The 144179-nt window shown below is 43.3% G+C and overlaps 1 protein-coding gene across 1 annotated transcript; it reads right to left on the reverse strand.

Annotated features, from left to right (window-relative positions):
• Window positions 1-5089: 5089 nt before the first annotated feature.
• DHX15 (DEAH-box helicase 15) lies at window positions 5090-72403 on the reverse strand. Its single transcript, XM_075858746.1, has 14 exons — window positions 72196-72403; window positions 40074-40404; window positions 39767-39960; window positions 34728-34887; window positions 31379-31597; window positions 24216-24383; window positions 21769-21855; window positions 21473-21622; window positions 20767-20875; window positions 17746-17937; window positions 14975-15097; window positions 11538-11728; window positions 8398-8567; window positions 5090-5658 (listed from the first exon to the last, which is right to left on the reverse strand). Exons 1-14 carry the CDS (start codon window positions 72258-72260, stop codon window positions 5541-5543), a joined length of 2277 nt encoding a protein of 758 aa, XP_075714861.1. The 5' UTR covers window positions 72261-72403; the 3' UTR covers window positions 5090-5540.
• Window positions 72404-144179: the final 71776 nt, after the last annotated feature.

Raw genomic sequence — 144179 nt, forward strand, 5'->3', positions numbered from 1 at the left:
CTGCGAAAAGTTAATGGGCACAGGTTACACGGAGTAGAATAAATGTATGAATGCCTACTGTTTAACAGAACTGCTCCAGATGGGGCTGATAGAGCTAAAACCTGGGAATCCTTTACTTCATTAACCTAAAGGAGTTGTCTTAAAGGTAGCCATCAACAGCACATAGCTAGGATATGCCTTCAAAATCAGATTAGCAGGATGCAGCCAGTGTGACTCCTGCGGATTGCTAGAAAGTGGTGGCGGTACTATGAAAGTGCCATGTCTGTCAGCTCAGCTTTGTGTGGGGCATAAGGTCGGCCATTGACTAGAATGGGCCACGCATCTTGAGAAAGCCAAGTGAAGATATGAAGGGACGAAGTGGAAAGGAGGTTTTTAGCACTGCCACGACTAGAAATCGGTGACGGTCACAGCAGTTGGACCCCTACCAATCAGACATAGATGGCGTATTCTGGCAATTTACCAAATTTCTAGCTTTGGCAAACCCATAGCAAGCCTGATAGTTCTCATAAGGGGGTTATCTACAGCATACAACACCTTTTATATTATGCTGTATGTACATTTTATTGAGGGATATAAGTTTCAGTTAGAGGAGGAAAAAAATAAGTAAACACCCTTTTTTTTCAGTTACCTGCAATACAATCTAAACGTGGGTGAGATGTTCTCTACCTGCTGGTGTCAAAGCTAATAGCCATCCTAGATTTACACAGCAAAAGGAACTGAGGCTCATACCATCACATGAACAAAATTTCCGCCTATACTAATAATTACACTGCCAGTCACTTAACGTGATTTTTTTATTTCTGTGTATGCAAAAATCATTAGCACGCAGTGAAGGAGGTCACATCTGCTAAACTCACGCTTTTAAAGAACCTGAAGATTGCTCAGAAAACTCCCTGAGGGGTCCTTTTGAAACTATATTTAATTCCATGCACGGGCAGATAAAGGCGGTTACAAATTGGGGTTCTAGTTCAAGGTTCCCAAAGAATGAGACATCTTCAAGGATCTCCGATGTTAGCTACTTCCATAGATATAAACAATGATGAAAATTCTGTAAAACATATTAGATGGCCAGATCAGCTTAGGGATCATTTAATACACTAGTTATAGCCTTGTTTCAGATAGCAGTTATACGGCTGCAGGAACACCCCCCTCCCAAGATCTAACGACCAGAAACAAACATCGGCCTAAAAATACCATTAGGCTGTGTACACACGGGGCGGATAAGCTGCATAAAGTTACACTGCTTATCCGCACCAGTGGCCACAGCGAATTCCGGGCAAAAAAAACCGCACTAAACCGTGTGATTTTTGTCCCGGAAAACCGCAGCATTTAGCCGGCCTGCCTCCTGGTAGGACGTTTCATCACAGGAGACTGCAGCAGCCTGTGACTGGCTGCAGCGGTCACATGGGATGAAATATCATCCCAGGAGGAAGAAAGCCAGGACTTCTGGGCAAGATTTTTTTTGTTGTTGCGTTTTTTGCAGCGGAATCGCTGTGATTCCGCCCAAAAAAAAAACACAATTGCTATTTGTTGCGGTGTTTACTTCTCCATTGAATTCAACGGGGAAAACCCGCAACAAATAAGCAGCATTTATGCAAATACTTTTGACATGCGGTGGAAAAAAAAATATTCTACACCGGATTTCAATTTGAGCGTTTTTTTTTCCCACTTAATATTTACGCAGCGTGTGGATGAGATTTGTGCTCATCCACTTTGCTGCTAGTGTATTATGCTGCGGATTTTCCGCAACTAATTCCGCTGCGGAAAATGTGCATTATTTACGAAGCATGTGAACTCGACCCTACAGTGTGAACTTAAAGGTGTTTTCCAGCCAATAAAAAATGGCCTATCCTCAGGATAGGCCATCAATAGCTGATGGTTCAGGGTCCGACTACAGGACCCCCACCAATCAGCGGTTTTGAAGGGACCGCATCGTACGAGCGCTGCATTTCTTCTTGCTCACTGTGAATCTTCAACACGCATTTAGCAGCGATTCACATATATTGCAGCCTTTTCTGCCATTCACTTGAATGAGCGAAAAGGCTGCAGTATCTGTGAATCGCCGCTAAATGCGTGTCGACTACTCACAGCGAGCAGAGTAATTAAGGAGAAGCAGCACTCGTACGAGTGATTCTCCCCTCTTCAAAACAGCTGATTGGCGGGGCTTCTGGGAGTCGGCCCCCGACCCATCAGTTATTGATGGCCTATCATATTGGCTGGAAAACCCCTTAAAAGCAAACCTAACTTTTTCAGGTGACTTAAGAATAAGCAGTCATATGTGTGTACATGAGGAATAACACCATTTCTTGCCATTATATTACTTGTATGAGGCATTATTTTTCCCTCTGCAGGCGCTCGCTAACTCGCAGTTTCTTGAAGCTAGTGGGCGGAGCCTAACTGCTATCTTGTCTATCCTGCTCTCCCATCTCTATGTTGCTGCAGCTTCTACATATGTGATAAAGGACATTATACAGCAGTAATAAGCAATGTAGCTGACAAACCAGCACTGGGGTGAGATATACACCGTACCAACTTATCTGTATTTCTCTCTGCTCCTGCTTCCTCCCCCTGCTTACCCCTCCATAGACTTGCATGCAGCGTGTGTTGCTGACACTCTCTCTGCGTTCCCTCCTACTGCTTCCCCTCCCCTCTCCATAGACTTCTACAGGCAGGCAATGAAGTGACTCACCCTCACCTTCTGCAGTTAGTCTCCTCTGTAACCAGGGTTGGATTTTACTTGGCAGCAGGAGGTGAACAGATTAAAGGAAAAGGGGCACCTAGTGGCAGTAACTTCACACAGAAAATTCAGTTTTATCCATGCAAATTAACAGTAAGTAAATTACAAAGTTTATCTATATCAGGTATACTACTAGATTACCATAAAACTGGTTTGAAAACTTAGTTTCCATTTAAGGGAGGAATCCTGTATATTTTCTTTTTGGCCTTGAGTTGACCACATTTTCAAAACAGAATAGTAATGTTAAGGTGGAATTGCTTAGCACTGCAGGCTATATACTCATTTGAGAAGCTATTTTCAAACAAATTTCTAACAGCTAATAGGGCTCAAACCCCCTAAATAGGCAAGCTTAATGTATGAAAAAGGTGATCAAGATGAGAGAACCCCTTTATTAGGGTGTATGGATATCAAAAGGTGGGTCTCCCGCTTGGGACACCCCTCTGAGCCAGCACAGAGAGTTGCTAACTATAGTCTCCTCCTCTGGCAGACTTATCCTATCCCATGTATGTGTTCAGTCATTCATTTGAATGGCTGGCATGTAATACTACATATTTCTCCCCTGCAGTAGCATCTGTACATAGCCGGAAATGTATGGAGAGCAGCAGCTAATCAGCTACCATCACCAAGCAGCAATAGACTTGAAAAACCCTTTAATGATTTGCGAATATAAAAGATTTGTCAACAGATATTGGATGGTTTCAGAATATGATGGACTGCGCAAGTGTCAACGTATCGTTATAGAGCAAAAGAAAAGTAACAGTTAGCCAATGTTCGGTTGCGTGTTATTGTTAAAACTGAATATGATGAATCCTATTATTTCTATTGGACTCAAACTGATGCAAATGTACATCAGTTTTCATCACTTCAATTTATCACGGAGGTCAACGTGTAGAAGAAAAAAAATTGACACATATAGGTCAATTTGTCATGTTTTTCAATCAGTTCAGATCAGTGGCGTGAACAGCCATCTCTGCCAACTGAGAATGCATGTTTAGTTCAAGAATATTGAGATTATGGTAATTGATAATGAAGGGAATAAGATGCTAATAATGCTTCTAGACACCTCTGGCTCCTCTCCCAGAGAACAAGGGATGAGGCATGTTAAAATAGAACATGTCCAATTCTCTTGCTCTGGCAGATCTGGTCTATCCATGTATTACTATGGTTGCATATAATACTACATTCTCCTGAGGGCAAAATGTGCAGCGGACAGCAACTTCCCCCACAAAATGGGCTGTTTGCTGGGATTCTCATAATAACGAGTTTTGTCTGTGATGACACAACCCTATTAAGATTTAGAGTTTCCTCTAAACTGTTGTCTCATCACAGCAGGTCCGGCTCCATTTACCTTAAATGGGTTTTCCAGGAAAATACAAGTTTAGGTTTCTTTATTACGCAAGTGAGCGTTACTTATATATGGATTGCTGCTCCAGCACTCAGATACGCCGTTCCGCTAGTTTCATCGCCAGTCACATGACCACCGATTTCCGTTCTCTGCGAGCACATTAAAGTGGGCAGGTGATGTAAGTTGCACCCAGCCCGAATCCCTCCCTTTACTCCTCTGCATGGTGTTTAATAACAGTAAGGGCTGGTGAATCTCAGAGGCGATGGCGGGATCCATCTTCAATGAACTGCTCATTCACAGTAAACATGCAGAGTATAAGGAGGACTACTGTAGGATGGATTGGATTCACATGTCTGGATGACGCACCGACCACTGGGGGCAGGTTTAGTATCTACTGCAGTGGAGGAGAGGTGGCTGTTACCACTGACTACCAATGAAAAGGTGGGGCCGAGGACATCCTGTGACTGGCGGTGAAACGGGAGGAATGGCGCATTTGACCGTGGGAGCGACCCTTGATATGCAAGTAAAACGGAATTCTATATTAATCAAGCCAAATGTGTTCTTTGCCTGGAGAACCCCTTTAAACAGCCAATTTTGTTACACACTGAAAGAAAATGTATTACATGGTGACCATCGATATTTGGCCATCCATGTAATACAAAGAAGGCCCATGTCCACCACAGCAAGTGCCGCTGCATGGTAGTGGCTCTCCGCCCTGACTCATTTGAGGTCTATACATACTAAGTGTGCAGTCACACGCTGAAGATTTTGTAGAACTTCTCTGCAACCGAAAATCAGTTCCATTCATCTAAATGGAACTTGCAGGACTCCATTCAGATGGATTGGAACGGACTTTGTCAGAGAAATTTTGGCAACAAAATCTGCTGCTTGTGACTGCACCCCAATAGGGCTTATGGACATGGGTTGTCCTGATTGGACAACCTCTTTAAGCAATTGCTTCCACAGATTTATCATATTCAGCATTGATTTTGTAAAGCAAGCATAAGTTGTTTAGTATAAATAGACTTTATTGGAGCCGAGGCCTCCACTTTGAGGCCGTTTGGGACTACAGATGCACTAGTTGTAACATTTCACAACTTCTAAAAGGAATGTCAACAGTTACAACGGTCATGCATTACAAGGTCTGATCACATTTCAGAAGCGGATTCAAATATTTCTAGTGAAATGCTTATAACATAGTTATATATAGAACTACTTCCAATAAACTGCAAAAAACATTGATCGACGTTTCCAGTACGAGCTACAGTGTCAACACAAAGGGGAGCCATAAAGATTTCATTTATGAAAGAACGTCATATTTACTGTAATGAAAGAACAAAAATTAAAAAGCTTTCAGATCAAAGCCATCACTGATCCATCACATAAGGTACAAATTTATCAGTCCACGTTCTCAAGTTGCTCTCAAGAAAAGAAAAAAAAAATCAAACGGGTAAACCCTCAGTACTGGGAGTACTCCTTTGTCTGAAATTTGGCAATAATTCTCTCCAACTGCCTCTTTGCTTCACACTGTGGAAAGTTGCTCATGTCGTAGTACTGGGCGGCAATTTTCACTAACCTGAAATAGTTAGGGAAAAAAAAAGGTTAAAATTGGACAGTAAGTCAATTCCCCAAAAGCCCCCCCCCCTCATAAAAATAAAATCACAACTTTGCATTAGCACACCATTTTACATATAGATACTACATATAAATTGCTAGAAGAATTACCCGGCTTCGCATAGGTTTGGTGTTTGTGGTTTAAAACATTGTTCGCTACTGGTATGGATTGTCCCGCAGCAACATGCGGACATTGTGCGGCTTAGTGAGGGGATTGTTTCTATGAGGGGTATCCACCCCTGTAGTGCGGTCACCCATTAATAAAACTTGAAGATATAAAGGCGATGCTTACAGATGGTCTTCGTTAAACAGTGGCAATAGAGATCCGATCAGGTGGTAGACTTGCCCCTGGATCTTGAACGTTGGCATGTATCCCTGGCTCCAGCACACGTTTTCCACATCAAAATGACGTAATCTGGAAGGCAATGTTGTGGACCCGCATAGGTTTCAGAGACTCGGCAGAGTTGAGCTCTTGTGACGGAACAGGTAAATTGGGTATTCGGACCTTTCTGCCAGAGCAGCACATTCCTGGTCATTCACCTTCGTACTTAAGTGCCCTTCAGTGTTCACATTGTTTCTCCATTCGGCCAATCAAAAGCAACGGAGCTTGACCATATTGGGATTTTGAATTGTAATGGAAAGCAGCGTTACGCATGTCAGCCCCGGTAGTAGCTTGTCGATTAGCATATCGCACCTGGTCGGCATGGAGACGGCTTGGGTCTGCTGGAGAGTCTCTGCTGCTCGTCTGTCTCGCTGAGAATGCAGTCGTTCCTCAGTCTGCTGGGGAGTTTCTTGTTAGCCTGGAGAAGGGCTTGGGTCTGCTGAGAGTTTTCAGCATCTCGGGCAGCAGCCATGCACTTTGATGAAAGTCTACTGTGGCAAAGTGAAGGGTTCCTTTTTTGGAGGCATGACTGGTATGAAAGGGTTTCAATTTATGAGAATGCTGAAATCCACTATAGGTACAGTGTAGTATAGGTCCCTTCATGGCGAGTAAAGAAAAACGTCTCAGTTCTTATGGAAACCTGGTCTAAAACGGTGTGTGAGTGAGGTTAAGAATGCAGGACCTGCGATCTTCTATTGGCTAATACGGGTCATCTGATGTGATATGGAAGCCAGTGGTGCCACATTTGCTTTTGTGAATATGTCAAAAAAGGTAGGTCCTAAAGAGCTGAAACCCAGTCTAAAACTTAAGAAGTGCCTGATTTACTTATGTGCCAATTTGGAGCAAATTGGTCCAGTAGTTTGGATGTGCATAGAGAACATAGAGCAGACAAAAAGTACCCAGCGTTGCCGGGTATAACGTGTCGGTCGGTCTGTATGTTCATTGGACTTCCAAGGGTGCCCAGGAGGCCAATCCATGCCCTCGTATTTTCTAGGTTTACAGGGAAATTGCTAGCAGCCCTATATACCCCAGCAGTTACATTATGCTTATTTCAATTTTAACTTCCTAAATACCTAACAGCTAAACTGGTCATCAGTAATCTGATTGGTTGCTATTGGTAACCGTTCACCTGTACCTTCCCATCTAGGATTATCTTGTAAAGTGACCTACTTGCTACTGCCAGATAAAACATCTCTACTATAAAAGCGAATGTCTGTATTCGCTTTTATAGTATTGGGTCGTGATGATGTGATATTGGCTGACAACAGAGAACAGCAAGGTCGGTAGCTTTATGAAAACGTAAATCAACACCCGATGTATCTATGAGCCAAATTTGATTCAATTTATGAGACTGCTTAAATCCACGGGCTTGGTTCTGTTGAGAGATTTCAGCAGCTCGGGCAGCAGCCGTGCGCTTTGCCACAGAAGTCTTTAGTCTAAGTGCAGGGTTCCTTTTTGGAGGCATGACTGGTATGGAAGAGCTTCAATTCAGGAGAATGCTCAAATCCAGTATAGGTGCAGTTAGTTTACAGCGAGTAACACGTTGGTCTAAAACCGTGTGTACGTGAGTGATGCGAAGAATGAAAGACCTGTAAGCTTCTATTGGCTAATACGGGTCATGTGATATGGAGGTAGGTCCTTGATATGGAAGCCAGTGGTGCCAGATTTGCTTTTGTGAATATGTAGAGAACGGTCCAAACCTTCGGAAGCGCGTGATTTACTTATGTGCCAAATTTGGTGCAGATTGGTCCATTCGTTTGGCCGTGCATAAAGAACATGCAACAGATATCAGAAATTAATTTACAAACCGTATTTTTTGGACTATTAGACACAGTTTCTCTCTTAGAATCTGAGCTGTAATCTTCTGCTGCGCTTTTTCTGTAACTCCCGACCATGTAAAGAAATGTGGCCGGGAAACAGCATGAGCACAAAAAGCTAGAACGGGGTTTAGGGGATCCCGTTCCAGAGATAGGTGCGGGTCCCAGAGGTGGGACATACATATGACATATCCACAAAATGTCTGATGGGAAAACCCCTTTAAGACGGTGTTTGGTTAATGGAGGAATGAACTACACTTTATACTTGATTTTGCCACAGAAATGCTACACATAGTTCAACTGAATACAGATTAAAGTGTCCATAACCACAGCTACTCCATGTATGTAGAAACCACACGCCCGGCACCATGCAATCATAATACAATTCCCTGGTATGACGCGACAGGTGGGCACTACACTGACCTCAATTTCTACAAGCTTGTATGTGGGAACTCCATTACCTTAAATAAATATGACAGGAGAGAGTAAGCTTAAAACGTACCATTCTGGCTTGATGTCGGTGCATGTGCGGATGTAATTCTTTGTTGTAAGAACAAATTCATTATACAGAACCCACTCAGGCTTGTGGTCCAGAACCGTAGAGGGATGTAACTGCACAACTTGGTTGTCTTTCACGGTCAGGTAATGGCCAGTTCTTTCCAAATGTGCCACCTTATGAGAGAAGATAAATCCAACACTTAGAATGAAAGGGATTAGAATTCTTACAAATCTCTTCAATAAAAAAAAAAAGGAAGAACACCGATAGTAAGCAGTTTATTTACACTTCATTGCTCAAGGGCAAAGACAAATCTCTGCACAGTCAATAATCATGAGGCTTGTACAGCTGCAGAGATGCTGACAATGAACACTGTAAATTAAAACCATAATGCCACATAACACACCGCTGAACGCCAGAGACGCAGAATAGCAATGCAACACCAAGAACAAATAAACAAAGTTATACCTGTAAGATATGTACTAAAAGGTCTCAGAACTGGAAATATGGCAATGATTATGTGGCTGGTGGTCTTCAGGACATTCCCATCAACCAATAGAAGAACACGACATCAATACAACACGCTACATATACATTTGCCTAACATAGCAATTTAGCTTTAGAGAGCCTTTAACATAAAATTGCCCGAAGGTAACTAGAAACCTATTCAGAGTAAGGTCACATGCACACCGTGTAATTTGGTGCAGAAAACGTGTATCAAAACCACAAATAAAACGCAAATAATTCCGCAGATAAAATCAGCAATTAGTGTGGTTTTTACATTTTGATGTGGATATGGGTGTCGTTTTATGCTGCCGATTTCTGTGGTTTTTTAAAAACTTCTCAGATACAATTTTGAAGCGGAAACACAAGATAAATTGTCACGCTGCAGATTTTAAAATACGCACAGCAAGTCCATGTACATGCAGAAAAATTCTGCAACACGCAGATGAGATTACTTGTAATCTCACTTACTTTGCTGGTACTGTATCACGCTGTGGATTGGCGGAAAATACACACGTAATCGGCATAGTGTGCATTTGGCCTAAACAAGACTGTTACGCTACTAGAGTCCAATAAGCAGGAGGGGGGACTGGAACCCCTTCAATTTTAAAAACAGCCTGGCTGGTTATGAAAGGCAGACATATACTGTTTTCATTCCACCCTCCATTGATATAAATGGTCAGGGCCCCCACCAGACAGAGAAAGATTGCATGCACCATGTCTCCGTCAGGCAAATGAGCCAACTAGCATCTATTACAGGATCAAGGTCATTGAGTGGACTCATCTGTTGGTAAATGTACGGACTGTTTTATGATCATAGACCGTGGTGCATTAGCCCAATTAGTGCCTGTTCACATCACCGTTGCCCTTCCATTGGGGGGTTCCGTTGGGAGGTTTCTGTCGGGTTAACCCCTCAACAGAAAGGCAAACGAAAACCTAAGCTTCCGTTTCCCTCACCATTGATATCAATAGTGACGGAAACCTAGCTAATTGTTTCCGTCTGTCACCGTTGTGACAGGGTTACGTTGTTCTTGACGGAACCAATAGCGCAGTCGACTGAACCCTGTCACAATGGTGACAGATGGAAACCATTAGCTAGATTTCTGTCACCATTGAGTTCAATGGTGAGGGAAGCGGAGGTTCCCATTTGCTTTCCGCTGAGGGGTTAACTCGACGGAAACCTCAGACAGAACAGATTGACATGTGAATGCAGCCTTAAACTAATGCTAGAACCCCTTACAACTACCGAATGGGACCATATTTTCATTTGAGATCAGCAGATTTTTATAACATCTGATACAAGAAATGCGTATTTAAAGGGGTTGCAGCAGAATCAACAATCACCTATCCACAGCATAGGTTATAATTGTCTGAATGCTGGGGGCCCCAAATCCCAGGGCGCTACCGCTCCATTCAAGCATTTCTTTATGGCGGGGAGGGGGGGTCAGGTCCCCTATTCTCGCAATCTGTTGGGTTCCCCAGCGAACAGACAATTATCACCTATCCTGTGGAAAGGTGATAATTGTCAATTCTGGTACAAACCCTATAAAGGGTGACATCGAAACTAATAAAACAGGGAAAGTCATTCTATTAAATTGCTAAGACCTGCAAAAAGCCATTTCAATGCATGGATTAAAGATTGCTGCAAAATCAGGATAAGCCATGAATACCTGATCGGTGGGGGCCGAGAATTGTACCCCCCACCGATCAGATATTGCTGGCCTATACAGAGGTTAGGCCATCTATTTTATTCCCCGGGACACCGCTTTAACTATTATGACTCAATATATCAGACTTTGTAACTAGATTAGATTACTTATCTTGTGCTGATCCTGAATTACAGCCTGTATTATAGTCTAGAGTCCACTCACTATTCTGCTAGTTCGTATTGTGAACGGTCAATGAACTTGTTGTCAAACGCACTTACCAACATAAGATTACTGTAGTGTTTAGAGGCTGTACCTCGCAGAATGCAAGTTACCAGAACTAGATGTGTGCAGACACAGCCTGCAAATAATGCTGGGAGATTTCAGCTCTGGATACTCGTGAATGCAGCACTGGACTATGTATGATATAAATTGTAACTTAGGATAAGTACAAAATAAATTTGTAGTTAAATTTGACATGGCATTCAATGGTGGACATATGCTTTAAGAGTTTAAATAACATGTTCGCAAATGAACACAGACAATCCAGATGTGTCAACATCCTCAATGCAAGGAAACCGATCTGAAGGAATCCTTTATGAATAATCCCCAGTGGTCTGAAGACAGGCAGATGTATTTCCGTGCATGCAATATTTATCTAAATCTGAGGTGAAATACTTGACAATGCACCATATGCCGGATAATTTCATCTAATTCAAGTGGCTTAAAAAGAAAAAAAGAAGAACACGAGTCAACAAGCACATCAAGAGTTAATTTTCTCATATTGCAGATCAGTAGGGAGGCCAAGATCCATTTATGTGGAGTTAATTGCTTGTACTTTCTCAAGTCCCTCCAGTTCTCACATATGAATTCCTAAAAGACCTTGTTATATGATTTTAGCGACTCTCATAACCGTTTATGCAATTTATTTCCCATCAGAGCCCAACCTCAAAGGCAGGAATTCAAGCTTCCTTCTTTCCAGATGCTAAAACGTACCTGCATAAAATAGCCGGTAACCAAAGCTTTTCTGATATTAATGTAATAATCTCGGCTTGTGAAGTCGGTGCTTCTACGTGGCAAGTTAAATCTGTCCATGATTCGTGACAGCTGCTGCCGTACATTGTCTGCGGACATCAGGGACCGGTAGTTAATGAAGTTGTCATAACACCACTGAGACGACTCATGATCTGGGGGAGAGAGAAGATGTGGACACCTTGTTCAGAAAACGGAAAACAGTTGAAGTGATTTACCAAATGACAGTGCTCCATATTCCATTTCGTGTCTAATAACGTGGTCATGATACTAGATCTTCTCTCTAGGTTACCCTGACCCACAGTGGTTTACAGTCAGTTATCGGTGGCCTTCATTTTAGCCCAATTTGGTCTTTCTGCACGGATCTAAAGGAGTATTTTGGGTTAGCAGTGAAGCTGAATATTACATCACATCTCCACCAGGAATGCTCTCATATGTGCAGAAAAACCTGTTAGGCCCAACACACAAGGAAATCATTTTGTTCTGCAATTACGGACCGTAAATGCAAATCAAAAGTACGGATCCATTCATTTCTATTGCCCACGGACACCCTCCTGTATATTTACGGGAAGGTGTCCGGGCCGTAGAAATGACAGGCAGAAAATAGGACAGGTCCTATTTTTTTATTTTTCGGACCGTGTTCCCATACTTTATAATGGGAGCACAGCCCGCAAATGCGGGTGACTATCCGTGGCCGCCCGTGCCTGTAATCACGGGCACGGACTTGTGCAGGGGGCCTTAACCCCTTAAAGACCGGGCCAATTTGAGTTTTTCATTTTCGTTTTTCCTCCCCGCCTTCCAAAAGCCATAACTTTTCCATTTCTTCGTCGACAAAGCCATATGAGGTCTTGCTTCTTGTGGGAGAAGCTGTCATTTTACATGGCACCATTTATTGTACCGCATAATGTACTAAAAATCTGGGGAAAAAATATTTGTGGGGTGAAATTGGCAAAATATAGAGATTACACCATTTTTTATTGGGGGGGGGGGGGGGGGTGTTTTTTCAGCGTCCATGAGGCGGTAAAAACAACATATTCACCTTATTCTACAGGTTGATACGATTACGGCGATAGCAAGTTTATATGTCTTGTTTTAGGTTATACCACTTTTTAAAAAAGAAAGCGATTTGCTAAAAAAAAAAAAAAAAAAAAAAAAATTTGTATAGCCGTATTCTAAGCCCCATAACTTAATTTTTCCATCAATTTAATGGTGTGAGGGCTTAAATTTTGCAGGGAAAGCTGTAATCTTCACCGATACCATTTTGGGGTACATTTTTTTGGAGAGCTACGGTGAACAAAAAAAAGTAATTTGCATGTTTTATTTATAGTTTTTTTTTTACGTCGTTGATCGAGCAGGTTAAAGAACGCTATATTGTGATAGTTTGGACTTTTACGGATGCGGCGACACCAGTTGTTAACTTTTATTTTTTTAACATTGCTTTAGGGGAGAAAAAAATGGGAAAAGGAGGGTTTTTGAACTTAAGACTTAGTTTTTCTGGAACATTATAAAAAAAAATAATAATCTTTATTTAACGGTTTTTTACTTTTATTTATTAGTCTCCCAGGGGACTTTGGATCAGCAATTGTTGGATTGATTAAATGATATACTGCAATACCAATGTATTGCAATATATCGTGATCCATTATTAGGCCCCCCAGGCTGCCATAACCACTATAAATGGCCGATCGTGCCACGGGGGGGCGGGGGGGGGGGTTGTTAGGGGGGTGATGGCATGTTTGAGAGGGCACCACCGATTCTCATAATTTAAATGTCGCTGTTACAATTGACCGCAGCATTTAAGGTGTTAAACGGGCGGAATCAAAGTGAACTTTGATTCCTCCCATTGCAATGAGTCAACCGATATGTATGGAGCGAGCTCAGCCCGTGAGCCCGCTCCATACTTCCCCTTAGCGGCTGCCACTTACCAGTAGGCGACATGTCGTTAAGGAGTTTAAGGGTAGCTAAATGTTCAAGAAACCTCTGACATGTCAGAAGTTTTGATCGTGGGGGTCCGAGCACGGAGACCCACACCAATCTCTAAAACGATGCGGCGGATGTGCTCGTGTGAGCCGCGTCGTTTCTGTTCGGGTATTTCTGGAATGTGGATGTAGCGGGTTAATATGTCAATGTAGTATGGGCTCAGAGAGACTTTTTATTGGGCCCGTACACCGCTACATTGATTTAAGGAAATATCCGAACAGAAACAAAGTGGATGGGCGCTCACACAAGCACTTCTGTTGCTTCGTTTTAACAATTGGTGGGGGTCTCCGTTCTCAGACCCCCACCAATCAAAACTTCTGACATGTTCCTATGACATGTTAGAAGTTTGTTGAATGTTTAGTTACCCTTTAAAAGAACATTAGCTTCTGCACGAAGGAGGTCATTTTATGGATGTTTACAATGAGCCACCACCACCCCCAGCAATGATTAGTGCAGGGAGGTAGAATTAGGGGGTATAATATAAAGTTGCATCCCACTCCAATATGTGCACCTGGGGCACCTATTTATTAAAGTGTAGGTGGACACTGTAAATATGAACACAGTAATATAGTGTATGGCACACACAAGCATCTACAGTATATTTTTTTTATAGTAGCCTGTGCTGCACGATATAAGCAAAAAAAGAATAATTTGCTGGAGTGCTTCTTTAAGGCGCCCCACCTGAACCTCCTCTTTAAGGGTATGTTCACACGGCAAACAAAAAAGGCTTTAAAACACGGAGCTGTTTTCAATGGAAATTAGCCTCTGATTTTCAGCCGTTTTTTATGCATCAAGCGTTTTTTACGGCTGTTTTTCTATTGAGACAATGAAAAACAGCTCAAGTAGTGACATGCCCTTTTTAACATGTTTTTTTTTTTTTTTTAAGTGTCGCTTTTAAAAACGGCCGCGTAAAAAACGCCCAGTGGCAACTGAACGCAGTTTTTTCCATTGAAATCAAAGCGTTCAGCCCCCGTATTTTCAGGACCCGCTGTCACTGAACCCACCGATTTGACGGATTCAGGTCTCAGCGGAATATACAGCTGCTCTGTATCCAGGATACAAAGCAGCTGTATCTCAAAAGTTAAATTCGTTTTTTAATAAAAAGGAATTAGAAAGCTGCACTGAAAAAAAAATACGTTTTCAAAGGTGTACATAGCCTTTAAATCTCAAACTCTGCAACAGAATACGATTTACAAATCAAAGTACCGTATAGAAATAATGCAAGGGTGTGTTCGCATCAGCGCCGGGCTTCCGTTCATCGGTCTACTATGCTATTTGAAAAAGGCTTTCCGTTCATCGGTTCTTGCGACGGAGAGGTCGAACGGAACCGATGAACAGAAGCCGGACGCTGATGTAAACCGGCCCTAAGCCATTCATCTCTTAATATGTAGTGCATACATTTAAAAAGGATATCCACTCACTCTGTTTAAAAGCGTGGTAGACGTTCAGCAGCGTCAGATGATCGCCATCTATGTGGGCAAACCTCATCTTGGATTCATCAGCAGCTTTCTTGACTTCCGTGGGTCGAATAAAACACTGTGGGACTAAACAAGGTTGGTATGGGCCCAACACAAATGCCCATATCGATGAGTCACGCATTCACTGACAGAGGAACAAGGCCTAGCTAGGTCAGTTCACAGAGCATAGGGCAGGGCAGGATGGACCTCCAACTGCATCTTGGGCTGTATACTACCTTTCTTTGGTACATCAAGACCTAACCCCATCTGTAAGACAAGAGGGTTTCAAAACTACAAAGCAACTGAAATCTACTGTCTAGAACTTATTGATGTGTATAGCACCAGGACAGCCATTAAGTGAGCAAAGGGTCATAAGGTCTAAATAGAACGACCTAGAAAGGCTGCCTTGTCAAGCAGAACCTAAGGCAATAGGGTAGAAAACGCTGGGACTGAGTTGTGTTTTTGCTTTCCTTTCAAAATGCAGTCTTCTTGCCACTAATGGCCAATTCTTTTCAATTCTATAAAGAAACAATAGATCTCTGCGGAGGTGGCAGCAGTAGTGGAAGATCCTATACCCCCCCCCCCTGCATCTTATGGGATTTTCCTCTTGCAATTCTATTTCTCTAGAACATGTGCTGGGCTGTCCAAGAGGAAATGACTGACCAGACATCAGCCAGGCTTAAAGGGAGCAACTACTTCTAAAGTTCAATTGTGGACATCAACAATGCATGTGACACGTGCACACTATGTATGACAACTACATACCATCTTTACACATTGATAGCCGAGTTTATATTCTACTATGTAGGGGATTGCATGAAGGTCTAAGGGACTGAGCAGCTACTGCATTTATTTCCATACAGATCACCGACAGACAATGATATATAGGAACCTATTTCAGCACCCCCTTTAGACCTTGAGATGTACTCAGGAAAATCTGTAATATATTGACAAAGAATGAGCATATAACTGGCCTTATAAAAATGAACTGTTTCTACGGTCCTGGAGCACCACAGTACAAAGGTTGGATTAGCAGCAGTGATTTGCCAACAAAACGGAGAGTCGGATGTGGATATATACATAGTTAGGATTATACCCACTAAGCTACTACCACCTCCACAGAAAAAGTTGAGAAAAAATAGATTCTCTGCCCTGCCCGTCTGCTCTGAGTCTGAATCATCTGAAAGCTCTATGAAAAAAAAATGTGATAATAAATTAGCATATACATCTAATGAATAAATTACTAACGCACTGAAGTATAGCAAGAATAGAGTTAATTCTGTCAAAGTTTCACTTCTAGAGATCTTTTTAGATTTCGTTCAAAATAAGAAATGACTCATTTAAGTATCAACAAGACATAATGGACCATAAAACTGATCCAGGATAAAAAGGTCAGTGTTGCCCATAGTAACCAGATAACCTTATTTTTAAAGTGTAAATAAACTTTTAAAAGACTTTTGACAGGTCATAATGACAATGTCAGAAGCTTTGATCAGTGGGGATGCAAGCAGACTCCCACGATCGCTAAAAGGTAACAAACGATCGGGTGAGCGCTGCGCCACTTCGTTTCTGATCTGCTTTCCCGGGAAAGGAGCTCATATTGAGCTCAAATACCCCTCGTTCATCTTTCAGAGGAAAGCGGATTAGAAACTAAGCGGCACAGTGGAGCCCTACTGATCAAAACTTGACACGGACATGTCAAAAGTTTTTTAAAAGTTGAGTTACCCTTTCAGTCTGCCCCTGAAAAATGAAAGCTGGAATCTGACTGGTTTCTAAATGTCACACTGACACAGCTTTCATGTGCGAGGCACTAGAATAGTTAAAATTAAACGAAAAAGGTTATTTTATTTTAATATAAAATAAAAAGTCCAGGATATTTCCCATAGATATTCAGTTATCAGCTGCTCGGTGAGCTATTCACATTCTAACAGAATATACTTTAAAATGTTAGTCAGCACATAATTAAAAATACCTGAAACCGTAAGATGAAAAAAAATATATGCAAAAATGGTAGTGAAAAATCACCTCCATCACTGAATATAAAATATAATCTCGTTAAAAGGAGTGCGATTTAAAACTGGCCATACACAAGATAGCTGTTGGATTATCGCTTGTTCAGCCGACAACCATATCCACTCAGATCAAGCAAGATCACATGTAAACTGCCATAGAGAGGGAGAGACGACTGTCAAGACACCTCTGGCTGCTCTCACGTCCTGGAGGAACAGAAGATCGGGCATGCTGAACACCAACAGGACCCGATCCGTATCGCCTAGTGGCAGACGGGGGAATTTACATAATGTGTAGAGCCAGATTTATTCTATAACCCAGTACAACAAAGAATACCCCACGAATTACAATGAAATAGTATGCAGCATTCAAAGGCAATACTAACTAGGTTGCCTTTAAGGGTGAGAACACACGGAGCAGCAGCTGCACGCGGCCAATACTGCGATATGGTCAGCATCGGCATGCGCCCATTTGTCACAGCATGTGGGCGTGGTTTCAACCACGTAAATGCTCCGGCTCTGTGCTTCCACCCCAAGTGCCTGAGCAATTTCTAGCAACACACATGGACCACATTATTCGGAGGAGACTGCATCATAATAAGTCAGTCTCTTTTCAAAGTGGATAAAGTCACAGGCCCATACAACCCCATATATTGAAGACTGACATTTTTACAGTATACCATTTTTTAAAGGGGTATTTTTCCTTTGCATGTGCCCTGCTATTACCTGACAACATAGCAGTTATGGATAGGATCTCATTAGAACAGTTGAAGTCACAACTGGCAATAACCATCTTGGCAAGCTGGGGGTCAAGAGGAAATTCCGCCATCATAGATCCCAGTTCAGTCAGATCACCATCATCATTTAAGGCAGCAAGGTAATTTAGCAACTCCAGAGCACGCATTAGTGTTTCAGGGGCTATGGAAGAAGGAGGGAGGAAAAAAAAAAAACGACATTAGTGGCACGATGTACAGGTAGTTGGGCTAAGAACACCTCAAGAAGTTAACCATCGGCTTTCAGAGGAAACAATTCACCAACTTCATAATTTAGATATGCGTCATTACAAAGCAGAAGCCATTTCACGGTCAGTAACATTACAGGACGTGTTCCCTTTAAATTAGGGTTTAATGGGGTATTCCGGTTGTAACAAGGTTTTACCTATCCATTGGATAGGTGATTACTGTCAGATTGGTGGGGTCTGACCATTGGGACCCACACCAATCAACAGAATGGGGGTCCCATGTCCCCCCAACAGTAGGACCACTTGCCAAGAGGAGTTGAATGGAGCAGCTGTCAGGTATGCACCCTGCCGCTCCGGTGACTGAAACTGCCAAGCACTGTAGTGGGCTCCATTATACCCTGTGTCAGGGACGTCTTCCAAATACGGGCCACAGAGAAGTTATTTGATACTTTAGAGGACACTTAGTGGTCGAATTTGTGAGACAACACCAGCGTTTTTCGTGGCCTTTTTTTCATGCAAATTTAAGTGCGGCCAGATGTTACATTATAGTCTATAGTAAAATACTTTAAATGCACTAAATACAACTGTGCTTTGGTTTGTGGTGTCTGAGGCAACTTTGTGTTTAATGGCGTTTTCTCCAAACGCAGCATGTTCTGGAAATGGCATTTACTAAAGGCTTCTCTAAAGCACTTTAAAAACAGAAAAAAAGGATGTACAAAATAACACCAATGAACACTGCCACTAAAAAAGCCTTTAAAAAAAAAAAAAAAAAAAAGAAGGTTACATTTGAAAACTGCTAGCATTTTCAGAAGCGTTTTTTGATGCAGTTTTGAAACGCCAGAAAAGTTGTGTGTGTGAAGGAGGCCTTAACCTTCTAATGACCAGCCTATTTTAGACCTTAATGACCAAGCCATTTTTTACATTTTTCCATAGTCTCATTCAAAGAGATAGAACTTTTATTTTTGCGTCACCATAGCTGTATAAGGTCTTGTTTTTCGCAGGACAAGTTGTCATTTTTAATAGCACAATTTTGGGGTACATATTATTGATTAACTTTTATTAACTTTTTTTTGGGGGGTGGGGGAAACAGCAATTGCGCCACACTTTTTTTGCATCCTAAATCTACGCCGTTTACCGTGTGGTATAAATAACACAACTTTATTCAGTGGGTTGTTGCAATTGCAACGATACCAAATTTGTAGTTTTTTTTTATGTTTTACAACTTTTACACAGTGAAAACACTTTTTTCCAAAATTATTTGTTTTGGTGTCTCCATTGAAGAGCCGTAACGGTTTTATTTTTTCACTGATGCAATTGTAGGAGGGCTTTTTTTTTTTTCGGGACGACTTGTAGTTTTTATTGGTACCATTTTGGAGTAGATGTGAGGTTTTGATCACTTTTTACCACATTTTTTATAAGCCTGGATTCAAAGAAAACAGCAATTTTTGCATGGTTTATTATTTTATTTTTTACAGCGTTCACCGTGCGGGTTAAATAATGTAATAGATTTATAGTCGGGGTCGTTACGGACACGCCGATACCAAATGTGTGTAACTTTTTTACTTTATTTGTAAGGGGAAAAAGTGGGTTTTTCTTTTTTTTTTTTATGAAACTTTTTTTTTCACTTTTTTACTAGGGGACTTCACTATGCGATCCTCCGATCACTATTATAATACACTGCAATACTTCTGTATTGCAGTGTATTATGCCTGTCCGTGTAAAACGGACAGGCATCTGCTAGGTCATGCCTCCTTTATTAGGCCCCCGGCTGCCATCGGAGACACAGACACTCGGCGATCTTATCGCCGGGTGTCGGTGGGTTGAGAGGGAGCTCCCTCCCTCTCTCCAAAACCACTCAGATGTGGTGCACGCTATTGAGCACCGCATCTGAAGGGTTTAATTGGGTGAAACCGATACGAATATCGATCTCATCCGGTCGAGCAGGGACGCCCCAGCCCTCAGCTGCCTCTGGGAGCTGCGAGGAGGGAGATTTGACAGCTCTCTGCTCGGTTTACTTATTCCGATGCAGCGACGTAAAAAGTCTATTGCATCGGAATAAGGCCCGTTAGTGACCGACGTGAAAACACTATGGGGAGGTCACTAACGGGTTAAGGCATCTTTAAGATGCCCTGAAATAGAAAGGCCTGTCAACAGTCATAGGTTCACACTCACCTCTTAGGGAGTAAGTCAAAAGAATTTTCTAGCTTTGGCCACTTGGCATTTCAGAATCCGTAAGTTTTATGTCAAGCTGTATGATTATATTTGAATCACAGCAGCTTTGTTTGATCACGCTGGCATTACAGCTACACTCCTGCTATCACTAGGATGTACATGTACAGTGCAAGGCGGTGAATTAGTCCTGGAAGGGGTCAGAAGGCAGATGTGTAGACTATTGCATTAGCTTGCTTTATGGGGGATATCTGTACTGTAACAGATGCTTGAAGCTCTGCTCTGAGAAGTCAACTGCTCGTCAGAATCACACATGCCAGCAGAAAACAGAACTTTAATAGACCTGTTCGATTTACACTGCTAACGGCAAACAACTTAGTTAAGCACAACTTAAAAGAACATTGAGAGTTGTGTGTTGCGTCACTATTTGGTGAAATAAATATCTAAAGTTTCACAGCATACAATTTGTAAGAATAAATAACCGAACTTATGGTTTAAAGACACCACGAAAGCACTACTGAGAAACCCATTATCGGTGCTTTTCCTGTCAAAACCGAATTCCGATAATACAGTATTTGTTCATGTATGAAATCAGCAACCACAATCAGGCATCATACCTGGAGGATCCATGAAGTCAAAATGTACCAAGTCATCAATACCAAGCTTTTTCAGCTGCAACACTACAGAACCCAGGTTGGATCTCAAAATCTCAGGGTATGTGTTGTCCTAATTGGGAACATAAAACATTTATCATCATACAAAACATTGCAAAGAGATTCATCTGTAAATGTGATAATTCATCATTCTAGTCACTTTTAATGGACCTGCATGTCTGAAAGGAATATCCACAGACTAGATGATAATTGCCTGATCGCTGGTGTCACCAATAAAGAGAACGGGGCTTCTTGACCCCCTCTTCCTCATCACTGATAGATCACAGCGAGGAGGACACTGAATGGAGCAGCAGTGGGGAACGCACGCTGCCGCTCCATTCAAAGTCTATGTAAATTACGGCAACAGTCCCATAGACATTGAGCACGCTCGACAACCACTCTAGTCAAGCTCCTCCTCACTGCGTGGTTGTAGTGAGGAAGACCTCGGAGTTCAGGACCCCCGTTCTCACGATCAGTGGGGGTCCCAGCAATCAGGAAATCATCACCTATCCTGTGGACAGCCTGTTTCAGCGGGAATGACTCAAATCCTATATTAGCATAACCTTTGAAACCTTTATTCAGGCAAAGGAGTACAGCATCATATACGATGCTTCGGCTAACGCAGAAGCCTCTCACACTTGCAAAGCAAGGGGAAAAAAAACACACATACCTGCATTTCTGTTTTGTATGCCTTCTCTGTGTAAAGTCTAAAGCATTTGCCAGGCCTGGTACGACCAGCACGACCCGCTCTTTGTTGTGCAGAAGCCTTGCTGATCGCAGTAACTAGAAGGGACTCTACTCGAATTCGAGGGTTATACACCTATTCAGGATACACAAAGAGCCACATTAATCAGAACGCATTAAGCGAAAACAATTGATATAACAATATTAAAATAAAAAAAACTGTCCAAATAAGTCACGACAGCTATGATTGTTCTACACCAGTAATGAAATTATCTGACGTACCTTTTGCTTAGCAAATCCGGGATCAATCACAAATACAACTCCATCAATGGTTAATGAGGTCTCAGCAATGTTAGTGGATACCACAACCTGAAAAGTGGCAACAAGAGAAAACTTAGAAAAAGTAATGCATATAAAAGTGGAACTTACTTTTTTGTATGAATTCAACATCAGAAATCTAAAAATAGTTACTTATTTATTAAAGGGCATTGCAGGGAAATCTGATACACTTATGCCTATTGCAGGGCACAAGGAAGTGGAGAACAATGATTCTCTTTGGGGCTCCTTGAATCCCTGTGTCATGCACCGCCCACTCGGGTCTTGCACTAGGCATAACGTGGTGCAACCCAAGGCTATGTTCATATGTGTGCCGTAGTTTGGAGCCTCTGTCACATATCCCTTCAGATTTTACTGAAAGAAGATGCTCTACATAGTTTATTCTACGCTCAATGTCAGAGACCACGACGGAACCCATTGTAAGTTAATGGGATCTGTCGGGTTTCGGTGGTAACTGCTGTATGACAGGTCAGGCACTGCGTACTGGCTTATGTTATAAATGGAAACAGACGCAGAAGTGAACAGAGCCTAAAAGAGAACGAGAAAACACACACAATCATTTTCATACCAAACACAGAATTTATACAAAGACTGATAAAACTGGAGATGGGGTGCTTTTGCCCATCTTTCTTGGCAGCAGAGCTTTATTAGTAAGCTGCCCATAAGACCCAAAGCACGGTGTTCTCTTTTAGGTTATGTTACACACAGTGGGCATATTATTGACAATGAAGAACTGTAATACAAGCAAGCAACTTGTACATTGGTCTGTATACAAAGTCGGGGTGAGGAATAAAAATTATTCAAGCACTGTATTAAAGTTCAAGGGCTTTAAAGAGGATCTGTCCCTAGTTTAGTAATGCCCTCCTAGCTAATCTAATGGGCGCTGTCACACTGATAATGCTAGTGAAAATTGTGTTCCAAAACATTACTTTAAAAGTTATGAGCTTTTTCTCTAAATATGTAAATGAGCCTTTATTAGATAAGTGGTGTCAGCACCAGCGATTCGCCTGAGGTGGAGCCTCCTCACAGCCTCTGACACTGTCCTATCAGCATGAAGCTGCTTCACACAGTGTGAGAGACTGAGGCTGGAGGGAAGGGGGATCACCCCAAACAGCCATATCTCGGGCTGTGGACCACCCAGACCAGTGGAAACGATAGGCATAGGAGATTCTAATCTTTCATATGACACCAGGATCGCAGTTCACATTATCATATTTAGAAAAATGCTCACTTTGCAAATAAACGTTTTTTTAAAACAAATTACTGTAGTTATGAGCAGCAAAGAGCCTATTAGATTAGTTAGATCGGGAATTCATAAACCGGTGACAGATCCTCTTTAAAGGAAGGGAAATACAAATCATTAACCTATTCAAATATAAATGCATTAGTGTCGTATCCTGTAACACTGGGGTATCCCCAAAAATGTATTTCATCCGTGGGGTCAACACTGCAGTGTCAGGTACACTATACTGATTGATTCCAGTAAGATTATCACATTAGAAAGGAGCTCTTGCAATTCTAGGTCTTTGTGACATTGAGAGAAACACATTTTGAACCGTCTTAGTAAATCCAGTTGTGTGGCCGGCACAGAAAAGTTAATGCTACAATGTGGCATCCATTTATATATGCCTCATCAGAACAGAAGTGCAGAGTATTTCCATTCTACGACCTGTTTCATCAACTCAAAGGGTGAGATTATTTACGCTAACGTGGCAGGATAGAATACCTGTTTCCGTAGAAGCTTAAAATCCATTACAGCATTGAAAATGTAAACATGATTTCCTTAGTGTACGCATTAGCAGCAGAAGTATGAAGTAAATGAGATTTTATGGTATATAATGTCATCACAAACAGCACGTAGAAAAGCCAAAACTAAAGCCATTGTAAAATGTGACATACGTAACAGGGTCTGTTTTACAGAGACAACCCCTGTCCGTATATCCTATTAGGACATATGAACTTGAGAGGGATCCCTCACTCAGAAGCAGAACAAGCCGTGTGTCTCGCTCTGCGAACGAGAGATGTCCAGCTGAAGGGGTTTAAGGTTATAAAAACGCACCATTTCCTGCGGTTTTTACGGCAGAAAATGGTGCGGAAATTGCTGTGTTTTTCCTAATGTTAGGAGATGAAGACATATTCTCTGAAAAATGCAGGAATTGTCATGCTGCGGTCCGAAAAACACGCACCGCAGGTCAATTTCTGCTCGGAAATCTTACGCAGCGTTTGGATGAGATTGGCCGCAAAAACGTGGCAATTCCGTTACGTGTGGACGAGCCCTTATACCAATGTCGTTTTGAGGTGCTTCTAGAGCAGGCTGCAAACAAGAACTTGAAAACATCAAAACAAAGAATTTACAACACACTGACAAATGTGCCCCTCTCTCTTGAACTCACTTTCCTTCCTATTGCACCAGTGGGCTTCTTGGGTGGAGGGGGTTCAAATATTCTCTGTTGTTGCTGCGGGGGAAGGGTAGAATATAAAGGGATGATTTTTATATCCCCAACTTCAGGGCCCAAGTCATCAATTTCTCGCTTTATTCTTTTACATGCTTCATCAATTTCCTAAGGATAAAAAGAAATGTTATTTCAGATGGGTGGAAAGAACACAATGAATTCAGAAACCGCACCGTCACATGGCATGTAGAGCAAGCGTCCTACAGGTGGCCAGCCACAAATTGTATTATAATGAAAAGCTCCCAGTGCAGGAATATTAAATGCACTGCCGACCTTCACAAATGACAACTGAGAAATGAATAGGCAATGAACAAGGAGGATCTAAAGAGAATGAAATTTAGCTCCTGATCTCAAGCTATTTAACCTCTAATAATAATAATCTGCACCTTTTATTCAAATTAGTGCCCTCAATTGTGTATTTTAAAAAAAAAAAAATAGATTTAAAAATGAGCAGCAACTCCAATAGTAAGGCTGGGTTCACACGACCTATTTTCAGACGTAAATAGGGGTTTTACGCCTCCAATACGTCGGCAAACATCTGCCCATTACTTTCAATGGGTCTTACGATGTACTGTGCCGACGACCTGTCATTTTACGCGTCGCTGTCAAAAGACGGCGCGTAAAATAACAGCCTCGTTAAAGTGCAGGACACTTCTTGGGACGTAATTGGAGCCGTTTTTCATTGACTTCAATGAACAGCTCCAAATTACGTCCGTAAAAGACGCGGTGAAAAACGTCAGTACATGCAATTACATCTGAAATTCAGGAGTGGTTTTCTCCTGAAAACAGCTCCGTAATTTCAGACGTAAATGAAGTTATCGTGTGCACATACCCTAAAGGTGAAAATAAGTGGGTACTTTACTGCCCGTGCAACATTTCAGCTCCATCCACTGGAGCCTTTCTTAAGCCTTGAAAAAAGCTCCAGTGGACAGAGCTGAAACATTGCACGGGCAGTAAAGTACCCACTTATTGCCACCTTTACTATTGGAGTTGCTGCTCATTTTTAGATTCCTATCTATATATATCTATAGGAGATTTTTTTACATTTATTTATTAATTTTTTTTAATACACAATAGAGGGCACTAATTTGAATAAAAGGCGCAGATTATTATTATTCGAGGTTAACCCCTTCAGGACTGAGCCTGTTTTGGCCTTGTGGACGCAGGCGATTTTTTCAAATCTGACATGTGTCACTATATGTGGTAATAACTTGGGAACGCTTTTACTTATCCAAGCGATTCTGAGATTGTTTTCTCGTGACATATTGTACTTTACGTCTGTGAAAAAATTTGGTCGATAAATTCAGTATTTATTTATAAAAAACACCACAATTTAGAGAAAATTTGCAAAAAATTGCATTTTTCTAAATTTGAATGTATCTGCTTGTAAAACAGACAGTAATACCACACAAAATAGTTACTAGTTTAGGCTATGTTCACACGGAGTATTTTGGGGGAGGAATATCTGCCTCAAAATTCCGTTTGGAACTTTGAGGCAGATATTCCTCTCCCTGCACGCTGATTTTCGCCCGCGGCCATTGAGCGCCACGGGCATAAAACAGCGAGAAATACGCTTTCTCCTGCCTCCCATTGAAGTCAATGGGAGGTCAGAGGCGGAAGCGCCCGAAGATAGGGCATGTCGCTTCTTTTTCCCGCGAGGCAGTTTTACTGCTCGCGGGAAAAAAGACGCCGACGCCTCCCATTGAAATCAATGGGAGGCGTTCTCGGGCCGTTTTTGCGACGCGGTTTCCGCGTCAAAAAACTCGGCAAAATACCCCGTGTGAACATAGCCTTACATTCCCCATATGTCTACTTTATGTTGGCATAGTTTTTTGAACGTCCTTTTATTTTTCTAGGACGTTACAAGGCTTAGATCTTTGGCAGCAATTTCTCAAATTTTCAAGAAATTTCCAAAACTTATTTTCTCAGGGACCAGTTCAGTTCTGAAGTGGCTTTGAGGGCCTTATATATTAGAAACCCACATAAATCACCCCATTTTAAAAACATCACCCCTCAAAGTATTCAAAATAGCATTCAGAAAGTTTCTTAACCCTTTAGGCGTTTCACAGGAATTAAAGCAATGTAGAGGTGTGATTTACAAATGTAATTTTTTTTGCAGAAATTAATTTGTAATAGAAAAATTTCTGTAACACAGAAGGTTTTACCCGAGAAACGCAACTCAATATTTATTGCCCAGATTCTGCAGTTTTTAGAAATATCCCACATGTGGCCCTAGTGTGGTAATGGACTGAAGCACAGGCCTCAGAAGCAAAGGAGGACCTAGAGGATTTTGAAGCCTCCTTTTTATTACAATATATTTTAAGCTCTATGGCCCCATGCACACGACCGTGCCCGCAATCACGGCCCGCGATTGCGGGCATGGCCGGCCGCCGACTGACAGCCGCATTTTCGGGCCGTGCTCCCATACAAAGCATGGGAGCACGGCCCGCAAAATGCGAAAGAACGGACATGTTCCATAATTCCCGGAACATTTCCGCGGCACGAACACCCTTCCGTAGTGCTACGGAAAGGAGTCCGCGTTCAATGAAAGTGAATGGGTCCGTTTTTGCGGACCGCAATTGCGGTCCGCAAAAACGGAGGTTTTTTACGGTTGTGTGCATGGGGCCTAAGTCTGATTTGAAAAGGTCTTGTGGTACCTAAACAGTGGAAACCCCCAAAAAGTGACCCCATTTTGGAAACTACACCCCTCAAGGAATTTATCTAGTTGTATAGTGAGCATTTTAATCCCACAGGTTTTTTGCTGAATTTATTGGCGTTAGTCTGTGAAAATGAAAATCTACATTTCTTCTGAAGAAACAGGCATTTTTAATTTTTGCAAGGAATAAAGGAGAAAAAGCACCCCAACATTTGTAAAGAAATGTATCCTGATTACGGCAATACCCCATATGTGGTCATAAACTTATATTTGAACGCATTACAGCCCTCAGAAGGGAAGGAGCGCCATTTGGGTTTTGGAACACAAATTTTGCTATAATGGTTTTCGGTGCCATGTCCCATTTGCAACGCCCTGGAGGGACCAAAACAGCAGAAACCCCCCAAAAGTGACCCCATTCACTATCAGAATCCAAGAGAGCAAATGCCTCTTAAGTGGTATATAACTTGCGTGCCATTTTTTACGTATTTTTTTTTTTTACTTATTTTTTGTAACAGTTTTAATAAAAGTAACAAAAGAAAAAGTCCACTAATCCATTGATCAATAAATTTATGAACAACCCTAAGGCCCTGTTCACACAGAGTTTTTTTACGAGTTTTTCGGTGCGGAAACCGCTCCGCAAAACTCGTCAAAAACCGCCCAAAAAATGTCTCCCATTGATTTCAATGGGAGTTGGACGAGCTTTTTTACCGTGAGAAAAAAAAACGCATCGCGGTAAAAAGAAGCGACATGACCTATCTTGAGGCGGTTTCGGCCTCCAAAACCCCATTTCAATCAGTCAGATGGGTAAAAAATACACCTCGACGAGTGTTTTGGCGAGTTTTTGTCAAACCACTGTGCAAAAAACGTCTGGAGCAGTTTTTGCAAGAGGAATTTTCCTCCTGCAAAAAACTCCGTGTGAACACAGCCTAACAATGAATCAATGTATTTAGAATTTACATACAATTTAATTTTTTGACGTGTAAAATATATGAAGAGATTTATATAAGTATATGTGTGTATACGTATATATTACATGTACGGATATAGCTATATGATACAGATATAACATCCCTAATTATTAATTTTTAGTATTAACAAATTTCAAATATATGTCTATATATAATATATATTACGTGTGTGTCTGTGTGTATATATATATATATATATATATATATATATATATATATATATATATATATAATATAGACGTGTGTGTATATATATATATATATAAAATATAGACGTGTGTATATATATATATATAAAATATAGACGTGTGTATATATATATATATATAAAATATAGACGTGTGTGTATATATATATATATATACATACACACACACATTATAAGCCCTAATTGATTACTAACGTCCTAGTCTGAGTACTATCTACCTGACTACCTGAACTATAACTAGCTGCCTACACTAAACTATGTGGAGGTGTTTTTGTGTGTTTTTACAGTCGGTGTCTCTTTATACGAGACACACAGCAGCTGCTCGGCACAGCTTCTTCTCCCCCACTCTCAGAACGATCTGACAGGGAGGGAGGAGAAACATTGTAACGAACAGCACAGAAAGTTTGCTGCTGCAACAAACTTTGCTGTGATCACCATGATAGCTTTATCATGGTGATCACGTCATCAGGACCGACACCAATCCGGTCCTGATGTCTTCTCTCAGCACTTAGGCTGCTAGTAGCAGCGTGTGCTGAGAGATTCAGAGCACAGGGAGAGCGCTGTGCACTCTGTTCTGACACCACGTGAATTAACGGGCTGCAGGAGAAAAGCCCAGCACAGCAGCCCGTTAATCTACGTGGGCTGGTCGTGAAGGGGTTAAGTAGCTTGAGATCGGAAGCTAAAGCTGCCTGCCATGACATACATACATGTTTATTTTTTTTACCTCACAGAAATGCCCTCTCACTGCCAGGGACCTATGTAATACGTCATAACTTAACGAGGCTCTGTCACCAGATTATAAGTGTCCTATCTCCTGCATAATCTGATCGGCGCTATAATGTAGATAAGTGGTTTTTATTTTGAAAAACGATCATTTTTGACAAAGTTATAAACAATTTTAGATTTATGCTAATTAGTTCTTAATAGACAACTGGGCGTTGTACAGAGGAAGGTTTGACGCTGACCAATAAGTGAACAATCAGCGTCATACACTTCTCATTGTTACAGTGTGATTGTGCAGTGAAAGAAGCTGGGCTGGAACAACGAGAAGTGCATGACGCTGATTGGTCACTGATTGGTCAGCCTCATACACTCCTCTGTACAATGCCCAGTTGGTAAAAAGTAAAAACACGCCCAGTTGTCTATTAAGAAACTAATTAGCATAAATCTAAAATGGTTTATAACTTTGTCAAAAATGATCGTTTTTCAAAGTAACAACCACTGTTATCTACATTCCAGCGCCGATCAGATTATGTAGGAGGTAGTGCACTTATAATCTGGTGACAGAGCCTCTAACGCTTGCCGGGCTAGAATATAAGGACTAGAGTTTAGACCTTGGTATCAATTTGAAGGACAGTATTTTAGCTTTGACATTACACCAGGCTCAATATTCAGGGAGCAGCAGGAAGTTTTACTTTTGGGCTTTTTGTCACTAAGGGATAGGTGGATGGGTGAGGAGCTGCAAGTGACAGCAGGATAAAGATCACATCCTGTTATGGTCATCTCTCTCCCCTTATACTCTTTTGGTAACCCAAGGGAATACAGGAACCTGTCTTCTGTTCTCACCCCTAATACCAATGAGAGAATGTGTTCTCTGTCATATTAAGGTTTTTTTCTCCCCTACTACAGGGCTGGGAATATGAGCAGTTACATCTAATCACCTCCAGACCATTTACGGCTCAGATTTTTACCATTGCTGTTAGGGCATACTATGTGCTGCCCAGCAGCAGGCAAACTGAGCAGACAGCCCTGGGGTCCTTTCTAGGTCCCCAGGGCTGACTGCAGAGGGATTCTCCAGTCTTTAATCGCATCACCGGGTTCCCGGTGATGCGATCAAAGAGGGGAGTACCCTTTGATCATGCTGCGGTCACAGACCACAGCGATCAAAGGGTTAAACAGCTGGGGTCCGAATATTTTCCCACCCCAGCTGTATATTCCAGGCTGCTCTAAGATCAGGAGCGGTTAGTTACAGCTCCTGCTTAGAGGATGAGCGCTCATCAGCCACTTTTACAGCGAGGCCAAAAGATGTCGCTGTAGACGAAGCACCTGAACCGCCTGCCGTCAAGAGACGGTGGGCAGTCGTTAAGGAGTTAAACCTTTTACAAAACTTGTTTCTAAGTTATGCAACACATAAAATGTTTTCTGACAAGCGTTTGCTTGTCAGAATCCATAGAAATGCAAAAATAACTAAAAATAAACAAACCGTAATGTGACACTAAGTACGTCATGCTTCACTTTACTTTCTTCTGCAGCACCTTAGACATCTTTGCATATGAGCCCTGTTCATATTTGTCTAATGATTATCCTGATAGTGTTTGAGGTATCTTAAGGGGTATTCCCAAGTTAACGCGATGGCATTTTACTAGGATATGCCATCACATTTTGATCGGTGGGGGTCTGATCACCGGGACCCCCACGGATCCATAAAATGAAGGGACAGATGTCCTATCAGCAGTTATCCTGCACAGCAAAAAACATTTAAGTAGCTAAAGCACTAAAAGGGATTTTCCGAGATATGACATATATTTTTTTTAATTTACTTGCGACTGCCTTAATTTTCCTATCATAAACCCCCCCAAATACCTTTTTTTTTCCTTTACACGTCCTCTATGTTCTAAAAACTGCTCCTGTCGGCCCGCAGCACTTTGTTTACATCCTTCCGCCTCTGCTCCCAGCATGCACTGGTTCTCTCCCAGCATGCTGTGCGCCAGGATCGCAGGCTGCATCAAACCCACTGTACTAAGCATGTGTGGTTCAAAGATACAATCTTTCAACCGTGCATGCACCCAGATGCCTGGTTGTCTGGGAGAACACACTGAACAGGCGTTATTGATGACGCGCCGTTCAGTGAGCCGGCCGAAAGAGGCATTCGCCTGAAGGCGAGAAAAGCACTAAACGGTCGGGACATCATCGGAAGTCATGGACTCCAATGGGGCCGCATCACGTGACCGAAGTTGCGATCAGGAGAAGTCAAGATCTTTAAAAAGTTAAGTATATGATAAAGTTTGCTTAACCCCTTAATGACCAGGCCATTTTGCGCGTCAATGACCAGGGATTATTTCTTGTTTTCTCACGGTCGCATTCCAACAGTCGTAACTTTTTTTTTTTTTATTCCGTCAACATAGCCGTATTAGGGCTTGTCTTTTGCGGGACGAGTTGTATTTTGCAATTGCACCCTTTTTGGATAAATATAATATATAGATTAACTTTTATTAACTTTATTTTGGGAGAAAACATCACAATGACAGAGTTGTAACTTGGAGACACAAACCTCTTGGCCTGTAAGGAAGAGCAGAAGATCTCCCTCCTCCTCTTCACACATATGAATCTGAATAACTGTACGAATGGCTGCTTCTAGATAGTCTCTCTCCGGCTCCGGAGTGTAAAAGATTTCTACAGGATGTGTACGGCCAGGAATAGTGAGGAGAGGACAGCTATCAAAATAAATTTGAAACTTGCCTGCATCAAGAGTGGCACTCATGACTATAACCTGTGAAAATAAATTAGACAAAGAAAAACCATTAAGGAAAACCAAACAGCACGGAGACATGGACCTTTTATAAGTGAACGCACACACAAAACTCATTTACCCCTTCGTGACATCCAACGTACAGTTACGTCAGATGTGCGCTACCCCAACATGGCACTAGGGTTGCATGACGCAGGGAAATTTCAATACTATTTCGATGCCACGCACCCTCAAACGGTTCAATACCGCTAATTCGTGTATTTCGATAATAAGCTGTGCGACAACACAGCTTAGTATTGTAACACATGAATATAAATAGAGCGGGGCTGCGGCTGTGTAATACAGCCATTGCCCCGCTCCTGACAAGTGTGCGCGCGCGGTCAGCATGAAGTGATGTGGTCGGTGCTGCATTAATGAGCGCCCGCACTGAAGACAGAGAACATGGCGGGCGCACTGCAATGCACCTCCATGTTATGTCACCTCGTACTGACCGCGCGTGCACACACTTGTAAGGAGAGGGGCAATGGCTGTATTTCACAGCCACACTAACCGCGAAGATAAGAGAAACTGCTGATGTCTGCCGCTATTCTCTTGAGTGGCGCGATCAAAGCTGACCCCAGCAATCAAAGGAAAAATGAGAAGGGGGGGGGTTGCTCCTTGGATCTCATCACAGGGAATCCCTGTGATGTGACCGAGGGACATACCATACGTGGGCAGACGGCCCAGGGTACATCCTAACAACTGCCTGTGTATGATCAGTACACAGGCTAATGTACCGGCATAGATATATGCCAGAACAGTAAAGTTTAAAAATAAAAAAAAACTGATAAAAATAAAGTAGTTAAAAATTAACAAAAAAAAACAACATTTTTTTACAATAAACAAATTAAAAGTCTCGATATATAAAATACACATTGGCAATGACCGCGATCGTAATAACCCGCACAACAAATTTATAGTCATTTATGATGTGCACGCTGTAAAAAAAAAAAAAAAAAAACAACGTCTTTCTTTCACTTATTAATGTGAGGCACAAGGTATTATGAATTTTGAACCTCCATGTGCCTCACATTCATAGTAATTAACCCAATCATGTACCTCACACATTAACCCAATGTTGTCCATTATGACTGTGTGGTACATGATGGGGTTGATTACTATTAATGTGAAGCACATGAAGGTTCAAAATGTAATCACACCACATTTTTCACATCAGAAAACGGAAGAGTTTTTTTATTGTTAGCAAAGTATAGTTTCGGTATCGAGTATCGCAATACTACACAAAGTATCGATATCGAAGTCCAAATTCTGGTATCGCGACAACCCTACATGGCACGGGCTCAAAAGCTGAACCCACGCAGCATACGGCAGGGGCAGGCAGTTTCAAGAAGCTGACACCCACCTGCAGCGATCGCGATTGGAGATAAATGTCAGACTAAATCGCAGCGTGTCAGTTACCATGGCAGCCGGATGCCTATTGAAGGCTTCCAGGTCTGCCATCAGTGCCCTACTATTCAGAAAAATAAAAAGTTCTGGGTCTTAAAATGCAACGATAGAAAAACAAAAATTGGCTGTGTCTCCAAAGGGTTAAATAGAACCTGCAGTGAATACATTTCAGTTTTGCTAAGCCAAGCTTGCATGTGTTCAGAGAAACAGCCAACTCCACTGTAACATGCATCGTCAGCCGCTCCTCTCTGCACAGGACTGCACCCAACAGACCAGTTTACACGAGTGAACGCCATTATATGTAAAAGTCCATTAACCCTTTCAGGACCAGACTAATTTTCGTTTTTGTGCTTTTGTTTTTTTCTCCCCGCCTTCAAGTCATAACTTTTTTTTTTTTTTTATTGACAGCCATATGAGGGCTTAATTTTTATGGGACAAGTTGTACTTTCTAATGGTACGATTTATTATTGTGTATTATGTACTGGGAAGCTGGGGAAAAAAAATCAGAATGTGGTGGAATTGGGGAAAAAACAGCAGTTCCGCCATTTTCTTATGGGTTTCTTTTTTACGGTGTTCAAAATACGGTGAAAATGACACGTTACTTGCATTCTGCGGGTCAGTAAGATCACCATGATACCAAATCTATAGTTTTTTTAATGTTTTATTACCTTTAAAAAAAATTAACCGTTTGAAAGAACAAAATCTTTTTGCATCGGCATATTGTGACCCACCATAACTTTTTTTTTTATATTTCTGTGTACAGAGCGGTGTAAGGCGTCTTTTTGTACGTGGAAATATGTTTTTACTAATACCAATTGTGGGAATGTCCTGCATTTCGATCACGTTTTATTACAAAAAATTTGTGGAGGTTGAAGTGGCAAAAACATTTGACCTTTCTTCCCACTTCGAAGTTCACCGAATTGGATAAATATCTTAATATTTCTATAATTTGAGGAATTTGGGACGCGGGGAAACCTAATGTTTATTTATTTTTATATGCGCTCTAGGGAAATGGGGAGGGGGGGGTGATTTAAATTTTTATAAAATTTTATTTAGCCCCCCCCCTAGGGGACTTAAATCTGAGATCAGCAGATCGCTTATGCCATAGACCGCAATATCACAATCTTGTAGCCTATGGCAAAATTTGTGCATTGCAATCTTCCTATAGAAGGCCTGGGAGCATTCATAATGCTTCCAGCTGCTATAGGTGTACACCGGCTCACACGATATCGCCACCGGCCCCAAAGCGAAAGTAAAAACCCCTCAGATACCGGTGGTCACACCTGACACCGGCATCTTACTGGTTAAATGCTTGCAATGAGAAATTTTTCTTATCACAAGCATTGCCGCTGGGTCCCTGCTGTGTAACACAGCAGAGACCCGGCGGCTATGGCGCCTGCTCTGCTTCTGAGTGTGCGCCATCTTTAAATACCCTTTCCCGACGTAAGTAGGCATATTAGTGACGGGACAGGGTTAAAGGGGTTGTCTCCCCAAGACATCCCTTTTAATGGTGCCTATGCCATATGGGCATCATGGAGTGACTCGCGCTCTGGCAGACCCAATCCATCCATGTGTTACAAGGACAGATATTTATTTTAACGGCCGGCATGTAATACTACATTTACCTTTGGCGAAAATAGGCAATTACTGGAAAATTTAAAAAGCCAACTGAGATGGAACAAGACAACAAAAAAATATAATTTACCTTTAAATCATTCCTTTGTCGAACAACCTCTTTTAAAACGCCCATTAATATATCTGTAGCTAAAGTTCTTTCATGGGCTTCATCAAGGATAACTACACCATAGCGCTCCAACAAGGGGTCGTTCATCGCCTCTCGGAGTAACATACCATCAGTCATGTACCTAGAGAGATCGATATACATACTAATTACTTCTAATATAGCACCAAAATATCTCACGTACCATTACAGTGTGTTTCTCAGGTCAGTATCTACCCCAAGTAGGTTTAGGCCACCTCTGTGAAAGTTGTACGAGGCAAACAGAGCGGGGTCAAGTTCAATTGTGGCAAACTGTCCTATGGTACGTTTTAGAGTAGTGGAAAGTAAACCAACCTGACATGGGCAGAACATACAAAGCTTCTGCAAACGCTTAGAATCTAGGCTACGGCAACAGCAACTAAAGGCACCAATGTGATCAGTCAAAAGAGTAAGGGTATGTTCACACGGCAGCGTCCATAACGGATGAAATTACGGGGCTGTTTTCAGGAGAAAACAGCTCAGTAATTTCAGCCGTAATGGCATGTTGAGGCGCTTTTTCGCTGCGTCCATTACGGATGTAAATGGAGCTGTTTTTCTATGGAGTCAATGGAAAACGGCTCCATTTAACGTCTGAAGAAGTGACAGGCACTTCTTTGACGCGGGCGCCTATTTACGCCCCGCCTTTTGACAGCGGGGCATAAAAAAAATCACCGTCGGAAAAGTACATCGTAAGACCCATTCAAATGAATGGGCAGATGTTTGCCGACGCTATCGAGCCGCATTTTCTGACGTAAATCGAGGCGGAAAACCCCTGAATTACGTCCGTAAATAAGCCGTGTGAACATACCCTAAGGGGCTCAGTGATTATGACATGCCCAGCAATTCTAACGTTGAAGAACTACATGTCCAGCCATCTCATAGAAGTTACAAGGATGGGTGGGTCTGTGAAACATTTGCCTGTGTACGACCCCCACACTATATTACACCTCATTAGCAATCCTAAATGTTAACTATATTTCCAAACGTGGAATATGCAACTAACAAGTGTAGCGCCATATCCCTCACTAAACTATCCACTAGCAAGATTAAGTTATACAGCTAGGGGTGTACTTATTAACAATTATACACACTGCACAAATAAGACGATTACCTGCTGTCACCGCTCAAATATGGAATTATAGCAGTTTCTATTTAATTTAAATGTGAGATGAATAGTCAATGAAGAACTAGAGACACATTTAAAGAGACTGTCACCACATTGTAAGTGCCCCATCTCCTACATAATGTGATCGGCGCTGTAATGTAGATAACACTTTCAGCCAGGATGCGATGTCCATTCACACTTCGGTAAAGTTTGTGTGGGACTTAATCGCTGCACAGTGTGATCTCACAAGATCACGCTATGAATGACAGCAGTAGAGTGATCTCGCGAAATCACGCTGTGCAGCGATTAAGTCCTACACAAACTTCACCGAAGTGTCGGGAGGCGTCGCGTCCTGGCTGGAGGTGATGTCTATTCACTGTCAAGACATTTCAGTATAGTTAATGTGGGTATATGTGACAGCACAGCGTGATCTCGCTAGATCACGATGTGCCGAGTACAAATGGACATGAATGGAGAGAAGTGTATGACACTGATTGGTCAGCTTCATACACTTCTTTTTACAACACCCACTTGGTCAAAAGTTAAAAAACGTCCAGTTGGGCATTAAGAAAGTAATTAGCATAAATCTAAAATTGTTCATAACTTCCTCAAAAATGATTGTTTTTCAAAATAAAAAACATTGTTCTCTACGTTACAGCGCCGATCACATTATGTAGGAGATGGGGCACTTATAATGTGGTGACAGAAACCTTTTTGGCTGGATTTCCCATTTAAAGAGGCTCTACCATGTCAAATGTTCACGTGGGTGGCACCTGTGTAAAACTCCATAGAACTGCTCAGAGATTACTGGACATTTCACATTTTAATACAGGAGCACGGATTTGAAATAGTTGACTGGTTTGGACAACCTCTATCCATATGCCTTATTAGGGTCACCCATATATTAACTAAAGTGCAGAGACGTTCTACCTCCGGAGAACCCAGACAGCTTGTAAAGCCGCACTGCTGCAGAGGGAATAAGGACCTGCTGGCCATTTATCCCAGCAATTACAACACTAATATAGAAATGATTACTGAAGTTGCGCATAAAAAAATAAAGCCGGGTAATCCGATTCATTCTGAAATTAAAGCAATAATAATGTATAATGTACAATAGGTCATTTTCTGATGACATTCCCTGTAAAGGGTAACTAAACTTTTAAGAACCTTTACATGTCATAGTGACACATCGGAAGTTTTGATCGGTGGAGGTTCGATCACCAAGACCCCCATCGATTGCTAAAACGAAATAGCAGAAGCGCTAGGATGAGCAATGTGTCGCTTTGTTTCTGATCAGCGGTACTCAGAAAGCAGAGTGAGCGGTGTAAGGACTCAGACTTTCTATTGAGCCCGTACTCCGCTCAGAGGAAAGCGATCAGAAACTATGCGGCATAGTGCTCACCCAAGCTCTTCTGCCAGTTTGTTTTAGCGATCGAGGGGGTCGCTGTGCCCGGACCCACACCAATCAAAACTTCTGACATGTCACTATTTTTAAAAGTTTAGTTTACCCTTTAAAGAGAACCTTTCACCTCCCCATACATGTGCAGCTGAGTGCAGCATGTAATGGGGAGAAATGAACAAACCCTGGGGCACTTTAAAAAAAAAAAAAAAAGTTCTACCTCCCTCCATTATTTAGATATCGGTGCCGTTATATTTGGCGCCCGATAATTCAATAACCCTCTGAACAGTCAACGGGGCGTGTACTGGAAAGGGGGCATGTTACTATGGCTGTGACACTGTCCAATCAGATATGGACAGTGTTACAGCAAGAGCGAGGATAGAGGAGTGCGCGCGCACTCACTCACTCACTCACTCACTCACCTTTCAAGATTAGTCTTCTGCCGAACTGGCAAGGGGGTGAGTCTCTGCTACGGATAGCGTAAGCGCTCCCCAGCTCTTAGACTGTCCGTAGCAGTGACACTCCCCCTTGCCAGTTCGGCAGAAGACTAATCTTGAAAGCTGAAGAGTGAGTGCGTGTGTGTGCGCGCACTCCTCTATCCTCGCTCTTGCTTTAACACTGTCCATATCTGATTGGACAGTGTCAGAGCCATAGTAACACGCCCCCTTTCCAGTACACGCCCCGTTGACTGTTCAGGGGGTTATTTAAAGAGGCTGTCACCAGATTTTGCAACCCCTATCTGCTATTGCAGCAGATAGGCGCTGCAATGTAGATTACAGTAACGTTTTTATTTTTAAAAAACGAGCATTTTTGGCCAAGTTATGACCATTTTTGTAATTATGCAAATGAGGCTTGCAAAAGTCCAAGTGGGTGTGTTTAAAAGTAAAAGTCCAAGTGGGCGTGTATTATGTGCGTACATCGGGGCGTTTTTAATACTTTCACTAGCTGGGCGCTCTGAAGAGAAGTAACATCCTCTTCTCTTCAGAACGCCCAGCTTCTGACAGTGCAGATCTGTGACGTCACTCACAGGTCCTGCATCGTGACGGCCACATCGGCACCAGAGGCTACCTGCAAACGCTGATGCTGCTGCAGAATCAACTGTAGCCTCTGGTGCCGATGTGGCCGTCACGATGCAGGACCTGTGAGTGACGTCACAGATCTGCACTGTCAGAAGCTGGGCGTTCTGAAGAGAAGAGGATGTTACTTCTCTTCAGAGCGCCCAGCTAGTGAAAGTATTAAAAACGCCCCGATGTACGCACATAATACACGCCCACTTGGACTTTTACTTTTAAACACACCCACTTGGACTTTTGCAAGCCTCATTTGCATAATTACAAAAATGGTCATAACTTGGCCAAAAATGCTCGTTTTTTAAAAATAAAAACGTTACTGTAATCTACATTGCAGCGCCTATCTGCTGCAATAGCAGATAGGGGTTGCAAAATCTGGTGACAGAGCCTCTTTAAAGGGAATGTGTTGCCAGAAAAACATGTTTTGTTTTTTTTAAATTTAACATTTAGTGTGTAGGTGATTAAACATTGTTCAAATTTTTTTTATTTTTTTCACGAGTCAGGAAATATTATAAATTAGATTCTAATTTATAATATTTCCCATTGCTGGTCACTAGATGGAGCTATTCCCAAAATTGCAGCATTGCAAAATTGGGTAAAAAGCCCTCGCTCTAGTGAGCTCTCAGCATCCCCCCCCCTCCTTTATCCTGGCTAGTGCCGGGATAAACGAGGTGTTTGAACGGTCTAACCTCCTACACTGTGTGTCGCCATTTTTTGAGCTAACACACAGTGTAGAAGGTTTACATACAGTAGTAAACGTACACAAACACGAACATACATTGAAATCTCTTACCTGCTCCGTCTGCTGCCGCTGGTCCAAGTGCACAAGTCCGGAAGCCGCGACCGGAAGTAGTAATCTTACTGTCCGGCCGCGACTTCCGGTCCACAGGAAAATGGCGCCGGACGGCGCCAATTTCAAATTGGACTGTGTGGGAGCGGCGCATGCGCAGTTCCCACACAGACGGCGTACACAGAAGTGGATGGGACGGGAGCCGGTCGCAGTCCCTATGGGACTGTGGCTGCCGTATTCCATGTCTGTATGTGTCGTTAATCGACACATACAGAAATGGAACAAAAAATGGCAGCCCCCATAGGGAAGAAAGTGTAAAAATAAGAAAAAGTAAAACACAAACACACAAATAAATATAAAACGTTTTTAATAAAGCACTAACATCTTTAACATATGAAAAATAAATTTGTGATGACACTGTTCCTTTAAATATCGGGCGCCAAATATAACGGCACCGATATCTAAGTAACGGAGGAAGGTAGAATTTTTTTTAAAAGTGCCCCAGGGTTTGTTCAGCCCTCCCCATTACATGCTGCACTCAGCTGCACATATATATGGGGAGGTGAAAAGTTCTCTTTAAGTGTACTTGCAAAGCTTAGTGTTTAGTCAGCTTCTACTTACTTCAAGATCGTTTTTGCACTGCTACAGTCCTCAAATCGAATAGAGTAACCAACTTCCTGACCAAGCATAACATCCATTTCATCAGCAACTCTCTGAGCCACACTCATGGCAGCCACTCTTCTGGGTTGGGTACAAGCTACCGCTCTCTTTAGACCGGGTAACGACCTCATGTAATCTACACACCACTGCGGGATCTAAAATATAAAAAAACGCAAGCGTTTAGGAGACTTGTGGAGTGGTTAAACCATAAAGTCACTAGATGGAACATTAATTAGATCGCATAGTTAGGAAAGTCAAGGAGTCATACCTGTGTAGTTTTTCCAGAACCAGTCTCTCCCACCAAGACAAAACTCTGGTTCCTCATAAGGATATCTGTAAAACGTTCCTTGTACTCCCAGACAGGCAATTGCAGACGTTTCTTTAAGATGTCATAGTAACGTGGTGTGTGGGGTAAATTGGTAAATGGATTCACGCCTTGGGGAAGTGCTGCCGGCTTCACGGGCTGAACTGCACCAGCTGTGATATATGGGGTATTTGTTGCGCCACGCGATTCTTTATCTTTGTCTCTATCTCGCTCACGGTCTCTGTCACGATCTCGCTCACGGTCCTTTGATCTGTCATCTCTTTCTCTGTCCTTTCTAAAAGTAAAATAGAAAAACAACAAAACAATCACATAAGAGGTTAAAAATCTTTTAAATTATCAGATCTGCACACAGACGTTAGCACTAAGTGTATTACTTAATCAGTCCTTCTAACACAAGGGCACCAAGTGTATTACTAATCACATCATTGGCACAGCTATTGCTCTAAATTTGTAACCCATAGCTTGGCCATAAATTGGGGACTGTCCCCATTGACAAAGGTAAGCATGTGTAAAGCCACAACACCAGAGATTTAAAACCAGCTACACGTGAACATGACGACGAGTGGAAGCATTGACTACCTCCATCATACACAGCTCTGTCCTTACCCAATTGAAAAAAATTGGGTTGTGCATCCCATTGACTTATGACTATGTGAAAGTACTCATGTTCCATTACAACCTAGGTTGAGTTTGACTTAATAATGAAGAAAATAACTGCACAACAATAGAAAATGTAATCTGATCTGTGGGTAAAAACAAAATACACCTTTTCTGTTCAATCCTTTTTTCTGAAAGCCTAATAAAGATAGAAATAAAATCCACCGTAAGACCTCATGCACACTATCGTAAAAACGCCCGTAATTACGGGCCCATGGACTTCTATTGGCCACGGGTACCTTCCCGTATGCTTACGGGAAGGTGCCCGCGCCGTTGAAAAATATAGAACATGTCCTATTTCAGGCGTAATAACGGCATGGGCAGGCCCATTGAAGTCTATGGGGCTCCCGTAATTACGGGTGGCTACATGTGTGCACCCGTAATTACGGGAGCGTTGCTAGGCGACGTCACTGGATAGTCACTGTCCAGGGTGCTGAAAGAGTTAAGTGATCGGCAGTAACTCTTTCAGCACCCGGGACAGTGACTACCGCTGGAGTTAACAGTATTAAAAGTTAACTTACCCAGAACTCCTCTTCTTCCTCCAGTCCGGCCTCCCGGGATGACGTTTCATCCCATGTGACCGCCAATCACAGGCTGCAGCGGTCACATGGACTGCCGCTTCATCCAGGGGGGACAACGACCCAGGGTACGTATGAACTTTTTTTTTAAACTTTTAAACGCTGCGGAAACTCTGCCCGAAAGGGCTGCCCCTTCTCTCTATCCTGATAGAGAGAAGGGGCTAGCGATTAATGCAGAGAAAACGGGTCCGTAAATACTGGTGACACCGGACCCGTATTTACGGTGCCCGTAAATATTGTCTGTAAATACTGGAGGAATACGGGTCGAATACGTGTGACAATGGACCCGTATTTACAGGAGGAAAAAATAAGTTTATGTGCATTGGGCCTAAAGGAGAAACTATGCAGGATACTTTAAAACCTCTAAGGCGGGATTCACACGACCGGGTCGTTCCCGAGCCCGAGTGTCGGCCGGTAAAATCGGCAATTTTGCCCGGCCGGTTTGCATAAAGTTATGCATCCGTGCCGGGCCGGGCAGATCCGGACAGTGACATCAGCGGCAGCTCCTGAAGGGGAATCCCCATGTGTTCGGGGATTCCGCTTCAGGAGTTTCCCCTGATGTCACTGCCCAGATATGGACAGAGACATCAAGCGCTCTGTCCAGGAGCGGAATCCCCGAAAACACGGGGATTCCGCTCCTTCAAGGAGCTAAAGTGCGGCTAGCACATAGCAGAGCGGGGAGATACCTCCCCGCTCTGCTATAGTGGCGTCGCTACAGTAGTAGCAGCAGCAGCAGCTGCTGCTACTACTACTACTAGCGGCGCCATCGAAGGTGTCGCCGAGCCAGGGTGCTTTTAACAAGCAGGGGAAGGGAGCCAGCGCAGCGCTCCCTCCACTTGCTGTACACCCCGGCCCTGCAACACAGTGTACAGCGATGCCATTCGTCAGAATGGCATCAACTCCTCCTCCTCACATGCACTCTGCGCTGTGAGGAGGAGGAGATAGAGCGCAAGCGCCGGGAAACCCGGCCATCACTCGGAACACATTCCGGTGATGGCCGTGTAATACCCGGCCCCATAGACTTGTATGGGAGCCGGGCGGCCGGGTGCCCGGGCAAAGATAGAGTATGTCCTATTTTTTGACGGCCGGATTTTCCGGCCGTCAAAAAATCGGTCGTGTGAATAGCCCCATTAGGGGTCTATCATTCCTAATGCAGCCGGGTGCCGGTCGATTTATGAACGGCCGGCACCCGGCCGGGAAACCCTGCCGTGTGAATGAGGCCTAAGCAGACATGCTGACAAAGACCAGGCTGCGGCTGTTGTCATGCAACGAACTAGATATCCTGGAGACGCATCCCCTGATCCACCTATTCATACGCTGTCAGAAGGAAAGCCGGCCACACATTAAATCTAATCCAACAGCAGATGTCAGAGGAGGGAGGATCAGGCACCTTGGATTTCAACATGCCCGATTCTTTGTCCCCATTTGGAGATGAGCGGGTGCCTGTAGTGTCTGGCAGAGATTTATCTCCCCCTCCTGGGCAAGCAGAGTGTGCAGCAGCTATTGCATGTGTACGTCCAGCTAAAGATGCATCTGCACCAGTTTCCACTTTTTTTAGTACAGGTTAGAAAATAAGATGTTGGCTTGTTGGTTGCTATGGAGAAAGGCAAAAAATTTTACATTTTCAAGCTGGCTCCTGTAATTGTCTAAAACAATGCTTCTCTAACTGTGAGGCAGTATTGATGCAGCGATTATATGCTGCCGCAATCTCTGGGTCAGTAACATAATTGACTTTTTATTGTAACATTCTACTGGGCTCAAAAGGCACATTTTAAGACAAATTGAGGTCATTTTTTGATATTTTAAGATGGACTACACCAATGGTAAAGCCCATGCATCATCTTCAGGCCCCATTCCAAGAAGATTGAGGAGCCCTGATGTAAGATTCCATTATTTAGCCCAACTTGTGTTTTGTTTTGAATCACCTGGCATCAAGAAAAAAAACTGTGCCTTAGGATACCACACCCACCACGTGTTCCGGCAAAAAATTCTGCCTCCCATTCATTTCAATGGGTGTCGGACGCTTCTCTTTACCCCACTAGCGGATTTTTTTCAGTTAGCGGGAAAAAATCATCCTGCCCGATCTTTGGGTGAGTACCACCCGAACCTCCCATTGAAGTCAATGGGAGGGGTAACCTTCCTGCCAAAGCCTGTAATAATGACGCGGGGGATTTTGCCGCTGTGTGAACGGACCCTTCAGTTACAAGAACATGTTGCATAATTTGATACGGAAAATGCGCCTAACATTTTGATGCTGTTTTATGCTGCGGATTTTGGTGTTTTGTTTTTTTTTTTAAATTAACTTGTCAGACACAATTCTGAGGCTGGAACGCAAGATAAATGGTCAGGCTGCAGATTTTAAAATATGCACCGCAAGTCAATTTTTAATTCAATTTGTAATTACGGGAGCGTTGAGAGGCGACGTCAGGAGAAAGTCACAGTCCATGGTGCTGAAAGACTTAACTGATCGGAAGTAACTCGCTTAGCACCCGGGACCGTGATTACCGCTGGAGTTAATAGTATTAAAAGTTAACTTACCCAGAACTCCTCTTCTTCCTCCAGTCCGGCCTCCCGGGATGAGGTTTCATCCCATGTGACCGCTGCAGCCAATCACAGGATACACCGCATCGGCGGTTAACTGTGCAGGGTGTCTGCCCTGCTCTCCCCGTTGCCGATCTGTGGCCCGTCGCCGCTGAAATCAGCAATTAACCTCTTCGATGCAGTCGATTGCGATCGCTGCATTGAAGAGATTTAGAGCAGATCGGCAGCCCCCCACATGCATTTGCGGGGGCTGACGATCCTTGCCACGGCAACCGGAGGCCAGACAATGGCTGTCATGTAAATAAGCCTATTAGAACCAGCCGGAGGCTGGTTCTCATAGTCACTGACAGGAAGCCTGTCATGTCACAATGACAGTTAGGGTATGTTCACACGACCAAGTTTCAGACGTAATTTAGGCATTTTACGCCCCAAATTAGGTCTGAAAAACGGCTCCATTACACCGACAAACATCTGCCAATTACTTTCAATGGGTTTTACGAAGTACTGTGCTGACGACCTGTCATTTTACGCGTCGCTGTCAAAAGACGGCACGTAAAAAAGACTGCTCGTCAAAAGAAGTGCAGGACACTTCTTGGGACGTAATTGGAGCTGTTTTTAATTGACTCCATTGAAAAACAGCTCCAATTACGTCCGTAATGGATGGTGCGAAAAACGCGAGTACGAGCAATTACGTCTGAAATTCAGGAGCTGTCATATTTGGTATATGTTCGTAACGACCCAATCTATAAAACAAAATTATTTTTCCCGCACGGTGAACGCCGCAAAAAAAAAACAAACAACGCTAGAATCACTTTTTTGGTCACCACGCCTCCCAAAATATACAATAAATAGTGATCAAAAAGTCGCATGTACCCCAAAATGGTACCAATAAAAACTACAAAACTACAACCCGTCCAGCAAAAAACAAGCTTTTTTGACTGAAAAACAAAAAAGTTATGGCTCTCAGAATATGTTGACAAAAAATTTATTATTTTATAAAGAAGTGATTTTATTGCGCAAACGCTGCAAAACATAAAAAACTATGTATAAATGGTATCGCCGTAATCATATCGACCCGCAGAATAAAGTAAAATTGTCCTTTACAGCCCAGGGTGAACGGCATAAAAAATAAAAAAAAAATAAAAAACATTGTCGGAATTGCTGGTTTTTGGTCACCTTGCTTGCCAAAAAATGGAATAAAAAGTGATAAAAAAAAAAAACAACAAACGCATGTACCCCAATACGGTACCAATGAAAACTACAGATTGTCCTGCAACAAATAAGCCCTCACCTTAGGCCCCATGCACACGACCGTATTTTTGTCCACCCGTAAATACGGGTCCTTGGTCACACGTATTCGACCCGTATTGCACCAGTATTTACGGACCCGTGCCCGTAAATACGGGTCCTTGGTCACACGTATTCCACCCGTATTTACGGGCACGTTTTCGCTTGAAAAATTACACTGCAGTAATCGGCAGCCCTTCTCTCGATCAGTGCAGGATAGAGAGAAGGGACAGCCCTTTCTGTAATAAAAGTAAAAGAAATTCATACTTACCCGGCCGTTGTCTTGGTGACGCGTCCCTCTCTTGACATCCAGTCTGACCTCCCTGGATGACGCGCAGTCCATGTGACCGCTGCAGCCTGTGATTGGCTGCAGCGGTCACATGGGCTGTAACGTCATCCCAGGAGGCCGGACTGGAGGAAGAAGCAGGAAGTTCTGGGTAAGTATGAACGTCTTTTTTTTTTTACAGATTTATCTATATTGTGATCGGTAGCCACTGTCCCTGGTGCTGAAAGAGTTACTGCCGATCGTTTAACTCTTTCAGCACCCTGGACAGTGACTATACACTGACGTCGCCTAGCAACGCTCCCGTAATTACGGGTGCACACACACGTAGTCCCCCGCAATTACGGGAGCCCCATAGACTTCTATGGGCCTGCCCGTGCCGTAATTACGTCATGAAATAGGACATGTTCTATATTTTTCAACGGCACGGGCACCTTCCCGTAAGCATACGGGGAGGTACCCGTGGCCAATAGAAGTATATGGGCCCGTGATTACGGGCCGTAATTACGGGTGTTTTTACGGTCGTGTGCATGGGGCCTTAGGGATGTCACGATACCAGAATTTGGACTTCGATACCGATACTTCGTTTAGTATTGCGATTTCGATACCAATTCGATACTTTGCCAACAGCAATAAAAAAAAAAAAGTTTTTCCATTTTCTGATGTGAGGCGCGTGGTGTGATGATTAATTTAATAGTCATTAACCCCATCATGTTTCTCAGTCATAATGGGTTAATGTGTAAGGTACATGATGGGGTTAATGACTATAAATGTGAGGCACGTGGAGGTTAAATTCACCATCACACCTCGTGACCCACAATAATGCCTTATTCACACGACAGGGTCCCGCCCGATTGTCGGCCGATCAAATCTGCAGTTTTTCCCGGCCGACATTTATGAATGCATGCATTTAGTTTTGCATCCGTTCCGTGCCGGGCATATCTGGACAGTGACATCAAGGGCAACCCCTGAAGGAGAATCCCCATGTGGCCAGTGATTCCACTTCAGGAAAAGCCCCTGTCGTCTGTGTCCATTTATGGACACTGAACGTTACTGGCTTCGCCTGATGTGGAATCCCCGGTCACAGAGTGTTCAGGGATTCCGCTTCAGGAGTTTCCCCTGATGTCACTGCCCAGATATGGACAGAGACATCAAGCGCTCTGTCCAGGAGCGGAATCCCCGAACACACGTGGATTCCGCTCCTTCAGGGAGCTAAAGTGGGGCTAGCACATAGAGCAGGGAGATACCTCCCTGCTCTGCTATAGTGGCGTCGCTACAGTAGTAGTAGCAGCAGCAGCTGCTAGCGGCGCCATCGGCCATGGAAGGTGTCGCCAGGCCCAGGGCGCTTCTAAAACAAGCAGGGGAAGGGAGCCAGCGCAGTGCTCCCTTCCACCTGCTATACACCCGAGCCCTGCCACACAGTGTATAAACTTACCTCCAGCGTACAGCCATTCGTCCGAACTGGCATAAACTCCTCCTCCTCCTCAAATGCACTCTGCGCTGTGAGGAGGGAGCGAGCGACGGAATACATGGCCATCACTCGGGACACATTCCGGCGATGGACGTGTATTACCCGAAAAATCGGTCGTGTGAATAGCCCCATTAGGGGTCTATTGCTCCTACTGCAGCCGGGTGACGGCCGTTTTATGAACGGCCGTCACCCGGCCGGGAAACCCTGTCGTGTGAATAAGGGCTAAGTGATAGAAAGCAGTTTTTATTTTTTTTACAGCGTACACATCATAAATGATACAAAATAAATTGTTGTGCAGGTTATTACGGCCGCGCCAATACTGAATGTGTATATTTTATGTATTGAGACTTATTTTAATGTTTATTGTAAAAAAGGTGTATGTGTATTATTTCTAATTTAACATTACTTTATTTTTAAACTTTAATGTACTGGTATATATCTATGTTACAGTACATTAGCCTGTGTACTGATAGTACACAGGCAGTTGTTATGACATACCTAAGTATGCCCTAACAGGAAATATGGTAGGACAGCCCTGGGGTCCTTCAATAGACCCTGGGCTGTCTGCCCATATATGGTATGTCCCTCAATCGCGTCACAGGGATTCCTGTGATGCGATCCAAGGGGCATCCCCCCGTCTCATTTTATCCTTAAAGAGGCTCTGTCACCAGATTGTGCAACCCCTATCTGCTATTGCAGCAGATAGGCGCTGCAATGTAGATTACAGTAACGTTTTTATTTTTAAAAAACGAGCATTTTTGGCCAAGTTATGACCATTTTTGTATTTATGCAAATGAGGCTTGCAAAAGTACAACTGGGCGTGTTGAAAAGTAAAAGTACAACTGGGCGTGTATTAGGTGCGTACATCGGGGCGTGTTTACTACTTTTACTAGCTGGGCGTTGTGTATAGAAGTATCATCCACTTCTCTTCAGAACGCCCAGCTTCTGGCAGTGCAGATCTGTGACGTCACTCACAGGTCCTGCATCGTGTCGGCACCAGAGACTACATTTGATTCTGCAGCAGCATCAGCGTTTGCAGGTAAGTAGCTACATAGACTTACCTGCAAACGCCGATGCAGAATCATCTGTAGCCTCTGGTGCCGACACGATGCAGGACCTGTGAGTGACGTCACAGATCTGCACTGCCAGAAGCTGGGCGTTCTGAAGAGAAGTGGATGATACTTCTCTTCAGAAAGCCCAGCTAGTAAAAGTAGTAAACACGCCCCGATGTACGCACATAATACACGCCCAGTTGTACTTTTACTTTTCAACACGCCCAGTTGTACTTTTGCAAGCCTCATTTGCATAAATACAAAAATGGTCATAACTTGGCCAAAAATGCTCGTTTTTTAAAAATAAAAATGTTACTGTAATCTACATTGCAGCGCCTATCTGCTGCAATAGCAGATAGGGGTTGCACAATCTGGTGACAGAGCCTCTTTAATGCTGCAGTCAGCTTTGATGGTAGCATTCAGGGGAATAGCGGCGGAGAGGAGAGGTTTCTGTGATCTCCGCCGTTATAGAGCGGGGCTGCGGCTGTGTAATACAGCCATTGCCCCGCTCCTGACAGGAAGTGCGAAGGCGGTCAGCATGAGGTGATGCAACCGGCGCTGCAGTAATGAGCGGACAGAACATGGGTGTTTTGTAGTGCGCCCGCCATGTTCTGTCTTCAGTGCCGCCGCTCATTAGTGCAGTGCTGGCCGCATCACCTCATGCTGACAGCACGCACTTGTCATGACTCCGGAGCGGGGCAATGGCTGTATTACACAGCCGCAGCACCGCTCATACATTCATGTGTTACAATACTGAGCTGTGCGGCTGCCCAGCTAAATATCGAAATACATGAAATAACGGTATCGAACCGTTTGGGTATTCAGAGTATCGAAACAGTATCGAAGTTTTGATGCATCGTGCATCCCTACCTCTCACAGCTCCGGTGAAGAAAAAATAAAGTAGTGCTGGCTCTCAGAATATGGCGATGCAAAATGTGAAGTGTTCCAAAAGCAGATAAGATCGGGCGCCATTTATCAGTGCAACATAGGCCACATATCTACGGATTATAATTTATTTACCCCGTTATTATGCCCTGAAGTACTCCGCACAGATTACATATGCCCCCACATTATAAACTGAAATACCAGCAAAACGGCTAACAGAACTGCCAAGCAAAATCTGCGCTCCAAAAGCCAAATGCCGCTCCCTCCCGTCTGCGCCCTACAGCGTGCCCAAACAGCAGTTTACGCCCACAGATCTGGCATCACCATACCCAGGAGAACCTGCTTAATATTTTATGAGGTATTTTTCTTCAGTGGCACAAACTGGCCACAACATATTGTTCTCTAAAATGGCATATCAGTGGAAAATGTTAATCTTCACTCTGCACCATCCGCTGCACATTAACCCTTTCGCATGTCGTGATGTGGGGGGTGATGCATGGAGCGGGCTCATGCAAAAAAATTGGATTAGTCCAGAAAGGGTTTAATTACTTTCTAATGAAAAAACATTTATGACCACATTTGGGGTATTGCCATACTCGGGAGAAATTGCTTTACAAATGTTGGGGTGCTTTTTCCTCCTTTATCCTTTGTGAAATTTAAAAAAGTCAACATTTTAGTGGAAATAATGTGGATATTCATTTTCATGGCCTAATTCTAATAAATTCTGCAAAAGACCTGTGGGGTCTAAATGCTCACTATACCCCTAGATAGATTCCTTAATTGGTGTAGTTTCCCAAATGGGGTAACTTTTGGGGAGTTTCCACTGTAAGGACAGTCCGCAGTGGAATTCTCCAGCGGCCGTTTTTTACAGTGGTTTCAAATCATTTTTGGGCAAGTTAGTTCAGACATTGCGGAAAACTCCGCTGCGGACCATAGGCTGCGGTGCAGAATTTTCCCTCCGCAGCATGCTCATTACATTGCGGAGAAGCGGAATTTCACTGCGGATTTCAGCCTTTGCAATGCAAAAACTTAAATCTGTGGCAAGTCCGCTGTGATATCTGCAACGTCCGAATTACCTGTCCAATATGCAAATGTTGGTGCAGATTCGTTGCGTAATTGCCCCAAATCTGCACCAACAATTTCAGCGGAAAAACGCTGCCACGTGTGACCATGCCCTTAAGCATTCCGAAGTTATTACCACATAAAGTGACAGGTCAGATTTGAAAAATCGGCTTCATCCTGAAGTGGTTAAGAGCCATACTTTTTTTTTATTTTTCCACCGATGCAGCTGTATCAGGCCTTTTTTCTTTTTGCGGGACGACTTGTAGTTTTTATACATACCGTTTTGCAGTACATGCGACTTTTTGATCAATTTTTAACAATTTTCTTTTTAAGTCAGGATGAACAGAAAACAGCAATTCTGGCATATTTTTTTTTATTACGCATGTAGTGCAGTGTATTAGAACAGCGATCAGGGCCTCCTGCCCTGAAGTCCCCTAGTGGGACAAAGTAATAAAGTTAAAAAAAAAGTTAAAAAAAAGGTGTGAGAAAAAAGTTTTAAAAGTAATAAAAGTAAAAATCCCTCCTTTTCCCTTATCAGTCCTTTATTATTAATAAAAATAAACTAAACAGAATTGGTATCGCCGCGTCCGTAACGACCTGAACTACAGAAGTATTTTGTTATCTATCCCACACGGCGAACACCATAAAAGAAAATAAACCATACCAGAACAACAATTTATTGGTCACTTCACCTCCCAAAAAATTTAATAAAAGAGGTCAAAAAGTCGCATGTACCTAAAAATGGTACTGATCGAAACTGCAGTTTGTTACGCAAAAAACAAGTCCTCACACGGCTTTCTTGATGGGAAAATAAAAAAAGTTGGCACTTACAATAAGGGGATGTTCACACGTCTTAACAAATTACGCCTGAAATTGCGGAGCTGTTTTCAGGCGAAAACAGCGCCTGAATTTCAGATGTTTTTGCAAGTACTCACGTTTTTAGCGGTGTCCATTACGGACGTAATTGGAGCAGTTTTTTTTTTTTTGTATAAACTCTTTTTATTGAAAGTAGACACATATGAGATAACAGGCATTATTATCTTTACAAACTTATTTCCTTGTGACATAGTACATTAACCCCTTCCCGCTCCTTGACGTACTATTACGTCATGGCAGCTGTATCGTTCGCGCTCCATGCCGTAATAGTACGTCTCGGGAGTAACGGCCGTTTCGGCCGTCCTCCCGACACATACAGGAGCTGTGACGCTGCTGTCTTGTTCAGCAGCTGTCACAGCTCCTACAGCGGGGACCGATCGCTGTGTCCCCGCTGATTAACCCCTTAAAAGCCGCGTTCTATAGAGATCGCGGCTTTTTAGGGGTTAAGCTGCCATCGCCGGCCTGCTACGCGATAGCGGCTGGCGATGGTGACTATGGCAACCGGACACCAAACAATGGCGTCCGGCTATGCCATAGACGGAAGCCTAGTGGGTCCTGACAACGTCAGGACCCACTATGCTTGCTGTCAGTGAGTAGCTGACAGTTCTAATACACTGCACTACGCATGTAGTGCAGTGTATTAGAATAGCGATCAGGGCCTCCTGCCCTCAAGTCCCCTAGTGGGACAAAGTAATAAAGTTAAAAAAAAGTTAAAAAAAGATGTGTAAAAATAAGAAAATAAAAGTTTTAAAAGTAATAAAAGTAAAAGTCCCACTTTTTCCCTTATCAGTCCTTTATTATTAATAAAAATATATAAACAAACAAATAAACTATACATAATTGGTATCGCCGCGTCCGTAACGGCCTGAACTACAAAATTATTTTGTTATTTATCCCGCACGGTGAACGCCGTAAAAAAAAATATTAATAAACCGTACCACAATCACAATTGTTTGGTCACTTCACCTCCCAAAAAATGGAATAAAAAGAGATCAAAAAGTCGCATGTACCTAAAAATGCTACTGATGGAAAATACAGTTCGTTACGCAAAAAATAAGTCCTCGCACGGCTTTATTGATTGAAAAATAAAAACGTTATGGCTCTTAGAATAAGGTAACACAAAAAGTGAATGATTGTTTACAAAACGTATTTTATTGTGCAAACGCCATAAGACATAAAAAAAAACTATAAACATCTGGTATCGCCGTGATCGTATCGCCCCGCAGAATAAAGTTAATATATCATTTATAGCGCACGGTGAACGCTGTAAAAAAAAAAGTATACAAAAACAATAGTAGAATTGCTGTTTATTAGTCACCACGCCACCTAAAAATAGAATAAAAACTGATCAAAAAGCCGCATGCACCCCAAGAAAACTACAATGCATTCCTCAAGGGGTCTAGTTTCCAAATTGGGGTCACTTTTGGGGGGTTTCCAATGTTTTGGCACCACAAGACCTCTTCAAACCGGACATGGTGCCTAATAAAAAGGAGGGCTCAAAATCCACTAGGTGCTCCTTTGCTTCGGAGGCCGGTGCTTCAGTCATTACCGCCCGAGGGCCACATGTGGGATATTTCTCTAAACTGCAGAATCTGGGCAATACGTATTAATTTGTGTTTCTCTGATAAATCCTTTTGTGTTATAAAAAAAATGGTATAAAAAGAGTAAATTTCACCTCTACTTTGCTCTAAATTCCTGTGAAACACCTAAAGGGTTCATAAACTTTCTAAATGCTGTTGTGAATACTTTGAGGGGTCTAGTTTCTAAAATGGGGTGTTTGATAGGGGTTTCTAATATATGGGCCCCTCAAAGCAACTTCAGAAATGAACTGGAACCTAAAAAAATAAATAAATGAGGCAATACTTCGCTTCTTACATTATACTGATAATGAGCCGTGCCCACTCCGAGATGACCCCAGTTTTGACCGTTTGTATAAACGGAGACCCCTATTAGACCGTTCCAGTGCCCGGTTTTCCCAAGCATACACCCCCGAGAAGTGTTTTTCTATTGATGAGTCCCTGGTACATTTTAAAGGGAGGGTTCAATTCCGCCAGTACCTGCCAGGTAAGAGGGCAAGGTATGGCGTGAAGATGTATAAGCTGTGCGAGAGTGCATCAGGGTATACCTACAGGTTTAGGATATATGAAGGAAAGGCCACCCCCAAACCAGACTGCATCCTGGACTACAATAGGTACATGGGAGGGATGGACTTGTCAAATCAAGTCCTGAAGCCCTACAGCGCCATGCGGTGTGGTATAAGAAGCTGGCCGGGCACATCATACAGATGGCTTTGTACAATGCGTATGTGCTACGTCGATGTGCAGGCCAGAGGGGAACTTTCCTGGAATTTCAAGATCTAATCTTTAGGGACCAGGAAGGGGGGGCACCCAGTACTTCTGGAAGCGAGGCCACACGCATCGTACCAGGGCAACACTTTCCAGGAGAAGGTCCCCAAACCGGTGGAAAGGGAAAGAGTCAAAAGAGGTGCAGAGTCTGCTATAAGAGGGGGATAAGGAAGAACACAATATACCAATGTGACACGTGTCCCGAAAAACCAGGGCTCTGTATAAAAGATTGTTTTAAAATGTATCATACATCCCTTGATTTTTAATTTACCCTGATGCACTCCGCACAGCTTACCCCCCTCATCTTTCCCTTCTGAGCCCTGCCGTATGCCCAGGCAGCTGATAACAGCCACATGTAGGGTATTGTCGTACCCAGGAGAACCCACATTACAATTTAAGGGGTGTATATCTCCGGTGGCGCATGCTGGGCACACTATATTGGACACTGAAATGGCATATACATATATAAAATTGCAAATCTCACACTGCACCATCTGCTGCGCATTATCTTTTACACAGTACCTGTGGGGTCAAAATGCTCACTACACCTCTAGATGAATGTCTTAAGGGGTGTAGTTTTTAAAATGGGGTCACTTCTCGGGGGTTTCAACTGTACTGGTACCTCAGGGGCTTCTGCACACATGACTTAGCACCAGAAAAGCTCCAGTAGGCCAAATGGTGGTCCTTTCCTTCTGAGCCCTCCCATGGGCCCAAAGGGCAGTTTATCACCACAAATGGGGTATTGCCGCACTAAGGACAAATTGGGCAACAAAATGGGGTATGTTGTTCCTTGTGAAAATAAGAAATTTTGATCAAAAATGACATCTTATTGGAAAAAATATAATTTTTTTCATTTCACAGCCCAATTCAAATAGGTGCTGTGAAAAACCTGTGCGGTCAAAATGATAACAAAAACCATAAATGAATTCCTTGAGGGGTGTAGTTTCCAAAATGGGGTCACTTCTGGTGGGTTTCCATTGCTTTGATACCTCTGGGGCTCTGCAAATGCGACATGGCACCCGAAAACCAATCCTGCAAAATCTGGACTCCAACAAACACATAGCGCTCCTTTCCTTCTGAGCCCTCCCATGGGCCCAAACGGCAGTTTATCACCACAAATGGGGTATTGCCGCACTAAGGACAAATTGGGCAACAAAATGGGGTATGTTGTTCCCTGTGAAAATAAGAAAATTTGATCAAAAATGACATTTTATTGGAAAAAATGTCATTTTTTTCATTTCACAGCCCAATTCAAATAGGTGCTGTGAAAAAACTGTGCGGTCAAAATGATAACAAAAACCATAAATGAATTCCTTGAGGGGTGTAATTTCCAAAATGGGGTCACTTCTGGTGGGTTTCCATTGTTTTGATACCTCAACGCCTCTTCAAACCTGGCATGCTGCCTAAAATATATTCTAATAAAAAAGAGGCCTCAAAATGCACTAGGTGCTTCTTTGCTTCTAGGGCTTGTGTTTTAGTCCACGAGCGCAGTAGGGCCACATGTGGGACATTTCTAAAAACTGCAGAATCTGGACAATACATATTTAGTAGTGTTTCTCTGGTAAAACCTTCTCTGTTACTAAAAAAAAATTGAATAAAATTGAAATTCAGCAGAAAAAATGAAATTTGCAAATTTCATTTCCAATTTGCTTTAATTCCTGTGAAATGCCTGAAGGGTTAAAAAACTTTCTATATGCTGTTTTGAATACTTTGAGGGGTCTAGTTTTTAAAATGGGGTGTTTTATGGGGGTTTCTAATACATAGGCCCCTCAAATCCACTTCAGAACTGAACTGGCACCTTCAAAAAAAGGCTTTTGAAATTTTCTTAAGAATATGAGAAATTGCTGTTTATGTTCTAAACCTTGTAACGTCCAAGAAAAATAAAATAATGTTCAAAAAACGATGCCAATCTAAAGTAGACATATGGGAAATGTGAACTAGTAACTATTTTGGGTGGTATAACCGTCTGTTTTTCAAGCAGATGCATTTAAATTCTGAAAAATGCTATTTTTTGTAAATTTTCTCTAAATTTTGCAATTTTTCACAAATAAAGACTGAATATATCGACCAAATTTTACCACGAACATGAAGCCCAAAGTGTCACGAGAAAACAATCTCAGAATCGCTTGGATAGGTTTAAGCATTCCGACGTTATTACCACATAAAGTGAAATATGTCAGATTTGAAAAATGGGCTCTGAGCCTTAAGGCCCAAACTAGGCTGCGTCCTTAAGGGGTTAACACTGTTTATCAGTGAACATTCACATCTTATCATAACATGCCAATTTACATACCATGTCAACTATTGTTAATGTGCTTCTTTTTCAGTATCAAAACATGCGTCTACTAATTTTCAGAACAAGTAATTAACAGACATACACACATTTAAAGAACATGAAAAAACATGTGAACCACTGTGATCATATCTCAGATATATTTTTAGATGTCAGATGAACAGATACCTGGATTGAAATGTTAATAAACACCTATTTTCTAACTCATTATCCCTTTGTAATTTTCGTAACTTTCAGACCTCTCACTAATTCTTTACGCCTCTATTTCCCTTTCATATTTTAAACCTTATCTCTATATTCTATCCAAGGCTGCCATATATTTAAGAAAGAGCTTCTGTTTTTGTTTTCCCATCCAGCTAGTTCTTCTAATCTACAAATCTGATGTATTTTGGCCACAAGTTGGGATCTGATAGGTGTAGATGTCTCTTTCCAATGAGCGGGGATCAGTAGTTTGGCTGCAGATATTATATAAGTAGGTAGATTTTTAGTTGAAGGCGAAAAATCTTTAAGAGGCAACCAGAGTAACACTAGTTCTTTCGTGAGTTTTATTGAGACAGAACACACGTCCAAAATCAAAGTTTCTACTTCCTTCCAGAATCTCTGAATTTTCGTACAAGACCACCATATATGTGACATATTCCCTATTTCTTTATCACATCTCCAGCACATGTTCACTGGCGAGAGTGATATGTTATGTAAAAATTCAGGTGTTCTGTACCATCGTGTGAGTGTTTTATAGGAGTTTTCCTGTACTCTAATACATCTCGAGAAGCCATGGGAGTGTCTCATAATAATGGATCTCTCTTTTTCAGAGAATCTACAACCAAATTCTTTCTCCCAAGCACATATAAAACCCGGGATAGTTTTTGACATATCAGATACCAGTTCTTTATATATCTTGGAAATAGATCTTTTGGGAGCTGTAGGAAATAATGTATAATTTTCTAACCAAGTTGGCTCCGATTTTCGCTCTTTTGTTAACATCAACTTCTGGCACGTATATGTGAAATCTAGCGTCTGTAGATAGTTGGGCTGCGGTATGTGTAGTTCTCTGTGTAATTGCCCCAGGGACGGTAAATCAGTTTTTTCAAAGAGCCTTGCTATTTTTATGCAGTGCAGATGTGACCATGTCTCCGGGACTCGAGTACAATTCTTATTTACTAAACATGGTGCCATGGATAAAGGTGTCAGAATCGAATACATATTATTCTGTAGATGTAAAGCCGAGGAAGTTTGACATACCTTAATCAGCCCCCTAGTCATATCACTCTGTATCAATGTTCTGGGGGGCAGTTGTGATTTCACCCATAAATAAGATACCAGGTCATTACCCAAAGAATGCCTTTCTATATCGACATGTGGAAGTGAGATATTGTTATCTGCTAGCTGTGTCCATCTCCCTAATTGTATAGCTCTATAATAAGTATTCAGATCAGGAAATGACAACCCTCCATCACCTTTCTTCCTCAACAGTTGCGCGTATGCGAGTCTAGGACGTTTTTTATTCCATAAGAACTCCATGAATAGTCGTTTGAATCTAGAAAAGTAATATGTTGGTATATCAATGGGCAAGGATTGTAAGATGTAAAGAATTTGAGGTATGACAAATGCTGAAATAAGGTTTTTTCGGCCAATCATTGACATAAATGGTATGTTCAATTTTACTAAAAACTTTTTTATTTTGTAGTATATCGGATTATAATTCCTATCAAACAGCATCTTTGGGTTCGCTGTAATTTTTAAACCTAAATATTTTAGTTCAGACTTCGGCCATTTAAAGGGAGACTGTGTACTGACAGCTAGGAACATATTCTGTGGTAGTGACACATTAAGCGCTTCTGATTTGTCATAATTGATCTTAAAATTAGATACCTGGCCAAAATCTTCAAAGATCTGTAAAATTTTTGGAAGTGCTTCCAAGGGGTTGGTTATGTATATTAACAAATAGTCAGCGAAGGCTGCCGTTTTGTGTTCAAAATTCCCTAACTGAAGCCCTTTTATTGTGGGAGTTTGTCTTATCTTTAATAGCAAGGTTTCCATTACAAGTATGAATAAGGTAGGGGATAGGGGACATCCCTGACGTGTACCATTCCCAATAGGGAAGGGATCTGAAAAGACGCCGTTCACTTGTATTCTGGCTGTGGGATTCTTATATAAGGAGAAAATTGCGTCTATGAATTGTTGCGGAAAATCAAATTTATTCAGAACCGCTCTTAAGTAAGGCCAGTCAATTCGGTCAAAGGCTTTTTCTGCGTCTGTACCAAGCAGCATCAGAGGAATCTTGTGTTGTTTTGCATAAAAAAGGGCTTGAATGGTTCTAGTGGTGTTAAACTTCCCCTCTCGTCCAGGTACAAATCCCACTTGTTCCATTCCTATCAGCTTATTCAAAAAAGAACTAATTCTTGTCGCTAGTATTTTTGCCCACCATTTTAAGTCCGCATTCAGTAGGGAAATAGGTCTATAGTTACCGCATCTTTCCAGATCCCTCCCCTCCTTAGGGATTATTGTGATGTTTGCGGCTAATGCTTGTGTTTTGAAGCTTGAACCCTTCATAACATCATTACATACTGACAGGAAATAAGGCAATAGGGTTTGTTTAACCCCTTAATGACCGCCGATACGTCTTTTTACGGCGGTCATTAGTGGGCTTTATTCTAGAGCGCCGCCAAACTACGTCGCTGCTGTAGAATAAAGTAAACAGAGAAGGGAGCCGTGAAATCTCCCTGCTCTCAGCTGCCAGAAGCAGCTGAGGGCTGGGGGCGTCCCTGCTCTGCCGGGTGAGATCGATATTAGTATCGATCTCACCTGTTTAACCCTTCAGATGCGGTGCACAATAGCGAGCACCGCATCTGAATGGTTTTGGAGAGAGGGAGGGAGCTCCCTCTCATCTCACTGACACCCGGCGATAAAATCGCCGAGTGTCTGTGTCTTCTATGGCAGCCGGGGGTCTAATAAAGACCCCCAGGTCTGCCTGCAGCGAATGCCTGCTAGATCATGCCGCAGGCATGACCTAGCAGATGCCTGTCCGTTTTAAACGGACAGGCAGTAATACACTGCAATACAAAAGTATTGCAGTGTATTATAATAGCGATCGGAGGATAGGGAAGTCCCCTAGTGGGACTAGTAAAAAAGAAAAAAAAGTTGAATAAAGTTAATAAAAAAAAAAAAAGTGAAAAAAAAAAAAATGAAAAACCCAGCTTTTCCCCTTACAAAATGCTTTACTATTAAAAAAAACTACAATAAAGCAGAAAAGTTACACATATTTGGTATCGCCGCGTCCGTAACGACCCCGACTATAAAGCTGTTACATTATTTAACCTGCACTGTGAACGCCGTAAAAAATAAAATAAAAAACAATGGAAAAATTGCTGTTTTCTGTTAATCCTGACTTAAAAAAAATGTGATAAAAAGTGATGAAAAAGTCGCATCTACTCTCAAATGGTACCAATAAAAACTGCAAGTCGTCCCGCAAAAAACAAGACCTTATACAGCTATGCCGACGCAAAAATAAAAAAGTTACAGCTCTTCGAATGTGACAATGGGAAAATCTAAAAAATGGCTTGGACATTAGGGCCCAGAATGCCAGCAGGGGGAAGGGGTTAAACTTTTTAAAGTAAATAATAGGAAGACCATCTGGTCCAGGACTTTTCCCGTTTGGAATGGAGCTCAAAGTTTTTTCTATCTCCGCCAGAGTGAATGGGGCAGTTAATGAGGATTTTTCCTCTTCTGTCAAAGATGGTGCCTCAATTGATTTCAGATAATTCTCTACCATATCAACTTGCGAAACCTCTTTATTTAGGTCACAATCCTTATGTAGGTTATATAACTCTGAATAATAGTTCCGGAATTCTTGAGCTATTTGGGCAGTCTTCGTGATTTTCTTATTTGATTTGTTTTGGATAGATGCTATAAACGTTTTCCCTCTTTGCTGTTTAATGAGGTTTGACATCATTTTATTCCCTTTATCCCCATGTGCATATGATTTATATTTGAGTAATTGAAGGGATTTAGCTGCCCGTACATTCAATACATTTTTCAGTTTCTGTCTGAGATTCTGGAGTTCTATCTGATTAGCTTGTAGTTGCGATTTCTTGTGTACTGTTTCTAGGTAGGATATTTGGTTTAACACCTCATTTATGAGTTGAGATCTCTGTCTCTTTACGCGTGAACCCAAAGCTATTAATTCTCCTCTCACAAACGCCTTGTGTGTCTCCCATAGTATAGGTCTGGATATGAGAGGGTCATCGTTAAAGAGGCTCTGTCACCAGATTTTGCAACCCCTATCTGCTATTGCAACAGATAGGCGCTGCAATGTAGATTACAGTAACGTTTTTATTTTTAAAAAACGAGCATTTTTGGCCAAGTTATGACCATTTTTGTAATTATGCAAATGAGGCTTGCAAAAGTCCAAGTGGGTGTGTTTAAAAGTAAAAGTCCAAGTGGGCGTGTATTAGGTGCGTACATCGGGGCGTTTTTAATACTTTTACTAGCTGGGCGCTGTGAAGAGAAGTAACATCCTCTTCTCTTCAGAACGCCCAGCTTCTGACAGTGCAGATCTGTGACGTCACTCACAGGTCCTGCATCGTGACGGCCACATCGGCACCAGAGGCTACAGTTGATTCTGCAGCAGCATCAGCGTTTGCAGGTAAGTAGCTACATCGATTTACCTGCAAACGCTGATGCTGCTGCAGAATCAACTGTAGCCTCTGGTGCCGATGTGGCCGTCACGATGCAGGACCTGTGAGTGACGTCACAGATCTGCACTGTCAGAAGCTGGGCGTTCTGAAGAGAAGAGGATGTTACTTCTCTTCAGAGCGCCCAGCTAGTAAAAGTATTAAAAACGCCCCGATGTACGCACCTAATACACGCCCACTTGGACTTTTACTTTTAAACACACCCACTTGGACTTTTGCAAGCCTCATTTGCATAATTACAAAAATGGTCATAACTTGGCCAAAAATGCTCGTTTTTTAAAAATAAAAACGTTACTGTAATCTACATTGCAGCGCCGATCTGCTGCAATAGCAGATAGGGGTTGCAAAATCTGGTGACAGAGCCTCTTTAAATGTAAAGAATTCTTTCAATTTACTTTCAATTGAGGCCACATCTTTAGCGTTTTCTAATAGTGTATCGTTCAATCTCCAGTTCCACTCCCTGGCAGGTAAATCTGTCAAGGTTATCTTAATAGAGACTGGGGCATGATCTGATATGGTTATGTTCCCAATTGTGGAGGAACATATTTGGGGTAAATACTGTTTAGATAAAAATAAGTAATCTATGCGATGGTACGAATCGTGTGGGTTAGAGTAGAAGGTATAATCTCTCATAGATGGATGTTGAAGTCTCCATACATCTATTAACTGAAATTTGGTTAACGTAGCTTTAAGACGTCTGAGGTTTTTGTGGGCAATAGGTGATATTCTTGAAGAGGAATCCATAATCGGATCTAAAGTTAAGTTTAAGTCTCCTCCTAATATTATGAGGCCCTCAAAAAAAGGTTGCAATATTCGCATTACATTCAACAACCACTGCGCCTGTCTCACATTCGGCGCATAGAGGTTTACTAGTGACTTTCCTACCTGAAATAGTGCCTTTAATAAAGATATATCTACCTAATGGGTCTACTTGTGAGGTTTCAAGGGTAAATGGTATAGTATTTCGTATGGCAATTGATACACCTCTAGAAGCCGCAGGATGCGTACAATGATACCATTTATCATATGTTTTAGTATGAAGTGATGGGATCCTGTTTGTTTTAAAGTGTGTTTCCTGCAAGAAGACCAAATCGGCATCCTCCCGTCTCATTAAGTTAAAGGAACAGTGTCATCACAAATAATTTTTTTATATGTTAAAGATGTTAGTGCTTTAATAAAAACATTTATATTCATTTGTGTGTTTGTGTTCTACTGTTTCTTATTTTTACACTTTTTCTTCCCTATGGGGGCTGCCATTTTTTGTTCCATTTCTGTGTGTGTCGATTAACGACACACACAGACATGGAATACGGCAGCCACAGTCCCATAGGGACTGCGAACGGCTCCCGTCCCATTGACTGCCGTGTACGGCGTCTGTGTGGGAACTGCGCATGCGCCGCTCCCACACAGTCCTATTCGAAATTGGCGCCGTCCGGCGCCATTTTCCTGTGGACCGGAAGTCGCGGCCGGACAGTAATATTACTACTTCCGGTCGCGGCTTCCGGACTTGTGCACATGGAACAGCGGCAGCAAACGGAGCGGACGGGCCGGAGGGAGCCGCGGCGGCAGGAGCAGGTAAGAGATTTCAATGTATGTTAGTGTTTGTGTGTGTTTACTACTGTATGTAAACCTACTACACTGTGGGTTACCTCAAAAAATGGCGACACACAGTGTAGGAGGTTAAACCTTTCAAACCCCTCGTTTATCCCTGCACTAGCCAGGATAAAGGAGGGGGGGATGCTGAGAGCTCACTAGAGCGAGGGCTTTTAACCCAATGTTGCAATGCTGCAATTTTGGGAACTAGCTCCATCTAGTGTCCAAAAATGGGTAGTATTATAAATTAGAAAAAATTTATAATATTTCCTGACTCGCGAAAAAAATAAAAAAAATTTGAACAATGTTTAATCACCCACACACTAAATGTTTAATTTTTAAAAAAAAAACATGTTTTTCTGGCAACACATTCCCTTTAAATATCTGGCTTCTTTTTTGCGGAATATTCAATCCTTTAACATTAAATGATATTATTTTGCACGAAGCCATCTATCCACCTCATTGTGAGACAGACACAGTGTTATCCAAGTACGATCACAGTGTAAACTTAACAAATTATGTACAAATGCATTTTTATGCATATCTTCTATACCCTGCCCGCTATATATAACAGAGCTTATCGCTATATCAAGACATAGAATTGACCTTAGTTTGATGACCATAGAGAGATAGTCAATCTCAATGGTCGCGGTTTGTTTTCTCTTACTAGAACAATAGTAAAGTAAGGAAATAAAAGAAATAAATGAAATAAAAGAGATAAAAGAGGGGGGGATAAGCATAGCGCCACCAGATACAAATTCCCCCTCCAGAAACTTTAGCAGCGAACTGAACAATTTTGCAGTAATGAATAGCTTCTCCTCTGTATCTACTAGATTGAATATAGGCTTATTGTATACATGAATTACATAAAGCAGCCATTTTACATTTTCTCGTCTACATATATGTACTGTGAAAAAGTCACTTTTCAGTGTAAAATAAGAGCGTATACTTGAAATAAAATATAATAATATAAAATTACGTGGATGTTTGAAATATAATTAAACATTTGTTTTACAACACTCACGCAATCTTCTTAGTTCACCGCTATCTGTAGATACGAGAAAATAATGTACTATAACATAACGTCCTACTATCCAAATCAAGTGTCTCGGGGTCTGAAGTCGGTCGCTTGTTGTTTCTTATTTCTTGGAGATTTCATTCTAGAAGCTCTCTGCCACTCCTCTTGTGACGGTAATACCGGAAAATTTTGATCTAGTTGTGCCGGAAGCCAGGACGGGATCTCAATTGGTTGAATTTCTGTCTTCTCCCAAAACTTCGGTAAATCCTCTGGAGCTCTGATAGTAATTTGCCGTCCATCTTTTATGGTTGCTAATCCGAACGGATATAACCATCTCACAGGTAATTTCTTAGATCTCAATTTATCCGTGACAGGTTTCAGAATTCTCCTTTTAGCAAGGGTGCTAGGAGCAAGATCTTGAAAAAATAGTAGTTTGGACTCTTCGAACTGAAAATCTCCTTTTTCTCTCGCCGCTTTCAACAAGCATGCAGTATCGACAAAGCTCAGCAGTCCGCAAATTATATCTCTCGGCGGTTCATGCAGTGCGGGTTTTGGTCTAAGAGCTCTGTGTACACGTTCTATTACTATTGTAGCAGCTCTCTCTTGCCCCACCAATTCCACAAAAATTTGGTTCGTCACCTGATGCAGCACTTCTCCTGATGTCAGTTCGGAGAGGCCTCTTATTCTTATGTTCCGTCTTCTGCTGCGATTTTCTTGGTCCTCTATCATCAGGTGGGTATTATTGATGTGGAGCTGGTGTGATGCCAGCGTGATGTTAACCGCGGCACTATGTTCCAAAATGGAGGCTTGGGCTTCTTCCAGCGTATCCACTCTGCTCCCAATTTGTCTGATATCATTTTTTATATCCGCCAACTCCTGCATTATCGGTGAGACCGCTTGTGTCAGAGCTTTCTTAAAATATGATCTCGATAATGTATCTCTGCTCCTTGCCGTGTCCGAATAGGCTGTTGAACTTTCTCCATCGGAGTCGTCATCTCCGGCATCATCTGCATGGCGTTCCAGCGCCATTTTAGTCGGGGACGTGAGTTTTTTCCTTAGGAATTTGTCCATTTCTGGTTGTTGTTTCCCCTGTTTTGTCAGACCAGGAGAGTCCTTGTACTTATCTTTAGAGGTTCTCACCATCTTGTCTCTATAATCTGCTTAGAAGCTGTTGTTTCTGGAGGTGAAGTGAGGAGCTCCCGAGTTAAGCGTCCATCACAAAGCTCGGTAACTCCGCCCCCCATTGGAGCAGTTTTTTAATGGAGTCAATGAAAAACTGCTCCAAAAACGCCCAAAGAAGCGACATGCACTTCTTTGACGCGGGCGTTTTTTACGCGCCGTCTTTTGACAGCGACACGTAAAATTACACCTCGTCTGAACAGAACATCGTAAAACCCTTTGCAAGCAACGGGCAGATGTTTGCAGGCATTATGGAGCAGTTTTTTCAGGCGTAAAACGACCGAATTACGTCTGAAAACAGGCCGTGTAAACATACCCTAAGGCAACAAAAAAAAAAAAGTAGATGATTTTTTAGAAAAAAGCATTTTATTGTGCAAACCCCACAAGACATTAAAAAAAAACCCTATAAACATATGGTATCGCCGTAATCGCATCACCACGCAGAATAGAGTGAATATGTCATTTATAGCGCACGGTAAACACTGGAAAAAAAATAAATAATATAGTAGAATTGCTGTTTTTTTTATCAGTTTTTATTCTGTTTTTTTAAGAGACGTGGTGCCTCTTAAAAAAACAGAATAAAAACTGATAAAAAAGTCACATGCATTCCAAGAAAACTACAATGAATTCCTCAAGGGGTCTAGTTTTCAAAATGGGGTCACTTTTAAGGGTTTTCCCCTGTACTGGTACCTCAGAAGCTCTGCAAATGCGACATGGTGCCCAGAAACCAATCAAGCAAAATCTACATGCCAAGTTAGCGCTCCTGCCTTTCTGAGCTCTGCCGTTTGTCTAACCAGCCGTTTATGCCCACATGTGGGGTATTGCCGTAATCAGAAGAAATTGCTTTACAAATGTTGGGGTGCTTTTTCTCCTTTATTCCTTATCAAAATGAAAAAATCTTGCCTTTATCCGAAAAAATTTATTTTCAATTGCACAGCCTAATTCCACAAAAAAAACTGTCCACTATACCCCTCAATAAGTTCCTTGAGGGTTTGAGGGGTGTAGCATGTCAAATAGGATCACTTTTGGGGGTTTCCACTGTTTTGGCACCACAAGACCTCTTCAAACCGGACAGGGTGCCTAATAAAAAGGAGGCCTCAAAATCCACTAGGTTGGTCCTTTGCTTTGGAGGCCGGTTCTCAAAACTGCAGAATCTGAGCAATAAATATTGAGTTGCGTTTCTCTGGTAAAACCTTCTGGTTTACAGAAAAAAAATGGAATAAAAAAGGATTTTCTGACCAAAAAAAATAAATTGTAAATCTCAACTCTACTTTGCTTTAAATTCCTGTGAAACCCCTAAAGGGTTCATAAACTTTCTAAATGAATACTTCGAGGGGTGCAGTTTCTAAAATGGGGTGTTTGATAGGGGTTTCTAATATATAGGCTACTCAATGCCACTTCAGAACTGAACTGGTACATAAAAAAAAAAAAAAAGAGGCTTTTGGAATTTTATTCAAAATATGAGAAATTGCTGCTTATGTTCTAAGCCTTATAAAAATAAAAAGAATGTTCAAAAAATTATGCCAACACATAGTAAACATATGGGAAATAAAGTGCCCCAGGGTTTTTTGCAGCCCTCCCCATTACATGCTACACATGTATGGGGAGGTGAAAGGTTCTCTTTAAGAGCACCATTTTTGGGTACATATTTATTGATTAACTTTTATTATTATTATTTTTTTTGGGGGGGGGAATAGAAAAAAAACCAGCAATTTCGCCACACTTTTTTGTGTCCTAAATTTACGCCGTTTACCGTTGGTATAAAAAACACAGTAACTTTATTCAACAGGTTGTTACGATATCGAATTTATATAGAATTTGTATGTTTTGATACTTTTACACAGTAAAAACACATTTTATTTGTTTTTTGTGTCTCCATATTTGAAGAGCCATAACTTTTTATTTTTCCGCCGATGCAGCTGTATGAGGGTTTTTTTTGGGCGGGACTTGCTTTTATTGGTACTATGTGAAATACATGCGACTTTTTGATCACTTTTTCACAGAAAACAATTCTTGCATTGTTTTTTATGGCATTCGTCGAGCGGGTTAAATAATGTATTAACTTTATATTTTGGGTCATTACGGACGCGGCGATACCAAATATGTGCAACTTTCTTACTTTTTTAATAAAGCTTTTTGTAAGGGGAAAAAGCGGGGTTTTAATTTTTTTCACTTATTAACTTTATTCAACTTTTTTTTTTTTATTAGTCCCACTAGGGGACTTCACTATGTGATCATCTGACTGCTTTTATAATACACTGCAATATTTCTGTATTGCAGTGTATTACTTCCCTGTCTGTTCAAAACAGACAGGCATCTGCTAGGCCATGCCTCTGGCATTTACTAGAGGCAGACCTGGGGGCCTTTATTAGGCCCCCGCAGCCATAGAAGACATCGGCAACACGCGATCTTATCGCAAATTGCAGGGTGCCAGTGGGGTGAGAGAAGGAGCCCCCTCCAAAACCACACAGATGCGGCGCTCACTATTGAGCGCCACATCTGAGGGGATAAATGGGCGAGATCGATACTTATTTCGATCTCACCCTTCAGAGCAGGTATGCTCCAAGCCCTCAGCTACCTCTGGTAGCGAAGAGCAGGGAGATTTAACTGCTCCCGGCACAGTTTATTCAGATGCAGCGCCGTAAAAAGGCTACTGCATCGAAAAAAAGCCCGCCAATGGCACCTGTAAAGATACTAATGGCCGGTCAGTAATGGGTTAATGAGCCAGAACAGAGAGCCTCTCTAAACAAGCAGTGCCCAAACTGGCAGACAGGCCATTCTTGTTATTAACAAGGACAGACATTAATCTGAATGGCCGCCATTTAATACTACACGCTCCCTGCAGGGCACATGCCTGGTTAGCAGTGGATTTCCCCGACAAAGTCAGCTACTTGAGTGTGTACCAAGAACAGGGTCGTCAGATGATCACCCATGGGTCGCATTCTAAAAGGGGTGTCTTTGATGGAAAGGTTTAAACAATTATATACATTTATGACATATCCACAGGATACGGCATAAATGTTTTATCGATATTGGGTGAAGCGCTGTTGACAGATGAAATAGAATGGAAAGATGGCAGCGCCCGATTTTTGATAGAACGACACCCTGTCCTTTGACAGAACATATGCTTTTCTTTATTCATCATAAGGGAGTGCAGTTCTATACTTACAGCAGCTCAGTGGTTAGCACGGATGTCTTGCAGAACTGACATCTTGGAATCAAAATCAGACCAGTCAACATTTGCATCGATTTTGATTGTTTTCCCCCCTAATTACCAGCCAATAAACGGAAATTCCCATCATTGAGTAGTATATTGCTAGGATACATACTGATTGGTGGGGGTCCGACATATGGAACCCCTGCCGATCCTGAGAACAAATAGACCACAGTCCCATTGGCATTTCACCTGTACAGTGGCACTCCCTTCGACCCACTGTAGGGAATCGCACCACAGCTCCACGCAAACGAGAGATGGTGCTGCAGTCGCTGTGTAGAGAAGAGTCAGGCGCTCCAGCAGTTACACAACAACCAATCAGAAAGTGATGGCATGTCCTAGCAAAAGTAATTTATGCCATTGGTTTTTGTTTTTTATGCCTTTCACATTTCATGCCAAATAACCTGTTCAATTAATTCTTTGGGTTATTGATTGATATTTTATTATTTTGGGGGGAAAAAATAAAAAAAGGTTGCCGTTTTTTTTACGGGGTTCTCCTTGCGGTTTAAGTAATATGATCATTTTATTTTTTTGGTGACTACGATTGCGGGGATACCAGTTTTTATTTTATTTTCACACTTACTAAATAAAACCATTTTTTTATAGCAAAAGGTATTTTTATTTTTTTTGATGTGTACCTTAATTTTTATTTCACAAATTATTTTTTCAGTCTCACTAGGAGACTTCACTATGCGATCTTCAGATCGCTGCTATAATGCTTTGGTATACTTCGTATACTAGAGCATTATTGCCTGTCAGTAAAGAATGGACAGGCATCTATAAGGATATGCCTCTGGCACATCCTAATAGGCATATAGCAGGGCAGACCTGGGGGCCTTTGCTAGGCCCCTGGCTGCCATGACACACAATCGGATGCCTGTAATTGCATTCGCGGGCCGCCGATGAGTGACAGAGCGAGCTCACTCCCTCTGTAAACAACTCAAATGCAGCGGTCGCTAATGACTGCGGCATTTGAAGTGTTAAAGAGGCTCTGTCCCCAGATTATCAAATCCCTATCTCCTATTGCATGTGATCGGCGCTGCAATGTAGATAACAGTAACGGTTTTTTTTTTCTTAAAAACTATCATTTTTGGCCAAGTTATGAGCAATTTTATATTTATGCAAATGAGCCTAAGGCACAACTAGGCGTGTTTTCTCTTATTTCCAACTGGGCGTGTATTGTGTTTTTGACTGGGCGTGTTTACTTGTTTTACTAACTGGGCGTTGTGATTAGAAGTGTATGATGCTGACGAATCAGTGACCAATCAGCATCATGCACTCCTCTCCATTCATTCACACAGCACAGTGTTCTTACTAGAACGATGTGCAGCCACATACACAGACATTAACGTTAATCAAGTGTCCTGATAATGAATATACATTACCTCCTGCCTGGACGTCATGTGTATTCAGAATCCTGACACTTCTGAATCTTTTCTGTGAGATTCCAGCAAGCCACGCGTAATCTCACGAGATTACGAGGTAAACGAGATTTCGTTTCCCTTGCTGGAAATCTCACAGAAAGGATTCAGAAGTGTCAGAATTCTGAGTACACATGACGTCCAGGCTGGACACTCGTGTATGTGGCTGCACATCGTTCTAGTAAGAACGATGCTGATGTAAATGAATGGAGAGGAGTGCATGACGCTGATTGGTCACCGATTCGTCAGCATCATACACTTCTAATCACAACGCCCAGTTAGTAAAACAAGTAAACACGCCCAGTTGCTAAAAACACAAGACACGCCCAGTTGGAAATAAGAGAAAACACGCCCAGTTGTCCATTAGAAAGGCTAATTTGCATAAATATAAAATTGCTCATAACTTGGCCAAAAATGATCGTTTTTGAAAAAAAAACGTTACTGTTATCTACATTGCAGCGCCGATCACATGCAATAGGAGATAGGGATTTGATAATCTGGTGATAGAGCCTCTTTAAAGAGGCTATGTCACCACATTTGAAGTGCCATATCTTCTACATAATGTGATCAGCGCTGTAATGTAGATTACAGCAGTGTTTTTTATTTAGAAAAACGATCATTTTTGACGGAGTTATGACCTATATTAGCTTTATGCTAATGAGTTTCTCAATGGACAAATGGGCTTTTTTTTTACTTTTTGACCAAGTGGGTGTTGGAGAGAAGTGTATGACGCTGACCAATCAGCGTCACACACTTCTCTCCATTCATTTACACTGCAGATAGCGATATAGCTATATCGCTATGTGCAGCCACATACACAATCACTAACATTACTGCAGTGTCCCGACAATGAATACACATTACCTCCAGCCAGGACGTGATGTGCATTCAGAATCCTGACCACTTCTGTAGCGTCTCCGTGATTTACAGCACAGCAGGCGTAGTCTCACGAGATTACACTGTAAACTGTCATTCACAGCGAGATCTCGCTGTGCTGTAGTCTCAGACACTACAGAAGTGGTCAGGAGAATGAATACACATCACGTCCTGGATGGAGGTAATGTATATTCATTGTCAGGACACTGCATTAATGTTAGTGATTGTGTATGTGGCTGCACATAGCGATATAGCTATCTGCAGTGTAAATGAATGGGGAGAAGTGTATGACGCCGATTGGTCACTGATTGGTCAGCGTTATACACTCCTCTGTACTACGCCCACTTGGTCAAAAGTAAAACACGCCCAGTTGTCTATTGAGAAACTCATTAGCATAAAGCTAAAATAGGTCATAACTCCGTCAAAAATGATCGTTTTTCTAAATAAAAAACACTGCTGTAATCTACATTAGAGCACCGATCAGATCATTTACAATATAGGCCATGTATAATGTGGTGACAGAGCCTCATTAAACAGCCGCGATCTAAGTAAACTTCGATCGCTATCATTGGAGCAAGAGCCTGGCTGACAGACAGCCGAGCCCCTGCACGTGAGACCTAGAATAAAGCCCATTAATGACCGCCGTGAAAATGGCTGTGACACTGTCCAATCAGATACGGACAGTGTTACAGCAAGAGCGAGGATAGTGTGTGCGCACAAACGCGCGCACACACACACACTCTTCAGCTGTCAAGATCAGTCTTCTGCCGAACTGGTAAGGGGGCGTGTCACTGCTACGGACAGTGTAAGAGCTGGAGAGAGAGCATACATGTGCGCTCTCCTCTCCAGCTCTTGTGAGAGAACAGTCTTGAACTTTGCCTGCCGAACTGGCAAAGGGGGTGCGTCACTGCTAAGGACAGTGCAAGCGCTCAAGCACGACACGCCCCCTTGCCACTTCGGCAGACAAATTACAAGACGGATCTCTCGCAAGAGCTGAAGAGAGGAGAGGAGAGCGCACATGCACGCTCTCCTCTCTCCAGCTCTTACACTGTCCGTAGCATTGACACGCCCCCTTGCCATTACACGCCCCATTGACAGTTCAGGGGGTTATTTAAATATTGGGCGCCAAATATAACGGCACCGATATCTAAATAACGGAGGAGGGTAGAAAAAAAAATTTAAACTGCCCCAGGGTTTGTGCAGCCCTCCCTATTACATGCTGCACATGTATGGGGAGGTGAAAGGTGCTCTTTAAACATAGGCCAAAATTGTGATGTGCACAGAGCCTTAGGGCCTGTTCACATCAATGTTGTCTTTCCATTGAGGGGTTCCGTATGAGCTTTCCGTAAGGGGATCCCCTCAATAGAAACAATATCTTAGCTTCCTTTTGCCTCACCATTCATCTCAATGGTGACGTATACTTGAAGCTAATGGCTTCCGTTTGTCCCCGTTGTGAAAGGGTTCCTTTTTTTGACTAAATCAATAGCGTAGTCGACTTAAAGAGGCTCTGTCACCAGATTATAAGTGGCCTATCTCCTACATAATGTGATTGGCACTGTAATGTAGATAAGTGGTATTTATTTTGAAAAACTCATTTTTTATCAAGTTATGAACAATTTTAGATTTATGCTAATTAGTTCTTAATGACCAACTGGGTGTTTTTTTCATCTTTTTACCAAGTGGGCGTGGTAAAGAGAAGTGTATGACGCTGACCAATCAGTGTCATACACTTCTCTTCATCCACACTAACGTTACCGAAGTGTCTTGAGAGTGAATAGACATTGCCTCCAGCCAGGATGCGATGTCTATTCACAATCCCAACACTTCGGTAAAGTTAATGTGGGTGTATAAAATTGTTCACAACTTGCTCAAAAATGATCTCTTTTCAAAATAAAAACCACCGCTCTCTACGTTACAGCGACTATCCGATTAGGTAGGGGATAGGGCATTTATAAACTGGTGACAGAGCCTCTTTTACAGAAAGAGAACGCTGATGTGAACAGGCCCTTAAGTCTTCCATGCAAATACGCAACATATAACCTGCCATAATGTTATACTTCTAGCTTTTGACACTTTATAACTAACTGCATCCGGCAAAATGTAACTTTGTATGACAATAAATGTCTGCAGCGATATTGGCCAAAAGGTGCATCCCAACAAAATCTTTTGTACCACAAAGTCTATACACGCAATGTTTTCTAAACCGACAACGATCGCTGATCAGGATCTGATGGACTATCACAGAGGAGTTATATACCGGCCAGGCAAGGAGCATCATTGTTGCTTAGCAACAAGAAGCAATGCCTGTGATTAATGTAGTTAGAAGTGGCATTAACATGTAAAAATTGTAACGTTTTACGGTGGCGCAATTGTTGGGAGATAGTTCGACCATTTATCTTTCCCTGCATTTATACTGGTCAATTATCGATACGATTGAAGGGACTGGACCATGCGGATAAATGTCCAGTGTTTGGGCCTATAATGTGACAGTTTTACCCAGTACACTACACCCAGGAACATGCGGCGCTGGGCAGTCAGTCCTATGTGAATAAAAGATAAGAAAAGGTGAGGCCTGGTCTGCTGTAGATTATTCCAAGCAGAGTCCCTTGTTCACTAAAAGCCCGGGACAGCAGGTAACTGCACGCTTCCTGAGGCGCAGGTTCTCAGGCTCATGGCCGCCGCCATATTCCAAAGCGGACAAAGAAGCGGGCTCGGCGCCTGCACTGTCCCCAGCACTCACCCTTCTCCTCTCTTCTTACTCGTGGCGTAGTCGTCACCCAGGTCCAGTCGGTGCCGCTTGGACATGATCGCCGCTTCTCCTCCCGGTTCGCTAGGCCCGGCGACTCCGAGGTCACGTGTCTAGGAAAGGGTCTAACAGAGAAACAACGCAAGTCGCGGCTCGATAGGGCCGAAAGAGGGAGATCGCAAAGCGCTTGCGCGAAAGCAAAAGCGGGAAAGGGAGGGCGTCTGAAGCGGCGTGACGTTAGCAAAAAACAAAGAACGCTATTGGACGATCGGTCGGACCCAAGCGGCGTAATGAGTGGACGACGCTCAGCCAATCGAATGACAACACGTAAAATGAGGGATGACGTCACTACAACCTGAGGATTCTGCGTTTATGCTGCTAGGAAATGTCTGTGGAGAATGTGAGGGAGTCGTTATATGATTTATTTGTGGGAAGCCGTGTCTTGTACAGTATGACATTGGCAGATTATATTTGCTATATCATGAGGTGAAGTGTTCTATAGAAGCAATGATTTTCTTAGATTGATTAATCCTCAAATTTTTATATTTCACGTAGTTTCAAAATAATTGAAACTATTCAAGCGCATGCGCAATGTTTTACTGACAGGCACAACTCCAGGATGTCCGTCTGGCCTCTCCAGGGGCGACTGGTTTCTGCCCACAACGAATACTGATTAATGATATAACAAGTCAATCGGCGCTTCTATACGGGTGATGCTCTACTGCATGAAAGAGCTTTAATATGAACATTCAGTCCCCTCCATTGTCGGCAGCACATCCCCTGTTTACACGGTGAGATGTGCTGCCGATAACGATGATTTTATATCCTGCATAAACCATGTCATCATCGCCTGTTACAGGGTAATTAATAAAACTGCTATGGGTCTCAAGCACGCGGCCCGCGGGACACAGAGCCGCTAGTGCAGGCTCTGCTCCGAGACTCTGGAATTCCCTGACATCGCTGTCCACATATGAACAGCGATGTCAGAGGCTTCCCCAGAGCCGGAGTCCAGTGCAGCGCTCTAGTACAGGCTCTGCTCTGGAGAAGCCTCTGACATCGCTGTTCATACATCGACAATGATGTCAGGGGCTTCCCCAGAGCAGGAGTCCCAGTGATGTCAGGAGCACAGCTGGAATCCCAGGAAGAGCCTACTAGCGCTCTGCCCTGGACTCCAGCTCTGGGGTTGCCCCTGACATCTCTGTCCATATATGGACAGTGATATCAGGAGCAGAGCTGGAATCCCCCAGGCAGAGTGCTAGAAGCGGCTCTTCTCCGGGACTCCAGCTCTGGGCAAGCCCCTGACATCACTGTGGCAGCATCTGCGAAGGGCACTGTGGCAGCATCTGCGGAGGGCACTGTGGCAGCATCTACGGAGGGCACTGTGGCAGCATCTACGGAGGGCACTGTGGCAGCATCTACTACAGAGGGCACTGTGGCAGCATCTACTACAGAGGGCACTGTGGCAGCATCTACTACAGAGGGCACTGTGGCAGCATCTATGGAGGGCACTGGCAGCATCTACAAAGGGCACTGGCAGCATCTACGGAGGGCACTGTGGCACATCTACAGAGGGCACTGTGGCAGTATCTATGGAGGGCACTGTGGCAGTATCTATAGAGGGCACTGTGGCAGTATCTATAGAGAGCACTGTGGCAGCATCTACAGAGGGCACTGTGGAAGCATCTACAGAGGACACTGGCAGTATCTACAGAGAGCACTGTGGCATTATCTAGGGGTGTGTTGCATTATCTACAGAGGGCACTGTGGCATTATCTACAGAGGGCACTGTGGCATAATCTAGGGGTGTGTTGCATTTTCTACAGAGGGCACTGTGGCATTACCTACAGAGGGCACTGTGGCAGCATCTACATAGGCTCTGTGGCAGCATCTACAGAGGGCACAGCGGCAGCATCTACAGAGGGCACTGCGGCAGCATCTACAGAGGGCACAGCGGCAGCATCTACAGAGGGCACAGCGGCAGCATCTACAGAGGGCACTGTGGCAGCATCTACAGAGGGCACTGCGGCAGCATCCACCGAGGGCACTGTGGCTCTAAAAAGGGGCTGCCCAATCTTGACATGTGTGTCTGCCAAACACTGCTAACTGAGCCGCCGGACTGCATTTAGCGACACTTAAACTGGAAAACTGGATTGTTGAAATAAGCACGTGGAGAAATATCTCAAATTTTAAACCTAGCGCTATTATTATAGTAATGCAGTATTATTATTACAGTAATGTAGTATTATAGTAGTGAAGTATTATTATAGTAATGTAGTATTATTATTACAGTAATGTAGTATTATAGTAGTGAAGTATTATTATAGTAATGTAGTATTATTATTACAGTAATGTAGTATTATAGTAGTGAAGTATTATTATAGCAATGTAGTATTATAGTAATGTAGTATTATTATAGTAAAGTAGTATTATAGTAATGTAGTATTATTATAGTAATGTAGTATTATAATAGTAATGTGGTATTATTATAGTAATGTAGTATTATTATTACAGTAATGTAGTATTATAGTAATGTAGTATGCCAGGGGGCACGACGTCAGAAGTCACAGTAATGTAGTATTATAGTAATGTAGTATTATTATAGTAATGTAGTATTATAGTAATGCAGTATTATTATTACAGTAATGTAGTATTATAGTAATGTAGTATTATTATAGTAAAGCAGTATTGTTATAGTAATATAGTATTATTATAGTAATGTAGTATTATTATTACAGTAATGTAGTATTATAGTAATGTAGTATGCCAGGGGGCACGACGTCAGAAGTCACAGTAATGTAGTATTATAGTAATGTAGTGTGCCAGGGGGCACGACGTCAGAAGTCATCACTGTCTAAGTGTCATATTGTCAAAGTGTCCTGGCAGTTATACATGGCAGTTGGACATTTTCAGCGACAGGTAAGCTGCAAAATCAAACAAACTAGCACACACTCTAATTATTAGATTCAATCTTTAACCTGTTTACAAACAAATTACCAAAAAACATGTTCACTACCGCAATCATCATTATAGCTGCTCTTGGTTTACAATCCTATCGCCCATTTAGGCCTTGGCAAAAAACAGTCCACATCAGTCCCTCTCTCCTTGCCTCGCCCATGTACGGCTCCCATGCACTATTCACTTTCCTCAGTCAACTTAAAGAGGCTCTGTCACCAGATTTTCACACCCCTATCTCGTATTGCAGCAGATCGGCGCTGCAATGTAGATTACAGTAACATGTTTGTTTTTTTTCAAAAACGAGCATTTTTGGCCAAGTTATGAGCATTTTTATATTTATGCAAATGAGCCTTTCTTAAGTACAACTGGGCGTGTTTAAAGTTAAGTACAAGTGGGCGTGTATTGTGTGTGTAACATCTGGGCGTTTTTACTTGTTTTACTAGCTGGGCGTTGTGAATGGAAGTGTATGATGCTGACGAATCAGCATCATCCACTTCTCTTCGTTAACACCCAGCTTCTGGCAGTGCACAGACACACAGCGTGTTCTCCAGAGATCACGCTGTGACGTCACTTCCTGCCCCAGGTCCTGCATCGTGTCGGACGAGCGAGGACACATCGGCACCAGGCGACAGAGGCTACATCGACTTACCTGCAAACGCCGATGCTGCTGCAGAATCAACTGTAGCCTCTGTCGCCTGGTGCCGATGTGTCCTCGCTCGTCCGACACGATGCACGACCTGGGGCAGGAAGTGACGTCACAGCGTGATCTCTCGAGAACACGCTGTGTGTCTGTGCACTGCCAGAAGCTGGGTGTTGACGAAGAGAAGTGGATGATGCTGATTCGTCAGCATCATACACTTCTATTCACAACGCCCAGCTAGTAAAACAAGTAAAAACGCCCAGATGTTACACACACAAGACACGCCCACTTGTACTTAACTTTAAACACGCCCAGTTGTACTTAAGAAAGGCTCATTTGCATAAATATAAAAATGCTCATAACTTGGCCAAAAATGCTCGTTTTTGAAAAAAAAAAAATGTTACTGTAATCTACATTGCAGCGCCGATCTGCTGCAATACGAGATAGGGGTTTGAAAATCTGGTGACAGAGCTTCTTTAACCCATCTTATCCCACTGCCCAACATAAAAAACGCTCTCATAAATCACAGAACCATCTCCTGTCTCTCTCCATTCTCCTGCTACTAGCTGCAGGGGACATCTCTCCCAACCCTGGTCCTCCCTTTTCTTCTGCCAAGCTCAACCGCTTACCTGCCACACATATAAACCCTGCAAATCTTCTTACCATTCCTTGTACGTCTTCTCCTGTCTCTTTTAACTGTGCTCTCTGGAATTCTTGCTCCGTGTGCAACAAACTCACCTTTATTCATGACATTCCTTTCTAACTCTCTCAACCTTCTGGCTCTTACAGAAACATGGCTACACCTGTCTGACACTGCTTCCCCTGCTGCTCTATCTTATGGTGGTCTCCAGTTCTCTCATGCCCCCAGACCTGAGAACAGGCAGGGTGGAGGAGTAAGTATACTTCTTTCCCCACACTGCACTTTCCAGGTCATTCCCCCGGTCCCCTCGCTCACATTTCCCTCCTTTGAAGTACACACCCTCACACTCTTTCACCCCTTTTCCCTCAGAGTGGCAGTTGTCTACCGCCCCCTGGGCTCACCCCGCCAATTCCTGGATCATTTTGCTGCCTGGCTTCCATAATTTCTATCCTCTGAAACACCCACTCTCATCATGGGTGACTTCAACATCCCCATTGATAACCCAATCTCCCCATCTGCCTCCCAGTTTCTATCTTTAACCTCGTCCCTAGGTCTGTCACAACTTACTAACTCTCCTACACATGAGGACGGGCATTCACTTGACCTGGTCGTCTTCCGGCTCTGCTCAGTTTCTGATTTTAGTAACTCTCCTCTCCTGCTCTCTGACCACAATCTTCTCTCCTTTACTATCAAATATTCTCTGCCTTCTCAGGTCATGCCTACGTATCAGACATACAGAAATCTACATGCCATTAACACTCAGAAACTCATAGACTCTACAGTCCTCATTGTCCCCTATCTCTTCCCTCTCCTGTCCCAATCTGGCTGCCAAACTTTACAATAACACTCTCAAGAATGCATTGGATGAAGCAGCCCCCCTACACTCCGAACCACCCGACAAAGACGACGACAACCCTGGCACACGCCTCAATCCCGCTTTCTTCAGCGGTGCTTGAGATGTGCCGAACGACTGTGGAGAAAATCGCATTTGGATGCAAATGTAAGGAGAAAGATGTAGCACTCCAAGGTTCAAAAAAGTTGGTCGTTTATTCACCCATCAGTGAAAAAGGTGCAACGTTTCAGCTGCTCAATGCAGCCTTTGTCAAGCAATATATCTCAAACAATTCAGTGCTTTTATACATCCCACAATGGGAGGAGTTACAAAACGGATATAAACATTCAAATAGAAAATTTTACATTTATAAGTGTATACTAAGTCGACCATACAAGGTCCATCATCATAATGTTATGACATTTGTAAAATTGTGTTTGTTGAACATCCAAAAAGATGTCTTATTTAGATAAAGTGACATAGTGGCAGATCGCACAAGATATCCTGATCAGAGTCAAAATATTCTGCAGCTGCGCAGACTCAAGTGGAAGAAATCAATGCACATGTGTGTATATTTTATAGATCAACATACAAACATTGGCAACTCACCCAAAACGAAGGTACATAACTTGGGACGTGTAGTGCGCCAAGTTCAAACATCTATGGCGTTCATGTAGTCCAACTGTGCATGCTCAGCACTAAATCACATGATAAAGATATCATGTGAGCGGCTGTCAAAACAGCCCCATGTTAGCGCCTTAGTTACCACGCATGCGTACAAGAACGCCGGAGAGAAGAAAAAACAAGCATCAAGAATACAAGTCACAGACACCAGCGTAAGTCTAGTAAAATCAAAGACTCCTACTTGACCCGACCAATATCACAAATGAGGTGGCATGGTCCGAAATCATGACAAGTATGACTCGATAAAACCACGTCATAGTGTCTAGATACGAAGAAAAGGGTTCTAAGGTTCTCAAAGAAAATAGAGCATTCGCAAAAAAACCTCAAAATTCAAGAAAAAATATGTGCAATCTAATATAATGTAAATATAAAATATATATATACCCCTAACAAAATTAAATAAATAAAAATAAAAAATAATAATTACATTAACTCTTACTACATAAGGGGACAATATCATCTAGTAGCAGTATGAGAAAATACCACAATCCACAGTCTCCAAGGTCAAAAGAAATCTATGAAAATGCTTTTAGATTATACTCAAAATTGAGTCCCTTAGGTTGCAGCGTATCAAGTCTACTAATCCACTCCACTTCTTTCCTTTTTAATACTTTCTCCCTATCACCACCCCTTCTAAGAGGGGGTACATGATCTATGATAAGTAAGCGAAGCTGGTTAACCCTATGTTGGGCTTCACAGAAATGTCTGGGGATGGGTAATTCAGTCTTATTTGTATTGATCGTAGATTTGTGTGTATTGAGTCTAATCCTACATTCCGTAGTAGTCTCACCTACATACAATAGTTTACATGGACATATAAGAACATAGATCACAAAGTTTGATCTACAGGTTAAAAAATGTCTTATCTTATAAGTCTTACCTGTCTTTGGGTGTGTAAAGGAATCTCCCTTAATCATTAGACCACAATTCGCACAATTTAAGCATGGATAACAACCACAACGTGAGATAAGATCTTGTCTAGCCAAACTCCCACTGTCTCTCGGACCTATATCAGTTTTAACTAGTCTATCTTTCAAGTTAGACGATCTCCTATAAGAAAATAGAGGGGGGATTTAAATTCTGGAATATCATAAAAATTCCCCAATATAGGCCAGTGTCTCCTAACCACCTGCATAATTTTGGGACTGTATGTATCATAAGTGGTGACACAAGGGATACGTTTTTTTATCTTTAAGACTGCTAATATCTTTAGAATGATCCCTTTGACTCTCATTATTTCTAACTCGGGCAATCTGGGACCCAACAAGTCTATCCGGGTAACCCCTAGATCAAAATGTCTCGCCCATTTCGTCTAGTCGACCAATCATAGTTGTTTCATTGTCCACTATCCTCCTAATCCTCAGCATCTGACTAAACGGAAGTGATTTGACCATCTTTCTAGGATGCTGACTCTCATACCTTAAAAGGTTATTACAGTCTGTACTCTTTATAAAGAGGTCTGTCACTAAATGGTCGTCTCTAATAAAAAAAGTAGTGTCAAGAAACTGTATTGATTCGGTTGAACTAACCATGGTGAACTTAATATCTTGGTCCATCCCAATGAGATCCACAAAAAACTCTTGAAGAGAGTCCTGTGTGTCAGTCCAGATGAGGAATAAGTCGTCTATGTATCTCCACATCCCAAAATCTTGGAAAAATGGTGGGACACATAGACGACAGATTCCTCAAAGTCCGCCATAAAAATGTTGGCATAAGTGGGGGCCGTATTGGACCCCATGGCGGTACCTTTCAGTTGAACAAAAAAATCGTCATACAGTCCCAAATTTATGCAGGTGGTTAGGAGACACTGGCCTGTATTGGGGAATTTTTATGATATTCCAGAATTTAAATCCCCCCCTCTATTTTCTTATAGGAGATCGTCTAACTTGAAAGATAGACTAGTTAAAACTGATATAGGTCCGAGAGACAGTGGGAGTTTGGCTAGACAAGATCGTATCTCACGTTGTGGTTGTTATCCATGCTTAAATTGTGCGAATTGTGGTCTAATGATTAAGGGAGATTCCTTTACACACCCAAAGACCGGTAAGACTTATAAGATAAGACATTTTTTAACCTGTAGATCAAACTTTGTGATCTATGTTCTTATATGTCCATGTAAACTATTGTATGTAGGTGAGACTACTATGGAATGTAGGATTAGACTCAATACACACAAATCTACGATCAATACAAATAAGACTGAATTACCCATCCCCAGACATTTCTGTGAAGCCCAACATAGGGTTAATCAGTTAATCAGCTTCGCTTTCTTATCATAGATCATGTACCCCCTCTTAGAAGGGGTGGTGATAGGTAGAAAGTATTAAAAAGGAAAGAAGTGGAGTGGATTAGTAGACTTGATACGCTGCAACCTAAGGGACTCAATTTTGAGTATAATTATAACGACGGGGGAAGGGAAACGAACAAGTGAGCCCTAATCTACCCGCCACTCTGTTCCTGCCTACTTGCAACGACCCGCCCTAGGCGACGGGGTACAACTGAGCGGCGGTCCCTACGCTGAGTAAGTGCACGAGACAAACATACAAGGGAATACAAAGCAAAGGGAAAGGGGCAGTTGCCCACGGAAACACCGTGAGCAACCAGAGTGGTGAACGAGCCAAGTCAAACCAGGAGAGCACGAGGTACCAAACGCAGAGAAGGAGAGTAGGCAATAAGCCAGGGTCAGTATGGAGCAGGATCAAATAGTTACGAGCTGTAGCTGGGCCAGGAAACCACACGAAAAGAATCACAAGCAAAGGAGGAACAGGAAAGGCAGGTATAAATAGACAGAGGGCGGGAGCTAGCTCCGTCTGGCCAGGCTGCGATAGGCTCTCCCACTCCTAAGCCTGCCATCCTGAGTGATGGAAGAAGGAGTCAGTCTCAGAGACGTAGATTCAGGTGCAGACTGATTACCTATGGGAGTTAACCCCGAAGCTGTGCCTGGAAGATCCTTTACAGTACCCCCTCTTTTATGAGGGGCCACCGGACCCTTTCTAAGTGGACCTGGTTTACTGGGGAAATGAAGGTGGAACTTCCTGACCAATACCCCAGCGTGAACATCCCGGGCGGGTACCCAAGTCCTCTCCTCAGGCCCGTATCCTCTCCAATGGACCAGGTACTGGAGGGAGCCTTGGACCATCTTGCTGTCCACAATCTTGGCCACCTCGAATTTCACCCCCTCAGGGGTGAGAACGGGAACAGGAGGTTTCCTCGAGGGAGCCAAGGACGGGGAGCAGCGTTTAAGGAGGGAGGCATGAAACACGTGTATACGAAAAGATGGGGGTAACTCCAGCCGGAAGGAGACAGGATTGAGGACTTCAATGACCTTATACGGCCCAATAAACCGGGGAGCAAACTTCTTGGACGGGACCTTAAGACGCAAGTTCCTAGACGATAACCACACCAGATCCCCGACCATAAACAAGGGGCTAGCAGAACGTTTTCTATCAGCCTGAGTTTTTTGTACGCTCTGGGACGCCTCTAGGTTCTTCTGAACCTGGGCCCAGACTGTGCACAGTTCCCGATGAACGACCTCTACCTCGGGATTGTTAGAACTACCAGGTGAAACGGAGGAGAACCGTGGATTAAACCCAAAATTACAGAAAAAGGGGGAGACCCCTGACGAGTTACTGACCCGGTTATTAAGGGAAAATTCGGCGAGGGGAATGAATGAGACCCAATCATATTGACAGTCAGAGATAAAACACCTTAAATATTGTTCTAGAGATTGATTAGTCCTCTCAGTTTGGCCATTGGTTTCAAGATGGAAGGCAGAGGAGAAGGACAGATCAATCTCCAAATTTTTACAGAAAGCTCTCCAAAACAAAGAAACAAATTGTACCCCTCTGTCCGAAACAATATTGACAGGGACCCCATGGAGACGCAGGATGTGTTTGACAAACAAGGTAGCTAACGTCTTAGCATTGGGTAGTTTCTTGAGGGGCACAAAGTGGCACATCTTACTGAAGCTGTCTACTACAACCCACACCACCGACTTGCCTTGGGATGGAGGCAAATCGGTGATGAAATCCATGGAGATATGTGTCCAAGGTCTCTGGGGAATGGGCAACGAACGTAGTAAGCCCGCTGGTCGGGACCTGGGAGTCTTGGACTTAGCACAAACCTCACAAGCGGCGACGTAGGCCTTAACGTCTTTAGGCAACCCAGGCCACCAATAGTTTCTGGCAATGAGGTGTTTGGTACCCAGGATGCCTGGATGACCAGATAGTGCGGAGTCATGATTTTCCCTAAGTACCCTTAGCCGGTATTGCAAGGGAACAAACAGCTTGTCCTCAGGAAGGTTCCCGGGAGCTGAACCTTGATCAGCCGCAATTTCAGAGACTAAATCAGAATCAATAGAAGAAATGATTATACCGGGAGGCAAAATACAAGCAGGATCTTCCTCCGAAGGAGGGCTGGCCATGAAGCTACGCGACAGTGCATCGGCCTTAATATTTTTAGACCAAGCCCTATAGGTAACCAAAAAGTTGAATCTGGTAAAAAATAGCGCCCATCGAGCTTGTCTCGGGTTTAGCCTCCGGGCAGATTCTAGGAAAACCAGATTCTTGTGGTCGGTAAGGACCGTTACCTGGTGCCTAGCCCCCTCCAGGAAGTGGCGCCACTCTTCAAATGCCCATTTAATGGCTAAGAGTTCGCGGTTGCCAATATCATAGTTACTCTCAGTGGGCGAAAACTTCCTGGAGAAGTAGGCACAGGGGCGGAGATGGGTGAGGGTCCTGGTACCCTGGGACAAGACAGCCCCCACTCCCACCTCGGATGCGTCAACTTCCACGATAAATGGCTCCATTTGGTTGGGCTGAACCAGCACCGGGGCCGAGATAAAGCACTTCTTAAGGACCTCAAAAGCCTGGACAGCCTCAGGAGGCCAGTGGAGGAGATCAGCACCTTTGCGAGTGAGGTCCGTAAGAGGCTTAGCGATGACCGAGAAGTTAGCAATAAATCTCCTCTAATAATTAGCGAACCCCAAAAAACACTGTAACGCCTTCAGGGAGGCAGGTTGGACCCATTCCGCCACAGCCTGAACCTTGGCGGGGTCCATCTGGAATTCATGAGGAGTGAGGATTTGACCCAAAAATGGTATCTCCTGTACCCCAAACACACATTTTTCAGTTTTTGCAAACAGTTTGTTTTCCCGAAGGACCTGGAGCACCTTCCTGACATGCTCAATGTGGGAGGACCAGTCCTTGGAAAACACCAGTATGTCATCAAGGTACACTACAAGAAATATCCCCAGGTAATCTCTCAAAATCTCATTTATGAAATTCTGGAAGACCGCCGGAGCATTACACAACCCAAAGGGCATGACCAGGTATTCGAAATGACCTTCGGGCGTGTTGAACGCAGTCTTCCACTCATCCCCCTCTTTGATGCGGATAAGGTTATATGCCCCCCGTAGATCGAACTTAGAGAACCATTGGGCCCCCTGAACCTGATTAAAGAGATCAGGAATCAAAGGAAGGGGATACTGGTTCCTTACAGTGACCTTATTCAGGTTCGGTAGTCAATGCATGGCCTAAGACCACCATCCTTCTTCCCTACGAAGAAGAAGCCAGCACCTACCGGAGAAGTAGAGGGGCGAATGAAACCCTTGGCCAGGCATTCCTGTATATACTCTCTCATGGCTTCACGTTCGGGACAAGAATGATTAAATATCCTTAGGAAGCTTAGCTCCTGGTACCAATTTGATAGCGCAATCGTATTCTCTATGAGGAGGTAACACTTTGGAGGCCTCCTTAGAGAAAACATCAGCGAAGTCCTAAACAAATTCAGGTAGCGTGTTCACCTCCTCAGGGGGAGAAATAGAATTAACAGAAAAACATGACGTCAAACATTCATTACCCCATTTGGTCAGCTCCCCAGTATTCCAGTCAAACGTGGGATTATGCAACTGCAACCAGGGAAGGCCTAAAACCAAATCGGACGATAATCCCTGCATCAACAGTACAGAGCACTGCTCCAAATGCATGGAGCCAACAAGGAGTTCAAAAACAGGGGTATGCTGTGTAAAATAACCATTAGCAAGAGGAGTGGAGTCGATACCCACTACCGGGACAGGTTTAGGCAAATCAATCAAAGGCATAGCAAGAGACATAGCAAATTCCACAGACATGATATTAGCAGAGGACCCTGAATCCACGAAGGCACTGCCGGTAGTAGACCTACCACCAAAAGAGACCTGAAAGGGAAGCAAGATCTTATTACGTTTCATATTTACGGGAAATACCTGTGCGCCCAAGTGACCTCCCCGATGATCACTTAGGCGCGGAAGTTCTCCGGCTGCATTCTTACGCTTAGGACAGTTGTTCACTTGATGCTTGTCATCCCCACAGTAGAAGCAGAGACCATTCTTCCTGCGGAAATCTCTACGTTGTTGGGGGGACACGGAGGCCCCGAGTTGCATAGGTACCTCTGAGTCTTCCGGGGAGGAACGAAGCAACGCAACCTCGGGAGGCATCATGGGGGAGTCGGAGGAGAAAACACATAAACGTTCACGTTGTCGTTCCCTGAGACGTCTGTCAAGTCGTACCGCTAAAGCCATAACCTGGTCTAGGGAGTCAGAAGAGGGATAGCTAACTAGCAGGTCTTTTAGGGCATTCGACAGACCCAACCTAAACTGGCACCTTAAGGCAGGGTCATTCCACCGAGAAGCTACGCACCACTTCCTAAAGTCAGAACAATACTCCTCAACAGGTCTCTTACCCTGACGTAAGGTCACCAGCTGACTCTCGGCAAAGGCAGTCCTGTCAGTCTCGTCATAAATGAGTCCGAGAGCAGAAAAGAAACGATCAACGGAGGAAAGTTCAGGGGCGTCAGGAGCCAAGGAGAAGGCCCACTCTTGGGGCCCTTCCTGGAGCCGGGACATAATTATACCCACCCGCTGGTTCTCGGAACCTGAAAAATGAGGCTTTAAGCGAAAGTAAAGCCTACAACTCTCCCGAAAGGAGAGAAAAGCCCTCCGGTCCCCTGAGAACCGGTCGGGCAACTTGAGGTGGGGTTCAAGAGGTGAGGTGAGGGGAACAACCAAGGTAGCATCAGGCTCGTTGACCCTCTGAGCCAGGGCCTGGACCTGTAGGGAGAGACCCTGCATTTGCTGAGCCAGGGTCTCAAGGGGGTCCATAGTGGTGTCAGGGACCAGGGTAGACTAGGTATGGGCTTGTGATTTTGTAACGACGGGGGTAGGGAAACGAACAAGTGAGCCCTAATCTACCCGCCACTCTGTCCCTGCCTACTTGCAACGACCCGCCCTAGGCGACGGGGTACAACTGGGCGGCGGTCCCTACGCTCAGTAAGTGCACGAGACAAACATACAAGGGAATACAAAGCAAAGGGAAAGGGGCAGTTGCCCACGGAAACACCGTGAGCAACCAGAGTGGTGAACGAGCCAAGTCAAACCAGGAGAGCACGAGGTACCAAACGCAGAGAAGGAGAGTAGTCAGTAAGCCAGGGTCAGTATGGAGCAGGATCAAATAGTTAGGAGCTGTAGCTGGGCCAGGAAACCACACGAAAAGAATCACAAGCAAAGGAGGAACAGGAAAGGCAGGTATAAATAGATAGAGGGCGGGAGCTAGCTCCGTCTGGCCAGGCTGCGATAGGCTCTCCCACTCCTAAGCCTGCCATCCTGAGTGGTGGAACATGGAGTCAGTCTCAGAGACGTAGATTCAGGTGCAGACTGATTACCTATGGGAGTTAACCCCGAAGCTGTGCCTGGCAGATCCTTTACAATAATCTAAAAGCATTTTCATAGATTTCTTTTGACCTTGGAGACTGTGGATTGTGGTATTTTCTCATACTGCTACTAGATCATATTGTCCCCTTATGTAGTAAGAGTTAATTTAATTATTATTTTTTATTTTTATTTATTTAATTTTGTTAGGGGTATATATATATTTTATATTTATTTTTATATTTACATTATATTAGATCGCACATATTTTTTCTGGAATTTTGAGGGTTTTTTTGCGAGTTTGGATAATTAATTATAATGTTTTTATTTTTCAGGTCTGATTTATTAATAACTGAATCTCTTCTCTGGATGCTGACCCAAGCCGAGGGACACATGGACGTTTAGAGCTGAACTGCTCTATTTTCTTTGAGAACATTAGAACCCTTTTCGTATCTAGACACTATGACGTGGTTTTATCCACAGTCATACTTGTCATGATTTCGGACCATGCCACCTACATTTGTGATATTGGTCGGGTCAAGTAGGAGTCTTTGATTTTACTAGACTTAGGCCTAATGCACACGACCGTAGCCGTGTGCACGGCCGTGATTTTCGGGTCGGGCAGCTGCGGACTGTCAGCCGCGGGCCGCCCGCAAATCGTATGATATACACATGGCCGCCGTCATTGTTTTCAATGAGCCCGGACCGCAGAAGATGTCCGTAATAGGACATGCCCGTTCTTTCTGCGGTGCGGGTTCCCGGGCCATGCACGGACCGTAAAAACTACGGTCGTGTGCATGGCCCCATAGAAAAGAATGGGGCCGCAATTCTCCCGTGGATTTTCGGGGGAATTGCGGCCGCAAAAACACGTTCGTGTGCATGGGGCCTTACGCTGGTGTCTGTGACTTGTATTCTTGATGCTTGTTTTTTCTTCTCTCCGGCGTTCTTGTACGCATGCGTGGTAACTAAGGCGCTAACATGGGGCTGTTTTGACAGCCGCTCACGTGATATCTTTATCATGTGATTTAGTGCTGAGCATGCACAGTTGAACTACATGAACGCCGTAGATGTTTGAGCTTGGCACACTACACGTCCCATGTTATGTACCTTCGTTTTGGGTGAATGCCAATGTTTGTATGTTCATCTATAAAATATAGACACATGTGCATTGATTTCTTCCACCGTAGTCTGCGCAGCTGCAGAATATTTTGACTCTGATCAGGATATCTTGTGCGATCTGCCACTATGTCACTTTATTTTAATAAGTCACCTTTTTGGATGTTCACCAAACACAATTTTACAAATGTCATAACATTATGATGATGGACCTTGTATGGTCGACTTAGTATACACTTATAAATGTAAAATTTTCTATTTGAATGTTTATATCCGTTTTGTAACTCCTCCCATTGTGGGATGTATAAAAGCACTGAATTGTTTGAGATATATTGCTTGACAAAGGCTGCATTGAGCAGCTGAAACGTTGCACCTTTTTCACTGATGGGTGAATAAACGACCAACTTTTTTGAACCTTGGAGTGCTGCCTCATTCTCCTTACATTTGTATACCATTGGGGATTTACAAGTCGGATCCCTGGAGGCTTGCACCCTTATGCCCTGGAGGTTTTTGTTCTACTGTGCTGCCCATACACCTTCTTTTGGGCATTTGGATGAAGATTTCCTCCATTACAAATTTATGCTGAGAACTTACAACTCTGCCCTTCACCGAGCCAAACAAGTCTATTTCACGTCTCTCATCTCCCCTGTAAAGGATCTGCCAGGCACAGCTTCACGGTTAACGCCCATAGATAATCAGTCTGCACCTGCTTCTATGTCTGTGAGACTGACTCCATCTTCCACCACTCAGGGTGGCAGGCTTAGGAGTGGGAGAACCTATCACAGCCTGGCCAGACGGAGCTAGCTCCCGCCCTCTGTCTATTTATACCTGCCTTTCCTGTTCCTCCTTTGCTTGTGATTCTTCTCGTGTGGTTTCCTGGCCCTGCTGCAGCTTCTTGTACCATTGTCCTTGCTTCATATTGACCCCGGCTTGCTGACTACTCTCCTGCTCTGCGTTTGGTACCTCGTACTCTCCTGGTTTGACTCGGCTTGTTCTCTTCTCTTGTTGCTCACGGTGTTGCCGTGGGCAACTGCCCCTTTCTCCCCCTAGCTCTGTGTACCCTTGTCTGTTTGTCGTGCACTTATTGAGCATAGGGACCGTCGCCCAGTTGTACCCCGTCGCCTAGGGCGGGTCGTTGCAAGTAGGCAAGGACTGAGTGGTGGGTAGATTAGGGCTCACTTGTCTGTCTCCCCACCCCCGTCATTACATCTCCACTATCTAATAATCCAAAATGCCTCTTTGATACTTTTCACTCCCTCCTTAGTCCTAAAGTGCAGACGCCAATCACAGGTCTCAGTGCTGAAGACCTGGCCACTTATTTTAAAGTTAAAATTGACAATATCCGGCATGATATTATTTCCCAGTCTCCTAGTAACATCTATCCCCTTCCCTCCCTCACTCCCTCTTCTTCACTTTCAGCATTTGACCCAATAACAGAAGAAGTCACTAGGCTCCTCTCTTCTTCTTGTCCTACTACCTGTCCTAGTGATCCTATCCCCTCACACCTCTTCCAGTCCCTCTCCCCAGCTGTAACTGGTCACCTGACTAAAATATTTAACCTCTCTCTTTCCTCTGGTATCTTTCCCTCCTCTTTTAAACATGCCATTATAAACCCATTACTGAAAAAAACTACTCTTGACCCATCCAGCACTGCTAACTATCGACCAGTCTCTAATCTACCCTTCATCTCGAAACTCCTGGAACGCTTGGTCTACTCTCGCCTTATCCTCTATCTCTCTGCTAACTCCATTCTAGACCACTTACAATCTGGTTTCCGCACTCTATACTCCACAGAAACTGGCATTACTAAAGTCTCAAATGTTCTCTTGGCGGCTAAATCTAACGGCAAATACGCTCTACTGATTCATCTGGATCTCTCTGCAGCCTTTGACATTGTAGACCACAAACTCCTACTGAACATGCTCCACTCTATTGGCCTCAAGGACGCGGCTCTCTCTTGGTTTTCCTCCTATCTCTCTGACCGCTCGTTCAGGGTGTCATTTGCTGGTTCTACTTCTCCACCTCTTCCACTTGCTATCGGGGTTCCTCAGGGATCAGTCCTAGGTCCGCTTCTCTTCTCTCTCTACACAGCACCTATTGGACAAACCATCAGCAGATTTGGCTTCCAGTACCATATTTACGCTGATGACACCCAATTATATGCCTCTTCCCGTGACATCACCCCTGCTCTAATACAAAACACCAGTGATTGTCTATCTGCTGTCTCTAACATCAAGTCCTCTCTCTGAAACTGAATCTTTCTAAAACTGAGCTCCTTGTGTTCCCACCATCTACTAACCTACCCAAACCTGATGTCTCCATCTCTGTGTGTGACACTATCATAACTCCTAAGCAGCACGCCCGCTGTCTCGGGGTTATTTTTGACTCAGATCTTTCCTTTACTCCTGACATTCAATCACTTTCACGCTCCTGTCATTTTCACCTAAAAAATATCTCCAGAATCCACCCTTTTCTTACGGAGGAAACCGCCAAAAAACTCATTGTTGCTCTGATTCACTCTCGTCTTGACTACTGTAACTCATTACTAGTCGGTCTTCCCCTCACCAAATTCTCCCCTTTCCAATCTATCCTCAATGCAGCAGCCAGGCTCATATTTATGACCAACCGCTACACCAACACCTCTAATCTGTGCCAGTCACTGCACTGGTTGCCCATCCCCTTCAGGATAAAATTCAAACTTATTACTCTCACCCACAAAGCTCTCCACAGTGCTGCCCCTCCTTACATCTCCTCTCTCATCTCTGTCTACCACTCTACTTGGGCTCTACGTTCTGCCAACGACCTTAGATTAAAATCCTCCATAATCCGAAACTCTCACTCCCGTCTCCAAGACTTTACTCGTGCTGCACCAGGCCTCTGGAATGCGCTACCCCAGACAATCAGATTAATTCCCAATATCCACAGTTTTAAACGTGCCCTGAAAACACATGTATTTAGACCTGCTATAACATTCCCTAATCTGACTCCTTTCCATGGCCCTCCTTTTAGATTAGTCATCAGAATAAGATCCCCTCACACTCCTTCTCTTCATGTCCGTCATACACGGATACTGGCTGGTGACCGGCTCATGCAGCTTTATGTTACCACCGCATGTGTATAAAAATGGCTGGACTATTGTACTGAACAAACACTGTTACACTTTGTTTCTCCCTTATTTCCTTATAGATTGTAAGCTCTTGCGAGAAGGGTCCTCGCTCCTCAGGTTTGAATTGTAAATGAACTTTGTCACTATGTAATGTCTGATATTGTTTGTGCTGCGTAATATGTTGGCGCTATATAAATAAAGATTATTATTATTATTATTGTTATAGTAATGTGGTATTGTTATAGTAGTTCAAATAACTAATTGATTAACAATAATTTTGTATTGTATCAAATTTGAAAGTAATGCCCGTCAACTTCACATTTTTTCCGAGTTTGAGACCCCTGGTTTAACCCCTTCCCGCCGCAGCCATTTTTTAGATTTTCATTTTTGTTTTTTCCTTCCCACCTTCCAAAAGCCATAACGTCTTTATTTTTCCGTCCATATAGTCCTATGAGGGCTTGATTTTTGCGGGACGAGTTGTAGTTTTTCTTAGCACCATTTATTTTGCCATATAATGTATTAGGAAACGGGAAAAAATTATTTGTGGGGTAGAAAATGAAAAAAAACTGTGATTCCTCCATTGTTTTTTGCGCTTCGTTTTGACCGAATTCACTCTGCAATTAAAACAACATGTTAACTTTATTCTGTGGGTCAATACGATTACGGCGATACCATATATATATAATTTTTTCTATATTTTACTACTTTTACAAGTAAAAACCTAAGTGTAAAGAATAAAATTTATTTTGTGTCGCCAAATTCCGAGAGCCATAACTGTTTTATTTTTCTGTCCATTAAGTGGTATGAGGGCTTATTTTTTGCGGGATAAGCTGTAGTTTTTAATAATACCACTTTGGTGTACATGCGACGGTTTGATCACTTATTATTTCATTTTTTGTGGGAGATGAGGTGACCAAAAAATAGAGATTCTGGCGCTTACAATTTATATATTTTTACGGCGTACACCGTGCGGGTTAAATAATGATATATTGTAATAGTTCAGACTTTTACGGATGCAGCGAGACCAATTATGTTTATTTTATTTATTTTTTTACTATGCTCTAGGGGGAAATGGGGAAAAGGTGTTTTTTTTTTACTTTTAATATATATATATTTTTTTTACATAAAAAAACCCTTTATTTTACAAATCTTTACTTTTTTTATTAGTCCCCCTAGGGGACTTCAACCAGCGATCGTTAGATTGCTTGCACTATATACTGCAATACTAATGTATTGCAGTATATCGTGATTCTGACAGGCTTCTATTAAGCCCTGCCGGAGGCAGCGTTTAACCCTTTAAGGACACGGCTAATTTTGTCCTTGAGGACAGAACAATTTTTTTATATTTCCCTCTTTGCATCCCGACGCTCATAACTTTTTTATTTTTTGTACGACGTAGTTGTATGAGACTTTGTTTTTTGCGGGACAAGTTGTACAAGTTGTACAAATACATTATTGTTTAATTTATATAAATTTTTGATGGCGAAAATGCAGAAAAAAGGCACTTCCACTGCAGTTTTAATATTTATTTTTTTACACCATGCACCGATCATCATAAATAATGTTATACGTTTGTTGTACAGGTTGTTACGGTTGTGGCGATACCAAATATGTCTATATTATTTCATGTTTTGGGACTTCTATTTTAAAAGTTTATTTATTATAAAAAATTTGTATTTCTGTGTATTTTTTTACTTTTTTTTAATTTATTTATCATGAATGTTTTTTTTACATTCATTTAACTTTTTTTTTTTAATCCCATGAAGGGATTTTTCATTTAGATTTTTTAACTGTAATATACTGGCATATATCTATATTCCAGTACATTAGCCTGTGTACGGATTGTACACAGGCAGTTGTTAGGGCATACCTCAGTATGCCTTAACAACAGGGAATATGTTCAGACAGCCCTGGGGTCCTTCAATGGACCCTGGGCTGTCTGGCTATACAAGTTATGGGCTTTGATCGCGTCACAGACATTTTCTGTGACGTGATCAAAGTGCAGTCCCCCTCCTTGAACGCCGCAATCTGCTTTTATCGCGGCATTCAAGGGGTTAACGGCGGAGAGAAGATGTTTCTCTCCTCTCCGATAATAGAGCGGGGCCGTGGCTGTGTATTACAGCCATTGCCCCGCTCTCGATTGCGCGCAGAGACGTCTGTCACACAGGACGAGAATGCTCGTCCTAATGCGCGAAGTACCCGCCGCTCAGGACGAGCATTCTCGTCCTGTGACGGCAACCAGTTAATAGGTGCACAAAGATGGCGGACCTGAGGGCCTTCATTAGGCCCCCAGGCAGCCTCAGCAACCATTGCCACCATGCGATTGCATTGCAGGAGGGCGCAATGAGCTGTTAGAGAGGATTGCCCCCTCTTTCTAACGATTTAAATGCCACGGTCGCTATTGACCGCGGCATTTAACGAGTTAAACGAGCGGGATCGCGTTCGAGCGCGATCCCCTTCGTTACTCTGAAGTGTCGGCTGTAACATACAGCCAACACCTGCATCATATGGAGCAGTTTCACTCCGTGAGCCCGTTCCTTACTTCCCCTACCCGACTTTGGCGTATGGATACGTCAAATGTCGGGAAGGGGTTAAAGGAAAGGTGTTTTAAGTTATGGGCCTATTTTTTTATTATTTTAATGTGCTCCCTATTGTAACTTTATTTATGTGTATTTTTACTTTTGTGGGTGCAGCCATCTTTATTAGCATCTGTGTATGTGTCTCTTCGCGGACACATAAACAGGTGCTATATACATACCTCCCAACTTTTGAATCTGGAGAAGAGGGACACTACTAGCGGCGCAGGTAGTGCACTGCGCCAAATTTTAAGCCACGCCCACTAACCACTCCCGATATTGCGCACAAGCACATAAAATCACGCCCAGCTCCTCCTTCAAATAACGAGCATATTCTCACTACGGATCTCTAGACTTACAAAAAAAGGCTACAAGCTACAAGCCAGGATTGGGCTGTCTTCCAATTGTCTAGCACTGTGCAGGACTGAAGATAGGCCATCAATTTCTTATAAATGGAGAGTTCAATGTGACCGGGTTACCAGCGGTCACATTGAAAGTAGGTCACTGACTAGTAACCCCAGTCACATAGCTAATGCAGGGACTCTCACTTTAGGAGTCCCTGCATTAGCTTTTTCTGGCGCATGGGACCTCCATGATGCGCCAGAATTATTTATAACTATTAATATTTTTGGCGCATCTCTAGGTCCCGTGCAACTCAATAGAAACTACAGTTCATTGACCTCTAGTTTCTATTATGGTGCAGGGGAGAAGAAGGAAGACTCATGTAGGTGAAAATAAGTAGTTTTATTTTTTATATTACTTCACTAACTTTATTTTATTTTTGTTTTGCAGGTTCCGCTGGACTGTTTAGAATACGTTCTAGATTCATTGGACTACTTTGATAATCAACTTTTTTTTTTTATTGTTTTAAATAAAATGGTTAACGAGGGTGTTGTGGAGTTTTTATTTAAAGAGGCTCTGTCACCACATTATAAGTGCCATTTCTCCCACATAATCTGATCGGTGCTGTAATGTAGATAACAGTGGTTTTTATTTTGAAAAACGATAATTTTTGAGGAGGTTATGAGCAATTTTAGATTTATGCTAATTATTGTGTGGTACTATCTACACGAGGGGGGGGCTGGCTGGCACTACCTAAAAGAGGGGGGCTGTGTGGCACTATCTACAAGAGGTGGCGCTGTGTGTGGCACTATCCACAAGGTCTATGTTTGGCGCTATCTCCAGGGGGCTGTGTGTGGCGCTATCTCCAGGGGGCTGTGTGTGGCGCTATCTACAGAGGGCTGTGTGGCGCTATCTACAGGGGATGCTGTGGCATTATTACTGTGTGGGGGCACAAAGGGAGCACGGTTACTGATGGGGCACTTTTATTGTGTCGTACACTAAGGGATCATTATTACCGTCCGGGGCACTGTGAGTACGAGGTTGTTTAGAGAATGGTTTATTAGTGGTGAGGATGCTGGAAAAGCAAGAAGCCAACATGTCTGTGTGTCAAATTCTGCAGAGAAGAGTCGTGGCTGGAATAAGTCGTCACAGTGGTCTGGGCCGAATGGAGGAAAAAAGGAAAGTGAACGACTCTAATCAAAGAAAACGTCACCTGTGAGTCACTAGATATAAATGTGCTGTAATCACTTATATTGTCTGCAGAGCTCCTGTGTATAACTGGCATCTACCACTATATGGTCACTATATGGTCGTAATATTGGTCTTTGTATAGTGTTTTTTATTCAGTAACAGTATGGTGGTATTATTCAGTTATTATGTGGTTATGGTATGGCGGTATTCTTCAGTAACAGTATGGAGGTATTATTCAGTCACTATGTGGTTACGGTGTGGCGGTATTATTCAGTAACAACATGGTGGTATTCAGTCACTATGTGGTTGTGCTGTGGAGGTATTCAGTAACACTATGGTATTATTCTGTCACTATGTGGTTACGGTGTGGTGGTATTATTCAGTCACTATGTGGTTATGGTGTGACAGTATTTTTCAGTAACAGTTTGGGGTATTATTCAGTCACTATGTGGTTATGGTGTGGCGGTATTATTCAGTTTGGGGGTATTATTCAGTCACTATGTAGTTATGGTGTGGCGGTATTGTTCAATAACACTGCGGGGCTATAATTCAGTCTCTGTAGTTACGGTGTGGTGGTATTATTCAGTAACAGTATGGGATATTATTCAGTCACTATGTGGTTATTGTCACGATGCGGGGTGTGAACCCACTGGGCCGTACCGCTTAGCGGGATGGCAGCTGGCCAAACAGGTAAGTACAGAGTTCAATTAGTTCAGCGAGGGTACCTGAGGCAATCGTAGGCAGTAGATAGGCAGGCACGTCCAGGACCAGGCGGCGGAAAGTCGTCAGGTGAGGCGTAGCAGATCAAGCGTAGACTGTAGCACAGCACGGCAATAGCACAGCACGGCAATAGCACTAGGTAGCACGGAAACAGGATACGGGATACCGGAGCAAGGTACACTGGGAAACTGGAAGACACTGGGAGACCATAAGCACGACAAATGAAGGGTATCAAACAACGCTCTGGCAAAGAGCAAGAGGACAGAGCCCTTTTTATAGCCTAGGGCATCCTGGGCTAGATTGCACACTTCCTGCAAAAATGTGCGCACTGGCCCTTTAAGGCCGTGCACACGCGGGCGCGCATGCCCGCCGGAGACACTTGAGGTCCGGAAGTGAGTGCTGGCGACTCACAGGAGGACGACGCTGCAGCGAGGTAAGATGTCCATGGCCACAGCCGTCGAGGTTAACGACCGAACGACGGACCGTGGCCATAGACGTTACAGTTATGGTGTGGCGGTATTATTCAGTAACAGCTTGGAGGTATTATTCAGTCACTATGTGGTTATGGTGTGTCGGTATAATTCAGTAACACTACGGGGGAATTATTCAGTCACTGTGGTTACGGTGTGGCGTATTATTCAGTAACAGTATGGGGGTATTATTCTGTCACTATGTGGTTACGGTGTGGTGATATTATTCAGTCACTATGTGGTTATGGTGTGGCAGTATTATTCAGTAACAGCATGGAGGTATTATTCAGTCACTGTGGTTATGGTGTGGCGGTATTATTCAGTAACACTACGGGGGAATTATTCAGTCACTGTGGTTACGGGGTGGCGTATTATTCAGTAACAGTATGGGGGTAACATTCTGTCACTGTGGTTACGGTGTGGTGATATTATTCAGTCACTATGTGGTTATGGTGTGGCAGTATTATTCAGTAACAGCATGGAGGTATTATTCAGTCACTGTGGTTATGGTGTGGCGGTATTATTCAGTAACACTACGGGGGAATTATTCAGTCACTGTGGTTACTGTGTGGCGTTGTAAAGGATCTGCCAGACACAGCTTCTAAGTCGACGCCCGTGGTTAATCAGTCTGCATCTGTTCCTAGGTCTGATAGAGTTACTCGATCTGCTACCACTCAGGCTGGCCAGACGGTTCTAGCTCCCGCCCTCGGTCTATGTATACCTTTATTTGCTTCTTGTTTTTGCCTGTGATTCTATCTTGTTTCCTGGCTCTGCTGCTCCAGCTATTACTATTGACCTCTGCTTCATTTTGACCCTGGCTTTACTGACTACGCCCAGTTGTACGCCGTTGCCTAGGACGGGTCGTGCAAGCAGGCAGGGACTGAGTGGCGGGTAGATTAGGGCTCACCTGTCTGTCTCCCTACCCTGTCATTACAGGCGTATTATTCAGTAACAGTATGGGGGTATTATTCAGTCACTATGTGGTTATGGTGTGGTGGTAGTATTCAGTAACAGTATGTGGTTATTATTCAGTCACTATGTGGTTATGGTGTGGCGGTATTCAGTAACAGAATGGAGGTGTTAGTCAGTCACTATGTCGTTATGGTGTGGCGGTATTATTCAGTAACAGTATGTGGGTATTATTCAGTTATTATGTGGTTATGGTGTGGCGGTATTATTCAGTAACCGTATGGAGGTATTATTTAGTCACTGTGGTTATGGTGTGGCGGTATTATTCAGTAACAGCATGGAGGTGTTAGTCAGTTACTATGTGGTTATGGTGGGGGGGTATTATTCAGTAACAGTATGGGGTATTATTCAGTCACTATGTGGTTATGGTGTGGCAGTATTATTCAGTAACAGTATGGGGTATTATTCAGTCACTATGTGGTTATGGTGTGGCAGTATTTTTCAGTAACAGTATGGGGGTATTATTCAGTCACTATGTGGTTATGGTGTGGCAGTATTATTCAGTAACAGTATCAGGGTTTTATTCAGTCACTATGTGGTTATGGTGTGGCAGTATTATTCAGTAACAGTATGGGGGTATTATTCAGTCACTATGTGGTTATGGTGTGGCGGTATTATTCAGTAACAGTATAGGGTATTATTCAGTCACTGGTTATAGTGTGGCGGTACTATTTGGACCTTATATTGTGTTATTATTGGTAATATTGGTCTTATAATAGTGAGTTGTGTTCAGTAACAGTATGCAGGTAATATTTCATCTGGTATAGTGGTATGATTTAATAACTGTATATGTATATAGATAATTTTTTGTGTGAGAGGGGTGGCATATGCTTTGGGGCTTACAAAACTCCTGGACATGTTAGAAATCTGATGCAGTTCTCTGCACACCACCTTCTGAATTGCTTGCATTATTCATACAGTAATTTAGCATTTGTGGCTCCACTTTTAACTTTGCCCAGGGCCACACTTTGTCTAAAACCAGCCCTGCCAGGGATCATAGGCTTGTGAGCTTTGTAGGAGACTACCGACTGATGAGATATTAAAGGGTTATTCCCAACATAAAGTTCAATGTTCCGAGCCCTAGAAATGTAAAAATAAACATCTTTCTAAATACCTTCTGTTTTCTGTAGTGCAGTGTTTGTAAGATATGCCCTCCGCTGAAGCGCATGTCGTTAGTTTAGTTGTGCCGGTCGTTTCTATGGAAATGACCACCACCGCCGTTTCCTTCATTCTGTCACGCCTGTGCACTTCTCCCTTTTCTCCGCTCTCTTCTATAGCGTGAGCACGAGTTACCGACGTGTGCACACTGTCTTGCCGGCACTTCATCCTTGCTACGCTCCTCACATTAGTTCTTCAGCTTTACGCTGAGTCATACCTCTTATCAGACGCCACACACTGCGCTTGCTCCCCTCTACATAGCGAAGCTGCTATGAATGCTGTATAATAGCAGTCCCGGGAGCGCGCATATACACCAAGCAGCATTGTGATTTTATTACAGCGCCACTTGATGGTGAAAAGTGATAGAAACACACATATTTTGTAAAAGAAAGAACATTTTAGATTGAAATTGATGAAATAAAAAATTATATTTGACGGACAAAAAATATTTTTTAGGGGAACATTATTATTTATAAATATGTAACATATTAAATAATAAAAAAAAAATTAGGGTCAACTTGGGAATAACCCTTTAAAGATGTCCATATAGGGGTTTGTATTTAAAGGGGTTGTCCATATGCCATATAATTGTTTTACCTACCCCCCCTGCCCCGCAAAAGGCCACCCGCGACAAAGAGTGGTTGTCATTCTAGCAGACTCAGCCATGTAACACTACATTTCCACTGTAGTGTCATTCATACGAGGAGCGCTACAGCTGGAACTACAGACTGTTAGCAGTTCTTATGACTTTAGGCTGCTGAAAAATCTGCAGAGGATAGGTAGCCTCAGGAGTTATTTTTTGCTTCAGCTTCTAGCTCAGTTATTACAGGTATCTCTATTATGGAACAGTTTACATCTGTTATTACAAGTTTTAATATGTAGTGAACCTTATAGCTCCAGTGTAACCCCATAGAAACCAATGAGTTTTTATATATAAAGTAACATGTACTGTAGTATAAAATAGCAATACAGTTTAAATGCTTACAATTGAACCAACTGGTTCACACTGAGTTTTTTGCAAGCAGAAAAAATCTGCCTCAAAATCCCTTCAGGAATTTTGAGACAGATTTTAACCTGCCTGCGCTTTTTTGCAACAGTTTGTGCAGCGTTTTTTTGCTCACGGCCATTGCAGCTAATGCAAGGACTGCAGGCAATAAACGCTGCCAAAAAATGCTCGGAAACGAGCGCTGCAGTTTTTTCAAGAAGACATAAAACGCCTCTGCCTTCCATTGAAATCAATGGGGGGCGAATTCGGTCGTTTTTTGGCGCTGATTATGACTCGGTCTTCGCGTAAAAATCAGCGACGAATAACTGTGCAAACAGGGCCTAACAGTTTGTGAAATATCTAAGAAAAATAAATCTAGGTGGTTGTAGCCGATTGAGGGTGGCCCCATGTTTGCTATGGCAACGGAAGCCTAACAATGGCCTCATGCTTTGCCAAGTACAAAAGCCCATTAGGCCCTGCCAGAGGTAGGACCTAATAGGCTTGCTATCAGTGTATAACTGGCTTCAAGTCAAGTTTAACCCCTTAAAGACGAGCGACGGATATATATACGTCAGAAACAGGTGTTAGTTCCTGCATGGCGACGGATATATCCATTGCTCTGGTCGCGTGGGCACTGTCAGTGTACCTATGCGATCAGCGGCAGGAGCATGGCTGTTATACACAGCCTGGCTCCTGCCGGAATCGAAGCGCGCTCTGATTCCGGCAGTTTAACCCATTAGATGCCGCTGTCAATAGCAACAGCGGCATCTAATGTGTTTGACAGAGGGATGGAGCTCCCTCTGTCATCCCATCGGCGGCCCCGCAAAGAAATCACGGGGCACCGTTGGGTTTCCATAGCAGCCAGGGGCTTAACAAAGACCCCCAGGTCTGCCTCCAGCAACTGCCTATTAGGCCATGCCGGAGGCATGACCTAATAGATTGCCTGTCAGTTTTACACTGACAGACAATAATGCTTTGATATACTAAGTATACCAATGCATTATATAAGCGATCAGCACATCGCATGGTGAAGGGTCCCAAGGTGGGACAAAAAAAAAAAAAAAGTAAAGCAGTTAAATAAAGTTTATGGAAAAAAAATATATATATATTGCAGACAAAATAAAACCACATTTTCACCCAAAAGTTTGTTTTATTTAGTTAAAGTGTAAAAAAAATAATAATAACATACACATATATGGTATCGCCGCGATTGTAACAACTCAAACAATAAAGTTAACACATTAATTAAACCGCTGGGTGAACGGCGTAAAAAAAACAAAAAACAACGGCAACATTTTTCTCCCATTCCCCCATAAAAATATAAAATAAAAGTTTATCAATAAGTCCCATGTACCCCAAAATACTACCAATAAAAACTACACCTTGTCCCGTAAAAAACAAGCCCACGTATGGCTACATCAACGGAAAAATAAAAAAGTTACGGCTCTTGAATCGCGGCAATGCAAAAACAAGTAATTTTTTTTTAAAGGGTTTTTATTTTGCAAACATAGGAAAACATAAAACCTTTACATATTTGGTATCCTGTAATCATGCAGCCCTATAGAATAAAGGTAACATGTTATTTATGCTGCATAGTGAACAGCGTAAATTTATAACGTGAAAAACAATGCAGGATTAGGTGTTTTTTCAATTCTTTCCTAAAATAAAGTTAATAAAAGTTAATCAATATATTTATGGTGCAATTAAAAAATACAACTCGTCACGAAAAACAACAAGCCCTTATACAACTATGTCGACGGAAGAAAAAAAAGGTACGACTCTTAGAATGCGACTTGTGAAAAAACAAAAAATAATCTTTGGTCATTAACGTGCCAAATAGCCTGGTCATTAATGGGTTAAAAATAAAACAAATAAAGTTTCAAGTTAAAAAAAATGCCTTTTTTCCTATAATAAGTATTTTATTATAAGAAACCATTAAAAAAAGTACACATATTAGGTATCGCCGCATCCATAACGACCCGAACTATAAATCTATAATGTTATTTAGCTCACACAGTGATCGCTGTAAATATATTTAAAAAACAATGCTAGAATCGCTGTTTTTTGGTCACATCACCTATCAAAATTTTTTGAAAAAGTGTTCAAAAAGTCGCATGTATCCCAAATGCTACCAATAAAAACTACAGCCCGTCCTGCAAAAAACAAATGATTTTAAAAGAAAAAAGATTTTATTGTGCAAACGTTGTAAAACATAAAAAAAACTATATACATATGGTATCGCTGTAATTATATTGACCAGCAGAAAAAAATAATAAAAAAAAAAATTGACTTTCCAAAAACTTTAATAAAAAGTGATCGAAAAGTCGCATGTACCCCAAAATTGATCCAATGAAAACTACGATTGTCCTGCACAATATAAGACCTCACAGAAATAAAAAAGTTATGGCTCTGAGAATATGGCGATACAAAAGGTATAGAGTGTGTTCCAAAAGGGGGATAACTCCGCGCTCCAAATGGCGCTTCCTTCCTTCTGAACCCTATAACGTGCCCAAACAGCAGTTTACGTCTACATGTATGTCATTACCATGCCTGTGAGAACACGCTTAAGGCCTTAAGCAAACAACCGTAATTTTTATCCGTAATTACGGATCCATATTTGCGGATAAAATACTGACCCATTCAATTTTAAAGGCCACGGACACCTTCCCGAATATTTACCGGTGTGTTTCCAGGCCGTAGAAATGACCCGAAAAAAATAGGACATGTCCTATTTTTTGCATTTACGGACCATGCTCCTGTACTTATTACTGTGAGCACGGTCCGCAAATGTGACACTGACCGTATATTCAGCACGTTCGTGTGCATAAGGCCTAACAGTTTATGAGGCATATTGTGCACTAAAATGGCATATCAGCGGAAAACTCACTTTGCACCATCCATTGCGCATTAATTTCTGGTAAAAAAAAAAAAAAAAAAAACACCTTTGGCATCAAAATGTTTACTACACTTCTTGATAAATGCCTTGATGGGTGTAGTTTCCAAAATGGGGTCACTATTTGTGGGTCTGTTTTACTAATTGACCTCAGAGCCTCTGCAATTGTCTGCTAATGATGCGTAAATCGCAGGTGCTTTTTTCAGTCCTGAACTCTATCGTATGTCCAGGTAAAAGATTAGGGCCACATGTAGGGTGTTTCTTAAGCCAGGAAACATACTATAATAATTAGAGAGCTGTCTTTTAGTGGCAAAAGTTGGGCAGCACATATTGGACACTGAAATGACATATCTATCGAAAAATTCTAATTTTCGCTTTGCACCATCCACTGCGCATTAATTTCTAATAAAAAACACCTGTGTGTCAAAATGCTCACTATACATTCCAAAAAATGCCTTGCGGAGTGTAGTTTCCAAAATGGGGTCACTTCTGGGGGTTTGTTCCCTTATATGACCTTGGAGCCCTGCAATTGTGGGCCAATGTTGTGAAAATCACCAAAATAGGACACAAATGAGCATGGTGTTCTTTCACTTCTGAGCCCTGTCATATGTCCAGGCAAATGATAAATGCCTTGAGGAGTGTCGTTTCCAAAATGGGGTCACTTCTCAGAGGTTTCCACTACACTCTGGTACCACAGGGGCTTTACAAATATGACATGGTGCTCGAACACCAATCCAGCTAAATCTGTGCTCCAAAAGCCAAATGGCGCTCCTTTCTTTCTGAGCCCTGCCATGTGCCCAAACAGCAGTTTAGGATGACATATGGGGTATTGCCGTACTCTGGAGAAATTGAGCAACAAATTTTGTTGTGTTTTGTCACCCTATTACCACTTGTAAAAATTAAAAATTTGGAGCTAAATCTACATATTTTTGGAAAAAAAAAAATAAATTCTTTCACTGCCTAATTCTAATAAAATCTATGAAACACCTGTGGGGTCAAAATGCTCACTACACCCCTAGATGAATGCCCTGAGGGGAGAAGTTTCCAAAAGTAGTCAGTTCTCAGGGTTTTTCACCGTACTGGTACCTCAGGGGCTCTGCAAATACAACATGGCACCCAAAAAACAATCCAGCAAAACCTACATGCCAAATATTGCTGCTGCAATTCTGAGCCCTGCTGTATGATGAAACAGAAGTTTATGACCACGTGTGGGGTATTGCTGTAAAAATTCGACATTTTATGAAAAACAACGGCCTAATTCCAATAAATTCTGCAAAAGACCTGTGGGGTCTAAATGCTCACTATACACCTAGATAGATCCCTTGAGGGGTGTAGTTTCCCAAATGGAGTCACTTTTTGGGATTTTTCCACTGTTTTCGTCCCTTAGGGGCTCTGCAAATGCGACATGGAACCCGAAAACTATTCCAACAAAATTTGAGATCCAAAAGCCAAATTGTGCTCCTTCACTTCAAAGCCCTGCTGTGTGTCCAAACAGCAGTTTCCAACCACGTTTGGGATATTTCCATACTCATGAGAAATTGCTTTACAAATATTAGGATGCTTTTTCTCCTTTTTTATGGAAATGAAAAAATTCTACATTTTATTGTAAAAAATGTTTTCTTTTTCATTTTCACGGTTTAATGCAAATTAATTCAGCAAAAAACCTGTGGAGTCAAAATGCTTGCTATAGCCCTAGATTAATTCCTCAAGGGCTGTAGTTTCCCAAATAAGTCACTTTTTGGGGTTTCTACTATTTTGGTAACTCTGGGGCTTTGCAAATGTGACATGGCACCTGAAATCCATTACAGCAAAATTTGAGCTCCAAAAGCTGAATGGCGCTCCTTCCCTTCTGAGCTCTGCTGTGTGTCCAAACAACACTTTATGACCACATATGAGGTATTGCCATACTCGGTAGTAATTTCTTTACAAATGTTGGTGTGCTTTTTCTCCTTTATTCCGTAAGGGAATTAAAAAATTTGAGACAAATCTTCATTTTATGAGAAAAAATTTTTTATATTTTGATTTTTACTGCCTAATTCCATCAAATTTAGCAAAAAAAACTGTGGGTCAAATTTCTTCCCTAGATAAATTCCTTGGGGGTGTAGTTTCCAAAATGTTGTCTTTTTGGGGGAGTTTCCTATGTTTTGGCACCACAAGACCTCTTCAAACCTGGTGCCTAAAATATAATCTTATAAAAAGGAGGCCCCAAAATCCACTAGGTGCTCCTTTGATTTTGAGGACTGTGTTTGCCCAGTAGCACACTAGGGCCACATGTGGGATTTTTCTAAAAATTGCAGAATCTGAGCAATAAATATTGAGTTGTGTTTCTCTGGTTAAACCTTCTGTGTTACTCGAAAAAATTGATTAAAATTTAATTTCTGCAAAAAAAATGACATTTGTAAATTTTACCTCCACTCTGTTTTAAATCCTGTTAAACGTCTAAAGGGTTAAGAAGCTTTCCAAATGCTGTTTTGAAGACTTCGAGGGTGAGGGTTTTAAAATAGGGTTACTTATAGGGGTTTCTAATATGTAGGCCCCTCAAAGCCACTTCAAAGCTGAACTAGTCCCTAAAAAAATTGGTTTTGGAAATCTTCTTTAAAATTTGAGAAATTTCTTCCAAAGTTATAAGCCTTGTAATTTTCTACAAAAATAAAAGAACGTTCAAAAAATAATGCCAAGGAGGGGGCGTGGCTTGAACGTTGGGGAGAGCAGACGTGTTCCTGCAGAGCTCTGCTGGATCATCCACAATCTGTCTTCATCAGGTCTCCTGGGTGAAGAAGTGGTCCTGCCATCATCTCCATCAGATCCCCGCTGCTCTGGGGCACATTTTAACACTGGTTTGGACCACTTTCCAGTTCAGGCCTAGTGGAGAAGCCGGATCCCCGGCCTCAATTTAGACCGGAAGTGTGCAGGCCGCGCTCCCGCCGGAGTGGAAGTGCTATTTGTGAGCCAAGAAACGCAGGACACGCACTAACAGAGGGCACTGGTTTGCTGGACTGCACCCAGCAAGGTTAGTTGGATCACTGAGCACTGTACAGGCTCCCCCTGAAAAGACTTCCAGAGGCACGGCCGCCATTTTAGACTTCCCTACAGATTGTATCTTGCGGTCTTCACCACACTCCTACTGTCCTCACATTGCTCCTGCTGTGCACCTGTTGAGTCCTGACATTGCCCCATTTGCAGAACCTGCCCTGCTCCATTCTGTGTTGATGCCTGTCCGACCCCCTCTTCAACTTTCTATATCAGTCACAGGAGCAACAGACACTGATAGTGACTGACGGCAATAAAAGCATCAGTATTTTTGTAAAGGGGCACTGCTCCAATTTTTCTCAGCTCTATCCATAGTGCATTTTACGACATGACTTTCACATCCTATTGACTTGGGAAGATACAGTTCAATTTCAATATTTGCTGCTGGATGCACTACCATTAGGGTCTGAGGACCGATTTTTTCTTGGCACGTCATGCAAATGCTTGTGATGGCCAGCGTTTGATCTACCTTTGGGAAAGATACAAGGGAATTATGTTATACTAGCAAATACTATCTACAACGTCACAGTGATTGAGCTCTCATATGACAGCGATAGATAAGTCGATTGTCTAACATGGTGAAAATTGGCAAACAAGAGGGGTGTAGTACTCCCTAAACAACACAAGCAATCGCAATCCGAACTGGATAAATTCCTGACACAAAGATCCCCATCTACTAAGAGAGTACCACCTAAACCTGCACCCATTCCGACTCCGGTGTCGGAGAATATGGAATCCTCGGGGGACAGCTCAGGGGAGGAAGATCCATGGGGAGCCTACTCGCCTATGCAGAAAATAATTGAAAATGCTCTTAAACCAGATGTGAAAGAATTGAAAGACATCAAATACGAAATGAGACAACTCAATGGCAGGGTCGAACACCTGGAGGAAACTCAGAGTTCGCTCCTCCATCATGGCAAAGCCACAACCGACGCTTTACAAACCTGCCAAACTCACCTGAATAGCCTTCTTACTTATGTCGAAGATCAGGATAATAGAGGTAAGAGGAATAATCTTCGCTTGAGAGGAGTGCCGGAATATGTCACGATTACTGAGATAATGGATACTACAACTGCCATTATGAAAATGCTATGAAATGCTGAATTTGCTTCATCTCTGGAGATTGAAAGATCCCATATGGCATTGAGATCAAAGCCTAAAGATGGATAACTTCCCGTGATATAATTTGCAGAGTTCTCAATTCTACACATCGAGATGCTGTCCTTAAGAAGTCGGAAGAATTCCAGGATATGACTCATGGTCATAAGATTTCTATCTTCCAAGATATCTCGCCAGTAACTCTCAACAAACGGAGAAAACGTAAACCTGTAACGGACATTCTTAGGGATAGAGCCTTCTTCTATCGTTGGCTCTTCCCTTTCGGCTTATCGTTTGTGCTCAATGGCACTCTCAGGCTCATCAAACATCCGGAAGATCTTGATCTTCCCATATATGAAGATCTGGGACTTGATCCGAATAAACCCTTGCCCTGGCTAATGATCACAGATGTTGCGGGACTCCCAGATCTTCCGGAGGCCATGCCACGGATTCCTGCTAACAATTGCTCCTCTCGCAAGAGACTTACCAACCAGATGGATTGATCACATGCAGAGATATCCTCCTTCATAACAGTGCTTGGCAAGTAGTCCTTGAACACTACTTGAACGTTTTTTTATGTTCATTCTTTCAATCAAAGTTATGATATATAAATAGTTCTGTAGAGCTGATCCCTGGGGGGAAAATGCTATGATATGTATATCTAACGATGTGCCTCCTATCCATGCTTATATCGACTCATACAATCTATAATATCTTTGTGGTTTACGTGTTATCTTGTGTATACTGTGCATGTAGTTAATTCTTTCCCCTGATATCTCCCGATATCCGGGGCACTTGTTATTTTGCCAACAACCAACTTGGAGTCAATTCATTTTAATACTTGACTCGTGTTATTCCTGTTTAATAGTTGATTAATTTTGTCAACTTGATCTCTGTTAACATTATAAGTATTTTATTATTGTATAATGTCCGCAGTGCATGTTGCTTCCTGGAATGTAAAGGGATTGAACTTGCCCACAAAGTTGTCTAGAATTTTCCGAACTCTCAGATCTCACCACACGGACATAGCGATCTTGCAAGAAACACATTTTGCTTGGGGTAAACTCCTGACTTTACCATGTACATATTTCTCCACATGGTACCATTCTCAGCATCACTCCTCCAAGAAAAGGGGGGTTACGATTGCATTTAAAAAAATCTATCCCTTTTTCTTTAATTTCACAATTAAGCGACCCGGAAGGCAGGTTCCTGTTCTTGAAAGGGACGATTGGGAACACACTGGTTACCATAGCTGGCCTATATGCTCCTAACAACCAACAGATTCCATGGATAATTGACACTGTGACACAATTGCAAATCTTTCAATCAGGTATATGTATCATAGGAGGTCATCTTAATCTTACTCTAGAGCCTCTAGTAGATTCCTCTAATGGACATTCACAACAGTTATTTAGGAGTTTGAAGGAGCTCCATAGAAAATTGTCTGACTTACATTTGAGAGATGTTTGGAGAACCTTTTTTCCATCAACCAAAGATTACACATATTATTCTGCTCCACATCATTCCTCATTCCTACCGAATAATTAATTATTTCTTTGTTAGGTCTCAACACGTTCCACTAGTAACTTCTTCTACTATTGGTCATATCACAGTCTCTGATCATGCAAATACTTGGAGACTCAATGTACTCCTTCTTAACAATGACAAACACAAGCAACGTGTAGCAAACGTTCTCTCTAACTTTTTTTCAGGAAAATGGGCAAGACCAAACACTGCTGTCCATAGTTTGGGAATCTCATAAGGCTGTGGTAAGGGGTGGGTTCATATCTCTGGGTTCCTATGTCCAAAAAATTATATAGAAAAGAAATTGATAATGTTTTGAACAAGATATTACATCTGGAGGGGCGACATAAAAAAATCACTGGCGATTGAGGTTCTGCAAGTGCTTACTGTACAGAGAGAACATTTGAGACAATTGCTGAACCTCAAGGTAGCCAAAGCATACTTGTATAATCACAACAAAATGTATATTCACGGAAACTGGGGGTCCAAATTGATGGCTACCATGGCTAAGAAGAGACAAGAACAAACATACATTAAAGGTATACGTAATGAGGGAGGTAATTTACTTACAGAAACAGCTGACATTGCTATAAAATGTCAACTTAATTATGATCTACTTTATAACCTTAGAAATAATGAGTCCGAAACAGAACTGCATGAGAGGAAATTAAACATTGATGCCTTTCTACGAGATTTACAATTGCCTTCTCTTACTCCTTCCCAACAAGACCTCCTCTCTAAACACTTTACTCTCTTAGAATTAGAAACCGCCCTGAAGGTTTTTCCCTTGGGGAAGAGTCCTGTACCAGATGGTTTGCCTTCTGTATATTACAAATCTTTCCCAGATATCCTTTTACCTCAGATGTTAAATACATTTAGTTCCCTTCTTCACTCTACAGGATTTCCCAAACAATATCTAGAGGCGCACATTTCTATACTACCCAAAGAGGGTAAAGATACCGCTGAATGTAGCAGCTATAGACCAATCTCTCTGTTAAATGTCGACATTAAGCTTTATACTAAATTATTAGCCAATAGACTTAAGCCTTTATTGCCGGACTTAATTCATCCAGAGTAAGTAGTATTTGTTTCCCGTTGATACACCATGCTAAGAAAACACATGTACCAATGGCCTTGCTATCCACAGATGCAGAAAAGGCATTTGACCAAGGGGATTGGTTATTTATGAAGTTGGCTCTATGAAAATTTGGGTTACCAATAACAGCCATCACGCAAATCATGGTTTTATACACCTGTCCATCTACACAAATACAGGTTAATGGCACTCTATCGCCCTATTTTACTATTTCTAATGGCACCAGACTGGGGTGCCCTCTGTCCCCCCTTATTGTTTGTACTCACTATCGAGACACTAATCCAACATTAGGCAGAACAAAGTTATAAAGGGCTTACAGATAAAGGATCACACTCATTGTACAGCTGCCTTCGCGTATGATCTCCTCATCATAACATCAAATCCTGATAGATCTTTCCCTATCTTATCAGATATATTTTCATGACCTATCAAACTTTAAGATTAATCCAGTTAAATCTAATGCACTTAATATCACAAGTCCCCCTCAGATGATACTTGCAGCCCAGGCCGTATCTCAGTTTCCCTGGTCTTCCTCTATTAAATATCTAGGCCTGCAGATTTCTGCGTTTCCGGATTCCTGGTTTGCACTCAACTATATCCCATTGTTAGACAAAATCTCAATGATTATGAAATCTTGGAATCTCCCATATGTTTCTTGGATTGGACGGAGTAATTTACTTAAGATGCTCAGTATCCCTAACATATTTATCCCTGACATATTTAATGCAATCTATGCCTATTTATTTACCTCAGAGCTTTTTCCGCAAGATCCATAGGCTACTATTGAATTATATATGGAATGGGAAGAGTCATCGTTTATCCTTAAATACCTTGACTCATCCGAAGCATCTGGGAGGGATTAATTTCACAGACTTACAGGTGTATTATCAAGCGATTCAGTTGGGTAGAGTTATTGAATATCATAATCAGTATCAACCTAAAATTTATGTACTGGTGGAGGAGGAAATATGTGAATCTTCATTGACGCAAGCACTAATTCGTTCTGATTATTTAGGGGGCACTGTACCTAGAGTCAATTTATTGACAAAAGCAACCATATGTGTATGGAAAATGTTGTTTGCCACAATGGCAATAAGTCCTTCACCTTCTCCATTGATGAAGGTGGGCGATTTATTGGGAATGGAAGACCCAGTCCCGAAATTATGGTCCTCCTTACAAAACTCTTTAAAGGGGAAAGTGATTGGTGACATAATGCTAGATGAACTTTTCAACTGTTTCAACTCACATTTCCTACCACTCCTATTAATGACTTACATTATTCTCAATTGCTATTAAACTTTAGGAATCTCTCGAAACAGGGCTCTTTCCTACGAGATCTCACATGGTTTGAACAATTGATGTCTGTGACGCAACCTGTTCCTAAACTTACCTCCAAAATATATAAAAAAAACTCATCTTGAAGGCACACCTTCCTCAGTTGCCTTATATTCGGGCCTGGGAAAAATAGTTAGATATTACATTTAGCCTTACTGACATATCTCATATATTTAAAAATAGCTTTGGCCCCTCTAGGTGTGGCGCTATACAAGAGACGAGTTACAAATTGGTGAGTAGGTTGTATAAAACCCCGGCTCTCCTTCACAAATACGACAGCAATATCCCCCATACTTGTTGGAGATGTTTATCACATACAGGTACCAACACTCATCTTTGGTGGTAGTGTCACCTTATTAAACCTTTCTTGGCTAAAGTAGAGGACATATTGTTATCCATTTGTCCACAAGCTCCTCGGTTATCCATGAAACTTGGGTTTTTAAATTTGCACCCTATTCTTCCAAATTTGTTTAATAGGGTGTTGTGGTTACATATGCTATCAACTGCTAAAGCCATGATTCCACTTTACTGGAGGAAGGAATACTACTCCAATCTCTAAATGGTTGAATAAAATTACCCAGATCTCTAGACTGGAGGAGTTATGTCACGTAGCTCAGAGAACCATGGGGAAGTATAACCGAATATGGTCTGCATGGCATTCCTTTCTTCAAGATCCACAACAATATGGTAGACTTTCTTTATAGTTTGTATAACTGATAGTCAACTTGAGTACAACTTCCTCCCTTACTCTCTATGTTACCATATAGTAAATTCCTCTTTGACTGTCTAGTGGTATATGATGGGGAATTTAGCCCAACTTTTACACATATTTGCCTTTAGACAAGTCACTTACTTATTACTGAAATTCCTAAGAGGTATGGTATGCATGTACTGGATTCGCGGTTTGCTGATTAGAGATATTTCTCTGCAGTTTATTCTGTATTGGTTTACGGTGTTCCTTTTTCTTTTTTTTTTTCTTCTTTGTAAATGTATGTTCACAAAAATATGCTATTGTTTTTCAGTTTTTGCTACTGATGATTGTACCTTTATTGAGTACGTTGTTGTAGAGCGAAAAAAAATAATAAAAACATATTTGAAACAAAAAAAAACAATGCCAACATAATGTAGACATATAGTAAATGTGAACTAGTTACTATTTTGTGTGGTCTTACAAGCAGATACATTTACATTTAGAAAAATTCAAATTTTTTCACTCTGAGGTACATTTTACATGCTGCCAATAAAAGTCTATGGAGGGAGCCAGAGGCAGAGAAATACAGAAACACTGCTGCAGCTCCTAATTAGATTTCACCCCAGCAGTGGCGTATTATCATTAGGACGATTTGGGAGGCCACAGGGGCCCAAGGCTCCCAGGGGGTCCATGGCCGCCCGAACCCCCTCATGCCCAGTGTCGTCGCTAGCACCGGAGGGAGCCCGGTGCCAGGACCGCACCTGTCATGAGACGAGGTGAGCTTCGCTCCTACTTAGCAGCCGTGGGCTGTGCTGCTTTAGAAGCTCCCCCTCCAGCCCCCCTTCCCTGCTCTAAACATCTCTCCTCCTGCTGCTAGCAGTCGGGACATGGGGGAGGGGAGATGGTCGGTGGGCTCTGTGTCGGGCTGTCAGCAGGAGAAGAGCTGCAGTGAAGACTCCCATGACATCAACCTGCTGAACGCCCTTCACAAATATCCTACATAAAAGGTAAGTGCATGTGTGTGTTTACAATGTGTACTTTATATGTGTATAATGTGCATACTCATGTGTGTTTACAATGTGTACTTTATATGTGTATAATGTGTATACTCATGTGTACTTTATATGTGTATAATGTGCATACTCATGTGTACTTTATATGTGTATAATGTGCATACTCATGTGTACTTTATATGTGTATAATGTGCATACTCATGTATATATATATGTATATATATATATATATATATATATATATATATATATATATATTTCAGCAGCAATTCTGCAGAAACTAGAAGAAATTTTGCTGCAGAAAAAAAGCATAATTTCCTGCATTTTTGCTGCAGAAAATGGTGTGTATTTTGCTGCGTTTTTCTCACTGCTGGGAGATGGTGACGTCTCCTCTTAAAAAATGCAGCAATTCAGTCCACTTTCCGCAGCAGGAATTGACATGCTGCAGTACAAGAAATACGCACCGCAGGACAAAATGTCTGGTCAGAAATTTTACGCAGCGTCTGGATGAGATTTGGTAAATTTCACTCACTTTGCTGCTACCGTATTCTGCGTATTTTCCGGGCGGAAAATATGCAGCAATTCCGTTAAGTATGGACAAGCCCTAATACAGTAGCAGCAGAGTAGATTAGATGTGAACAATTCTCATCACACGCTGCGTAAATGATAAGCGGGAAAAAAAGCTCAGAAATTGACCTGCGGTGCGTTTTTTTATTCCACAGCATGTCAATTGTATTTGCGTAAACGCTGCTCATTTGTTTCGGGTTTTCCCCATTTAATTCAATGGGGAGGTAAAACCCGTAACAAATAACAAATGTTATGTAAAAACGCAATTTAGAAAAAATAAAAATCTTATACTTGCCCAGAATTCTGTTTCTTCGTCCGGGCCGGCCTCCTGGGATGATGTTTCACCCCATGTGACCGCGGTAGCCAATCACAGGCTGCAGCAGTCATATGGGATAAAATGTCATACCAGGGCTGCAGTGTAGCGACACTGTGTAGCACTATATATAAGGGGGGGGGGAGTGCTGTGTGGCACTATATATAAGGGGGAGGGCTGTGTGGCTATATCTATAGGGGGCTGTGTGATGCTATCTATAGGGGGCTGTGTGACGCTCTCTACAGGGGGTTGTGTGTGTGTGGCGCTATCTACAGGGGGGTGTGTGTGGCTCTATCTACAGGGGTGTGTGTATGTGTGGCTCTATCTACAGGGGGGTGTGTGTGGCTCTAGCTGCAGGGGGTGTGTGTGTGGCGCTGTCTACATGGGGCGTTGGCGCTGTGTCCCTGCACAGTGTGATACTGCCAGTATGTAGGGACACAGCCCTGTGAAAGGGAAATCGTAACACCCATTTGTTAATGCTTGTGCAAAAAGGTAGTGTTAGCAATAGTGACGGCGCGGCAGGGTGGCGGTGGAGAAGGGGGGCCCAAGTTTGGGTAACACCCCAGTGCTGAATTCACAGCTAGACTGGTCAGTACTGCTGTATGATGTCCTCCATGTTGCTGCTGTCTCGGAGGATGTGCACTGTGCTACAGTGAGAAAGGGGAGCAGGATGTTCTCTTCCATATGTGCTGTGTATGGGAGACATGATAGCAGTTAGGCATCACCCCCCAGCTTAAGAAGAAAACTACAGAAATATGCCATATACAAGTCATATAATGGCCAGAAATAGTGTTACTATATGACAGCTTACTCTGAAGTTACCTAAAACAACAGGTTCACATTAAAGCCGCATATGTATTTGAAATTCCACAAATCGTCCAAAATTCTGAAAATTACAGGTACAAGCAGATGCAGAGAGTATCATATATTGTTTTTATTCTGCCTACATTATTTATTTCCAGTGTGTGATTATTTTCTTCTCTTGCATTTCCCCAAGGATTTGTCACTTTCTCGTTTATATAATAATAATAATAATACTTAAGTGTGCTATTATATAAACCTGTGAAGCTTGCAATACAAAGAATTTTAAAATCAAACTGAGATTTGTTCTGCTTGTGGTTATATGGTGAGCCTACCGGATATTATGATGATGTGGGGGATGAATATTCCAGGTTTTCACTGGAGACAGCTGAGAATAACACTTACATGAATTACTTTCTAAATTAAAGTGGAATTCAGATAGAAAACTTTATATTCACTGTTAGCCCTAGCTCTGGTCAAACACTCACCTTTACAAAATAGTAGTTACCTGCAGGTTTTTGGAAAATCTGAGGCATGCTTCCTACTGACCATGCTATTACCAGTCATGATCCACCCAACCATCTGTATAAGGTCTCATTCACACAAGCGGATTTCACGTCCGTGTGCTGTCTGACTTAATAATGGACAGCACACTGACCAATGAATTCTAATGGAACCATTCACACGTCCATGTTTTTTTTACAGAGTGTGTGTACGTTGTGTCAAACTCACTGCATGTCCTATTCTGGTTTGTTTTTGCGGACCACATTGCCCATTAAAGTTTATGGGTGCTTAAAAACAACGGACATCACACGGATGACATACGTGTGCTGACCATTTTTCACACATCAGTTGCTAAATGGAGAGACAAAAAAAAAAACAGGTAAAACCAGGAAGTGTGTGCAGAGCCTCGTGGACCAGATGAGATTAGGTTCCATCAAAGTGCAGACTTGCAAAGGACTGTTGATGTGAAGAGACTCATCACCATTATTCAAGAGAGGCCAGAGCTCTGGGACTGTAGAGGGGATTCATATCATATGAAAGATATTGCATGGGAGGAAATAGGGAAAAATAAATTTTCCCAAGTGTGGGATAAAAGTTCAGCCCTGGAGCGTAAAAAAATTGGTATAAGCAAATATATGCCAAAAAGTATATGCTCTGCTAGCACTAAATATGTTCCTTACGCCTGTATTGCAGCTATAAAAATGTTTATATTTTGTTTTAGTTTGACATGTAAAAAAATGTAACAGTGATTTTTCTTATGTTTCAGTTGATGACGTCAAGACTAGATGATTGTAGATGAGAGAAAAATACCTGATGATGACGCCGGTCCGGCGTTGAAACGCGTAGCCACTCATAATAAAACCTTTGTTTTTCATATATACTCCTCATCTTTCTAAACCTCCTTACCAGCAGCGCCACTATGGTTCACAACTTTTTTTAATTTTTCAAAAAAAGTTATTTTTCTCTCATCTACAAGACTAGATGATGGAGCTGTGATGGGGAACAGTGGTGATGCACCAACACGTAAAATAAAATATTTTTACACAAAACATTTAATGTTCCTGGAAGACATTTTGGAACCTATTTGAAATTTTATTTTTCAAATGTACGTCACACAAACTTTGGCAATGTTATGTAATAGATTCACATGCCTATTAGTAAGCATTTCTTTTCTGGACAGGTATTAGTGACTTGTTTAACATAAGATGTTGATGTTTTTAAATAATTTTTTATAAAAGGGCTGACAAACTTGCGCAGACGGAAGAGGAGGAGGAAGAGGTAACTCCAGCTATGCAAGTTCACTCTCCTACTCCATCTTCTGCGGGGCAGAGTGTTGAGGAGTCAAGTATGCAAGTCACTGGTCAGACGGGAGTTGTTTGTGCTGGTGGCACAGCACAATCTTGTCAAACAGCCAGGAGGAGGAGAAGAGAGAACCCTGGGATAGCTGCTCCGGTAGATTCCAGAGTCCTGGACTACCTCAATAGAAGTACACAGGAGGATTCAGAAGATTATTTTGTTAGAGGTCTGGCACCAAATATTTGGCATATTCCAGCTGACTGAAGATTACGCCTCCAGGCCAATATTCTGACATTAATTGAGTCCTCAACCCCACCCAATAATCCTCGCCAGTATTTTCATCTGTGCCCCCTCCACCACCTGCACAACAACCACCTCTGCCTCTGCCTTCAATGCAACATGGGTATCACCAGATGCCATATGATGTCTCCCCTGTACTCACAGGACAGACAATATGGGGGTTATTACAGGAACCCAGACATGTTTGGTCCCCCTGCCCCAGACAATTTGTACCCCAGCCAGCCACAATATCCAGTGGCGGATTAAGTAGACTTCAGGCCCTGGGCTGTTTCCCAAACTTCTCCACCGCAGCTCTGCAGTGCCGTGTCTATAGTGAACACCAGCTTTCTGTGCGAGCGTTGACAAATATGTCCCTTGTCAAAGGACTGTGTCCCTACATACTGACTGCAGTTTCCACCCATCGCTAACAGCATCACTCTGTGTAGGGACACATCCTCCTAATAATGGGAATGGTAACACCCATTTTCTTTTAGTCCTGGGTGACACAAAGTCTTTATGAGGAATACAAGGATTTCCTACAACAGACATGTCAGGAGAGGGGACAGATCCTCCCTAAATCCAGGTAACATCTTCTCTGATGGGAGTCGTTCTCTTCTCTTCGCCATATGACGCAGACCGTTATGGTGACTTCTGATGACTGCAAAGTTTCCTGATGAAACATCTATGCCGCTCGCTTCTGCACCTATTTCCAGCCTATATAGAAACACAAAAATTCAGACACCAAACCCCATAAATTGTTCCATACCCAAGACCAGATCCCTAAGCAAATTCAGACCCAGGGAGGGCTGCACCGTCCATGAGGCGAGATGCCTCAAGCGGCCTAATAATTAACTTTTATTAAATATGTATAAAATATTCAAGAGTGCACAAGGATAAATTTATTACCCTAAAATATATATTAGGTTGGGTGTCCCCAATTAATAACCAACCTAAAGAGAAAAAGCATTAAGATCAAGAAACATCTTGTATAATGATTGTAGCCCTGGGGTGTATCACCTATGGTGAATTAATTAGTGGGGGAATTTCTCTTTAGGTTGGTTATTAATTGGGGTCACCCAACCTAATATATATTTTAGGGTAATAAATGTATCCTAGTGCACTCTTGAGTATTTTATATATATTTAATAAAAGTTAATTTTAAGTTTAGTATTATACCAGATTTCCTCCTTCTTCCTCCCTTCCCTACACACTCTGCAATTATTTAATAGTGCAATAGTGGTGTACACCAGGTATAACAGTCCATAATAGTTAATATTCAAGTACCATCACTATAACTACATGTAGGGTACTATCTACAAGGAACTATATGTACGGCACTATCTACAGGGAAGCTATATGTCAGGCACTATATACGGTGGGGGGGCTATATGTGGGGCACTATCTACAGAAGGGCTAAATGTAGGGCACTATCTACAGGGAGAGCTATGTGTGGGGCACTATCTACAGGGGGATCTACGTAGGGCACTATGGGGGAACTATCTACAGAGGGATCTATGGGGGACACTATATACAGGAGGCTCCATGGGGGCACTATCTAATGGGAGCACTGTGTGTGTGGGACACAGTGTATGGTGCTATTATAGTCAGGGACAGTGTATGGTACAATTAGTATTAGATGTGCAGTATATTGCACTATTATATTTATATTTAGGGCATAGTGTGTGGCATCATGAGAATTTTATCTTCGTTTATAGGTGCAAAAATGTTTGAAAAGTGAGAAGCTGAAGACATCTGAGCGGCAAACTGCAGAAATGGGCAATGGCCGGGAGAAATCGTCATAGAGGTCTGGACCGGATGGAGAAGAAAAACAACAACAAGAAACTGAGATAGTCACTGGTAAATCACTTAATATAAATGTTTATTCTGCCTCTAATCAGTATTGTTGCCACTGTATGATCTGCAGCAAGATGATAGTTGGCATGATTTTTTTTTTGTGAAACAGTAACTCCCAGCATATCCTTACCATTGTTTGGGCAATGCTGGGAGCTGTAGTTTTACGCCGTACAAACCTATACGGCAGGGGTTGCACTAAATTGAGCTGTATTTGTGTTGGTGTTGTATTTATGTACTGAGCTTGGTTCTGGTGTTGTATATATGTACAGAGCTTGGTTCTGATGCTGTATATATGTACTAAGCTTGGTTCTTGGGCTGCATTTATGTACTAAGCTTGGTTCTGGTGCTGCCTATATGTACTGAGGTTGGTTATGGGGCTGTATTTATGTACTGAGCTTGGTTCTGGTGTTGTATATAAGTACTGAGCATGGTTCTGGTGCTGTATTTATGGTTCTGGAGCCATATTATATAGTTACATAGTTACATAGTTTGTACGGTTGAAAACCAAGGGATGGGAAAGGAGAAGTAAAACATTTCTACACATAGGACCTAATATTTTTTGTTCTAGGAAATTATCTAAGCCTTTTTTAAAGCCATCTACTGTCCCTGCTGTGACCAGCTCCTGCGGTAGTCTATTCCGTAAATTCACCGTTCCCACAGTAAAGAAGGCTTGTCGCCTCTGCAGGTTGAACCTTTCTGTTTCCAGACGGAGGGAGAGCCCCCTTGTTTTTTGAGGGGGTTTTACATGGAACAGGATTTCACCATATTTTTTGTATGTGCCATTCATATATTTATATAAGTTAATCATGTCCCCCCTTAGTCGTCTTTTTTCAAGGCTAAATAGGTTTAGTTCTTTTAATCTTAAATCATAACTTAGATTCTCCATGCCCCTTATTAGCTTTGTTGCGCTTCTTTGTATTTTTTCCAACTCCGGGGCATCCTTTCTATGAACTGTAGCCCAGAACTGGACTGCATATTCTAGATGAGGCCTCACTAATGCTTTGTAAAGTAGTAATATTACATCCCTGTCCCGCGAGTCCATGCCTCTTTTAATACACGACAATATCTTGCTGGCCTTTGAAGCGGCTGATTGACATTGCATGCTGTTATTTAGTTTATGATTTACACACCCAGATCCTTCTCAACAAGTGACTCCCCCAGTGTAGCTCCCCCTAGGACATATGATGCATGCAGGTTGTTCATACCCAGGTGCATAACTTTACATTTATCTACATTAAACTTCATCTGCCAAGTGGATGCCCAAACACTCAGTTTGTTTAAATCCGCTTGCAATTCACGAACATCTTCCATAGTCTGAACTATATTACATAGCTTGGTGTCATCTGCAAAAATAGAAATAGTGCTACTAATCCCATCCTCTATATCATTAATACATAAGTTGAATAATAGTGGTCCCAGCACTGAACCCTGGGGTACACCACTTATAATCGGTGACCATTCAGAGTAGGAATCATTGACCACAACTCTCTGGATACGATCCTTGAGCCAATTCTCAATCCAATTACAAACTATACTTTCTAAACCTATAGTCCTTAATTTACCCATTAGACGTCTATGGGGGACAGTGTCAAATGCCTTTGCAAAGTCCAAAAACACTGTATCCACAGCGGCCCCTCTGTCTAGGCTTCTGCTCACCTCTTCATAAAAACAAATCAGGTTGGTTTGATAACTTCTGTCCTTAGTAAAACCGTGCTGGCTGTCACTTATAATACTATTTATTGTCACATAATTTTGTATATAGTCCCTTAATAGCCCCTCAAACATTTTCCCCACAATTCATGTTAAGCTTACTAGTCTATAATTACCTGGCGAAGACCTAGAGACCTTTTTGAAAATAGGCACCACATTTGACCTTGGCAATATACCAGTCACGAGAAAATCTCTAAATATTATGAAGAGGGGGACAGAAATAACGGAACTAAGCTCCTTAAGAACTCTAGGGTGTAACCTATTTAGTTCCGGGGCCTTGTGTATGTTTATTTTATTTAATTTAGGTTGCACCATATCTACATTCATCCAATTCAGTATATCAACTGATATATTAACAGCACTGGCAGCGGCTACATCAGCTGCTCTTTCTTCTGTTGTATATACAGAGCGGAAGAACCCATTTTGTAACTCTGCCTTCTCTTGATCCCCTGTGACCAACTCCCATGTCAGAGCTTGGTTCTGGAGCTGTAATTATATACAATATATTTATAATAACAAAATTGCAGGGCAGAGAGAATTGTTTTCAATTCATTGTATAATTAATGGGAACCTGTCAGGTAATTTTAACCCCTTGAACTGTCACCATGCGGTAATACATGACCTGACAATATTTCCAAACATTCCCCTATATGTTTTCTTCAGATGCAGCAAAATCTATGAAATCAACTTTTAAAATTACACACGCTATATGCTAATTACTCATTAAAGGGTGTTACGCCCATGGCCATGGACCGTCGGGATTACTCACCGCCCGACGGCCCGCATCTCCTCCTCAGGAGACACCAGCGCTTAATTCCGCTTCATTCTGCTGTGTCCAATAGGGTGGATGCGCACGCTCGTGCCCGGCCTTAAAGGGCCATCGCACGCACATGAAGAAGATCAACAATTAGCCGATATTCACCCAGGACTATAAGAAGGGACTGGCCCCTTCCTTTATTTCCTGAGCGTTGTTGTGTTTACCCGTGTTAGTCTTTTCAAATTGTCCCTTAGTGTTTTCCAATTCCCAGTGTTCCAAAACCTGTATCCTGTGCTACCTTGTTTCTGTGCCTTAGAGAGTTGGAGTCGTGTTGTGTCACCGACGACGCATACTGTGTTACACCACGCCTGTTATCTGCTGCCAAGGTACCATCCGAACCTTACCATCGCTACTGGCTGAGTTACCACAGGTACCCTTACCCGAATTATAGACATTGATTTTGTACTCTGTTTGGCCATCTGCTATCCCGCTACGGCGGTACGGCCCAGTGGGTCCACATACCCACAGAGCGTGACAGTACTCTCAGGCCATGGACCCCACTGGTCAACCCAAGACCATGACGATGTCACAAGCCATGCAAGCAGACCTTCGAGACCTTCGGTCACAACAGGACCAACTCCTCCTGGCAGTGAACTTCATTGCACAGCGGCTGGATGCGCTAGCTGCAGTCCATACAGCTCCTGTTCCAGTTTCCTGGCTGTTTCTCTTGCTACACCTCCCGTCAGTACCAGTGCTGATCCCCGATTCTCACTGCCACTACGGCCTCGCTATAACGGAGACGCGAGTACCTGCAGGGGATTTCTGAACCAGTGCCAGATCCACTTCACTCTACATGCCACAGCGTTCCCTTCTGATGGTGCAAGGATCGCTTTCATTATTTCGCTTATTTCTGGCAAGGCCCTAGCATGGGCGAATCCGATTTGGGAGCGTCAAGGACCAGAGAACCATGACTTCCAGGGGTTCATACGGACATTTTCCGCAGTATTTGAGGAGCCGGGACGGGTCTTGTCTGCAGCTGCCTCCCTGCTGAACCTTCGCCAGGGAGACACTTTCATGGGCGAGTACACCATTCACTTCCGCACCCTGGCGGGAGAGCTGTCCTGGAACAACGGGGCCCTGGTGGCTACATTCTGGCAGGGATTGTCGTCCGAGATCAAGGACGAACTTGCCGCTCGTGATCTGCCATCTGCCCTGGATAACCTCATCTTGCTTGCCACCCGGGTTGACATGAGGCTCCGGGAACGATCTCAAGAGGTTCGTCGGAAGAGAAGATTCCCTAGGCTGGCACCCACTTTCCGGAATTCCCTGTTGTCCTTGCCAGTTGGCCCACCTGAGGATCCTATGCAGGTGGACCGGCTTAAGTTATCCATCCAGGAGAAACAACACAGACACACTTCAGTACTTTGTCTGTATTGCGGCCTCGGAGGCCGTGTTGCGCATCTGTGTCCGCAAAAGCCAAAAAACTCAGATGCCTAGTATTGATTGGGAAGACAACCCTAGGCGATACAGCGCTAAATAAAAAAACTCTCCTCAAAACTGTCCATCCCCGTGACCATAGTGTCCGGCGGGAAGACCACCCAGGTCTCTACCTATCTGGACTCTGCATCCGCAGCCAATTTTATCCAGAGAGACCTAGTGGATCGCCTTCAGTTGCCCACAGTCCCCCTGAAGATGTCTTTGGCTGTTGCCTCAGTGAACGGTCTGCCTCTGCCCGATCCAGTCGTATCTTAGATCAAACCGCTGAGGTTCCAAGTTGGAACTCTTCACTCAGAGCTAATTTCTTTACTCATCCTGCCCATGGCCGTCAACGCTGTGCTGCTGTGTCTGCTGTTATGGCAGGAAGAAGGTGAAGGGAACAAGTGAGCCCTAATCTACCCACCGCCCTGTCCCTGCCTACTTGCAACGACCCGTCCTAGGCGACGGGGTACAACTTGGCGGCGGTCCCTACGCTGACTAAGTGCAAGGGGATACAAACAGGGAACAAGCAAGGGAAGGGGCAGTAGCCCACGGAACACCGTGAGGAAACGGAGTGGTGAACGAGCCAGTCAGGATCAGGATGTAGTGGAGTATATAAACGCAGAGCACGGAGCAGGAAGCAAGCCAGGGGCAGAGCGAAGCAGGATTAGCGGGAACTGAAGCAAGGCAGAAGCACGGCAGAAGCAGGCTGGAGCAAGGCAGCAGTGGGGCCAGGAATCCAAGAAGAATAACAAGCAATGAAGAAGAGAAAACGGCAGGTATAAATGGACAGGGGGCGGAGCTAACTCCGACTGACCAGGCCGCGATAGGCTCTCCCACTCCTGAGCCTGCCACCCTAATTGGTGGGAGCCGGTGTCAGTCTAAGAGGTCTGGCCTCAGGTGTCAACTGATTAATCCTGGGAGTATCCACAGACGTAGTGCCTGGCAGATCCTTTACAGTACTCCCCCTTTTATGAGGGGCCACCGGACCCTTACTAGGAGGACCCGGTTTAGTGGGGAAGAGAAGGTGGAACCTCCTGACCAATACCCCAGCGTGAACATCTCGAGCAGGTACCCAAGTCCTCTCCTTCGGCCCGTATCCTCTCCAATGGACCAGGTACTGGAGGGAGCCCTGGATCATCCTACTGTCCACAATCTTGGCCACCTCGAATTCCACCCCCTCAGGGGTGAGAACGGGAACAGGAGGTTTCCTCGAGGGGGACCAGGACGGTGAGCAGCGTTTAAGGAGGGAGGCATGAAAGACGTCGTGTATGCGAAAGGATGGGGGCAGCTCCAGACGGAAGGATACAGGGTTGAGGACTTCAATGACCTTATAAGGCCCAATAAATCGGGGAGCAAACTTTCTGGACGGGACCTTAAGGCGCAAGTTCCTAGACGACAACCACACCAGATCCCCGACGACAAACCGGGGGTTAGCAGAACGTCTTCTATCAGCCTGAATCTTTTGTACGCTCTGGGACGCCTCTAGGTTCTTCTGAACCTGGGCCCAGACTGTGCACAGTTCCCGATGAACGTCCTCTACCTCGGGATTATTGGAACAACCAGGAGAAACGGAGGAAAACCTTGGATTAAACCCGAAATTACAGAAAAACGGGGAGACCCCTGACGAGTTACTGACCCGGTTATTCAGGGAAAATTCGGCGAGGGGAAGGAATGAGACCCAATCAAATTGACAGTCAGAGATGAAACACCTTAAATATTGTTCCAGGGATTGATTAGTCCTTTCCGTTTGGCCATTAGTTTCGGGATGGAAGGCGGAGGAGAAGGACAGATCAATCTCCAACTTTTTACAAAAAGCTCTCCAAAATAAGGAAACAAATTGTACCCCTCTGTCAGAAACGATATTGACTGGGGCCCCATGGAGACGCAAAATGTGTTTAACAAACAAAGAAGCTAACGTCTTGGCGTTAGGTAGTTTCTTAAGGGGCACAAAGTGGCACATCTTGCTGAAGCGGTCTACTACCACTCACACCACCGACTTGCCCTGAGAAGGAGGCAAATCGGTGATAAAATCCAGTGAGATATGGGTCTAAGGTCTCTGGGGAATGGGCAAAAAACGTAGTAAGCCCGCAGGTCGGGACCTAGGGGTCTTGGACCTAGCACAAACCTCACAAGCGGCGACGTAAGCCCTAACGTCTTTAGGCAACCCAGGCCACCAATAGTTTCTGGTAATGAGGTGTTTGGTACCCAAGATGCCAGGATGACCAGATAGTGCGGAGTCATACCCTTAGCCGGTATTGCAGGGGGACAAACAGCTTGTCCCCAGGGAGGTTCCCGGGAGCTGAACCTTGATCAGCCGCAATGTCAGAGGCTAAATCAGAATCAGTGGCAGAAACGATTATACCAGGGGGTAAAATACAAGTAGGATCCTCCTCAGAAGGAGGATTGGCCATGAAACTACGTGACAGTGCATCAGCCTTAATATTTTTGGACCCAGCCCTATAGGTAACCAAGAAGTTAAATCTGGTAAAGAATAGCGCCCATCGAGCTTGTCTAGGATTAAGCCTCCGGGCAGATTCTAGGAAAACCAGATTCTTGTGGTCAGTAAGGACCGTTACCTGGTGTCTGGCCCCCTCCAGGAAGTGACGGCACTCTTCAAAAGCCCATTTAATGGCTAAAAGTTCGCGGTTGCCAATATCATAGTTACTCTCCGTGGGCGAAAACTTCCTAGAGAAGTAAGCACAGCGGCGGAGATGGGTGAGGGAGCTGGTACCCAGGGACAAGACGGCCCCCACTCCCACCTCGGACGCGTCAACCTCCACAATAAATGGCTCCCTTTGGTTGGGCTGAACCAGCACGGGGGCCGAGATAAAGCACTTCTTGAGGGTCTCAAAAGCCTGGACGGCCTCAGGAGGCCAGTGGAGGACATCAGCACCCTTGCGAGTGAGGTCCGTAAGAGGCTTAGCGACGACCGAGAAGTTGGCAATAAATCTCCTGTAATAGTTAGCAAACCCCAAAAAACACTGTAGCGCCTTCAGTGAGGCAGGTTGGACCCATTCCGCCACAGCCTGAACCTTGGCAGGGTCCATGCGGAATTCATGAGGAGTGAGGATTTGACCCAAAAATGGTATCTCCTGTACCCCAAACACACATTTTTCGGTTTTCGCAAACAGATTATTTTCCCGGAGGACCTGGAGGACCTTCCTGACATGCTCTACGTGGGAGGACCAGTCCTTGGAAAACACCAGTATGTCATCAAGGTACACTACAAGAAAATTTCCCAGGTAATCTCTCAGAATTTCATTAATAAAATTCTGGAAGACGGGAGGGGCATTACACAACCCAAAGGGCATGACCAGGTATTCGAAATGACCTTCGGGCGTGTTGAACGCAGTCTTCCACTCATCCCCCTCTTTGATGCGGATAAGGTTATATGCCCCCCGTAGATCGAACTTAGAGAACCATTGGGCCCCCTGAACCTGATTAAAAAGATCCGGAATCAAAGGAAGGGGATACTGGTTCCTTACTGTGACCTTATTCAAGTTCCGATAGTCAATGCACGGCCTAAGACCACCATCCTTCTTCCCCACGAAGAAGAAGCCAGCACCTACAGGAGAAGTCGAGGGGCGAATGAAACCCTTGGCCAGGCATTCTTGGATATACTCCCTCATAGCTTCACGTTCAGGACATGAAAGATTAAATATCCTACCCTTAGGAAGCTTAGCACCAGGTACCAAATCGATGGCGCAATCGTAATCTCTATGAGGGGGCAACACCTCGGAGGCCTCCTTAGAAAACACATCAGCAAAGTCCTTAACAAACTCAGGTAGCGTGTTTACCTCCTCACGGGGAGAAATAGAGTTAACCGAAAGACATGACGTCAGGCATTCATTACCCCATTTGGTGAGATCCCCAGTATTCCAATCAAACGTGGGATTATGCAGCTGCAACCAGGGAAGACCTAATACCAGATCGGACGATAATCCCTGCCTCACCAGTACAGAGCACTGCTCCAAATGCATGGAGCCAACAAGGAGTTCAAAAACAGGGGTATGCTGTGTAAAATAACCATTAGCAAGAGAAGTGGAGTCGATACCCACTACCGGGACAGGATAAGGCAAATCAATAAAAGGCATTTTTAGAGACATAGCAAATTCCACAGATGAGCCAGAATCCACGAAGGCACTACCAGTGGCAGACCGGCCAGCAAACGAGACCTGAAAGGGAAGCAAAATGTTATTGCGTTTCATATTAACGGGAAATACCTGTGCGCCCAAGTGACCTCCCCGATGATCACTTAGGCGCGGAAGTTTTCCGGCTGCTTATTCTTGCTCCTGGGACAGGTGTTCAGTAGATGCTTGTCACCCCCACAATAGAAGCAGAGACCATTCTTCCTGCGGAACTCTCTACGTTGTCGAGGGGACATGGAGGCCCCGAGTTGCATAGGTACCTCCGAGTCTTCCGTGGAAGAGCGAGGAGACGGGACCTCGGGGGGAATCGCAGGGAAGTCAGAGGGGAAAACATTGAAACGTTCAAGCTGACGTTCCCTGAGACGTCGGTCAAGTCGTACTGCTAGGGCCATAACCTGGTCTAGGGAGTCAGAAGAGGGGTAGCTAACAAGCAGATCCTTCGGGGCGTCAGATTATCCTAACCTAAACTGGCACCTTAGGGCCGGGTCGTTCCACCGAGAAGCTACGCACCACTTTCTAAAATCAGAACAGTATTCCTCAACAGGTCTCCTACCCTGACGTAAGGTCACCAGCTGACTCTCGGCTAAGGCAGTCCTGTCAGTCTCGTCGTAAATGAGTCCGAGGGCAGAGAAAAAACGATCGACGGAGGAAAGTTCAGGGGCGTCAGGAGCCAAGGAGAAGGCCCACTCTTGGGGCCCTTCCTGGAGTCGGGATATAATGATACCCACCCGCTGGTTCTCGGAACCTGAGGAGTGAGGTTTTAGACGGAAGTAAAGTCTGCAACTCTCCCGGAAGGAGAGAAAAGTCTTACGGTCCCCTGAGAACCGGTCAGGTAACTTGAGGTCGGGTTCTAGAGGTGAGGTGAGGGGTACTACTATGGCAGCGTCAGACTGGTTGACCCTCTGAGCCAGGGCCTGGACCTGTAGGGAGAGGCCCTGCATCTGCTGGGTCAGGGTCTCAAGGGGGTCCATGATAGCGTCAGCGTAGGAGAAAAGGTAGACTAGGTAGGGGCTTGTTATTATGTTATGGCAGGAAGGAGGTGAAGGGAACAAGTGAGCCCTAATCTACCCACCGCCCTGTCCCTGCCTACTTGCAACGACCCGTCCTAGGCGATGGGGTACAACTTGGCGGCGGTCCCTACGCTGACTAAGTGCAAAGGGATACAAACAGGGAACAAGCAAGGGAAGGGGCAGTAGCCCACGGAACACCGTGAGGAAACGGAGTGGTGAACGAGCCAGTCAGGATCAGGATGTAGTGGAGTATATAAACGCAGAGCACGGAGCAGGAAGCAAGCCAGGGGCAGAGCGAAGCAGGATTAGCGGGAACTGAAGCAAGGCAGAAGCACGGCAGAAGCAGGCTGGAGCAAGGCAGCAGTGGGGTCAGGAATCCAAGAAGAATAACAAGCAATGAAGAAGAGAAAACGGCAGGTATAAATGGACAGGGGGCGGAGCTAACTCCGACTGACCAGGCCGCGATAGGCTCTCCCACTCCTGAGCCTGCCACCCTGATTGGTGGGAGCCGGTGTCAGTCTAAGAGGTCTGGCCTCAGGTGTCGACTGATTAATCCTGGGAGTATCCACAGACGTAGTGCCTGGCAGATCCTTTACAGTCTGCCTTGGCTTTGACTACATGCCCCAGTCCTGGATTGGAATTCCGGGGAGGCTCTCCAGAGGGGTCTCAAGTGTCTTAACCGCTGTCTGGGACAGATTTATCCGGCCAACCTCCTCTTTCTCGGTCGTTGGCAGGATTACCCCCTCACTACTCACAGTTTGTCGATGTCTTCAACAGGAAGGAGGCTAAGACGCTGCCCCCCACCGGGCGTATGACTGTCCCATTGAACTGGCTCCTGATTCGTCCCCTCCTTGTGGACGGGTATACCCTATCTCCTTGCCAGAGACCCAGTCTATGTCCACTTAAATCCAGGAGAATTTGAAGAGGGGTTTTATACAAAAGTCCTCCTCCCTGACAGGGCCGGGTTCTTCTTTGTCAAGACGAAAGACGAATCTCTTCGACCTTGCATCGACTACCGGGGTCTCAATCAGATCACGGTCAAGAACAGATATCCGTTGCCACTAATCTCTGAACTGTTTGACTGCATACGAGGAGCCAAGATTTATTCCAAGCTAGACCTCCAGGGGGGCTTACAACTTAATCCGGATCTGCGAGGGTGACGAATGGAAGACGGCATTCAACACCCAAGATTGAATACCTGGTAATACCCTTCAGCCTGTGTGTAGCGTCCATGGCCACGGGCCGTTGGGTTTACTCACCTCCCGACGCCCGCAGCAATGGATCTGTGAGCGCTGGTCCCCATATCCTTCCTAGGAGATGCCAGCGTTCACTTCTGCTCCAGTCCGCTGTGTCCTGTAGGGTGCGCGCGCACGCTCTTAAACCCTTAGTGACCAACAATACGCCTTTTCACGTTCGTCACTAAGGGGCTTTAGGCTAAGCTGACGCCTTTTCACGTTCGCCTAGTCTAAGTCCTGCATGGATCTCCTGTGCAGGCTGGAGCCGGGGCTCAGCTGTCTGATGACAGCTGAGCTCCTGCTCCAACGCCCGCGATCGAAGTTTAACACGTTAAATGCCACCGTCAATAGTGATCGCAGCATTTAACTTTGTTTACAGAGGGAGTGAGCTCCCCCTGTCACCCATCAGCGGCCCGCAAATGCAATCGCGGGTCTCCGATGGGGTGTCATGGCAGCCGGGGGCTTGATGAAAACCCCCAGGTCTGCCCTGGACATATGCCTGTTAGGACGCACCGGAGACACGTCCTAACAGATTGCCTGTCAGATTTACACTGACAGGCAATAATGCTCTGGTATACGAAGTATACCAGAGCATTATAGCAATGATCTGAAGATCGCACAGTAAAGTCCCCTAGTGGGACTAGTGAAATAAATAATAAATGTGAAATAAAGATTAATAATAAAAATTACAGTAAAAAAATAAATAAAACCATTTTTTTCCATAAAAAGTGGTTTTATTTAGTAAAAGTGTAAGAAATAAAATAAAAGTACACATATATGGTATCGCCGCGACCGTAATGACTCAATTAATAAAGTTAATATGTCATTTAAACCGCAAGTTGAACACCGTAAAAAAAAAACGCAAAAAACAATGGCAAAATTGCAATTTTTTTTCCATTGCCCCAAAAAAAGTCTTAATAAAAATGAATCAATAAGTCCCATGCACCCCAAAACAGTACCAATCTAAACTACGTCTTGTCCCGCAAAAAACAAGCCCAAAAAATCAGTACATTGATGGAAAAATAAAAAAGTTACGGCTCTTGGAAAGCAACGATGCAAAAACAAATAATTTTAGTTCAAAAGTGTTTTTATTGTGCAAAAGTCGTAAAACATAAAAAACCTCTACATATGTGGTATCGCCGTAATCGTACCGACCCATAGAATAAAGGTAACATGTTATTTACGTCGCACAGTGAACGGCGTCAATTTAAAAACGCATAGAACAATGGCGGAATTTCAGTTTTTTTTATAATCCCCCCCAAAAAAGTTAATAAAAGTTAATAAAAACATTATATGTACCCAAAAATGGTGCTATTAAAAAGTACAACTAATTCCGCAAAAAACAAGTCCTCATACAGCTTTGTAGACTAAAAAATAAAAAAGTTATAGATCTTTGAATGCGACTATAGAAAAACAAATAAAATAGCTTGGTCATTAGGGCCTTAAAGGGCCAGCACACACATGAAAACAATCATCATCATCAACTCACATGATTTCCTGGACTATAAGAAGGCCCCAGCCCCTCTGATCCCTGTCTGAGCGTTGTTAGTATATCCCAAGTCTGTCTTGCAAATGGTCCCTTAGTGTTTCCCCTTCAAGTTTTTACCCGTGCCCTGTTACTTGTTCCTGTATCCCGTGCTGTGTTCTTGTTCCTGTGCCTACTAGTGTTGGAGTCTTGTCCTACTGCACCTGCTGTCGTTTGCAACGTCGAGTGTCTTCTGCCACGTCCAGTGTCTTCTGCCACATCTTGTACTGTCCGCCACATCTGGTGCAACCTGCTGCACCGACCTCCATTCGTGCTGAAGCCACATGCACTGTCTGGACTAGTTCAGGTAAACAAGTGTTACGAACTGCTATAGACTTTTGTATAGATTGAGTCCTGGTCAGCTGCCTCTCCGCTAAGGCGGAGCGGCCTTGTGGGTCCACATACCCTGTGACCGTGACAGTACGCTCAGGCCATGGAACCCGCTGGCCAGCCCAAGACCGCAGTCCAGAAGATACAATCGGAGATGCATGACCTACGCTCATGTCTGGATCAACTCCTTGAGGCTGTAAATTCTATCATGGTCTGTCTGTATCAACTTACTGTTCACGTTTCTGTTTGTTCCAGATCCACAATTCCTCTGCGTCTTCCTCCTCGCTATGACGGTGATCCCAGAGCATGTAGAGGATTTATTAACCTTATTATTTTTTAGGCTACGGGCTCATCTCTTCCACTCCGAGGAGGCCAAAGTAGCATTTATCATCTCCCTTCTTGCTGGCAAGGCCCTCGCATGGGCGATCCCAATCTTGGAGCAACAAAGACCTGTATCCTCGGACCTAGCCTTGTTCCTGCAGTCCTTTCTTGCCGTGTTCGAGGAGACGGGTCGAACATCCTCTGCCGCAGCCACTCTGTTGACCCTCAAGCAAGAGGGTTCCACAGTAGGGGAGTATGCTATCTGCTTCCGTACCCTGGCAGCAGAACTGGCATGGAACAATGAGGCACTGGTGGCGACCTACTAGCAGGGACTGTCCTCTCACATCAAGGATGAACTGGCGGCTTGCGACCTTCCTTCTACCTTGGATGCCTCATCCTGTTAGCCACTCGGGTTGACATGAGAATCCGGGAGTGCATCCAAGAGGTTCGACAGGAGAGCCGGGGCCACAGACCAGCACCCTTGGTCCAGAGACCACAATTGCCTTCCCCTAGTGCGCTACCTGAAGAACCCATGCAGGTAGACCGAGTCCGGTTGTCTGAACAAGAGAAGCAGCACAGATGCTCTTCTGGACTATGTATGTATTGTGGCCTTAAGGGTCATTTTGTGCGCCAATGCCCACAGAAACCGGGAAAGTTCAGTACCTAGGGTTGGTTGGATAGGCAACTCTAGGTGGGACATCTCCAAATGTTAATACCTCTTCCAAATTATCGATTCCTGTGGCCATCATCTCCGGAGAGACATCACATCCCTCCTCTGCCACGGGTTGGAGCTTTTCACTCGGAGCAGATCGCCTTCCTTGTACTACCTAAGGCTATCAATCCTATCCTGCTGGGTCTGCCATGGCTTCGCCTACACGCCCCAGTTCTTGACTGGAGTTCTGGAGAGATTATTCAATGGGGTTCCAGATGCCATAGCCATTGCCTGTTACAAGTTCGTCCTGTTATGCCCCCTCTGCCTCAGTCACTTTCCGGTCTACCATCTCAGTATGCCAGTTTTGCGGATGTCTTCAGCAAGCGAGAGGCTAAGACGTTGCCTCCACATCAGAATTATGACTGTCCCATTGAACTGGTTCCAAAAGCTTCTCTTACCCATGGACGGGTATATCCTCTCCTTGCCAGAGACTTTATCCATGTCAGCCTATATCAAGGAGAATTTGGAGAGGGGTTTTATACGAAAATCTTTCCCCCCAGCTGGGGCCGGCTTCTTCTTCGTTAAGAAGAGAGACGGATCTCTTCGACCCTGCATTGACTATCGTGGTCTCAACCAGATCACGGTCAAGAACAAATACCTGTTGCCACTTATATCCGAGCTGTTTGATCGCATACGAGGAGCCCAAAAATTTTCTAAGCTAGACCTGCGGGGGGCTTAGAACCCAATCCGGATTCGCTGGGGTGACGAATAAAAGACAGCATTTAACACCTGTAACGGGCGCTACGAATACCTAGGGATGCCCTTCAGACTGTGTAACACTCCCACAGTCTTTCAGGAATTCGCCAATGATATCTTCCGAGATCTCCTCAATATGTGTGTTGTAGTTTATCTTAATGATATTTTGATTTTCTCCCCAGATCTGATGACCCATCGGAGGTATGTCCGTCACGTCCTTCTGCGACTAAGGTAGAATCGCTTATATGTCAAGTTGGAGAAGTGCGTCTTTGAAAAGAGGTCTGTGCCCTTTCTGGGCTACATCATCTCGGATCAAGGTCTTAAGATAGATCTTGAGAAACTAAAGTCTGTCCTGGAATGGCCACGTCCTCAAGGCCTGAGGGCCATACAGCGGTTCATGGGCTTCGCCAATTTCTACCGGCAGTTTATTCCAAACTTCTCATCTCTGACGGCTCCCATCTCTACCCTTACCAAGAAAGGTGTGAACGCCAAGGTGTGGACTCCAGAGGCAGAGTCCGCATTTATTAGCCTCAAGAAAGCCTTCACTTCAGCCTATCTCATCAGTTCTCATTGGAGGTGGACGCTTCCTCTGTTGGTGCAGGTGCACTTCTGTTCCAGAGGAGCTCCAAAGGAAAGGCAGTAGTATGTGGCTATTACTCTAGACTTTTTTCTTCTGCAGAGCGCAATTACCTCATTGGGGATTGGGAGCTACTGGCCATCAAATTGGCTCTGGAGGAGTGGAGACGTCTTTTAGAGGGCGCAGCTCACCCCATCTTGGTCTACACCGACCACAAGAACCTTACCTATCTTCAGTCCGCTCAACGACTAAATCCCAGTCAAGCCAGGTGGTCGCTGTTCTGCACCCATTTCCAATTTGTGCTCCACTACCGTCCCGCTGACAAGAATGTGAGGGCCGATGCCCTGTCCAGGTCATTTGAGACGGATGACACGGTGGAGTCCCTTCAAACTATCATAGACCCGCCCTGCACTGTCACTGCTAATCCTTTCCAGGTTAGAGGCATCCCTCCGGGGAGGACTTTTGTTCGGTTGGCAGACAGGAGAAGAATTCTCCGCTGGGGACACAGTTCTAAACTGGCTGGGCACGCTGGTGTTCGTAAAACCTGAGAACTGATTGCTCCTCACTTCTGGTGGCCCACGCTACCTAAAGATGTTCTGGACTTTGTCTCTTCTTGCACGGTGTGCCTCTAACAAAGTTACTCACTCCAAGCCTGCCGGCCTGCTTCAACCTCTGCCTGTACCCAATGCCCCCTGGCAGCACATTGCGATGGACTTTGTCACAGACCTTCCTCCCTCAGCAGGATGCAACACTGTCTGGGTGGTGGTGGACCGGTTCTCGAAGATGGCACATATTATCCCGCTGACCAGCCTACCTTCTCCTCCCCGACTGGCGAGTCCTTTCATTCAGCACATCTTTCACTGGCATGGCTTGCCCCTTCAAATTGTGTTCCACCAGGGGGTTTAATTTACCTCAAAGTTCTGGAGAGCCCTCTGTAAACTCCTGGATGTGAGATTGGACTTTTCCTCAGCTTATCACCCCCAGTCCAATGGGCAAGTCGAGAGGATCAAACCGATCATGAAGAATTATCTCCACCACTTCATCTCTTTACAGCACGATAACTGGGTACAGCTTCTTCCATGGGCCGAGTTCTCGTACAACAATCACACAAGTGAGTCCACCACTTCCACTCCATTTTACATTGTGTACAGTCAACATCCCTCTTCCTGTGTTGACTACATCTCAGGTACCCGCTGCTGACTCTGCATTTGGGGACTTTCTGCAAGTCTGGCAACAGAGCCAGTCCTCTATTTTGCTGGCAGTCGATCGCATGAAGCGAAAAGCAGATACAAAAAGAAGAGAGCCTCCTTAGTATCTTCCGGGTACCAAAGTCTGGTTGTCCTCTCGGAACATTCGTTTGAAGGTGCCTTCATACAAGTTTGCTCCCAGGTTCCTTGGTCCTTTTGAGATTCTGCAACAGATAAACCCTGTATCCTATAAGCTGCGCTGCCTCCTAACCTCAGAATTCCCAACTCCTTTCATGCGTCCCTCCTGAAACCAGTGGTCCTGAACCACTACAGCAAGACTTCTAGTTCCACAGTTGCTCCCAGCGGTTCTTCTGATGTGTTCGAGGTGAGGGAGATCCTGGACTGCAAAAGGGTAGGAGGAAGGACTTTCTATTTGGTGGACTGGGGAGGGAGTTTGGTCCTGAGAGGTCCTGGGAGCCGGAGGAGAACGTCAGTGCTCCTGCTCTCATTAAGAAATTACTCTCTCGCTCTGGCCCCAAGAAGAGGGGGCGTAAGAGGGGGGATACTGTAGCGTCCATGGCCACGGGCCATCAGGTTTACTCACCTCCAGACACCTGCAGCCATGGATCTGTGAGCGCTGGTCCCCATCTCCTTCCTAGGAGACGCCAGTGCTCACTTCCGCTCCGGTCCGCTGTGTCCTGTAGGGTGCGCGCGCACGCTCATGCCCACTCTTAAAGTGCCAGAGCACGCACATGAAAACAATCATCATCATCAACTCACATGATTTCCTGGACTATAAGAAGGCTCCAGCCCTTCTGATCCTTGCCTGAGTGTTGTTAGTATATCCCAAGTCTGTCTTGCAAATGGTCCCTTAGTGTTTCCCCTTCCAGTTGTTACCCGTGCCCTGTTACTTGTACCTGTATCCCGTGCTGTATTCTTGTTCCTGTGCCTACTAGTGTTAGAGTTGTGTCCTACTGCACCTGCTGTCGTTTGCCACATTCAGTGTCTTCTGCCACGTTCAGTGTCTTCTGCCACGTCCAGTGTCTTCTGCCACATCCAGTGTCTTCTGCCACGTCCAGTGTCTTCTGCCACATCTTGTACTGTCCGCCATGTCTGGCACAACCTGCTGCACCGACCTCCATCCGTGCTGAAGCCACAGCCACTGTCTGGACTAGTTCAGGTACCCGAGTGTTACAAACTGCTATAGACTTTTGTATAGACTGAGACCTGGTCAGCTGCCTCTCCGCTACGGCAGAGCGGCCTAGTGGGTCCACATACCCTGTGACCGTGACACTGTGTAACGCTTCAGCGATCTTCCAAGAGTTCGTCATTGACATCTTCCGAGATCTCCTCTATGTCTGTGTTGTGGTCTACCTCGATGACATCTTGATCTTTTCTCCAGACTCGACGACTCATCAGAGACACCTCCGTCAAGTTCTGCTGCGATTAAGGAGAATCGCTTATATGCCAAGCTGGAGAAGTGCGTGTTTGAGAGAAATTCTCTACCCTTCCTGGGCTACATCATCTCGAATCAAGGCCTCAAGATGGATCCGGAGAATGTAAAGTCCGTCCTGGAATAGCCACGTCCTCAAGGCTTACAGCGCTTTTTGGGATTTGCCAACTTTTACCTGCAGTTCATCCCAAACTTCTCTTCACTGACAGCGCCCATCTCTACCCTCACCAAAAAGGGCATGAACACCAAGGGGTGGACTCCAGAGGCAGAATCTGCGTTTAATAGCCTGAAGAGTGCCTTCACATCAGCCTCTACCCTCCATCATCCTGATGTGTCTCAACAGTTTTTGTTGGAGATGGACGCCTCCTCGGTTGGTGCAGGCGCACTTCTGTTCCAGAGAGGTCCCAAAGGCAAGGCAGTGGTATGTGGCTATTATTCTAAACTTTTCTCTTCCGCTGAGCGCAACTACTTGATTGGGTATCGAAAGATACTGGCCAGCAAGTTTGCTCTGGAAAAAATGGAGACATCTACTGGAGGGCGCAGCTCACCCTATTCTGATATTTACCGACCACAAGAACCTCACCTATCTCCAGTCGGCCCAATGGCTGAATCCTAAATACAGACCCCAGACCTGATCCCCTAAACTAATAATGACCCCAGACCTGACTCTCTAAACTAATACAGAGCCCGGACCCCTAAATGAATACAGACCCACTAGCTACAGACCCCAGACTCCTTAAACTAATCCATCCCCCTTATACTTAAATAGCAGGTCACAGTCTTCTCTATGGAGTCTTGCTGTAGGACTAGGACATGCCTACATGGTCATGTGACCTGCAGGTCTCTCAACAGTAACAAGAACTGCAAACATAAGGTAATTTGACCTTATGTCTGCAGGTAATACACAATGCAGTTGTGTCGCAGTTTTTGCTCCGCCACTGACAATATCCTTATGGTTTCCAGCAGCATGGCCAGGTCCCTGCTGAGCACAATATTGGTGAGGCATCCTCCATATGCTCATCACCACATCGATTCCATGACCTTTTTTTATTGGTACAAATCTCACACTGTCGGTGTGTACTTGATGAACATCACGTTGATGTTTTTATTGCTTTTATTATTGTGCGCCACGTTGGAGCTTGTTTTAGAATTGGAAGCAAAAAAAGAATTTAAAAATGAGATTTGTTTTTAAATTAAAACAAAAACAAAATTGTGTTTTTCATTATTTCCAGGGTTTGATGGAGGGGTTGGTGGGTGGTGTAAAGTGTAGGTGACCACCAATACGCCTTTTCACGGCGGCCCAGTCTAAGCCGTCATTACCGACCGCGGCATTTAAATCTTTTGCAGAGGGAGTGAGCTCCCTCTGTTACCCATCGGTGGCCCGCAAATGCAATTGTGGGCCTCCGATTGGTTGTCATGGAGCCGGGGGCCTGATAAAGGCCCCCAGGTCTGCCCTGGGAATATGCCTATTAGGAAGCGCAAGAGGCACGTCCTAATAGATTGCCTGTCAGTTTTACACAGACAGGCAATAATGCTCCGGTATACGAAGTATACCAAAGTATTATAGCAGCGATCTAAAGTCCCTTGTGGGACTAATAAAATAAGTAATAAATGTGAAATATAAATTATTAATAAAAATTACAGTCAAAAAATAAATAAAACCATTTTTTCCATAAAAAGTGGTTTTATTTAGTAAAAGTGTAAAAAAGAAATAAAATTACACATATATGGTATTGCCGCAACCGTAATGACCCAAACAATAGAGTTAATATGTAATTCAAACCGCAAGGTGAACACTGTAAAAAAAATAAAAAAAAAATGGCCAAATTGCTATTTTTTTCCATTGCCCCCCAAAAAACTCATAATAAAAGTTAATCAATAAGTTCCACCTACCCCAAAACAGTACCAATCAAAACTACATCTCGTCCTGCAAAAAGCAAGCCCTCATATAACTACAGGGTGGGCCATTTATATGAATACACCTAAATAAAATGGGAATGGTTGGTGATATTAACTTCCTGTTTGTGGCACATTAGTATATGGGAGGGGGGAAACTTTTCAAGCTGGGTGTTGACCATGGCGGCCATTTTGAAGTCGGCCATTTTGTATCCAACTTTAGTTTTCTCAATGGGAACAGGGTCATGTGACACATCAAACTTATCGAGAATTTCACAAGAAAAACAATGGTGTGCTTGGTTTTAACATTACTTTATTCTTTCATGAGTTATTTACAAGCTTCTCTTTGTTTACAGCCATTGACATGTCGCAGAGGTTAACACGTGAGGCGCGGATAGAAATTGTGTTGATGTCTGGTGTACGCAGTACCCGGGTCATTGCAGCAGATTTCAATGCAAGAAACCCTACGAGACCACCCATCTCCCATGCTACAGTTTGCAAACTGCTTGCCAAGTTTCGTGAAACTGGTTCAGTGTTGGATTTGCCCAAATGTGGACGCATGAAAACTGTCACTAATGAAGAAACATCAGTGGCTGTCCTAGCTTCATTCAGCAAGAGCCAACAGCGTAGCACTCGCCGCATGTCACTGGAGAGTGGCATCAGTCGAACATCCCTTCGGCGGATATTAGCTACTCACACATGGCACCCTTACAAACTCCAGCTGCTGCAGCATCTCAACGAGGATGACACAGATCGACGCACTGAATTTGCAGAATGGGCAAAACAAAAATTGGAACAGGACCCTCAGTTTACACAGAACATTTTGTTCAGTGATGAGGCAAACTTTTATGTGAATGGTGAAGTTAACAAACAAAACCACCGCTATTGGTCTGACACTAACCCACATTGGATAGATCCCTCCAAGACTGTTGGAACACAAAAATTGATGGTATGGTGTGGTATATGGGGTACAAAGATAGTGGGGCCATTCTTCATCAATGGAAACCTCAAGGCCACGGGATATCTGAAATTGCTACATGCTGATGTGTTTCCCTCTTTATGCACTGAAGCTGGCACGAGTTTTTCCAGCAAGATGGCGCACCACCACATTATGGGTATCAGGTCCGAGCATTCCTAGATGAACAGTTTCCTGGAAAGTGGATTGGTCATCGTGGGCCAGTTGAAAGGCCCCCTAGGTCTCCCGATCTGACCCCCTTAGACTTTTATCTTTGGGGTATTCTGAAGGCAATTGTCTATGCTGTGAAGATACGAGATGTGCAGCAACTGAAACTACGGATGCTGGAAGCCTGTGCTAGCATTTCTTCTGCGGTGTTGCTATCAGTGTGTGAAGAGTGGGAGAAGAGGGTTGCATTGACAATCGAACACAATGGGCAGCACTTTGAACACATTTTATAAGTGGTCAGAAACTTGTAAATAACTCATGAAAGAATAAAGTAACGTTATAACCAAGCACGCCATTGTTTTTCTTGTGAAATTCTCGATAAGTTTGATGTGTCACATGACCCTGTTCCCATTGAAAAAACGAAAGTTGGATACAAAATGGCCGACTTCAAAATGGCCGCCATTGTCAACACCCAGCTTGAAAAGTTTCCCCCCTCCCATATACTAATGTGCCACAAACAGGAAGTTAATATCACCAACCATTCCCATTTTATTTAGGTGTATCCATATAAATGGCCCACCTTGTACATTGACGGAACAATACAAAAATTACGGATCTTGGAAAGCGACGATGCAAAAATAAATTATTTTAGTTCTAAAGTGTTTTTATTGTGCAAAAGTGGTAAAACATAAAAAACCTATACATATGTGGCATCGTCATAATCGTACCGACACATAGAATAAAGGTAACATGTTATTTACCCCACATAACGAACGGCATCAACTTAAAACGCATAAAACAATGGCAGAATTTCAGGTTTTTTTTCTATTTCCCCCCAAATAAAGTTAATAAAAGTTAATCTAACAATGCTATCTACCCCAAAATTATGCCATTAAAAAGTACAACTAATCCCGCTAAAAATAAGTCCTCATGCAGCTATGTCGACGGAAGAATAAAAAAGTTATAGCTCTTTGAATGAGACTATAGAAAAACGAAAATAATAGTTTGGTCATTAGGGCCTAAAATAGGCTGGTCACTAAGAGGTTAAACATTTAATGAGCATCTTATAACATTATTTGCTTATGAATCATGTAAGTCCCACCTATTAAACAAACAGCATATTTACAACAGGGCACCCTGACAGCTGTCCAGACTACTTGCACTATGACTACTGTGTGGCCGCTGAAGCACGAGGATGCCTGCAGTATGCCAAAATACTGATTGTCTGCATACTTTTGACCGCATTGTGACTCAGTGGGCGCACAGTAGCGATAGTGGAAGAAGGCTGAACGGGTGTCAGGTTGGCCCGTTCTACAAATAGGTGTTTTTTTTTCTAGCTATGAGGGCTAAAAGTAAAGAAACGCAGACTCAGTTTAAAACTTTTCATTTTTATTAAAAAGTAAAAAAAAAGTAAATTAAAAAATGAGGAATTAGTTGATATTTAGGTCAAAATACGTATACTATGATACCAATTGAATGCAGTCCTCTAAATATACGATTACACGATTCTCAATGGGAAAAAATGGCTATTGGTGATGCTGTTTACAGTACTAACTGCATCTCCATAAACAAGCCACACTGCACCGTGCATGCAAAAAAATTATGGTATTTTGTCTAAAATATGAAAGCTCGCAACTGCGTCAATGTTCCTCATTCTCTTGCGAGTCTGTACACTAACCAAAGAAAGTTAAACATTAGGAAACTCAACGGAAAACATTATGTAGCACTAACATTTCATTGTTACCAACAGTACCGAATTTGCCGGGACTGTCCCATATTTAACCCGTTAGTGACCGCCAATACCCCTTTTCACGGCGGCCACTAATGGGCTTTATTCTGATGCATATGCCTTTTCACGGCGCTGCATCAGAATAAATAAACAGAGCAGGGAGCCGTTAAATGTCCCTGCTCTCAGCTACCAGAGGTAGCTGAGGGCTGGGGGCATCCCTGCTCGAACGGGTGAGATCGATATAAGTATCTATCTCACTCGTTTAACCCCTCACATGCGGCGCTCAAAAGCGAGCGCCGCATCTGAGTTGTTTTGGAGAGAGGGAGGGAGCTCCCTCTCTCCCACCGACACCCAGCGATAAGATCCCCGAGTGTCTGTGTCTTCGATGGCAGCCGGCGGCCTAATAAAGGCTCCCAGGTCTGCCTGTAGTCAGGGCCGCCATCAGGGTGGTATTAGGGGTACTTCTGTAAGGGGCCCGGCCAGTGGCGTAACTTCCGCCGGGGGCCCGCGGCATGAAGGGACCCGTGTCGCCCGCCGGCATGGGCGCCCACCATGGCCGGAGGCTCCGCTAGCAGCCGCTATAGCTGCTACAGCGCGACGCCACTGAACACTACGGCAAAGCAGGGAGGTATCTCCCCGCTCTGCCATTAAACAAAAGACATGTATCCCCTATACACAGGATAGGGGATACATGTGTGATCACTGGCATTGATAGGGAGAACGGGGGACTGAAAGTCCCCTGCAGTTCTCCATCACAAACCTCGGACTTCTGGGGTCTGTGTCGGCAGCTCCGTAGAAATGAATGGAGCGCCGGTCGCGCTTCTGCGCATGCGTGACCAGCGCTCCTTTTATTTTTATTGAGCTGTGCAGACTCCGGAAGTCAGAGGTTAGTCATGGAGAACTTTGGTGGACTTTCGGTCCCCCGTTCTCCCTATCGCTGCCAGCGATCACACATGTATCCCCTATCCTGTGGATAGGGGATACATGTCATTTGTAGGAGACACAGTAGGTCAGATTTTTTTGGGGGGGTTGGGGCTGCATGGCGTTACCTACAGTGGGGCTGCAAAGCGTTACCTACAGGGGGGGCTGTATAGCGTTACCTACAGAGGGACTGTATAGCGTTACCTACAGGGGGGGCTGTATGGCGTTACCTACAGGGGGGGCTGTATGGCGTTACCTACATGGGGGGCTGTATGGCGCTAGCGCCATACAGCCCCCTCTGTAGATAACGCCATACAGCCCCCACTGTAGAGAACGCCATACAGAGTCCCCCCTGTAGATAACGCCATACAGCCCCCTTTGTAGATAACGCTATGCAGCCCCCCCTGTAGGTAACGCTATACAGCCCCCCCTGTGGGTAACGCTATACAGCCCCCCTGTAGATAACGCCATACACCCCCCCATAGAGAACGCCATACAGCCCCCCCTGTAGAGAACTCCATACATCCCCCCTGTAGAGAACTCCATACAGCCCCCCTGTAGAGGACGCCATACAGCCCCCCCAGTAGAGAACGCCATACAGCCCCCTCTGTAGAGAACTCCATACAGCCTCCTCTGTAGAGAACTCCATACAGCCCCCTCTGTAGAGAACTCCATACAGCCCCCTCTGTAGATAACGCCATACAGAACCCCTTGTAGAGAACGCCATACAGACCCCCTGTAGATAACGCCATACAGCCCCCTTTGTAGATATCTACAGAGGGGGCTGTATGGCGTTATCTACAAAGGGGGCTATATGGCATTATCTACAGGGGGGCTATATGGCGTTATCTACAGGGGGTCTGTATGGCGTTATCTACAGAGGGGGCTGTATGGAGTTAAAACTTTAATAAAGTTAATAAAAAAAATAAAAAAAACACTTTTTCCCCTTACAAAATGCTTTACTATTAAAAAAAACTAAATAAAGTAAAAAAAGTTACACATATTTGGTATCGCCAACGACCCTGACTATAAAGCAATTACATTATTTAACCTGTACGGTGAACGCTGTAAAAAATAATATAAAAAAACTATGGAAAAATTGCTGTTTTCTGTGAATCCTGACTTAAAAAAAATTTGATAAAAAGTGATCAAAAAGTCCCACAGAAACAAAGCCCTCATACAACTGCATCGGCGGAAAAATAAAAAAGTTATTGCTCTTCAAATATGGAGACACAAAAACAAATAATTTTGAAAAAAAAGTGTTATTACTGTGTAAAAGTAGTACAACATACAAAATCGATACAAATTTGGTATCATTGCAATCGTAACAACCCACTGAATAAAGGTATTGTGTTATTTATACCACATGGTAAATGGCGTAGATTTAGGACGCAAAAAAGAGTGGCAAAATATCTGTTTTTTTTCTATTCCCCCCCCCCAAAAATAGTTAATAAAAGTTAATCAATAAATTATATGTACCCTAAAATGGTGCTATTAAAAAATACAACTTGTCCCGCAAAAAACAAGACCTAATACAGCTATGTCGACGCAAAAATAAAAAAGTTATAGCGCTTGGAATGCGACAATGGAAAAACTTAAAAAATAGCTTGGTAATTAAGGTTTAATATAGGCTGGTCACTAAGGGGTTAAAGAGACCCTCCGAGCAAATTACTATCCCGGGACGTGTCCCAGCAACTGCCTTATTCAATTGTATCTGCGTCCTCAGGACGCAGATAAAATTGTATATATTATGGCAGAGCAGAAAACTATCCGCTCCCTGCTCTGCCATTCACTCCTCCAGGAGCGGAATCCTCGTCCAGAGTGTGTTAGGAAAGTCCGTCCCTTTAAGATTATCATGAAAACTAGTCTAGCTACTGAACGAGATTGATTCGGAGTATATATATAAAATATAGCTTTTACTAGATTTCTTTAAAACATAAGTAATTTCCGACATATGCGCATTAAAATCTTTTCGTTTGTCACAGCTTTATGCAATTCTTCATGTGTTTTTCACAGTATGCATTTACAACGAAAACATTTTAAGACAGCAAAATAAGTCCACCTATATAAGGTTTCTTAATCCATATAGTTTCAAGTTGTTACCTTCAGAGGTTCTCTCATAAATGCTTTGTTACTCTGTTTAGCATATACAGGAGAAATAAGATTTTTCGGGCAGTTGCCCTCCTACCCCTTTTATTTTGGGATGGTAATGTTCCTTTCAGGAGTTCTCTTTAAAGTCGTGGATTTAGTTGCACCTCTGATGTAAGGTAAAGTCTCTCCCAACGCGTTTCCTCTTGACCGATTGATTCCTCAGGGGAGATAGGTCATCAGTGCTGCTTCATCCTATTTCATGGGAAGCTGCATGAAGGTTTAGATGTAGCTGTCTAATAAGAAAAATTGCTTCTGGTCAACAAGCATGCTTGCAGTGGCAAGTAGTTAGCCTTCCAGTTTGGAAGAAGAGTATCGACGTCTGGTCCTAACGTCTGCCGTCACTACAATGAGGGATTCCCTATCTCTTTTTATATCTCCATTTCCTCCCCTCCCCTCTAAACCTCCCATTAGTAATACACCTCCCCTGTGACGTTTTAGGGGGGCGTGTACTAAAAAGGCGGAGACCCGCAGCGCGGCCGCAGCCGACACAGGGATAATTTCCTGTGTCAGAGAAGGCCAAATCGCGCCGCAAGCGTCCGCCCAAGTGTCCCCGGACCGAGCTCCCTAAACATCTCATAATCGTAGAGATGTTAGTAATGTCTGCATGCAGCGATGGATAACCTCGCTGCATGTAGACGCGTAGTCAGGGGAACGGAGATAACTCCGCCCCCCTGGGTGACGTCGCGGACCGAGATAGGTCGCAATGTAACCCTAGCAACCGATCAACTGTGCAGTGCCAGGCGTCTCATGTAGACGCCATAGATCTGCATAAGGATCGGTAAACACAGGCGAATGCGCTGCCTGCATATGGGAAAGCTCGGTCCGAGGGCAGAGAGGGATAGATGGTGGGGAGGATTTTTGTGATAGAACTTCTATGTGCAAGGGTATTGTATATTTAAACGGATCCCAAACCTATGGCTCCCGTCTATCCCTCAACATCAAAGACTATCCTAAAATGTTACAGTAAAGATTTGTTTATGGGAAATGATTTAAAGTACTCAGTGGTTTATAAATTAGGAGGATATAAACTGGCTAAGTTAAGAGTTTTAACTGTTAGTTTCTGAAGTACACATAATTTTAACACTGGAACAAGCATAAGTTGCAGAGATGCAAAATGTTTGCACCATTTTATTTTATAGCTTTATTTATGTTATTTTATATAATTTATTGGTGACGTTGATTCAGCCAAAGGGTCATGTAACTAATTCTTAGCAATGGAAAAAATTAAAAATTGGAAAATGTATATGGATTCAGATGAAACATTCAAAATCCAACTGTTCATTGAGTCCATTTGGTGCGAATGATCTCATTTTAAAAATCCATTTGGACTCTCTCTGCAGTAATATTTTATCTAAGTCCCCTCCTCTCATAGAGGGTTGTAAACATTCCAATATGGTAAATTGTAGGCATTCTGGATCTCCTTTATGTTTTAGATGGACATGCCGAGAGACTGGTTTGTCCCTATCGTGCAAGACCCTATATGTTCGAGTACCCTCTTTCTAAGCTCCCTTATAGTTTTTCCAATATAATCCAAGGGGCATGGACAGGTAATTTTATAAACGACATTTTTGGTACTACAGTTTGAGAAACTTTTTATAGGGTAACTAATTCCTGTATGGGCACTCCAATTAACTTTAGTTACTTGTATGTATGTGCATGCTTTACAGTGTCCACATTTAAAACATCCATCTATTTTTCTGTTTAGCCAACACCCTTTCTTTTTTAAGGTGTTTAAATGGCTGTGTGTAACTTGATCGCCTATACTCCTCCCTTTCCTATAGGTGATCTGTGCCCTTGGATTTATTGTTTATTTTAAGTCAATGTCCATGCAGAGTATTTTCCAGTGCTTTTCAAGTATGCCCTTTATTGTATGATCCGCTAGGTCGTAAATCCCAATTAGCCGTATTGGTTGCTTGGAGAATTCTTTCTTTTTGGGAACTAATAGTTCTTCTCTATTCTGGGAATGTGCATGTTAGTATGACTCTTTTAGGACCGTGGATGGATAACCCCTCTCAATAAATCGAGTCTCCAGGTCTCTTGCCTGTTTCCTGAAGTCCCGTACATCCGAGCAGTTTCTTCTTAGGCGGAGATATTGCCCCTTTGGTATGCCTTTCTTTAGTGGGTAGGGGTGGTGACTCTCCCACCCTTTCTATGTCTTTCTTCCCATCAGGTCTAAGGGTGGAGTACCTAAAGCTGGGCTGCTTCTATGTTCTTTGCTTGTGATTTTCCTTGCTGCATGTGTTTGATCAAGCTTCTGACTATACCCTGAACCTTTGACTATTTGAACTTTTTGGAACTGGACCTCGGCTTGCTTACGGATTTGGACTTTCAGCTCCCATCTAGTACTGACCTCTTCTATGCCTTACTACCCCTAGCTTCGTGATTTGGACTTTCTATTTACCCTCTGGCTGACTTGTTACCTGTTCTGGTATTGCTTGCATTGCACCTCTTATCCAACGCTGAACTCTGTTAAAACAACCAGGGTTCTATACAGCAAAAACTATCCTGCCTTGCGGTGGGCTCTGACGAAAACCATAGAGTAGCCTTAGACACTGTTGATCAAAGTTGTGACGGATTTGGGTTTTGGATTTGCACACGCAGTCCTAACAGTCTCCAGCAGCCTTTGGGGAATCGCTCACATAGCAATTCCATAAAA

The sequence above is a fragment of the Rhinoderma darwinii genome, chromosome 1 (assembly GCF_050947455.1).
Source record: "Rhinoderma darwinii isolate aRhiDar2 chromosome 1, aRhiDar2.hap1, whole genome shotgun sequence".
NCBI lineage: Eukaryota > Metazoa > Chordata > Amphibia > Anura > Rhinodermatidae > Rhinoderma > Rhinoderma darwinii.

Bases quoted from the DNA above. Each gene is read 5' to 3' on its own strand.
- DHX15 (XM_075858746.1), bottom strand. From the start codon at position 72,260: ATGTCCAAGCGGCACCGACTGGACCTGGGTGACGACTACGCCACGAGT. The intron at 20,876-21,472 runs GTATGTGTGTTT...GTTCCCAATTAG, and splicing joins CATACAAAACAGAAATGCAG to GACAACACATACCCTGAGAT. The intron at 5,659-8,397 runs GTACGTTTTAAG...TAACTATTTCAG, and splicing joins ACCGACATCAAGCCAGAATG to GTTAGTGAAAATTGCCGCCC.